The following is a 136,784-nucleotide window of genomic DNA, read 5'->3' as shown; positions in this document are numbered from 1 at the left end:
TCTGCTTCAACTTTTTACAGATATGGTGTTGTCCATAAGTTGTGTCCAGCTGCTTGTGACCCCATGGACTGTAGCCCGCCAGGCTTCTCTGTCCATAGGATTTCCTAGGCAAGAACACTGGAGTGAGTTGCCATTTCCTTTTCCAAGTGATCTTCCCAACCCAGGGATCGAACCCGCATCTCCTGTGTCGCCTGCATTGGTAGGCAGATTCTTTTACCACTGAGCCACCAAGGAAGCCCTTTTACAGATAATCCATGGGTTAATCCTTGGAGCTTCAGGTGTTCCATGAACTCCTTAAAGTGGAGAATCCCACCTCAAGAACATAAAATATTGCTTATGCGGTATTCCTTCCCAAGTTGTGTAGCCTGAATCTATTCATAAGAAAACACTAGACAAACCCCAAATGAGGACACTCAATTAAAAGAAAAAAGGGAGTGGAGTCTACTCTGAAAAAATGTCATGAAAGATTAAAAAAAAAAAAAAAAAGATAAGGAATTGTTCCAGATTAAAGAAGCCTAAGAAACATGACAATTAAATGCAATCTGTGATCTTGGTTTCGATTGTACACTAGAGGGGGGAAAAAATGCTCGAAAAAACCCTATGGAATCAACTGGAAAAACTGAAATATGGATAGTAAATTAGATGAAAGTATTGTTATCAATTTGAAATTTCCCAAAGTTGAAAAGAGTGTTTATGCAAGAGAATGTCCTTGTTCTTAGGAAATACCCACTAAAGTGTGTACAGGTAAATGGGGTAGGAGGGTTGCTACTCTCCATTCAAGGAATAAATAAGTAAATAAATATTAAACATATATTTGACAAAGAATAAGAGAGCAAATGGGACAAAATTTTAACATCTGGTGAATCTGTATAAGGGGTATATGGAGGATCTCTGCATCTTATTGGAACTCTTCTGTAAGCTTATAACTTTTTCCAAATAAAAAGTTTTAGAAAACAAAAGAACTCTACCCAAACCAGAGCCTTGAAGTTATGATCCTTCTTTTTCCCCCTGCGCTGGACTTGGGCTGGCCCAGGGCCGGCCCACAGAGGACCCTCGGCCGGCGTCCTGTGTGTGCAGGGCCGCACTGGGGCGGGGACGGCGACCCGAAGAGACGAGGCCCGCCGCTGGGGGACACGCCTCGGGCCCCGACATTTTCTGACCCGACAGCTGGGGCGCTCGGTTGCCAATCCAGCCAGGAGTGACTCACCCGCTGGGCTCCCAGGGCGGAGGGGGAGCTCCGCCCCGCAGGGAGGGCCCCGGACAGCAGGTGCCGCTGTTGAGCCGGCGCTGGCAGAACCCTTGCAGGGGCTCAGGCGGGACCTGGAGAGGGTCAGCCATGGGGTGTCTTCCAGAACGCAGCCCACTGGGGTCTGTAAGCAGCCTCGCACATCCTTGCTCCTCAAACACCCTTGCGCTTCCCACTCCCGGGCCCTCAGCGTCCCCGCACCCCCTCCCCCACCTTGGATGTCCCAAGGCAACTCCCTTGGATGACGCCTGATGGAGGAGGGGAGGGGATAAGCAGGAAGACGCTTCAGTCCTTGGCCCTGGTATCCGAGTAGAGAATTAATCCTCCCTTTTTCTCTGTTCCATCTCCCACTCCTCCTCCCCTCCCCCCTTCACTCCCCTCCTCTTAGAGCGGCCCCAGGGCTTTCAAAACTGACGCGAGCACCCCTCAGCCCACCCCCAGCTGCCCTGGGCCTTTCTCCAGGAGTTGTTTTTCCTAGACTCCAGCTCCTTCGGCTGGGTCCAGGGATCAGGGTGGGGATGGAGAGGGGGTGACCGGGTGCTGAGGGGGTGGGGAGATGCCAATGAGTTTATTTTTTCCTGTGTGGAAAGGAGTTGCTCTCACAGCCCTTCTGCGTGGAGGAGGTTGGGGTGAGGGTGGGGGCGTCTTTCCCTGCCTGGGAGGTGAAGCTGGCCCTTTACTCCAGCTCTTCCCTGGCCCTCCCAGACTCGGGGTGAAAGGGGTTTAGAGAGGCCGTTTGGTCCATCCCTCTGGCTGCGGGAAGGACCACTTAATTTCGTGAAGTTCTCTGTCTCCTGGGGGGATGGGAGGAAAGGAGGGGAATACACACACACTTATAGCTGATTCGGGTTGTTGTACAGCAGAAGCTAACACCACATTGTAAAGCAATTGTCCTCCAATTAAAAATAATAAATAAAATTTTAAATAAATAAATTTGAGCTCTTAAAAAAAAGTTCTCTGAATCCTATGTGTTCACTAAGGCCTTCAACAGCCCTTCACTGAGCACCAGCTCTGTGCGAAGTACAAGGAGCCTTGTCTAATGCCAGCACTTTAAATCCTCACTAGGAAAAGAATCCTAACTAGGACCACTTGAGACCAGCACTATTACTGTAAGTTGGCTTGTCCAGGGATCCACCTCAATCCAGTGGTCCTCTTATTCTTCCTGACACTCTCGGTGATCAGCTTTGGGGTCACCCTTGCACCTCACAAGATGTCTCAGTTACTGTAGTTGTCTTCATGGCCCCCCTCCCCCAAGACACTGGGTTCCAGACCACTTGACTGAAGACAGTGAAACCTGAGGGCCGTGCTCTAGTCCTCACTATGTGGCCTTGAGGAAGTTCCTTCATTTACTTATTTACCTGTTTATTTATTTGACTGAGCCGGGTCTTAGTCATGGTATGCAGGATCTTTAGTTGAGGTATGTGAACTCTTAGCTGCAGTATGTGGGATCTAGTTCCCTGACCAGGGATCGAACCTGGCACCCCAGCATTAGGAGCACAGAATCTTAGCCACTGGACCACCAAAGAAAGTGAAAGTGAAAGAGTGAAAGTCACTCAGTCATGTCTGACTCTTTTCGACCCCATGGACTATACAGTCTGGAATTCTCCAGGCCAGAATACTGGAGTGGGTAGCCTTTCCCTTCTCCAGGGGATCTTCCCAACCCAGGAATCGAACCCAGGTCTCCCACATTGCAGATGGATTCTTTACCAACAGAGCCACAAGGAAGTCCCTCCTTAATTTCTTCAAGTTTAGTTTTCTCACCTGCAAAACAGGGTTAATGGCAGCATACTCCTTATAAGATTGACATGATGTTAAAATAAGATGCATAGAAAATGTTTAGCACAGTAAATTTAGCTTAAAAAAAGGAAGGCCAGCCCCACCAGAAGGGCTAAAATTAAAAGAGCAGACATCAAGCGCTGGCCAAGGATGTGGAGCAAAGGGACTCATACTCACTTGCTAGGGGTGGAAAACCATTTAGCAATTATGCTAATTATATGCATGCAACATGACTCAGCAATTCCGATCTGAGATACATACAGAGGAATGTGTGTGCATGGGCACTAAAAGATTTGTAAAATAATCTCCAGAGAAACCCTATCATAATCCACCCAAAACAGGAAACAACCCAAATGTCCAGCAGCATCAGAATGAATTCCTGAATTCATGCATTTTAGGATATTTGTGCAATGTGGAATACTATACAGGAGTGAAAAAGAATTAACACCTGCTCCTCATAGCAACATAGACAAATCTCACAGACATAATGTTGATGGAAAGAAACTGACCACAAAAGAGGTACATACAGCATGTTTATTTTCACAGGACATCCTAAAACAGCTGACTCATCTACGGTAGAGGTCAGAGATGTGCCCTTGGTGATTAGAAGTGAGGCTCGAGGAGTTCTAGGGGGCTGGTTCTGTTCTGTTTCTTTATTGGGTATAGTTGCACAGGTGTGTTGACCTTGTGAGAATTCATTAAGCTGTACACTTATGATTTGTGCACCTGTTTGTATAAATGTTATACTTCAATAAAAAGTGTTGTTGTTGTTTTAGTTGATAAGTTGCGTCTGACTCTTTTGTGACCCCATCAACTGTAGCCGACCAGGCTCCCCTGTCCATGGGATTTCCCAGGCAGGAATACTGGAGTGGGTTGCCATTTCCTTCTCCAGGGGATCTTCCCGACTCAGGGATCAAACCCAAGTCTCCTGCATTGGCAGGCAGATTCTTTCCACTGAGCCACCAGGGAAGCCCCAATAAAAAGTATATACAAAGATAAAAAAGACAAATGAATTGAGCTACTTGCATCACATCAATAAATCTGAATACATTTTTTTTTGCACGAAGTCCATATTATGAAAAGATCTGGGTTGTATGATTCATAGAAATTGTAAAAGTACCTAAGACTGCAGTTTGTTTAAGCATACATACCCAGGTCACATGGGGCTTCTCAGGTGGCTCTGGTGGTAAAGAACCCACCTGCCAATGCAGGAGACAGAAAAGATTCAGGTTGGATCCCTGGGTTGGGAGGATTCCTGGGGGAGGGAATGGCAACCCACTCCAATATTCTTGCCTGGAGCATCCCAGGGACAGAGGAGCCTGGTGGGCTACAGTCCATAGGGTTGTAAAGAGTCGGACACAACTGAAGCAACTTAGCACACACACACACGCATGCACCCAGGTCACAGAAATAACAGACACGCAAGGGGTGATAAACCCAAAATGCAGAATAGAAGTTCCATTGTAGGGGGAGAGACGGGCCTCAGGTATACATAAGGAACTTCAATATTTATTTATTTATCTGGCTGTGCCGGGTCTTAGTTGCAGCATGCAGGATGTTCCATCTTCCTTGCAAGGTGCATGCGGGATCTTTAGTTGAGGCATTTGAACTTCCTACGCATGTCATGTGGGATCTGGTTCCCTAACCAAGGATCGAACCTGGGCCCCCTGCATTGGGAGCATGGAGTCTTAGCCACTGGATCACCAAGGAAGTCTCTGAAGCTACATGATTCCTATCAGGGGTGTTCATTTTATTATTCTGTAACTTTATACTTTTCTGATTGCCTGGCATATCTAAAAGTACTCCTCAGCATTAAAACACAAAAAGAAAAATGAGAAGAGGAGAAATTTGGTCTTATTTATCTTTGTCTTTCTGGTGCCAATCTAGTGCCTGGCACTCAGCAAATGTTTAGTGAATGAAAGATCTCTTGACCAGGAAAAGCGCTGGAGCCAGAGTTGAATGTCAGGTTTCCCCACACCAAATCCCAAGACCAGGGCACACCAGACACACTGCTTCCCACCCCCTACCCCAGCCCACCCCCTGCCAGTCAGGGGAGGCTGGGAAGGAACAGAAATAACAGAGGCCCCAGCCTCACTCAGCACTCTCTGATCTGAGTTGAATTACAGAATTACTGAATTACCGGGTACAGAGAAGGAACAAAATGACTTCATCAATTGGAACTCTACAAATTGAGAATCTGGTGGCCTAAATTTCTACAAGTCATACTGCCAACGTCGTTTAATAACCTGCTGTTTATCCAAAACCTTTTAAGATGTGTCTACAGGATTGCTCGATTCTTTTTTTTTTTTTTCTTTTAGATCATGTGTTCTCTCCATGGAACAGAAAAAGGGGGCTTTCTAAGGCAAGGTTTGATAACAGGATTGTGGGACATAGCTGACGAGTGCAAGAGAATAAACAAACAGCCTTCAGCACATGAATTCTTTGTCTGTGAAGAGACACCACTAATTGCAGATGTGTTTTATCTGTTTGTGAGGCTCTGTGTGGGGTGCAGCCTCTGAGAACAGCACTTCTCACCACTCCAAACCCACCGAAGCGTGCCCAGCCCTGAGAGGGGCTTCTAGGAGTGCAAACAAGGGGCTGCCTCTGCCGCCATCAGCAGAGTTTCAGCGGGTGGTTTCACAGAATTTCATCAGCGTGGTTTTTAAGGAAGAGAAATATGTCCTATCTACTCTGGTGGAAGGCTGATTATTCACTCACCTCCACAGTGAACCGTTTGTGAGGAGTTGTGAGTGACACTGGCGGTGGCTGGAGCTGGGAGAAGCCTGTCTGGGCATCCATCACATTATCACACAACTGTCTGCACAGCAGAAGTGCACCCCACCCCATGCCCACTGACACGCCTGCCAGCAAGGTGTCTGCTTGGCGGCATGGATGAAGATGGGGGAAGCCAGGCTGTACTTGATGGGGGAAAAAAATGACCATTCTCGAGGACTCTCATTCAGACTATCCTCTTGCCACCAGCATCCTTCACCAAGGCAGGCTGCGATCCATTAACCATTACTAATTCACTCATTTGCCAATTTTTTTTCTTTGTTTCTAAGAATTTTTTTTAAGTTTTATATATATATATTTTTTAATACTGTTTATTTATATGGCTGTGAAGTATCTTTAGTTCCGGCATGTGGAATCTACGTCCCTGACCTGTGATCAGACTCAAGCCCCCTGCTTTAAGACCATAAAGTCTAAGCCACTGGACCACCAGGAAAGTCCCCCATTTACCAATTTAAATTCAATAGGAAGTTCCCTGGTGGGTTAGCGTTATGATTTTGGGCTTTAACTGCTACAGCCCGGGTTCAATCCCTGGTCAGGGAATTGAGATCTCAAAGACCTGTGGCACGGACTAGATAAATACATTTAATAAAATCCCCACTTGCGCCAGCCACTGTGTTAGATGCTGGGGTGACAAAGATGACTAAGAGGGTCGCTACCCTTAGGGTCTCAGAACGAAGCTAACACCTCATTGTGCATGCGTACTTAGTCATGTTCAACTCTGCGACCCCGTGGAATGTAGTCTGCCAGGCTCCTCTGTTCATGGGATTCTCCAGGCAAGAATACTCAAGTGGGTTGCCATGCCTACCTCCGGGGGATCCTTCTGACCCAGGGATTGAACTCAAGTCTCCTGTGTCTCCTTGCATTGGTTGGTGGATTCTTTACCATTAAGCCACCAGGGAAGCCCAACATCTCTTTGTGAGTCCATGTAATTAGGGCAGTGCTACAGGGAAATATCACTCCAGTATTCTTGTCTGGAGAATTCCATAGACAGAGGCAGGCTTCAGTTCATAGGGTAGCAAAGAATTGGACACGACTGAGCAACAAACACACATACATACACACACTCAGGGAAATATGGAAGTGAGGTCTCCAGGAGGGCGGGGCTGGCTGCTCGTCTACCTCCCCAAGCTCCTTCCTCTAAGCCTTTGCCCTGCTGTTCTCTCTGACAGTGATGCCCTTTCCTACCCCCACCTGACTGCAAACCTCCAATCCCCCTGCAAGATTCAGCTCCAGATGATAAGCCCTAAAAGCAGGTGGGTGGTTCATCTTGGAGGATGCCATCAGGGAGGAAAACCCTGGGGACTGTTTGTAACGTTTTATTTCCTAAGGAGGAAGTTCATTCTATCATCCTATATGCCTTTCTGTGTCTGAAATATTTCATGGGAATGTATTTTCAAAAGAGAGTCACTTCGAGCTACACTGCCACCTTGATCCCCACCCCCTGCTATGTTTCCTTGTCAAGAATCAAGCTCAAAAATCTCTTACTGCCAGTCAAAAGCAAAGTCATGTTTCTAAAGATGTGTGGAAATGACTGTCATCAGTCTAGGACCCTGGTTCCCTTTAGGGTGTGGAATGCAATTAGGGAACGATTGCTGCTGGGGCTTCAACAATAACAGCAATACTGCTATTTCTTTAACTGGGTGATGAGGTGTTTGTTTTATGTCTAAAATATGATATAATAAATTGAATATTTAAAAAAGCAACTGTATCCAGAGTGAGAGGAACAGAAAGGAAGAAGAAAGGGAGGAGATTTAGAGGCATTCAATTCCCACCAGGGAAGAGGTACTTCCCCGGTGGTCCAGTGGCTAAGACTGCGTTCCCAATGCAGAGTTGGGAACTAGATCCCGCATGCTGTGGGCCTGGCGAAAAAAAAGAGCAGGGCTTCCCTGGTGGTTTAGTGGTGAAGAGTCAGACTGCCAGTGCAGGACAGACAGGTTAGATCCCTGGTCCAGGAAGATCCCACATGCCTTGAAGCAACTAAGCCCATGCACCACAATCAGTCTGTGCTCCAGAGCCTGGGAGCCACAAGTACTGAGCCCACGTGCCCCAACTACTGAAGGCCTTCTGCCCTACAACCGGTGCTCTGCAGCAAGAGAAGCCACCACAATGAGAAGCCCGCACACCTCAACTAGAGAGCAGTCCCCAGGCTCTGCAACTAGAGAAAAGCCCATGCAGCAATGAAGACCCAGCACAGCCAAAAAAATAAAAATAAAAAGAAGAGCAAAGAGGTGATTTGCCCTCTGCTAGGTGTGGAGGGCACATTGAGTTATCAGGTTTGACCTGATAGCAGAGGGTAGAGAAAAAGGCATAAGGCTGTGTCTTCCCGTAGTAAGCCACGTGGTGGTGGCTAAGGGCATGGATGCTGGAAATGGATCATCTGGGTTCAAGTCCTAGGGCAACCTCTTACCAGCCCAGGACATTGGGAAACTTCAGTTTTCTCATCCTGAAAAATGCCCGAGGGGATCAAGTGTGTGACGTAGTGTGTGATGCTCGCACTAGTTGGAATCTAGCAAGTGCTGTGTGGTGTAGCATGTGATGCTCAAACTGGTTGGAATCTAGCGCATGCTGGATATTGTTATTACTTGGGTTACCACTGCTTAATCACCCTGAGCAAGTCACTCCAAAACTCAGTTTCCCCATCTGTGAAATGGGAACCTCATCATATCACCCAAATAAACTCATATGAATGAGAGTGCTCTGAACACACCAGTGTGGTTCATCAACAAGAGGTAGTAGTAGATAAGAAGCTATAGGTTGGGACATCCCTCGTGGTCCAGTGGTTGACAGTCCATCTTCCAGGGCAGGGGATGCGGGTTCAATCTCTGGTTGGGGAACTAAGATCTCACATGCTGCAGGGCAGCTAACCCTGTGTGCCACAAACCACAGAGCCCAAGAGCTGTGAAACCCACACACTGCACCTACAGAGAAACCCACGCACTGTGACAGAGATTCCACGTGCTGCAAATAAGACTTGATGTAGCCAAAAAGTAAATGAATATTTAAAGGGGAAAAAAAGCTATAGGTCAAAATAAAGAACACATGAGAAGGTAAGTGCCGTGAGGGCAGGGGCTGTGTCCATCTAGCTCACTGTGCTATGCCCAATGCCTGGCACGGTGCCCAGCACAGCATAGAAACCCACCATTACGGACTAACTTGAGTCCCGCCAAAAAAAAGACACGCTGAGGGACTTCCTTGGTGGTCCAGTGGTTAAGAATCTGCCTTTCAATGCAAGGGGACACAAGTTCGATCCCTGGTCAGGAGCTAAGATCCCACATGCTGAGGAGCAACGAAGGCCATGCTGGAGACCGAAGAAGATTTTGCATGACATAATGAAGATCACATGTACCACAATAGCCAAAATAAGTAAATATTAAAAAATAAAGTAAAAGGAAGTAAATCTTACGAGAGAGAGAGATGCTGAAGTCCTAACCCCTAATATCTCAAAATGTAACCTTATTTGGAAATAGGGCTTTTTTTCTTGGCTGTGGTAGGTCTTCACTGCTGCACGGGCTTTTCTCTAGCTGCAGTGAGCAGGCACCACTCTCCACTTGCAGTGCACGGGCTTCTCACTGCGGCTTCTCTTGTCGGGGAGCATGGGCTCTAGGTGCGCAAGCTTCAGTGGTTGCATCTCCTGGGGTCTGGAGCACAGGCTCAGTAGTTGTGGTGCACGGGCTTAGTTGCTCCGTGGCATGTGGGATCTTTCCAGATCAGGGATCAAATCAGTGTTTCCTGCATTGGCAGGCAGATTCTTTACCACTGAGCCACCAGGGAAGTCCGGAAATAGGGTCTTTACAAAGGTAATCAAACTAAAATGAGGTTATCAGAGTGGGTTCTCATCAACAAGACTTATAAAAGGGTGCACTTGGACACTGAGACAGGCACACAGAGGGAAGATGGAGAATTGGACAGACGTACCTACAAGCCATGCGAGCTAAGTTTCCAACTCTTTAAGACTCTATGGACCGCCAGAACCTAAGAAGAGTCAAGAAAGGTTTCTAATCCTACAGATTTCAGAGGGAGCCTGGCCTGCCCATACCTTGATTGCAGACCACCACTAGCCTCCAGAGCTATAAGACATTACAGTCTAGCCACCCAGTTCATGGTACTTTGTTATGGCGGCCCTAGAAGACGAAGGCACCCAGCAAACATCTGTTGGATCAACAAATGGTGCTTCTAGTGAGACAGGACATCTCTTCATCAACAGAGGAGGAGGCATGTGTGCAGACAGGTGATGGGGAAGGTGCCTCTCCTCTTCTGCCGTGGGTGGGGAGGAGCAGTGGAGAGTACAAGAAGCACAGACTCTTCATCTCTGCACAGGAGAAGCCCACCTGGCCCAAATAAACCTCCCTACCCAGCCTCCACATGGCCTCCTCCCCCTCCCTCTGCTCCAGGAAAGCCAGAAAAAAAGAGGGCAGGAGATAATCAATAAGGCACTAAAAAAGGAAGCAAGGAGAGCATTTGATCCTGAAACTCCCTGCAGACTCATACACAACACCTGCTCACAGACAGATATCAGTAGCAGGAGGTCTATGTAACCCCCAGCCCGGAGCTCCCACCCCACCCTGGCCCAGATGGGCAGAAGCATCATCACACACAAACTGCAGGGGGTTGTGTTGCTGTGAATGTGAGGCAATGGTTCTTTGCCAGGTAGAATTTTCAGAATCTGATGGCTGGAGGCCCCTCAGCATACTTTCTGGTCTCACTTTCTGCCTTTCCTCATGAGCCCTGGCACATCCCATGATGGAGGCTGCAAGTCTCTGGAACAGTTTGACCCCACCCACCCCGGCTGATCAGTGGACATTCCTTCTTCTGCCCATCCCCAGGTCTGCCCCTCAAGGCTGCCCTGAACACCCTGATTCACTGTTTGGCGTCTGCAGATTAGAGGTCATGCTATCTTGGAGTCCTCCTAGGCATGTGGGCAGGTGACAAGCACCCACATGCCTAACCAAGATGAGCTGGGCAGAGAGGATATTCAGAGTTCTTAGAACTCTGGTTCTCAGCTCTCTTGCTGAACCTATGCAACCCCCTTGAAAGCCTTAAAAGCTCCAGTGCCTAGGAGTTCCCTGGTGGTCCAGTGGCTAAGATGCTGTGCTTCCACTGCAAGGGACACAGCTTCCATCGCTGACTGGGGAACTAAGATCCTGCATGCCACACATCATGGCCAAAATAAAAAAATTAATTAATTTTTAAAAACTTTCCAATGCCTGTGGCTCAGTGGTAAAGAATCTGCCTGCCAATGTAGGAGACTCAGATTCAGTCCCTGGGTCAGGAAGCACCCCTGGAAAAGGAAATGGCAACCCATTCCAGTATTCTTGCTTGGGAAATCCCATGGACAGAGGAGACTGGTGGGCTACAGTCCATGGGGTTACAAAGAGTCGGACATGACTTAGGGACTAAATGGTAACAAATGGCTGGGCTGCACCCCAGAGGAACGAAATCAGAAATTCCAGGGGTGGCACCAAGTCGTCGGAACTCTAAATATTTTTCCCAGGTGATTCCAACGGCCGTCAGTTGAGAAGCAATAATTTATTGGACAAAGGAGTTCTGTAAGGAGAGGGAACCTGGGGTTCAGCTGGATGGAAACCAGCAGGGGAGCAATCTTATCAAAAGGCTTCTAGAAAAGAAGAATGGTAGTTGCCAGGGGCAGGGGGAGAAGGGATTATTGTTTAATGGGTAGAGTCTCAGCTTGGGAAGTTGAAAAGGAAAATGTTCTGGAGATGGATGGTGGAGGTGGCTGCATAACAATGCAAATGTACTTAATGCCACTGAACTGTACACTTAAAAATGGTTAAAGACTATAAGAGAGGGTCACAGGTTTAGAAAGATATTTAATTCAGCCTGAAGATAGGATATTAAATTAGGTAATGTCTAGAACTCTCTCACATGCTTGCTTCCTTCCACAATACCTGTATCTGTGCCTATATTTGCATATCTATCTATATCTTTATATACAGATATTCAATACATAAAGATATGCTTTGGGGAGAGGATCCGAACATACTGCTCTTTTAAAAACTATATCATTAATTTCTTTGGCTGCATCGGGTCTTAGTTGTGGCACAAGGAATCTTCCTTGTGGTGCATTAGCCCACGGACTCTAGAGCAGGAGGGATCAGTAGTGTCAGCCTACAGGGAGGATAACCAAGTGTGGCATATGGTATCTTAACTCCTTGACCAGAGGTTGAACCCACGTTCCCTGCATTGGAAGGTGGATTCTTAACCACCGGACCACCAGGGAAGTCCTCAGACATGCTGCTTTTGAATGTACTCTAGAAAAAAATTTAAATCTAAGAATTTCCAATACTTTGGCCACCTGATGCGAAGAGCTGACTCATTAGAAAAGACCCCGATGCTGGGAAAAACTGAAGCCAGGAGGAGATGGGGATGACAGAGGATGAGATGGTTGAATGGCATCACTGACTCAATGGACATGAGTTTGAGCAAGCTCCAGGAGATGGTGAAGGAGAGGCAAGCGTGGCGTGCTGCAGTCCATGGGGTCACAAAGAGTCAGACAAGACTGAGTGACTGAACAACAACAAAGAAAATCCAGGAATCTTCATTGAAAGAAGGGTAAGGAGAGAGAATAGAGCTATCAGATAGTAAAGATATTAAGTAGCAATCAGATTTTTTTTAACATCACTGGTTTATCAACAAGTGAATTAGTGGAAGAGAAAATTCACACGTGCATTTGTAAAGGTATTTGATGACAAAGAATTTCGAATTGTGATGAAAAGAATTTTTCAATAGTGTGAAGATGTGGGGAATTCATCTGGTGGGAGAGGAGGGAGTTAAAAATAAGGCCTCCAGCATCTGAAACCTGGGGTGGGAGTGGGGAGAGACAACTGAGGAGGGGAAGCTGAGGGGGCCCTGGGAATGGGGTGAGTCCACAAACACAGCTGATGTGGCTTACAAGTGAGGACAGTTGGACTAGGGGCCCAGAGGGAAAGATCTGTTTATCAAAGGCCCCAAGAGGGAAATGGTTGAGGCTGGGACAGAGAAGCGGAGGAAGGGAGGTCTAGCGAGGGAGGACGGAGGGGCCAACAGTAAGAAAAGAAGACAGCCAGCCAAGCACCCACCGGGTTTGGTTCTGGGCATGGCTGTGAGAGAGCTTTCAGCTTCCCTGTGTCCTCACTCAATGATAAAGGAGCCTGATGGCTGACTGGGCCTCTGTGGGCCTAAGGAGCACCCCACAGAGGGCGCTTGAAGGATCAAGAGACAGGACAGGGACTTCTCTGGTGGTCCAGTGGTTAAGACTCCAGGCTCCCAATGCAGGGGGCCCAGGGTTCAGTCCCTGGTCAACCAACTAGATCCCCTGTGCCAATAAGGATCCCGCAGGCTGCCACTGGGACCCAGTGCAGCCAAATGTTTAAAAGAAAAAAAAGAGAGAGAGAGACAGACAGAACAGATAAAATGCCCCAAACGATGGGCTGTGGCCGAGTCCAGCCCTGGACACCTTCACAGTGTCTCCTCACAGCTTTGTCTCCTTGGGAACTTCCTCTTCAAGCCACTGGACTCGGTTAGGGACAGAGCAGGGGAGGGGGCCCTACCTGGTCATCCTGAGGAAGGAGACAGCAGGCATCCAGAGGGCTGATCTGGGCGTTTCCATCTTGGAAGGGTTCCTGGGGTGGGGGGGAATCTCTCTGGCAGGTGGTCTCTGGAATGTCCAGGCCCACAGGCAGCCAGGACACAGCGGCCAACTGGGGAACCAGCTGCTCAGTCTGGCCCCTGCCAGGCCAGCCCTGTGCAGTCCCTTCGCTCCCCTAGACCCACAAGCTCCTTTCTCTTTGAGGGGGCAGGGATGGAGGTTCAACCAGGGAGAAATAGGTGAACTGAGCCCCGTGGAAGGCAACAATCATATCTCCCTCATTCGGGGAGACAGGAAAGAGGCTTCTCACACCCACCTGTCTTAAAGACTTGGGGTCCAGGCAACCCCTTGGTCCTGACAGGAGCTGTCATCCTAGGGAGGCCAGTGGAGGACAAAGATGAGGCAAGTGGGGAGAGAGGAACTCCCAAGAACCACCTTGGTTTATGTGGTTTAGTGGCTAAGTCTAGCAGGCTGCCATCTATCGGGTCGCACAGAGTCGGACACGACTGAAGCGACTTAGCAGCAGCAGCAGCAGCATGTCTGACTCTTGGTGATACCATGGACTGTAGCCTGCCAGGCTCCTCTGTCCATGGGATTTCCCAGGCAAGAATACTGGAGTAGGTTGCCATTTCCTCCTCCAGGGGATCTTTCCCACCCAGGGACCGAATCAGGGTCTCCTGCATTGCAGGTGGATTTTTTTTTTACCAAGAATTTACCAAGAATCACCTTGGACTGGAGCTATTCACTTCAGGATTACACAGTGTTCCAGAATGTAGTAAAATTTGTAGCTGCTTCCATTTAAGAGCACCTCCCACACAGCTGGCATTTCGCTAAGCCCTTAACTTACTTTATCTCTTTGAAGACAGGAGGACACTGTGGTCAAGAGTTCCAGAACACAATCAGACTGAACCGGCTGCCACTCCAGTGCAGCAGGAGTTATGTGGCCTTGGGCAAGTTTCTCAACCTCTCAGAGCTGAAGTTTCCTCATCTCATGCCTCTGACCCCAAACTGCGGTATTACACCGTCCCCTGGGGCCATCTTCACTGCCTGGGCCTGGCAGGAAGGAACCAAGAGGATCAAAGAGGAATATTTTTCAGGTCAGGCTCCACAATCCCAGACAGAAGCCTCCAGACAAGGGTATGATCTGAAGGCTGAGGATACTAGACTGGCCTGAAGTCCCCCAGGCCGGTGAACAGGGGAGGGGAGGCCCCTGAATTAGGAGCAGAACTGGGATCTATCACAGACCTCGGGGGGTTTCCCAGGTGGCTCAGTGGTAAAGAATCTGCCTGCCAATGCAGGACACAAGGCGATGTGGGTTCAGTCCCTGGTTCAGGACCATCCCCTGGAGGAGGAAATGGCAACCCACGCCAGTATTCTTGCCTGGATTTTCCAGGGACAGAGGAGCCTGGCGGGCTGCAGTCCATGGGGTCACAAAGAGTCGGACATGACTGAGCATGCACACACAGGCCTCGAGACTCCTGGCCCAGTGCTCCCTCGACCATAGGCCCTCAGAGAATCCACTTTTGACGTACAGACCCCAGGCGACTAGGTTTTTCCTCTTTTCTCTACCCCAGAATACCCAGAATAAGTAAATCCATAGAGTCAGAAGGCAGATAGGTGGTTGCCCGGGCTGGAGAATGGCGGGAATGGGTATGGGGCTTCCTTTGGGGCTGATGATGTTTGGAACTATTGTAGATGGAGCTGGCAGTTGTATACATTGGGAAGGTACTAAGTGCCACTGAATTGTTCTCTTTAAAATGGTTGATTCTATGTTAGGTGAATTTCACCTCAATTAAAAATAAGGGTGTCTGGGCTTCCCTGGTGGTCCAGTGGTTGAGAATCCATCTGCCAATGCAGGGGAAACGGGTTTGACCCCTGCTCCGGGAAGATTCCACATGCCCAGGGGCAACTAAGCCCGTGCACCACAACTGTCGAGCCCATACACCTAGTGCCCACACTCTGCAACAAGAGAAGCCACCACAGTGAGAAGTCTAGGCACCACAACTGGCAAGTAGCCCCATTCGCTGCAACTAACAAAAGCCCTCGAGACACATCGAAGACCCGTTGCAACTAAAATAAAATAATTAATTTTTTAAAAAGGGTGCCTGGGGAATTCAGCAGTGGTCCAGTGGTTAGGACTCTGCACTTTCACTGCTAAGGGTGCGGGTTCGATCCCTGGTCAGGGGACTAAGATCCCGCAAGCCACTAAGGCGCAGGCAATAAATAAATACAATAAATTTAAAAACCATAAGGGTTGCTACAGGTAAGAGATTACAGGAAGAGCAGGCAAGTGTCAAGGCAGGAAGGTGAAGGAGGGCCTGAGCTGTGAGGGAGGGAGAAGGATGTTGGAGAGTTACAGAAACAGGGACATTGGCAGGGTGGTGGTGGGGGAGGCTTTCCTAGGCTGCCAGGGAGGTGGTCTGGAGAATGTAGTTGGTTGAGGAAGCAGAGCTGGATCCTGTAAACTTGGGAGCCACTGCCCTTTAGAGGACGGAGGGAGAACCAGGAGAGGGAGTCGGGCAGGCGCTTTGAGCGTTTGCTTCCTCTCAGACTTTAGACTGGAAGCTCCTGGGGGTGGGGGCAGGGACCTCATCTTCGCTGTTTTTAATTTTCTGAGCAGAACGTCATCAAGGTAGGCAATTCCTTTAGAAACCCTGACACCAATGGAATGAAATCAAACACGTTAAGCAACAGGAAGATCACCCACCGCCCACCCACACCCTCACGGGGGAAGTGAGGCTGGCACTGGGCTGAGTGCGGGAGCCACCTCCGAGCAGCAGAGGGGCTCCCGAGACTTCCCAGGGCCAAGAGGCTACCCCTCACCCCTTGCAGGCCCCAGAGCCCTCAGAGGGCAGCACCCACCGAGGGTCTGGGATGGGGGAAGGGGCTGGCTGAGCACCTTGGGCTCCTTTGTCAGACCCAGGAAGGAGAGTGGGGGCAGCTACAGGAAGCAGGGGGGTGAGGAGCTCCCTCCGGAATCTATCCCCCCACTTCCCTCCCCTCCAGCTTTGCACAGCTCCTGCACATGCTCAGTGTGCCCTTGAATTGGGTTGGCTGGGGGAGGGCATTGACTGGCACCCCCACTTAAAGGGCCAGTGCCATCCTTGCCTGTGCCCAATGGGGCAATGGGGCAATGGGGCAATGGGACCTGGCCACCCTCTTCATTCACACTGAACAACTTCATCTTGACCCCCATTCCCCTTTCCTGGCAAGCTCCTCCTGCCCTGTCACCTCTTATTCCCTGACCCCACCGCAGGTAGGGACTGTCCATTGGACACAAGGGTGTCCACCTTAGGTGGGGAAGAGAGAAGGATCCCAGACTAGGGGTATGCAGTCTCTCCTGGGAACTATCTGCCCCTCTGGGCCTCCATCCCCCAACCCAGGAGACAGAGAAGGTCCTGGAAAGCAAATGAGCTGGAGGGAATGAGGCCCTGGGCATCTGCTCTGGAAAGGCCTGGAGAGGAGAGAGGAGTGTCCAGGCCCAGCTTGCCCAGCAAACAGGGTGATGGGGGCTGTAACCTGGAGCTTCCTCACCGAAGTGGGCTCCTGGGAGAGGGAAAAGCAGGGAGGCAAAAAGAAACCACAGCACAGAGCTGGCTCCGCCCAGTGCTGAGGGTTTGGGGCACTGAGGTCAGGGACCTCGATGGGGGTAGGGAGCGATACTGACTCTTCACCGATCCTTCTCAGCCCCTCCTGACACTCTCCCAGCTCACACCCTTCTCTTTTTTTTTCTGTTTTCTTGCCCAATCCTGGGCCCCACTAGCCTTGGAAAAATTACCCCACCTCGGTGTGACCCTGACCCAGAGCCCTTCAACCATTGTGTATGTGTGTGTTGGCATTATGGCAGCTTTTCGGTCTCCAGGCTCCTCAGCTCCTTGGCCGAGAAAGGCCAAAATCTTCACCTGTCCCCTCCCCCATGTGCAACTCCTGCCTGCTCAGGGACACACCCCCAGCACCCTCTCCCTCGACACTGCTCCCACATCCCTCCCCCTACACTCTCAAGTCCTCTGGAATCTTCTCTCCCCTCCTAGTTACTTTTACACACACACACTCACACACACAGAGGCCTCCCGGTGGGTAAACAACTCTGTCCTGGCCCTGGCCCTCCCCTTTCCCTCTGGCTCCATGCTGAGGAATGCAGCCACTGGGAGGCTGCCTGCGCCCTGCCCAGGGGCCTTCAGGCCCTTGGCTAGCACCCCCCAGGGGAAGGCCAGCCTACGACCAGCTTTCCTGGAACCCAAAGCGGCTTCCTCTCTGAGCCTAGGGCTTTCCGTCTGCAAAGTGGAAACGATCATTCCCCCAGCCTTTTCCTGACAGAGCTGTCTGGGCTCAGAGGGGAGAGGGCTAAGACTCAGCCAGGGCTGGGGTCGGGGGAGACCCCAAAGATGGGAGATTCTGCCCTCATAAAAACCCATCCCTTCCTAGAATCTGTTCCGGCCTTGCTTCTGGTAGAAGACGCTGGTGAGGCCTGGGTGTGGCAGGGTAGAAATGAAAGTTATCCTGGCAACACAAGGGGTTTGTCAACATTTCCATCCCAGCAGCTCCCAGGCCTGAGCCCTTCTCTCCCTCAACGTGGCCTGTCAAGATGAGTTTTCCTGAAACGGAGGTTAGGCTGGGCCAGCCAGGCTTCCACCACTCCCTGAGCACGGTGGCAGAGCCAACACACGCTGGTTGACTAACTTCCCCTCCACCACCGCAGCCTGACACTCTGCAGCCACAAGAACAAGAGACAAGATGCCTGGGGAAGGGTGGGTCTGAGTATGAGGGGGCGTGTGAACTCGATTCAGAGCCCATACTGCTGGTGTGTTGGTGGCATATCCAGGCTGACTCAGCTCTCCATTAGACAGACAGGTGAGGGGCTCACCTCTGAGGGAATTAACCACACAGGTGATTAAGCTAAAGGAGCAGGGATGCACAGGTGCACAGCAGGCCTCCAGCTCTTCTAAGGATCAATCCCCTGTCCCACCAGTCTTGGGGTTATTTTCCATCAGGAGAAAATCTCCCTTGAGCGTTTACACGTAAAGTGCCCTTCTCGGAGGTCAGAGGTCAAACCTGACAACTCACCTCCTGCTGAGAGACTGGAGGGGGCGTCGTTTAGGGAGACTGTTAAGGACAAGGAGACACAAGGTCCCCAGACCTTGTCTAGCCCAGCCCTCTACACTGTGGAGAGAATAGGGAAAACACAGGGAGCCTGGGAATAAACCCTGAAGAAACCCCTGGCCTTGAGCCCAGGCCTTTCTCCTCCAGGGAAACTCCCAGTTCCTCAAGGCAATCTGGCATCTTAAGTCTGGCTCTGGCTGAACCTGGTGGTTCCCTCCCTCCTCTGCCTTCCCCTCTCTAAAACCTTCAGAGCAGTTGATGGCTCCTGGATACATGGAGCAGATTTCAGGCAACCAAGACATGGAGAAGCCCCCAGGGCAGGGGTCTCCCAGGCTTGAGGCAGCCCCAGGCCTCTCTGGGAAGAACGGGCTTTGATTCTTTCTCACAGCAGCCCTAGTGAAACCAATGCTAGTCACTCCCATGTGATTTCACCAAAATCATTTAATTCCTTTGTGAAAAGTAACATGACATCCAAGAACAAATTGTGGACATGACAAGGTAGAAGCCTGAGCCTGTATTGGCTGTTCTCAGGGAGAGCAGGGAGACTGAGATCTGTCTCCTTAAGACTCAGCTGGCCTGAGGGTACACTCCTTGAGTCAGCCTGGCTGGGGCAGGGGGCACCCCTAGCTGCCCGGCTGCCCACCACGGCGGCCGCCTTCTCGGTTCCACATCTCATTCTCCTGCCGAAGTCGCTGGTTCTCCGTCCGGAGCCTCTCTACCTCGGCAGCCAGTTCCTCCACTTGGTAACAGGGGTGCCAGTTGGTGCATCCCCGCAGCTGCCGCAGCCTCCTCATCTCCTCCTCAGCTTGGGACAGCCGCCTCTCCAGATCCAGGTAGTCTCGCACCAGTTCCTCCTTGCTGCGGCCCTGCAGGCTCTCGGTGTGATACCGCTCGTAGGCCTCGGAGAAATCCTTCTGCTGGAACTCCCCACGAGCACGGCCCTGCCCGTCACTGTCCCCGGCCTCACTCTCCCCGCTGGAGCCTGGGTGGGAGGCCCCCTGGGGCACATCCAGGTTGGGCTCCTCGGGGTCTCGGTCGTTCATCAGGAACTGGGTGGTGTTGTAGGGTGCTACAGGCTGGCCTTTGGCGAACATCTCCTCTCGGACCCGGGAGGCCCGCTGGCTCTGCCTCTCGTCCCGCTGTTGCTTTTCAGCCCAGCTGAGCTCCAAGTAGGGCCGCCAGTGCCTCTTGCGCTTTGAGGGCCGCCGGCGGTGTTTCTTCCGGGCCAGCATGGCCTCTGCGGAACAAGCCCCTAGGCTCTGGGTGCGGGGACTCCTACCATTCCAGCCCAGGCCACCGCCAGCCCCAGGACGGTCTTCCTCCTCTGAGTGGCTCTCCATCCGAGGGGTCAGGGGCTGGGAACCTCCAGGGTCATGAGGCTCAGGGGATGTTCGGGGGCTCCCACAAGTGCCAGAGATCTGAAGAGAGAGGACAAAGGAGGAAGGATCACAGACGGCCTCTCCCCAGTGGTGGAATCCTTCTCTGTTCACCTAGCCTGAATCCAACCTGCACACACCCAGCTCGCTTGGTCCCTCTCTAGCCTCACACCTTCTACAACCATCTATCAGTTTATGGGCTTACCTGTCTACTGTCTGTCCTCTAACCCTCCCCCAAGCAAACCCATGCTTGGGTTTGGGGAGACCCAGAATCTTGCCTGCATATCTCACTCTGTAATGTCAATACCTGCAACAGTATCTGGCATAGAGTAAACATTCAATAAATACTCTGAAACAGGATGGAAAGTTGCTCATGATGTATTTGCTTGATCAGAAGCCCAAACAGCACTTGCTCTTCCCTCTTTAGAAAGCTTCTCTTACATGGATGGGCCCAGAAATTATTATACTGAGTGAAGTAAGTTAGAGAAATATCATGACACCCCTTAAATGTGCAATCTAGAAAGAAATGATACTAGTGAACTCACCTAGAAAACAGAAACAGACTCACAGACTTAGAAAAAGAAATTTTGGTTGCTGTGGGAAGGATAGTAGGGAGGGATAGTTAGGAGTTTGGAAGGGACATGTATACACAGCTATATTTAAAATGGACAACCAATAAGGACCTACTGTCCAGCACACAGAATTCTGCTCAATGTTATGTGGCAGCTTGGATGCTAGGGGAATTTGGGGGAGAATGGATACATGGATACGAATGCCTTGTGTGTGCTTAGTCGCTCAGTTATGCCCAACTCTCTGTGACCCCATGGACTGTAGCCCGCCAGACTCCTCTGTCCATAGGAGTTTTCAGGCAAGAATACTACAGTGGGTTGCCATTTCTTTCTCCAGATTTTCCCGATCCAAGGATCGAACCCATGCCTCCTGTGTCTCCTGCACTGCAGGTGGGTTCTTTACCACTGAAGTCCAGGTGACGCAAGTGGTTAAAAAAAAATCTGCCTGCCAATGCAGGAGGCATAAGAGACGTAGGTTCTATCCCTGGGTCAGGAAGATCCTCTGGAGGAGGGCATGGTCACCCAATCTAGTATTCTTGCCTGAAAAATCCCATGGATGGAGGAGCCACAGCATCACAAACAGTTGAAGACAACGGAAGTGACTTAGCACAGCACACACACACGTATCGCCGAGTCCCTTTGCTATTCACCCGAAACTATCACAATAGTTAATCAGCTATATTCCAAAACAAAATAAAAAAAATTTTTTAAGAAGAAAATGAAAACTTACCTTTCAGGCAAAGCTAGTTTCCTGGCAAATGCCCTGTACTATCCCACAGAACCCCCTTTTAGAAAGGCCCCAAGCTTAGCGCTTTGCTTAATCTCTGCTGTCACTGTCTTGAACTTCTTAGGAATTTTGAATTAGAAGCCCCACAATCTATGTGGTCAATCCCGCTTCCAGCTATCTGCATAGCTGATTCTTTTTCGTCCCTTAAGGTTTAGTTCCAATGTTAGCTCTTCAGAGGCCCTCCCTGACCATCCTATCTATGTGGCCCCCTCCTCCCCTTCCTAGTGATTCCCTGATATGTGACAGTTAGTGTCCCACTTAGCATTAGCACATTACTATTTACCATCTTTCTCTCCCCTAGAAGAATGGGTCCTGTCTGTTTGGTTCATCACTGTGTCGCTATGCATGGCTCAAGGTGAGTGTTCAATAAATACATATTTAATGACATAAGCCCAGAAGGGGGTGGGGGGACCCAAAAGATATCAGAACACGAGACTCTCTTTTCTGTCACTCCAGGGTGAACGGAGTGTATTTATTCCAGGCAGAAGTTGGAGGGCCAGGAAAGCACTAGGGAGAGGAAGGGCCAATCTCCAGTCTGTAGCCCAGAGAATTCTAGAACTTATCTAAGAGGTGGAAAGGATTCTGTCAAGAGTGTGTGTGTTCATGGCATCTGTTTATCTCTGTCGTGGTGAGGGTGGGAGTACTGAGTGTGGGGGGAGGGGAATGAATTGCTAGAAGTTTGTGGTTTGGGGAATTCTAATAATAACTACTAGCATTAGAACAGTGTTTTATAATGTTTAACACATTATACGTTGTGTTCAGGGATATCTGAGCATGGGTCTATTCAAGCATAGGGTTTGTCCTGGGAGGTGGACACGGTCCTATAAGAGCTGGAGGAGTGTTAACATGCATTTGGGAGACCCCAAAGTCCTCTTCATAATTTGGGATGGGGTATTTTGGGGGGGGGTGTGTATGTTGTTGGTTGTGTTGTATTATTACTTTACCTGCAGAGAGAGTATCAATGACAGGCTGTGTCTCCACCAGTGTCTTGGGCCAACTGAGAGCTTCTGCTCCATCCAGGAAGAGGCAAGGCCACTGGGAAGTCTGAGCTGCGGGGCTTACTTGCGTGTGCACAGTCATCCACCCATTCCCAGCCCTTAGCAAATGTCCTGCAGGAGCTTACCCCCACCCAAGCCAGCCCTGCCCTCAGCCCCACATGCCGCCTCCCTCCTAAAGGCCTGTCCCTCTACCACCATTACCACTACTGCTGGTAAGCTGTGTGATCTGGATGACTCATTTGCCCTCTCTGAACCTGACATGCCATGTACTCCAAGTTAAATAAATCCAGAAAATATACTGGAGGTAGCTAGGTATGGAGGGTCAGAGGGTAAGCATTCCCTCCTTACCTATAGGTAGCTGAGGACTAGGGGAAAAGAATGGGCAAGGTGCGGGCGGTGAGACAGCACACAGGTTGGGAGGCTTTGGGCTCCTGCTATTGATCAGAAGGTGATGTTCTCTGAGGGCCTGATATAATCTGACTCTCCCCTCTCTCCTGGGTGATTTTCTACCCCCGAAACCCAACCTAAATTACAAACCAATGGCTCAAACTCTTCTCCCTGCTTCAGACTTGGTTCTCAGCCTAGACAAAAATGCAAGGCAGGGTTCTGTTGTTTAAGGCCCTAAGCTTAAATCCTAGGTCTTCTGCTTGCTGGCTGCATGATTCTAGAAAAGGCACTTCAGGGGACTTCCCTCACAGTTCATGCTTCCACTGCAGGAGGTGGGGGTTTGATCCCTGGATTCCTGGTAGGGGAACTAAGATAGGAAAAGGCTGCCTGGCCCGGGCAAGAGGAGGGGAGGTGTGGAAGTAGGTAAGCATTGACAGAAAAGCATTTTTTGAGATAGCATCTGGCATGTTTCTCAGTGCACAGTAGGGACTCATTTAAAAAATACTGGTTTCCCAAATCCACCACCACATCTGAGACAAGAAGCCACAATCCCAGTTGGCAGGATCCACCTTCAGGGCACTAAGGTGGTTGGGAGAATGGGGCTTACCTTGGCCTCCTCCAGGGCAGCTGGTGGTGGTTGGTTTGGAGAAGCCACCTTCTTCTGTTCCCAATCTTTCATCAGAGGCCTTTAACTAGTGACACCTGCTTTAAATAACACAAACTTAAGTCCAGAAGGAGAATTTTCAGGAGGATTCTGGCTGCCCAGCAAATTTTTACCAAGGCAGCGGCAACCATTTTGTAGCATCAGACCTACATACCCTCATTTTCAAATAAAGGGCAGGAAGGCTGCCTCCACCCTGGTTTTCACACCTCCAAGCAGGGAGGGGGTCAAATGGGGATCAGGGAACCATCTTTCCAGCCCTGTTCCTCAGGTCCCAGGCCAGGGCTTACATCTTATTCTTCTGAAAGTCACCGAGGCCAAAGCAAGCAGCTAGGCAGCTACAGAGGAGAACCCAAGAGGGGGAAAAGACAGCCTGGGGAGGCAAATATACAGCAATGATCTGGAGAGGCAGGGAGTGGAGTGGGTCAGTGGCTCTGACAAGCCTGAGGAGGAGTCCTTTCCCCACTGCCTCCAGTGGCCCCCATCTTGACTGCAACCCCCCACCTCCATTCCGCGCTGGGCTCCAGAAGTCAACGCCCCAAGAGACACGACTGAGACCTGGGCCCAGCCTGGGACTGAGGCCCTTTCATCTACAGGGTTTGGCCGGCTTCCCTCCTCCTTCTCAATGGCAAACAGAAGAAAGGGGCAGTGATGTCTTCGCGCTATAGACAGCTGGGAGGGAAAGCCAACTGGGATAAGGATGGATTCCTTGGAAAAGGGGAAATGATCCGGGAAGGAGATTTTGCAAAGGCAGAACTGACCTATTTGCTGTCAGGGGCTATGCACAGGACTACGTCTGTGTGTCTTTCTGTGCGACCGCCTGTCTGTGCAATTCCAACGCCTCAGCCCTACCCACTACTGCAGCTCTGGTGAAGCCGCTCAGGCACTGAGCTTGGGGGGAGGAGGGGAGGAGGGGAGGAGGCCCTTCCCGGGGGCCCCCTCCCCCCACGGCCCCGCCCGGCAGCGCGGTCCCTGCTGGGGGTTGTAGTTCTTCTACCTGGGGAAGCAGGATCAAGAGCCTGTCACGTCAACAAGCACACAGAAAACTCAAAACCCATCTACCCTTTCGCGAGCGGCATCCCGCGCTCATCGATGTCTCCTTTGATTGGTCCATTCACCTGTCAATATTCTTCCGTTCGTCAACGATTAGCTGTGCGGAAGCACAATCAGACCCGCCTTCCCTACCTCAATTAAAGAGTTCATTGATGGCGTTAATCTTTACTGGGCAGAAAATAGATCCGGCTGAAGGGGGAGGGGCTTGGGCGCGGAGGTATCCTCGGCCCTAGAGGCAGGCGACGAGAAGGATCGGTGGCCGCCGCCGCCATTTTGGGCTGGGAGGAGGCAGCGGAGGGACTCGCTGCGCAGTGAGAGCACCCCATGGGGGGTGGTCCGGGCGCGGGGAGAGGCCGGGCCGAGTGGGCTGCCTGAAGTGGCGGCGCCGGGAGACGGCGGGGAGTGGGACCGGGGGCCGAGGGGGTGCAGGTTTGAGTCTCTCCGGCCGGGCCCGGTCCTCAAACCGTCCCGGCAGCCCCGCAACCTCGCCTCTCACAGAGGGCGGGGTTCTTGGGTAATTACCCCAAATTTCCCGAGACCCCAACTGGGGAGAGACCGGGTGAAACGACTACCCTTTGCTCCTACCACGGGGGCTCTGATCCTGAGGCCGAACTCCGCTAAGTTCTTTCCCCCACCCCCATGCGGCCTGGGTATGGCGGCGAGGCCCGGCGGAGCGGGACCCCCACTTCGATGGGCATGGTGGGGGTGACGCCACATTCCAAAGACTGGCGCCGCGGGGGCGGGTGGAGGTTGCAGCTCCGGCCGCGCGTCCCTTTGGCGTGGCAGTCAGCTGGAGGCTCCAAGTCCGGAGAGCCAGGCGCACCCATCATCTCCCTCCATGCACCAAGGCCACCCCGCGGCCAGGGCTGTGAAAAGGAACAGCCTTCCTCCTACTGTAGCAACCACTAATTGTCCCCAGGGACCAGCTAGTTCGCGGCACGTGCAAATCTCTGAGCGCTCTTGCCCTTGAGATTCCTTCTGTCCAGCCCCGATTCTCAGAACGACCTGACCTCGCACGTCGCCAGCCGCTTTGGGAAACTCCAAAAGTGTGCTGTTCTCTTGAAAGTTTACACCAAAGCGGGGTGGGGTTTTGCCCTTTGCAAAGTTGGGACACAAAGTAACTTGGGAGTCGCCACTGTTCTGGGAATAAAAGTGGAGTGGCCCATTTCGGTTGCTTCAGGAACATCTGTTTGCATTTTGAAATCTGAGCCATAACTTTTACCAAAACCTTTGGAGAAAAGGCCGCCCTCCTAAAGGAAAAAAAGAACTAATTCCAATGTAATCTTTGTAAGACTACAGATTCTTTCCAATTTAAAGAACTTTTCTCCCACAAAGGAAGCAAAATGGGGGAGTATTTTGCCACTAATGCATTGTTAGTGGGGAGCCTCCGTTTTGAAATTCCAAGTAATTGAAAGTCACTTCTATGGATCCCAGATGACCCCCAAAATAGAAATTGCAGTTTTGAGCTACTTCATATGTGTGGTGTTTGAGGGAGTAGGGGAAACCTGCTTTGAAAAAAAAATAAAACAACCTTTTATTACAGTTGTAGCAGCAGCTTAAGGATTGAAGATTGATGTGAAATTTTTTTCTTGAATTGCAGATGAAACAATTTTGTTTCTTACTGCTTGAAATCTAAATTCAGAAAGATTCATAGTTCAGGGGTTGCTTAATGTTGTTGCTAAAAAGTCAGGGAAAATTATGCCCAGGTAAAGTAGAGATAGTGACTGGGTAGTGAACTTTTATCTTTGAGAGTATCTTGCGGTGCAGCTCATGGCTGATCATGGTCAAATCGTTCCTAAGTATTTGGCCTTCATAGCAAAGTTTTTTCAGAGCTGAAATCCTGTTTCTCCTATTAGTAATTTTTTAAGTTGTAAGAGTGACAACTCCAGAGCTTTAATTATGTTCTGTTTGTCCCTGGGATGTTCTTAGAGAAAGTCTTAGAATTAGATTGCCAAAACATACGATCACCTTGGATACATTATTAATCTAAAATATGAGCCACTTATCCTAAATAAAGATTTAGTACACTTGATTCATGCTGTAGGTTGACTTGGCCTACCTCATATTCACTTTACACTCTTCAGATCAAGAGAAGATACCAGTTTGGAAAAGCTGACACTTAAGTTGGTGGGAGTTAAACAGTTCTAGCTGAAAGGGGCTTTAAAGCTTATCTTTGTGGTTCAGTTGTCAAGAATGTAATGATGGGGGATCTCAGACTTGTGATTCATCCTCCGTTGTGAAGTATTCTAGTTAAACATTTGGAAGCTACTAAGGAGAGTACTCTGCCAGTTGCAGAAATTTTACTCATAAAGGGGAAAGCTTATTGTCTTTTGAGGATGACCCATATGCTTTTCCATTCCTCGATAAGAAAAGTTGGGAATAAAATCAGTTTGTTAATGGTCCCTTGGTTACCTACTGAACGAAACACAGGACTGGAAGTTAGGAACTCCAAGTTCTATTTCTGTGTGTGCTACCACAGACTTGGTTCACTTGGCCAGGAGCCAAGCCCTGAAGATGAGGCCAAACTGGTCATTTTGTTGCTGAGTCTATTGTTTGTCTAATGTTCAACCAGACCTTCAACTTCCTTCTCAGCTCTCCTGTTTCAGATGAGTTGCTTTGTGGTTTATGACAAATTCGACAAACTTTATATGCCTCAGTTTCTTAATTTGAAATTGATATCAATGCAGCCTCCGTCATAAATACCTTGAATAACTACTCTAGTGGCTGTGTAAACATTTACTTGTTATAACTTAGTTATTTGGGAACCTTAGAACTTCTGCTTCAAAGGTTATTTGGAGCATTTGGGAGGCCTGCTTTCCCAAAGTGTGGCCTTGGTTGCCATGTTCCATCCAAGTAGTTTGAGCAAGGGTCAGTCTCTCAGGGTACCAAGCAGTTGTAACCTCAAGTCCTGAACGGCTTACATTCACCTAATGGCCAGCTCCTGGGACTATTGGCTGTGTGTAAACAGGATTCATTGACAGGAGTGATTCTTTGCAGCAGCCCTATTCAGGATGAAAATTCTTACTCCTGAACTATTTGATTTCCACATTTTTAAATTTTGTGTTTAGTCCTCATCATCCTCTTCTCTCTCTCGTCTCTTTTTAAGTTAAAATGTTTGCTGTTTTAAATACACTTTTAGTAAGCCCTAGAAAGGAAGGCAGAACTGACTTCTTCGACATTTTCTTCCGTCTTCTGGTTTGGTCCTCTGCCTTTGCCTGAATGTTGTCCTGGAGTTATCCAGGTATGCAGAAGTGTGTGCTAAAAGCAGACTTCAGAACTTCAAATTAATCTTCTCTGACACTCTGGAGGCTAGGACAAGTTCTACTGAGTAGCTTAAAAGAGCAGTAATGCTATCGTTTTCTCAAGTTGTTGTGCATGGAACACTCTAGAGCTCTCACGTTTTCCTTCAGGAATATCATCTTTGCTCACTGTTGACCCAGAGTTGTTTTTTAACACTTCACAGTCGGTGGATGTATCAAATAGAATGTGTCTTCAGATGAGAGTTTACAATACTCTTCAAGTTTTTGTTCTTTTTGGAAAATTATAAGCCAACTATAGCTGTTCTTGGTGCTGTGTTGAGGGAAAGAATCACACTAGCTATTTCAGAAGACTTACCAGCCATTTCTGGTAGCACCTCAACCATTTGAAAGAATTTCGAGGTGTGTAAAAATTTGTTAGTAAACTACTTGGATTATCCCTGCTGTTACCAGTGTTATATCATTTGTCATAATTGAATTGCCTCTCAGTAAAGCCCAGGAAAAACTTTATTTAGGAGGATTTGCAAGAGCTGTTATTTATCTGCCTTTGTTTTTTCAACAAGAAATGAAATGATGCTGTAAGCTTTCCAACATTCAAAGACAACTGGGAGGAATTGGCAAAATATTGAATCTTTGCTTTCTAGACCATATATTTTGTCTTACAGATCCCACTCTTCCGGGCCTGAATTTGACATTTTCTTTTAGAAATTACTTTTCATTTCTAGCAACAGCCCTTTACACTTTACATGAGAAAAGATAGTAAAGTGGAATTTTATTACAATCTTGCTTGAGAAATGGGGGAAATAATTCTTGAAAACCGACAAACTCAGGTGTACCTAGGTACAAATATAGTACTCTTACTTTCGCCAGCTTTTCCATCACACTGTTATATTTGTTTCTAGCTGTTGGTGTAAGTGGCCAGGGGACACCTATAATACATTACCAAATATTTGGCAGAACATTGGTTTTCTGAAGTAGACTATTTAGTTGTGGATTTTGCTTATTTCTGTAGATTTCTTTGATTTCTCTTTTGAATTCACCAGGATAAAGTATATTTATTTGCATTTCCCCAAGCAAAGGAGTTTTATTTTACTCTGAACAAAGTGAAAGTTAAAATACTGATCAAGTGGGCAATTGCTCTGGTCTTAAAAAGAACCAGTGATAATATCAATGATACCTTACTCTTGTATAGACTGTTTTCATGCTGTCTCTAATCCTTGCAGCAGTTATGTAATGTAGGCACAGCCCCATTTTGCTGATGAAGAATGAGGCTCTGAGAGTGTTAAGGCTTACACTGCTAGTATATATCAAAGGTAGAACTAGGAGCCTGGTGTTTTGACTCTTTAGTCTGGTCTAATTTTGTGTTTCCTCTCTTTAGAAAAACCTTGTCTATTTTTCTGAACTAAACCAATCTGAAACTCCCTGGCTTTCCCACTCAAGCAGAAATCAGGGCTCTATCTCCTGAGGGCCACTTTAGGTTATAGGCTAGCCCAAGAAAAGTTTTCCTTAGCTCAAAGGAGGATTAAGCTGCCCAGCCAGCTGTCTCCAAAGTTTGGGAAGTGCTTTGCCCTTGCTGGATACCCAGACCTCAGTAAAAGAGAACTACTGAAATTGCTAATGTGTAAGCACGATCTTTTGAACAGCTTATTTAAATTGTTGAGCAGAAATGGCTTTAGTGAATGGCTAGAGTGGACTTGAGGATCATTTGTCGTGATCCTGGTAGTATAGGGAATTCGGAGTCTTCCCTCTGGCCCGGCAGCAGTATGCTAGTCAAGTGTTTCACCTAGAAAGTGTTGATAGAAAATTGAAATTTTGCAGAAACCTCATCATGCTAAGAACATTTTAAATGCAATAAATACCATAAAATGCAAGTGCCTTTGAAAGCAAAATTCAGAGTTGCATATCTCAAGGTAAATCAAAGTAAATTATGACAATTACTTTAAATTTGTATAATTTGAGACTGGATTGAATGTATCTCCTAAAACATAACACTTTTTTTTTTCCCTGATGATCAGTGCACTACAAGTCTTTCTAAGACTAATAGGAAAACAAGATCTTTATACTTAAACCTATCTTATTAAGAGGAGGTTCTGAAATCAAGAGGCTATCGCTGCTGCATCCCATGTATGCAGTCAGAATGAGGCTCCTGCTTGTGCAGTGTAAAGCCAGAGGGCAGTGTTGCTGCTGTTCCAAGCAGCCGTTTCTGGGACTCCTGTATGACGTCATGGCAGAAGGAAAATTAAAAACACGAAAACTATTTCAAAATAGACTTTTAATGTAGTTTTTAGGCCAAAGGAAAAGCTGATCATACATTGTCTCCAGTGGACCATCTGCCAGAATAGGGCCACCTCAATCCAGCTTTGAAGGCCCTGAGTCAGTCTTAACCGCCATGATTTCCCTTGATTCATGGATTTGTGTATGCTTCTCACGCATCATAAGGCACATTTCACTCTTGAAGTTCCCACCACCTCCACTATTTCATTTAGCTGCAAAAGCAAGCTTCCCAGTGGGAGTCTCCCCCCACCCCACCCCCGCTCCCCCAAGGGTTCTTAATCTTCAAGGAGTTTGAGAATTTCATGATTCTCTAGAACCCTCTCTCCAGAAGTACCTACACATAATACAAGCCTACATACAATTCCATGGGGCTCACAGATTCGAAAGCCCCCTATGTTTCTGAGGAACCAGGTGAAAGAAGCCTTGTGCTAGTGATTCGAGCAATGCATTTGGTCTAGGGAAACGCAGAGGGCAGGTAAAGATGGGCTGGGTAACCATGATAACAGGAGGGAACAGTCAGTTTCAATTTTGACTTGGGGGCAGAAACGAATTCCCAGGGCCTCCTGCACTTTGAAGAGCAGAACTACTTAAGGACTAAGCAGCTATCAGCAGTTTAGAAGACTGAGAATAGGGGCTGTATAGGGATGGTGCAGGGCTCCCACTTGGCCCCCCCAAGGACTTAATTTAGCTCAAGCAGAAGCTTTACATTTTATTTGCAGTGAGGGGGCATTTCTAGTTTTAGTTTGAGTCTCATGGAAAGGTGGACAGCTCCTATTCCTTTTCTTGATATAGGGAGCACTTAAGTATTGGGCATTTAGAGTTAAGTCCTTGGACTGCCCCAAATGGTCATTTCCTCTATAAATATAATATTCCCTAGCTCTGAATATTTTAACATAAAGAGCTGCCTCACAACTGTTTATTCAACCATTGCTTGCACTAAGAAAGCAAGACAAGTGCCTTTCCCAGGCATCCAAGGACTCCTTCCAGCCTTACGGGAGGAGGGGGAAATTACTAAAAACCCACTTGTAGGAGTGAAATGAGGCTGTCAGTTGTCCAACCTGACAAATGGCCAAATTAGGTTTACATTTTTGTTAATAGACTTTTGAATGGCTATTGAGAAGCAGAATTAAATTTTAAGCTGCTGATCATAGTTACTTCCTACTCCCCAAACACCCAACACTGGTTTATTTCTCCAGCATCAAGAAAGAAAATGAAGGCACTAGAAAACACGCTTAAGTATTGAAGATAATTAAATCTTTATATTTTGCTGGAACTATATATTGTAGCACACTAAAACCCATTCAAGGGAAAACGGGGCAAACTGAATAAGGTTTGTTTTTGAAAATGGACAAATTAAATGCTTCCTTTACCCCTCCCCCCAATGCAATCACATAAATCAGTATTACTTTGAATTAGCTCTAGAAATCACACAAACTATGTTACATTTACAAATATTTATTATAACTAGAATGAATTTAATGGTTCTCAGATTTGGCCACCTTATAGCTCCATTTAAGGAGATTCTTAACAGAAAACTGCATTATAACCTGGTCAAGTTACTTACACATTAAAAAAGAAAAAAACTCCTAAAAAGGAAAACAAGGAAAGCAACCCTTCAGTTTCACATAATTAAAGAACAGGAGAAAGCACACAAGCTACATCATAGCTAAACTGACCGAACCAACCAAAGCCAGGGGGGATTTCTTTTCTGATTATGTGTCATAAAAAGGTCCACTGTCTTATATACACATGTATATAATGTTACATTCCATCACTGTAAAAAGTCCCCTTTGCCCCCTCCCCCGGAAAAGTTTCAGTCTAGTCTCCAAAGTTGGACAGCGGCGCTCGCTCCTGCTGCCGGTGCAGTTCGTTCTCCGTCAGCAGCTGGAGGTTTTCCGCGCGCAGCCGGTCCAGCTCCAGCTCCAGCTCCCGCACACGCGCGTCGTCGCCGTCCAGCCGCTGGCTTTCCAGCCGCAGCCGATTATTCTCGTCCTCCATACGCGAGAGGCACTTCTCCAGCTCTAGGTACTCTTTGATGAGCTCCTGCTTGCTCATGTTCTGCAGGCTCTCCGCGTGGTACCGCTCATAGGTCTCCGAGAAGTCCCGCTGCAGAAACTCGCTGCCGTCTCCTCCCATCCCGTCGCTGCCCCCATCCTCCTCGCCCGCTTCTTCCATAAAGTCCTCATCGCTGGTGTCGTCGGATTTGGCAGCGGCCCGTTTGGGATAGAGGCCGGTTTTAAGATCCGGCTCCTCCTGGTCGTGGTCATCCATGAGGAACTGCGTGGTGTTATAGGGAGCAACTGGCTGGCCCTTGGCGAACATCTCGGCTCGAATCCTCGAAGCTCGCAGGCTCTGTTTTTCATCGAACTTTTTCTTCTCCTCCCAGGTCAGCGTATAGTACGGTTTCCAAAGCCGCTTCTTCTTGGAGGGGCGTCTCCTATGTTTTTTCTTGCCCACCTGTCTCTGCTGCGGGGGAGCTCCGCCAGCGGACAAGTCGTCCCCATTCTGGCCCTTCTCACCCGCTTCCGGACAGCTGGATTCTGGGCAGACCTGGGTCTTAAGGGGAGACGGCTGGGGTTCCAGGCTCCCTTCCCCCCCGTGCCCTGGAGAACCACCCGACTTGGGGGACGCTCTCGATTGCCACCTACTGTCTTCCTCCGGCACCCGCTCCTCCGCGCCTGGGGGGCGATCAGGGTTCCGTTCTTCATGGACAGCAACAGCACCTGTACAGTTGCTAGTTTGAGGCTGGTGCTGAAACTCTGACAAGAGTGGCTCGGCCATTGCTAATAGAATCTTCTTCTCGAAGTTTGAAGAATGTTGGCTGTAAGTCCTTAAGGAAAAAAAGGTTTGCTTTTCTCTGCAAAAATGTCCAACACAGTCCTCTTCGGTCTGTAATTCCTGCAGTGATGCCTTTAGCCAGTCCTTCTGTCAGCAAACTCCAATTGCAATTTGGGGGCGCTCAAGTCAATAAAGGGTTAAGCGCCCAGAGCGCGGCTAGATAGCGGGTCCAAGGGGGTGCAGCAGCAGGAACAGTACGTAATGTGCAGAGGGGGTGGGCTTCAAGCCTTCCCGCAGACCGCCCCCGCGATCGAGAAGTTGGTGGGCAAGAAGATTAGGTTAAATCCAATGGGTTAAACCCAGCCCCGAAGGGGTTAAAACTACCCGATGACGCTGACTCCAAGGGGCCGGATCCACAAAGGGTTAAATCCCCTGCCGCAGAGCCCACAGGGGGTTAAAGTCCCAAAGCCACCTCCTCCCACTTCCACGGGTGTCGCTCCAAGCCGAGCTCCCCGTTCCCTAGGCCCGGCCGGAGCCTCAGCCGAGGACAGACAAACTCATCTCCCCTTTGGCTCGATGCTCTCTGCTCAGCTCAGTTCTCCTCCGCCTCCTCCTCTTTTTCCTCCCTCCCTTCTCCCCCTTCCGACAGCTCCTCTTCCGCCTCCTCCCCCAACTTCCCCTCCCAACCTGCCTCTCCACCTGCCAACTTCCAACTGCTGCCTCCCAACCCTCTGCGCCCCTTTTATATAGAAGCCGGTCCGCCCCGCCCATGCGCATGCGTGACTGAGTCCCCATCGCAGGAAGCTGGGAGTCGTAGTTCCCATCTTTCAGGCCCGCCGTCCTCGCGCGCCGTGCGACGTAGCCAATCCCAGGACGCGTAGGGGGCGTTTTCCAGGCCGCCTCCTTCCATCGCTTATCCCTCGCTAGAGAAACGTGAGAGCCCATTGGTCAAAAGGCACACGTCTCGCCGAGGAAGGAAGGCCAATCGCAGAGAAGATGGGGCGGGTTCTGGACCATACCATTCTGCTTCAGGAATACAAGAAGATTCGATGGCCTGTGAGGGCCTGCACAGAATGTTTTTATGAAAAGGTGCGTCTTAAAGGTTATTATCCTATTCTTTTCTCAGCGGAAAGGTTCTGAAGATCACAAACATTTGTTAACTTAAGCGAGAATGGTTTACCCCTAAAAAGTAGTCCCTAAAGTATAAACGAGTATTTAATTCTGTAAATAGAGATGTTGATCCATGGCTATTAATTCTCGATTCTTAAGATTACAAGAATGGCTTCAAGGTGTTGATTAGTGACTGGGATTGACGTTTGCGGAAGGATATTGCGAACACTTTTTTTGTTTAAAAAAAAGCGCATGAAGAGGTAAACAAATGAAGAATAAAAAGTGCCGCCTTAAAGGGACAGTGTGACTGCCTTACGGCAGCAACCTCTGACTAGGCCTCGGAAGATGAGAAAGCAGGTTCGAGTCCCGGGTGACGTCCACTCCCGGACTACGCTGGGACCCTTAGCGAAAAGTGGCGGAGTCCCAGCCCCAGCGTAGTCTTTCACGGCCGCCCCCGCCCAGGGGCCAGTGCAAAATGGTGGGCCGTGGCTGATTTCTCTCTTCGGCGCCGGAAAGTGCTGGGTGTGCGCCCTGGGATCCCCCGAGACCCCGGGATGTAAGGCCTCGCTTCCCTTCTCCCTCACCGGGCCTCAGCTTCTATCGAAGAAAATGGCCTCCTGGGGCCCTCTTGGTCTGTGCAGTTGGGAATCGACCATGAAATTTTCCTGAGCCTGGATGGGAGTCCAGGGCAGCGGATGAGCCTCTTTGTTGGGGGAGGGGTTCGAAATTAATCCTGAGTTGAAATAATCAACCCTGGCTACTCGAGAGAGAAGTCACAGACTGGAAAGAATCACCCACTGAGGCTCTTCCTCGTCAGTGGACGCTGGGCAACACCGGCAGGGAGGCAAGAGCCAGAGGCTTCCCTGAGGAGGAAACCTTGCCCAGAAATGGGGGCAGAGGGATTCTGGCCCAGAACTGTGGGACAGATTCATGGGGGGCGGGGAGGGGGTAGGGCGGCGCGCTACATAACTCTCCTTGTGAAAATTCTCCAGATTCCAGGCTTCCGCCCAAAGGACAGGGGCTGAGGGCCAGGAGTAGCCGAAACCCTCCACTCAAATCACTTAGGTCTACAATCTTTCATGCTGCAGTCCATGGGGTCGCAGAGTCGGACACTACTGAGCGACCGAACTGAACTGAAAATCTTACTGTAATCTCAGTTTTTCCCATTTGCCACACACCGTGACTCCTGTTTCTTCATCAACAGCCTTGTCTTATATTCCAGCCGCTTTCCACCGCACAGAGTTCCTTTGCACACAGAACCATTTGCTCCTCCACAGCCCAGTGAGTTAGGCAGGGTAGGGATTCTTGTCTCCATTTTAGAGATAAGGAATCTCTGAAGCTCAGAAATTAAGTGACTTGTCCAAGGTCACATGACAATTAAGTGACACTTTCAGCTAAAGCGAAGGTCTCTGTGACTCCGTGCTGTTTTTCTATCACAAACACAAAAGTCCGTTTTTTTGTAAGAACTCTGGATTTAGTTCCTTTCCATCTGCAACACTTTCAGCCAACTTCTGGCCCTCTTTTTCTTTCCTTTTTTTTTTTTTTTTGCCTCACCTGGAGGCATGTGGGATCTTAGTTCCCCCACTAAGGAAAGAACCTGGCTCCCTACAATGGAAACAGTCTTAACCGGTGGACCGTCAGGTTAATCTCACATTGGATAAGAAGGCACAATGGTGAGTAAAATTTCATCCGTGCTACTCAAGGACTGTGTAGAGAGGCCATCAAACCTACGGTAAGCCAAAATGGCAGATGATGAAAATCCTGGTAGGAGCTTGTGAGCCAGCTTGCTTAGGAGTTGAGAATTGTGGACATGTTTCATGGAGGAGGTGACTTCGTGGCTGTCTAAAACACGAAGCATTTTCAGGCAGAGTGGCATGAGCAGGACATTTATGACGAGTAGGCGTCTTGTCCCAAGACAGGACTTGTCTGGGGATTCAGGAGTGGTTTTGTGGGGAAGTGGTCATGGGCATGCCCAGAGGGAGAAGCAAGCAAGAGTGACCCTGAGGCACATCCAGATGTTTTGAGATGGAACATCCTAGCCTGTTTTCCCTGAGAACTCAGGTCTTTCTGAAAACCTGCCCCTCTCGTATGCTGCTTCATCAGTCATGCAAGAAGCTTCGCAGGAGCAAGAGCTTCTCCTCAACAGTGGGAGTTCCCTGAGGAAAAGTTTTTGGAGAGAACTCGACTGGGAGTCAGAGACCTCAAAACTGTTACATTTTCAGACTCCAAGGACTCCTGGGTACCCTCAGTTGGGATTTGGAAGGTACAACTGAGCCCAGCCTCAGTCTATTGGGCTCAGCTGTATGGGCTCATTTGTTCTACTAGGGGAGGAGTGGTCAAACTGACAGGTTGTGGAATTCCAGAATTCTATGAAACAAGAGGCCACGCACCTTGATATTAGGTAGGCATTTTGTCATTAATGTCCTGGTCATCAATCCCCAGGACTGCCTTATGGTGAAAAGGTCTTCATCGCTATTTCACAAACAAGGCAACCCAGGATCAGAGCAGAGTCCTGCCCAAGTCACTGCGAGTATGCCCAAGTGGTGGCGCTGGCTTCCGCTTACATCCCCAGCACCAGTTTGGCCCCTCTTCCTTTGCCCTCCAGTTGTTCATCCCTAACACAGGGATTAACTCAAAATTTCGTAGCCCCAGCAGCCAGCGGCTCCCAGAGGTCTCTGCTCAGTTTGGCACTGGACCCAGCCCGACGGGAGCCGCGGGGACGACGCTCCCGCCGTCCTTGGCTTTCCAGAAAGTTCCCTGGGAAAGCCCGAGCGCAGAGGTCACAAGGGGAGAGCAGCTGAGGAGGGGGAAGCGGGCAGTGGGCACTTCCGGGGCCCAGATCGCGGCCCCCGACCCTACGCCGGGCGCGCGGAGCAGGGAGTAGCCACCCTTCCCTTCGGGCGGGAACGGAGCCTGGGCCCGAGCCCGCCGTACTCCTCTCCTCCCGCCGCCCCTGGCTCGCAGCTTTCCCCCCCACAGTCCCCACCCACGACGGGGCAGGGCGCGGGGCCCCGCCCAGGGCGCCCCCAGCAGCCGCTCCGCCTCTCCTGCAGACCAGGGGCTGTTCCCTCCACTAGCCTGGGGAGGGGGAAATGCTCCCTCTGGAACGCCGACCGCTGGCGTCTTGGGGCCGTCCACGGCAGCGGGGGAGGGGTCACAGAAGGGACCTGAACCTCCCGTGTCCCGGACGCGCTTTCCGCCTCACTCCGTGGCAGCCCAGACGGCAGAAGATGAAGGTTTTATTTGGTGAAACTCTTTTGTAAGTGCATCTTTAGTGAGGACATCCTGAGTATTTCTGCGGGTAGGGCGGCCAGCCAAAAGGAGCTGACTGCCCTCCCCCGGGGCCAGCTCTCCGCCTTTCCCCAACTCGGTTGAGCCTCCCGGCCTCCCTCCCACAGCCCGCCAGCCAATCACTCTTCCAGGGCCCGGCCGAAGTCCCAACTTGCCCAAGAGCTGAGCCTCCTCGGGGAGAGGCTGGCTTGGGAGAGGAGTCACGTGACTCAGAGGGTGAGGAGGGCAGAGGCTGAGACCCGGTAGCTCCGCCCCTGGATCACCCGCCCACCCCGAACTGGGGACTTGCTCCGTTAGGGCAGTCTCCCCAGGGAGCCTGAGGTGGTCGAGGGGGAAAGGAGGGACAGTCCCTGTGGAGCTGCAGGAAGAGTAGGGTCCTATCTGGCCCCCACACGAGGAGAGGGGTATCAAGGCGAACGCTATTTGGGGACGGGAAGCCGGGGGCGGTTAATGCTGTTCCCCTAAACCCTAGGAAGGCTCAGGGCACTGCAGAACACAGGGTTCATAGCCTCCTGTTGGCTGCAGACTCCTCCACCGAGAGTCACCTCTTCTGGGTCCGAAACTGTCGGAAGAGCCACTGGACGATGAAGGGCCACAGGAGGAAGAAGATCAGTGTGGGGCCGGAAAGCCTGAGGGGCCGAGGCCTGGCACTGGGTGGGGGCATCTGCTGCCAAGAGGAGAGAGTCAGGCGCCAGCCCAGGCCTCAGCTCAGGCTAGGCCCTCCTTAGGGACCTGCTTCCAGAACTCAAGTGGGAGCTGCTACCTCCCTTTCCCCAGTCTGAAGATTGGGACTCCTGGTTTGTCCCTGAAACACTGAGCCCCAACTCCCTCCCCTATCTTCCTCCCACAGCAATTCAAGGTGCCAAAAAGAGTGGAGGAACTGGCTCCAAGGTCATCTCCTCTGGGCCACAAAGCCTGATATGACCTGAAGACCCCATATTGTAAAGGATGTGCCACATTTCCAATGAAGACCCAGGGTGTTCAGATTTTAGTTTCTAAATCCCATTATCTGTTGAAAGGAAGCAAGGCTCCTTGGAGAAGTGGCAGATTTCAGGTCTGGAGCAGGGAAGGTGGAATTGAATGTGGGATGTCCTATACCAAGAAGTGAGGAAGCTGTTAAGGATTAATGAGATCATGTTACAAGAACCTAGGACCCAGCTAGAAAGGGAGGGTCTTACCAAAGTTGTGACAGTCTGGGCATCAAAAAGAACGATATGATTGCAGTTGACTGAAATACTGAGTCTTTAAAGTCCATAAATTCATAGAAGAGTAAGTTGGAAATTTATCACCATTGAGGTGGCTTTTAAATCAACTCCTTACTTTAAAAATAGATAAGTAAAGAGAAAGAATTAAGCACATATTCTACCCTTCCATAAGGCACCATATTTCAGGGAAATCCTAGATGGTCAGGGAAACTCTACAGAAAAATGCCAGCTAATAAATGTTAAAGGAATCATAGAAAAGTCCACATTTTTGCAACCATTAACTAAATTATGGATCCAAGCAAGGATTATCTATCATTTGTCAAAAGCTGTGTATCAAATGGGGCTGATGGGGAACTGGGACATTCCCTGGCTCCAAGTGGTGGAATCAGACTATCACCCCTTCATCCCTGCTGTGATCCTCACTAGGGATATTCATGGTAGGACATCCAGTTATGTGTCTTGATGTGAAGAAAGAATATCACCTCTGATGTAATCGGGTCATGTCATCTAGCCACAGGGCTGTCATGAGACTCCAGAAGTGGTACAGTCTACAGGACTACTGACCAGTCTCATCACCAAGTCACTAGCAAGGAAGAGGGACTGGTCTAGACTAACAGAGTCTTAAGGACAGAGGCTCCTGGCCTGGACAGACAGGGAAGCTGGAAAAGACGATTGGAATCTGGACTGTATTTGACTGTTGGCTCAGACAGTAAAGCGTCTACCTACGACGCAGGAGATCTGGATTTGATCCCTGGGTCGGGAACATCCCCTGGAGAAGGAAATGGCAACCCACTCCAGTATTCTTGCCTGGAAAATCCCATGGATGGAGGAGCCTGGTAGGGTACAGTCCATGGGGTTGCAAAGAGTCGGACACGACTGAGTGACTTCACTTTGTGTTTTTGGTGATATGAAGGAATTGTGGTGTGCAATCAAATGTTTTTGCTAGGTAGTAGAGTGTTCTTATTTTCAGAGATTCAAGTCCAGGTATCTCAGCGTGGAAATATTCAGCATATAAAATTAGTAAAAGGTAAATAAAAAATATTAGTAAAACCTTGGCGAGGCGGGGGGAGTGTTGAAATGTTAGCCACTGTGGATCTGAGGAAATTCCTACCAATTCCTCTGTGCCAAGGGGACAAAGGGTCACCTGAGTGATTCCTTCATATCCAGGACTTCAGCTGTCCCCTGTCCCCACAGCTCCAGGCTTCACAAGAACCGACTCATTGAGAGTTAACGGTGGATACCAGCTTTGGAGGGAGATACAAGTGGGACCACTCCCAGCTCCATCACTTAATAATAATGCTAATAGTAACAATGAGCCCCATTCGGAAGCACCTACATGCATTATCTCACCTAATCCTCACAGCAGCTCTGTGGGGTTCTTCCAGGCTGTGTGAGTTCCTTCCAGGCCCTGAGGTAAGTTATTCAACCTCTCAGAGCTTTAGTTTCCTCATTTGTAAAAGGGGAATGAAAAGAAAACCTATTTCATTGCTGTTTGTGTGTGTGTGTGTGTGTGTGTGTGGATAAAATGAGGTAATGTAGGTAATATGTTTGGCACACTGCCGGGGCTCCAGAAATGGCTGCTCTTATTTATTTTGCAGAAGCAGAGGTGTCAGGGGCAAGCAGATCTAGAAGTCGGGAGGAGGAGTGAGGGGTGCAAGGGCTGAATGTGAGGGGAGGGGAGGGGAAGACAGTAAGTCTGGGAACAGAAGAAGTCCTGACAGAGGGCCAATAGGGACCCCCTCCCAGCCCCAGTGCAAAGAGCAGACAGGTTCTGGCCCCTCCAACTGTTGGAATTCCCTCTGTCCTCGGTTTCCCTTCTGGCACGGGGTGGCGTTAAAAGCAGGAAAGGTGGGCTTCTCCCACTCTCCCTTCCAGGTAGGAAGCACTTTAGACCCCCTGACTTCCTGGCCTGACCCATAAGCCACACCATTCTCTGGAGAAGGCAGAAGTGTGGGCAGGTAGAGACGGGGGGACAAAGAAGTGGCTGGCTGAGGAGTGCAGCACAGAGACCCTCAAAATTCTGCCCCAATCTTGCCCTGGACCTTCGGAAGGGGCTCACCTGCTCGGGGGGCATAGGCATGCTCTCCAGGCTCTGCAGCCTCCCCTGGACGTCCCGCATACTCTCCTGCAGTGCGCGGACTGTCCCCACCAGCCACGAGTCCAATTCCTGGGGCCCCAGCAGGGGGCCTTCCAATCTCCCTGCAGAGCACAGACACACAGGAAAGGGGACGCAGGAAGCAACTCAGCTCGGGGCAGGGCCAGGGAGGAGTCAGTAGAATGCCATCCCTTGTGCCCAGTGTGAGTCTATAAAGTCCATGCATGCAGCTAATGGACTGCCAGGGGTTCGAACCCCAGCACTACCACTTAGCTCTGTGGCTCTGGGCAAGTCAGTAACTTCTCTAAGCCTCGTTTGTCATCTGAAAATCATGTCCTCTCCCTCACAGGGCTGCTTGCTCTGAGGAATAAAGGAGATAATATTTATGAAAGTGCCTCTTATGGGACATGGGACACTGGAAGTTAGGAAGAGATAAGGGAGAACTCAACTCGTCGTCCTTGGAGAGTCCCAAATGGGAGACCCCGAGAGAAAGGATGACTCCCAAGGCCACGCAGCTGTAGATGAGAGAACTGGTCTAGGAGTTCTACCCCAGCTGCCCTGACTTAGTGCCAGCAAAGGGCACAGACTCCTGGTGGCCCTTGGAGAGGAGGCCAGGCAGGGACTTTGCTCCTCCAGGCCAGTGTCCGGCTTTTGGCCACCCTTCCTGGGCAGAGGCTGCTCTCTCTAGTGCCCAGTGCTGGACTTTCTCCTCTGCCCATGAAGGCAGCCAGGGGAAGGCCCCAGGCACTGGAACCATGGGGCAAAGGGTCGGATAGGGGCTCACCTTTCTCTGCAGGAGGCTCGGGGCTGTTTCTGGTGTCATTTTCTCCTCCCAGGGCACCCCTTTGCTCTTCCCCAACCTGCAGAGAAGAGTCACAAAGTCCACGGAGGGGAGGGTGGTGGTGGGAGCAGCCAGGGCCCAGTGGGATGGGGAAAGGGAGGGGATGGGAGTGGGTCTCACCAGCTCAGGCTCCAGCTGCTCCACAGAATCACAGGAAACTTCAGAGTCCTGGTCCCTGGGTGGCTGGGATTCTGAGGAGGAGGGAAGTCGGGGCAAGTGGCAGGAGGGAGGCCATGGAAGGAGGGGAAGGGTGTGCACCTGGGCAGAGGCACCTGTTTAGGGGACCCTCAAGATGCTACCATAAGAGGCACAGATGGGTCCCTGAGAGGAAAGGGATCCCAGAACCTGCCCCTGGCCTTTGGGAGCACAGGGGGTCTCAGTGTCTGTGGGCATGAGGTGTGACAGGCACAGCGCAGCATCTAGCCTGCTCCCCTCCACGCTGCCTGGAGGTCCTCCCACCTCTGGCCTGGCCCTCTGCCCCTCCCCCCCAGACACTGACCTAGACTTGGGGGTGCTGGTTCCTTAGGGAGGCAGGGAGGCTCTGGGGCAGCCTCAGCATCTCCATTCAGTACCTGCTCTTTCCAACCTGCAGAGACACAGCACCCAGAGGTGGGGCTGGGAAGAGATCAGGCCCCTGCTCCCCATCCTCATCTAGCCAGGGATTCTGTCTGCGACCCACCCCATCGGGGCACTAGCTGGGGTCCTTACAGGAACATTTCTAGAGCCCTCTGCCTCCAGGCTTCCCTCCAATTGAGCAGCCCCCTAAGACAGTTCCATCAGCCTTTGTGGAGCTCCCAGCCTGGGGGCCTGACCTGTGACCCTTCTCAGGAATGTCTCCGGGGGCCTCGGCATGTCAGGGATCACCTGGTACAGGGGCTCGAAGTAACCAAACATGTCCTCTGCCACCTCGCCCAGGGGCACTGTGTCGATCACCTGTGCGGGAGGGGGTCTAATGGGGAAAGGCTGGCCCTTCCCACCACTGCCCTCCTACCCCCTTGAGCTGGGCCGCCTCCGCCCTGCTGCTGCCATCATATCCCTCCACCTTGTGCCCAGTCAGGACCCAGAGTCAGGCAGAGGCAGGGGGACAACTTGAAGGTGGAATTCCCATAGGTGTATCAACGTGCAGGAAACGTGATGGGCAAAGCGGGGCGGGTCACCTGGCTGAGACCTTGGGCACAGGGAGGAGCCTGCAGCCTCTCCCTACCTTCTGTGCCACCAGCTTCATCTCGGTAATGTAGGCGGACATGGCCTCCTCCCTGCTCATCTGGCCCAGGCTGTTCCAGGCTTCCCTGGGGGTGGGGTGGGGGGCGGAGGACTGTGAAAGGCTGATTGACAGCTGAGGCTTGTTTGCCCAGCTGATGGGAAGCTCACCATTTGTAACGTCCGATAGGGTCCCAGAACCCAGGCTGGGGGATGAGGCAGGGCCCCATGGTAGCCTGCTTGTAGTAGCTGTAGAACCGCAGCATCTCTTCGTAGGAGGGGCGGTAAGAGCCTGGGCAAGAGTTGAGAAGTGGAGGGGGACAGTATCACTCCCAGCTCCAGGAGGATAGAGGCGGGAGGAGAACCACCCTTGGCGGGGTGGTGAAGGGTCTCTCTTGGTGGGGGCAGAGATGGTGAAGGGTCTCACTCAAGATAGACAGACAGGGGTAGGTGGCAGAGGGGAACCCCAGGACAACACATTTAGGGACTTGTCTGCAAAAGCTGCCAGGATCAGGGTCTCCTGGGAGGCAGACCCTGGTCATCTGAACCCCCAAATGAGGGTCCCCGTGCCCTCACCGTTCTTAGGCAAGTTCTGAATGACGCTGACTGCAGCCTGGAACTGTTTCTGACAGTCTGGTTCTGGACTTTCATTTTCGATACCCATCTCCAGCCCTGGGACCCTATTTATGGGCGACTCTGCAAGAACAAAGCTGTGGGTGAACAGTTTTCAGGTTCCTCCACCACCCACCCCCCTCCCTGGCACATGCCTCTGTAAGCCACTGGTCCACTTTCCAGAGGGGCAAACCAAGCTCTTTAGAGGCCTGAGTGAGATGACCCGGGAGGTCAGAAGCTAAGACTGAGGAGACTCCTTTTCCTACCCCAAGGCAGCGTGGGTATGACCAGGGTGACTGAGAGGGCCTCCGTGTGTGGGTCAGGTGGCAAGGGTCGAGGTGTCTCTAGATGCACATCTTCGACTCCTAGACAGGTGAACCGGCAAGCCGAGAGGAGTCAGGGCGGGGCGAGCAGTCTCCCACCCCAGCCTCCCACACCCCGGCTCAGCCTCTCGGCGCCCAGCACTCACCCTCAGGGCCCACTGCCCGGACACCTAGGTTCCCTCTTGTCACTAGTCGGAGGCTTCCTACCGACCTCCGGGCCGGGATGGGGACGCGAGGCAAGAGGGAAAACTTACGCCAATCAGAGAACCCGTTTCAAATTTCTTTTATACCACAACCACTCAGCGCGGCCCTTTCAAGATTATGCAAATAGTTTAGTGGTGCCTCTCCAGATCAGGCGGGGCGAATCCGCGGGTTGGCTCCCCGGTCCTGAACGGCCAGAGGCAGGAGAAAGCGCCCCCTGGTGGATGTCGTGAAATGACGCTGTCTCTTGCTCCCCCTGGTGGAAACTGCGTAGTCAGCTGAACCCAGGCCGCGCAGATTCGAGCCACTCTATTCAGCCCTTCACTTACCAGACCCTGGGGATAAAACGGGAATCAGCTCCTGAGATCAAGGGTTCTGCAGATGGGATACGGGAGCAGAGTTTTGGAAGGCTTAAGAGTAAGCCAGGAGAAGAACGAGGAAGGTCATTCCTGGAGGAAGGAATTGCAAGATCAAAAGTACAGAGGAGAAGACTAGATATTCATAAGGAATATCCAGAGAGGATATTCTTGGAGACGCAAGCCAGTAAGGACGCAATCTCCAGGTCAGGGCTACCTGAAAATGGAGTAAAGCAGTAGGTGGCAAATCTAAGTCCTGATAAACTGTGTTATCTTTGGGATGCCATGCTCCCGGCCGCCGCCGAGTGGCGGTGTGCACCCAGCTCTCCGCCCCCCACCCAGGGCAACTTGCTGAAGAGGCAGATCACATTACACCCCTTGCGCACAAATACGCTGGTGGTTTCTTATGTAGTAAGTGCACGCATGACACGGTCACCAGAACCCGTAGTCGACGCTAACCCACATGTCGATGTCAAGGACATCCACGCGACGTACGGTGGCTGTCCCGGGACGATCAAACGCCCAGTGCGGGGTGTCGACCGACCCAAGCGTCCATTCCCAGGTTCTGCCGGGGACTCATCCCCGGAAGAACCAGTCAGCTTCGAGCCTTCTACCCCTCGGGGCGGCAACTGGCCGGGCGCGGAGAGGGTTAATCCTATGACGTCATAGCCAAAGCCTTCTTCCTTCCCTACCTTCAGTCAGTTCCCGCCCCGCCTTAACCCTCCCGTTCGGGCTTCCCTGCCTCCCAGTTCAGCTCCTACGCCCGGGACTAGCCGGCCGGCGGACCCGATCCCCTCTGAGACCTCGGTCAGGACGGGGAGGGGGAGGTGAAAGGGATCCTGAGTCCGCACTGAGCCCAGGTCCGGGGAAAGGAGAGGGTGTCTTCGCGAGACAGCAGCCCTCTCCCTCTCCGAAGCCTCCCCCAGCACCAAGGGGGCTCCGCATAGGGCCAGGATCACAGGACCGCTCGGAGAACAGGGAGAAGGACTCAGGAGCAGAGGGCGAACGCGGAGACTCGTGGGCGCAGGCCAGGCCGCAGCCCCACTTGTGCTCCAGTGCCCAGCTCCCTGCCGAGGGTCACCGCCCCCCTCGCCGCCGCCTCGCACCGCCCCCGCGCCGTCCTCGGCCCCGCCCTCTAGCTCCAGGTCCGTCCTTCCTTGACCCTCGTCCCTCCCTTTCTCCCTCCTCCCGACACCTCCTCCTCCAGACTAGCTCCCGGCGCCGCTAAGTTTCTCCGCTCCGCACCGCGCGCGCTGACCCTGGGCCCGGGCCTGGCCCCGGCCACCCGACCATGCTGTGCGGTAGCTGGAGGAGCCGCCGGCGGCAGCCCGAGGAGCCCCTGGTCCCAGCCCAGGTCGCAACGCCCGTAGGGCTCGCGTCCCCGCCCGCATCCCAGGAAGGCAACATCAAGAGGCCCGGGCTGCGGGCGCTGAAGAAGATGGGTCAGTGAGCGGCCAGGGTGGCTCCGGGTGGGCGCGCGGACGCGCCTCGGGGGCGAATCTTGGGAAGATCGGGGTGTTCCGACGAGCCCTTCGTGGGTTTCCCAGTAGGGATGTGGGGAGTTTGGCGAGGGATGGAAGGCCAGCGCCGTTCCAGAGTGGGGCGGGGTGGAGTGTCACACCTGGGGTCACCCGAGGTCCCGGGTCTGAACGAGGCTTCCAGGACGACTTCTGGGAGTATGGCGTGGGAGTTTGGACGAGGGCTGCGGACTGGAGTCCGAGAAGGTTGGAAGAGTAGAAAGGGAGAGACAGGCTTAGGATGCCCGTCACCCCCTCCCGGACACCCTGTGCCTTCTAGGGTCTTCCAGCGCTCGGGGCATCCTAGATTCTTGGGCCCCTTAGGGCATGAGAGTTATAGAAGAGGCTGTCATCTTGTGCCGACCTTCCAACCTTACAGTCCCCACTGGGATTAGAGCAGTCGCACAGCACTGGAAGGACTGGTCTAACTGGTGAGAACACTGACCTTTGGGTCAGAAAGCCAAAGTTGCCTTCTTAGATTTGAGGGAAGTCATGGGGGAACGGAATGCAATTGTGGTTTATCAAGCATCTCCTGGATGTAGGCCAGCACTGGGTGGTTAGGGATGTGGTGCCCATCAATCTTCTTCACCTTCCTGAGAGGTAGGTGGTATAATCCCCATTTCACAGATGAGGAAGAGAAAGTAAGGAATTTGCCCATGACCATAGAGCTAGTAGAGGGCAAAGGTTGGCGTGTACCCCCACACTGCCCCTGGCAGCCTCTCAGAATCTGGGCAAAGTGGGACTGAGTGGGGGTTGAGGGCTTGAATGAGGGGGCATGTGTGTGAAAGTAATGTTTTAGTATTTATTTTTATTTATTATTTATTTGGCAGCACCAAGCCTTAATTTGTGGCACACATGTGAAATCTTTAGTTGTGACACGTGGGATCTAGTTCTCTGACCAGAGATCAAACCCTGGCCCCTGCATTGAGGCCAGAGTCTTACAGAGTCTTACCACTGGACCACCACGGACGTCCCTGTGAGAGTATTTTATACACTGTAAAGTACTGTAAAACTGAAGTGGTGCTGGAGAACTGTGGTCAGTAGAATAGTTAATGATGGAGAGGCTAGAGGTGGGACTGAGGGAATAGAAGGACAGGGTTGCCTGAAGACCTGTGTGAATCTTGGGATAAAATGCAGAGGTCTCTCTTGCCAGTCTTACCTTCTCTTACAGCCACAGGGCATGTAAGATCTAGTTCCCAGATCAGGAGTTGAACCCATGCCCCCGGCATTGGAAGTGCAGAGTCTTAACCACTGGACCACCAGGGCAGTCCTCCTGGTCTTACTTTCTCTGTCCTCCATTGTTTTTGTTCTTATTTCTTTCTCCTTTCATTTGACCTGAATTTGTTGAGCGCTGTGTTCTGATCACTGTGACTGGCACTCTCCTTATAAACACAGAAGACATGCTCTCTGCCCTATGTTTCATCAATCACACATGCGTTCAACCAACATTTATTGAGTGCCTATAGTATGCTCTCGGAGAAGGCGATGGCACCCCACTCCAGTACTCTTGCCTGGAAAATCCCATGGAGGAGCCTGGTAGGCTGCAGTCTGTGGGGTCACGAAGAGTCAGACACGACTGAGCGACTTCACTTTCACTTTTCACTTTCACACATTGGAGAAGGAAATGGCAACCCACTCTAGTGTTCTTGCCTAGAGAATCCCAGGGACGGGGGAGCCTGGTGGGCTGCCATCTGTGGGGTCGCACAGAGTCGGACATGACTGAAGCAACTTAGCAGCAGCAGCAGCATAGTATGCTCTGCCCTAGGGGTTCAGCAACAAACAAGACAGACATAGCCCCGGCCCTTAGTGAGCTGAAGCGCCAGCAAGGGTGTCAGACAATGAAACCAAGAAACAAGGCTCTGAAGGATAGAGCAAGAGGCTGGGGAGCCCTGACTGCACCCCGGAACTGGAGGGAGACTGGAGTGAGGCCAAAGGGGAGACGCAGGGAGAGGCTGGATCCTCGAGGCCCCGGAGGGTGTCAGGAGCTCAGGAAAGGTCTTAGACAAGAGGAGAGCAGGAACTGTGTAGGTAAGGGTGGGTTGGATGAACACAGAGGTAAAACAGGGAGCCCCACTGGAGGGAGGCTGGGGGGTCAGTTGGGCAAAGTTGTTGGGGGGAGGCTCAAATGTGAGCTGTGGAACCAGAACGGGTTCCAGGACTACAGGGAGGTGGACTGAGCTGGACTCTGCTGTCGGCGGGATCTGGGAGATGTCTCTAATGGGGGGCGGTGTCATCCTCTGGTTTACAGGGCAGTGGTGGAGAGAACGATGCCTATGGGGAGCTGAGGTGCTGCGGAGACAGCAAAGGGCTGGCGTTAGGCCAAAGAAGCAGCCCTGGGAGTCAGCCACCCTCGAGGGTTACGTTTGCCATGGGAGGGTTGAGGTGACAATCCTGCCCACCTGCCTGTCTCCTCATTCCGCACCCATTTGCCAAGCCCCATGGCTCAGATCATAAGGAGTCTGCTTACAATGCGGGAGACCCAGGTTCAATACCTGGGTTGGGAAGATCCCCTGGAGAAGAAAATGGCAACCCACTCCAGTATTCTGACCTGGTAAATCCCATGGATGGAGGAGCCTGGCAGGCTACAGACCATGAGGTCGCAAAGAGTTGGACACGACTGAGTGACTTCACATCTGGGTGCCAGGGTGTTGTGCCAGGGCTGGGGCTTCAGAGATGGAGAATACCTAGCCCTGGGGGAGAGGACAGTCTAGGAAACACTTATAGACAAGTAATTGGTGCTAAGCCCAAAACTCAGTGCCCTGTGGCTGAGTAAGGCTGCACGGGAGTTTCGGGCATCCTGTGACAGTGACACTGTTGGGAACTATGTGGGTGTCAGAATGTCACCTGGGCACCCTCCCTCCCCTTGGCTGCTGCACTATCCTGTTGAGTGACTGCCTTCTTCGAGGAATGTCGACTCCATGGGGAATGCCCCTTCTCCAGGCCTCACTGAGTCCAGGAACAGGGTGGAGGCGAAACCCAGGTGTCCTGGGGCCCGTCTGCTCAGGCCCACAAGGCCAAGGCCTATGTCTACCACCCACGTAGCTTTCGATGCGACCCCTGTGGCTGCTGCCTCTCCCAGAATGATCCTCAGGGTCACGCCTGGTCACTGCCTTTGCCACACCCCTTGGTGGTGGTTGAGTCGCTTAGTTGTGTCCAACTCTTGTGACACCATGGACTGTAGCCCATCAGGAGCCTCTGCCCATGGAATTTCCAAGGGCAGGAATATTGGAATGGTTTGCCATTTTCTTCTCCAGGGGATCTTCATGACCCAGGGATAAAACCTGGGTCTCCTGCATCGTAGGCGGTCTCTTGACTGCAGTAGATTCTGTATCAACTGACCACCAGGGAAGCCCCACCCCTTAGTCCAACAGAACAGATTTTCTTTCAAATCAAGTCAAGAGGCCAGGGCAGGGAGTGGCTCAGAGTCAAAGGCTCAGAGGGGCTCAAGGAAAAGAAAGGGCTTGGAGGGCCATACTGGGGGAAACTAAGATGAAGGGGGAGGGAGGCAGCCCCCATATTGAGTGGGAGTCATTTGTGGAGCACAGGGTCCAGCCTGCTCCAGCCCCCTGCCCCTGGGCTGGGCTGCTGGCCCAACCTGTTCCTAGGAAGCCAGGGAAGAGTTGAGCCGAAGAGGAGCCAGGAACACAGTGCAGTGCTGAGCACACAGCAGCCTCGATCCTGTTTAATCCTCTCCATCCCCGGGGAAGGTGCTGAGCTGTCCCCATGTGACAGATGAGAGGCTCAAGATGGAGGGGGAGAAGTCACCCACCCAAGGCCATATGGCTAAGAGGCAGCAGTGCCTGTCTGCTGCCAAAGCCATCATTGAATGATGGCTCTTTATTGCCTGGGTTCCTCTGGTGGCTCAGATGATAAAGAATCTACTTGCAATACAGGAGACCCAGGTTTGATCCCTGGGTTGGGAAGATCCCCTGGAGAAGGAATTCAGGGAATTCTTGCCTGGAAATTCCATAGACAGAGGAGCCTGGTGGGCTACAGTCCATGGGGTCACAAAGAGTCAGACACAACTGAGCGACTAACACATAGATAGACATACAATTAACACCTTTGTCAATTACCACCCTTATAACACTGTGCTAGTGCTTTTCACGTACTAGCTCATTTAATGTCAGAACCGTATGAAGTAGGTGGAACCATTAGCTTCATCTTATTTTAAAATGTTCATTTATTTGCACCAGGTCTCAGTTGTGGATGCAGGATCTTTAGTTGTGCCGTGAGATCTCTTAGTTTTGCCATGTGGGGTCTAGTTCCCTGACCAGGGATCGAACCTGCACCCCCTGCATTGGAAGCACAAAGTCTTAGCCACTGGACCACTGGGGAAATCCCTAACCTCATTTTTCAAGTGAGGAATCTGAGATTTAGAGAGGTTCAGTAACTTGGCCCAGGATTCAGAGCTCAGAAGTGTTTATAGCTAAGACAGGATTTGAGGATTTGAACCCAGGAAGTTGGCCCAGAGTCCAAGCTCTTAACACAATGAATGGATGAGTGACTTAAGCCTGGTGGGGAGGGACCTGCTACACCCCTCCCCCATATTGGCTCTGCCAACCTCCAGGGGGTGTCCTCATAGGGCTGCCCCCCAAAATACAGGATGCCCAGTTAAATACACTTTGCAGATAAACCACACATAATTTGGGACATACTGATACTAAATTATTATTTGTTGTTATCTGAAACCCCCATTTAACTGGGCATACCGAGTTTTGCCTGGCAGCCCTACCACTCCAGAGTCCCAGTCGCTCCACCCCAATGCCTAATCCCCCAGAGCAGAGCACTGAGTGGGCAGAAGCTGCTCGCTTCCCTCTCCAGTCTGCACACACCACCAAATGCCACAGGGCAAGCGTGCTCTCCCCCCAGTCTGCCCAGAACAGGTCCTGCAGGGTGAGTGGGGCTCCCAGGGGGGAGGTTGGCACCTGGTGGGGGGTCTTCCGAGAAGCCCCTGGTCCAGGCAGATGCCTGGCCTGGGTGGTGGGAAGGGCTGGGGTGTGCCAGGCAGGGCCGAGGGCTGGCTCTTTCCTGCACTGTGGCCTCCTCACCTCTTCTCCTTGTTCAGCTCTGGGGAGCCCCTGTCTACCATCTCAGCCCCCAAACAGCCTTCACCCTGGTCTGGCCCTGCCGAGAAAGGTGATGCCACCTTCGTGGCACTGTGTCTGCCTGGAGGAGGGGAGCGCCGCCACCCTGCCCTGACTTTGTTGACGTTTCAGGGAACATTATGGATTCTGGCGCTGAGCCCCACTGAGTTCTAGCCTTGGGTGTGGTAGCCAGCCTGGGTGAGGGGGACTCGCTTGGTACCCAAGGTGTGGGGCTGCCTGCTGGCTAGGGGATTCGGGTGGGAAGGTGTTTGAGACCGCTCACTGTTGGCTCTCTACTCCCAGAGCCTCATGGCCTCAGTACCAGGAAAAGCTGCTCTCCTCCCTGCTCCTGTTGGCATGAAGCTGACACTGTCTGTCGCTCTTGCCTGCATGTCTCACATTCCTGCTGGAGTCCCGTGTGCCCTTCCTGAGTGTGTACTGGTACGCGCGCGCATGCGCACACGTGCACACACGCACTGCCTAGTTTCCATACCAAGCGAATCACCTTCCTCCCACCCACCAACCGCCCCCCCGACAGACACACAGGTGCACACACCATATATGCACACACCACCCTACACACACCTTCAGTCCTTACACACCCTGGCCTCTGCATATACACCCCGTGACCACACAGCACCTCCCACCCCTGCCCCCTACACAGTCCTTACATCCGCCCCTGCCTTAGGCCACCCACACTGTTCTGCATACATGGCTCGTCCTCTCTGAACATCAGTGGCCCATCTATGAGAAGGGTGGAATTTTTTTTTTTTTAACGTTAAACAAAATGTATTTGGGTTTTTTTTTTTTTTTTTTTAAGTATTTGTTTTTGGCTGCGCTGGGTCTTCGTTGCTGTGCGAGGGCTTTCTCTAGATGCGACAACAAAGGGCTACTCTCTAGTTGCGGTGCGCTGGCTTCTCACTGCGGTGTCGTCTCTTGTTTCAGAGCACGGGTTCTAGGGCGTGTGGGCTCAGTAGTCGCAGCTCCTGGGCTCCAGACCACAGGCTCAGTAGTTTCGTGGCACAGGGGCTTGGTTGCTCCGCTGCATGTGGGATCTTACCAAATCAGGGATTGAACTTGTGTCTCCTGCATTGGCAGGTGGATTCTTTTCCACTGAGCCACCAGGGAAGTCCAGAAAGGTGGGATTTAAGGGACAGAGATAAACTTGGCCTCCCACAGCTTCTTCCAACTCTGTTGCCCAGGCAGATTCCTGCCCCACCCCCAGCCTTGGCCACAGAACCCCTCTGGCCCCCGGACCATACACAGCCTGAACTGCCCAGGCCGAAGGTGGTCGCTGGGAAACTGTGGGGCTGCCTGTTTCCCACCACCTTCCGGTCCCTCTCTGGGGGCAGAGGTGAGCCTTCAGCTCAGGGAAGGTGTTTGGGCCCGAGCCGATGACAGTGGGCCGAGCGGGAGACAGAACCAGCTGGAGGCCATGAGACTCAGGAGCAGGGATGGAGCAAACTACCCATCTTCCTTCCCAGGCGCTGCCTCAGTTTCCTTCTTTATCATTTATTTCAAGCTCCCTGTGGACGGGCCCCAGGTGGATTAGGGTTCAGCCCCATAGAGCCCTTTGGGTGAGCTCCCTCCCCAATTCTCAACACACTCCAGCTTCACCACTTATCGACCCTGCAACCCTGAACAAATTCATTAGCTGCCTCTTTAACAGCTTTATTGAGAATTAATTCACCCATTTAAAGTGTATGGTGGTTTCTGGCGTGCATGCTCAGTCGCTTCAGTCGTGTCTGACTCTTTGTGATCCCATGGACTATAGCCCGCCAGGCTCCTCTGTCCATTGGGTTCTCCAGACAAGAAAATTTGAGTGGGTTTCCATGTCCTCCTCCAGGGGATCTTCTCTACCCAAGGACTAAACCTGCATCTCCTGCATTGCAGGTGGATTCTTTACGCACTGAGCCACCTGGGAAGCCCCTCCTGGCATATTACATTATTATTATCATTATTTTTGGCTGTGCCATGATGGCATGTGAGATCTTAGTTTCCCCACTAGGTATCGAACTCGTGCCCCCTGCATTGGGAGCATGGAATTCTAACCACTGGACCACCAGGGAAGTCCCTTTATTTCTAAAAATCATTCTAAAATATATATAATATAAAATTGGCCATGTAAACCATTTTGAAGCAGATAATTGAGTGGCATTAATGACATTGACAATGTTGTGCTATTTCCAAAACTTTCCCATCACCCTAAATAGAAGCTCTGTAACCATTGGGCCATAATTCCCTGTTTGTCCCTTTCCAAAATCCATGGTAACCTCTAATTTACTTTCTGTCTCTGAATTTTTTAAATTGAGGAATAATGATATAAAATGTTTCTATGGATTTGACTGTTCTAGGTACCTCATGTAAATGGAATCAGATGTTTGTCCTTCTGGGTCTGGCTTATTTCACTTAGCATAATGTTGTCAAAGTTCATCCATGTCGTACTTTGCAGAGATCAGACGTCACTCTTTATACGGCTGAATAGTATCCCACCGAATGATTAGACTGCATTTCCCTAATCTGTTTATCTGCTGATAGACGCTTGGGTTGTTTCCACCTTTTGGCTACTGATTGTCCTCGTTTTTACTACTATTATTTCATAATTGTTCCCCAACCTGCTCGGTCGAGGTGGCCATGGTGCTGGCCCAGCCCCACTCCAGAAATGGATAGATAGGCAGAAATGGATAGATAAAGAACCCACGGAAACCGCAGGAGGTAGGCTCTTAGTGAACCTGCTCCAAGTGAGTAGGAATGAGGTCCAGGAAACATCTGTGGGTTTGGATCTGGCAGGACTAAAAAGATGTTTACTGGGCAGCTAGGCAGAGGGCCAGGCCCCTCACAGCATCACTGCCTGGAGCTTGGACCCTCCTCCTGACCTCACCCCCTTACCTCTGCCCCCGTTGTCTGACACCCCATACCTCTCACTATCCCAGGGTTCAGAAGCTCAAGCAATGGAGAAATAGAGACAGCCATCCAGGTGCTCAGCACCCGGCCCAGCCTGGCACTTCACCCTCATTCTGTGAAGCCTTTCCACTGGCAGTGTGGGCGGAGGACAGTGTGGTTCAAGGGGCAGTGTGATCTGGGGGCCCTTGATGGTAGGGCGGGCAGAATGGAATGTCACCCCTTCCCAAACAGGCTCTTGGGGAGCTGGGGTGAGAGCCAGGAGCAGGGCCCCCATCAGTGTGGGAATCTGTCCCCCTGGGGGGCTGGTCAGGAGCTCAGGCTGCCTTTCTCCATGTCCTGTTTGCAGAAAACTCTGGACAAAACAGGCCCTCGGTGATGGTGACTCACCTCCATTTCCGGCCTTAGTCATTCACCAGCTCCCCTCCTCCCCGCCCCCCAACTCTGGGCTTGGCATCACAGGGCTGGCCGGGTCAGGGGAGGTGGCTCCAGCTACAGAGCTTAGTTGTCATGGAAACGAGAAGTCCCCTTTCCCACAGCTGAGAAGGTGGAGAAGGGGTGGCCTCAGCCTCGGTGGCACTGCAGGGCTCCCTGACTTCCCTGCCCCCCACCCTCAGGAAGAGAGCATGCAGAGGTTGCCCAGATATGAGGATAGGGGGCTGAGGGTCTGGTGAGTCTCTTGGCCTGGCACACGCCATGTTCTAGCTCTTTGTGTGGAAACAGGAGGGTTCCACCTCCCCTTCCTGGCTAGGTGGCACTGAGTGGCCATTGACCCTTCTAGAAAGCCACAGTCCTGAGGACAATGGGCCTCTCTTCCGTCCTTTATTTTAAAGGGAGACCCCTTGGAGCCATTAGGGTCACAGATTGGCCCCAAGGGGGACCATAGCCTCTTTTATTTATTTATTTTTTATATATTTATTCAGCTGCATGAGGTCTTAGTGATGGCATGGGGGAATATTGTTGCATCCTGCTGATCTCTCCTGGCCACACACAGACTCTCTAGTTGCAGCACAAGGGCTTCAAAGTTTCCCTTAGCTGTTCTGGAGCGCACAGGCTCCACAGCATGTGGGATCTTAGTTCCCCCACCAGGGATCGAACCTGAGCCCCCTGCATTGCAAGGCAGATTCTTAGCCACTGGACCACCAGGGAAGTCCCCATAACCTCTCAAGGATGGCAGGTTTCTCCTCCTGCCTCTGAGTCCATGATTCTCGATCACAGTCTCTCTCAAAGTGACAAGGTAGATTCTTTTTTTCCCCCGGCTGCCTTGGGTCTTTGTTGCTGTGTATGGACTGTCTCTCGTTGCTGCAAGTAAGGGCTACTCTTCATTGCGGTTAGTGGGCTTCACGTTGCGGAGGCTTCTCTTGTTGTAGAGCAGGGGCTCTAGGGTGCAGGAGCTTCAGTGGTTGCAGCACCTGGGCTCAGTAGTTGAGCGTGCGGGCTTAGTTGCCCCGCAGCATGTGGAGTCTTCCCAGACCAGGGCTCGAACTTGTGTCCCCTGCATTGGCAATGGATTCTTAACCACTGGACCATGAGGAAAGTCCCACAAGGTAGGACAGATACCCAATATACGGATATCCAATCCCCAACCTGCACCTGTTGAACGAGAATCTCTGGGTCATGGGTTTCGCAATCTCTCCAGGTGATTCTGATGCACAGCCAGGGTTGAGAAACCCTCATCCACAAGGCTGCTGCTCGGAAGTCGGGGCAGATGGCTCAGGGCTGGGACTAGAATGCACTTAGTCCCCCAGCTGTCTCTCCATCTGCCTCACCTTTCAGAAAACACTGACTGCAAGCCTGGCTCTGGGACAAGCCCTGGGGTGAGGACATCCCAGTGCTTCAGTTTATTAAAAATCCACTGAAATTACAATTTAGGTGGGGTGATTTAATTAAAGTAAAAAGTGTCATTGGTAGTCAGGGAAGGGGAACTCCCATTTGAGGATAGATCAGGGAAAGCTTCCTAGAGGAGTGGTATCTGAGCTGGTCCTTGAAGGACTCTGATATGAAGAAAAGATGGGGAAGGATCCTACAAAGGCTCCCAGAGTCAGGGAGAGGCAGTCACAGGGATTTAGACTTGATTCCTCAGGTCAGAGTTTGCATCAGACAAGCAGGGTCCTTGAGGGATGGGGCACAAAGCCTAAAGCCAAGCCCAGTGCTGGGAGCTTGTTAAAATAAAAGGAGGAAGAGAAGCCCACTGTCCTGTTTCCTTTGGCACACACAGTGGTGTTTGGGGATTTTTATTTCAATTTGATTTAATTGCCAACACTGAAAAATTTGGAGGCATCACATACAAATTCAGATTCCAGTTCTCTGGAATCTCTGGGCCCACATCCACCCCTGGCTGGCCCCGTCCTTTCCAAAGGGCGTGGACCCTACAGTTTGACTGGTTCCCACCCATTCTATAGTCCCCTGGCTCACAAACTTTTATTTTTGACCCCTGCTGAGACACATCCAAGCAAAGGGTGTGGCCCCACGGAGCAGGCAGCAGCTTGACTGAATTTTGGACTTTGCAGCAGCTACTATTGTGGTCGCCACTTTGTGAATGGAGAACTGGAGGCTTAGAGCAGTCACAGGGTAGTGCCACCATGGCCATGACAGAAGTGACAGAGCTGGGATTTGACCCCCGAATCCCGCTCTGTCCTATGTCTCCAGGCCCAGGGTGGTTGCAGGGAGGGGTAAAGAGGATAGAAGGAGCAGAGGGCTCAGTGTGCTGGCCAAGGGTGAAGCTGCTGGAGCCTGACCTCCAGGGTTTAAAGCCTGTTTCCACCACTCCCCAGCCATGGAATTCTGGCAAGTTCCCGAAGCATCTCTCTGCACTTGTTTTCCTGTGTGTTAATACATGAGTGGGGTCTGGCATGTAGTAGGTGACTTACGAGCATTTTGTCGTATTAAGGAAGAGGGACGCTGTGACTGGAGAGCACATGGGGCTGTGACAGTGTCTGGACTAGGGGGATACCTAGTGTCACGGAGATCATGCTTTCTGCGGGCCTCACCAGGGCATCTGGAGGTCAGCCTCAGGCTGGCCAAAGCAGGGCTGGGCCTGGCCTGCTTGGTCTGAGACCCTGGAGCCAGAATGACCTCCTTGTCCTTGAGAAAGCAGAGGTGAAGAGCTTGGGTTGCAATAAGAAAGATTTAGGTTGGATAGTGAGACTACCCTCTTGATGATGGTTGGATGGAATGAGTCTGAGCAAATTCCAGGAGATGGTGAAGGACAGGAAAGCCTTGCATATGCTGCAGTCCATGGGGTCGCAAAGAGTCGGACACAATTGAGCAACTGAACAAAAACAACCCTCTTGATGGTCAGAGTTTTGTCTCAAGGAAAAAGGCTCTTGATGGCAGATTCTAGGCTTGAAGCCTGGAGGGCAGTGACAGAAAAGGTGACCTTTAACAGGCCAGAGCCCCAGGCAGTGTCTTGAGCAATAGCTCTGTTCTGAGGCCTCCAGGGGAGGCTTGGGAGGAGGGCCAGCCTGTTGCTGGCACCCCTTCCAGGGGGCCCTGGGTGGGATACACCAAGCACAGGCCTTGGGGCCAAAAAGCCTAGAGCCACAGCCAGTTCAGTGACCCATTACCTGGAGAGGAAGAGCTGCCTGGGGAAGCCCGCCTGCTTCTCCCTGCTGGGGAGGGGGTTAGAATTCCAGGGTGCCCATGGCCTCCCGTCCCCGCAGGCCTGTCGGAGGATGAGGATGTGCGGGCCATGCTGCGGGGCTCCCGCTTCTGCAAGATCCGCTCGCCGACGTGGCAGAAGGAACGGCTGTACCGGTTGCAGGAGGATGGCCTGAGCGTGTGGTTCCAGCGGCGCATCCCGCGTGCGCCTTCGCAGCACATCTGTGAGTGGGGCCGGGGAGGGCATGGGCGGCCTGGGGACAGTGGCGGCCTGGCCTCGTCGCCCTGACCCGGCCGCGCGCGGTCCGTTCCTCTCCGCAGTCTTCGTCCAGCACATCGAGGCCATCCGCGAGGGCCACCAGTCCGAGGGCCTGCGGCACTTCGGGGGCGCCTTTGAGCCGGCACGCTGCCTCACCATCGCTTTCAAGGGGCGCCGCAAGAACTTGGACCTGGTGGCGCCCACGGCCGAGGAGGCGCAGCGCTGGGTGCGTGGTCTGGCCAAGCTGCGCGCGCGCCTCGATGCCATGAGCCAACGCGAGCGCCTTGACCAATATCCTCCCGGGGAGTGTGGCAGGCGGGCATGGAGGGGCCAGCCCCATGCCGGGAGGACTCCCAGCCCCAGGAGAGGCGTGGCTCCACTCTTAGGGGCCCTGAGATTTGAGACAGCCCTTGTCTTCAGAACTGAGGGTGGCGGCCAGGCGTCCCTAGGGAGCCTGGGTCCCACAAAGGATGCGCTCCTACGGAACTCAGGAAGTTCACAGGCTGAGAGGAACGCACAGTTCCCAAACTGGGAGCCCCCAGGCGGGAGGGGATGAGTGTGTGTGTAGTCAGGGGAGATTGCTTATCTGTCAATTACCTGTCAGCTGGGGGCGGGGCCCAGCCTCTTACGGGTATTTCCTGAGCACCCACACCTGGATCCACTCCTATCTGCACCGGGCAGACTCCAACCAGGACAGTAAGATGAGCTTCAAGGAAATCAAGAACCTGCTCCGCATGGTCAACTTGGACATGAACGACATGTACGCCTACGGCCTCTTCAAGGTGGGCACCTGCCACCACTCTGACCTCTGCCTCCCCCAGCCATGGGAGTCCTCCGTTCCCTTCCCCCGCCCCAGGCTTTTGTGGAGAGTCGCCTCTTTCTGCAGAAAGGCTGCATCTGGGCCTTACTCTACCCTTTCACCCAGGGAAGCCACGGAGCCAGGTTGGGAGCCTGGGCCCAGAGCTCCTTCCTCACCCTCAGGCAGAGCCCAGGTAGCGAGGACCTCGGGCTCATGGGCACACGCGTGAGCACACCCCCTCCACTGTGGCATCTGGCACCTCCACACGTGACCATGTACACCCTACGTGTGGGAGGGGCCCACAGGGGTGGGCTCTGCATCCATGGCCCAGTTGGAGCACGCGGACTGTGTGACCCTGAGGGACAGGAGGGCCACGGCACCTGGACTCCTGGACGGACAGCGCCACGTGGACTGCACCATGTACATTCTCAGCGGTGTGTTGCTCATTGACCTTGGTGTGAATGTGTGAGAACAGTACCGCATACACACCAGAGCGGGGTTCCGGCACAGAGGCCCAGCCCTGCCTGAAGCTCACAGTTTTTTCTCCCCTATCTTGTTTCTTGGGGTAGGCAGAGGGATAAGCCCTGAACCCAAGAGACCGTCTTTAGAAACCCAGCCCTGCGATTTAACAGCTGCGTGAGTCTGAGTGAGACCTGCGGCCTTGCCAGCTCTCAGTTTTTCCACCTGTGAAATGGGAGACGTCACCTCCTGTCCCAGCCGTGGTGGATGATGGGAGTGTGTACAGAGCATGGGTGTGAGAGCACCCGGCTCACCCAGGGTGTCGTCCTCCTCTGAGCCTCTCCCTCCTGCCCTCTAGGAGTGTGACCGCTCCAAAAATGAGCGGCTGGAGGGGCCAGAGATCGAGGAATTTCTGCGGCGGCTGCTGAAACGCCCTGAGTTGGAGGAGATCTTCCATCGGTACTCAGGAGAGGACCGCGTGCTGAGCGCCTCTGAGCTGCTGGAGTTCCTGGAGGACCAGGGCGAGCACAAGGCCACACTGGCCCACGCCCAGCAGCTCATCCACACCTATGAGCTCAACGAGACAGGTGAAGAAGGGTCTGACAGATGGGGCTGGGGCCAACGCAGCTCGGGGCTTGGCGTCTGACAGGTCTGGGTGCCCAGCTAAGTGGGCTCTGCTGTTCCTGACTGTGGGCGCCATCTTGGGCAGCTCACCTCACTTCTTTGGGACTCAGCCGCCGTCTCTGTAAATTGGCATAGTAATGTATCTTCCTCACAGGGTTGGGTTGAAATTAAATGGCATAACTCGGGAGTCCCCTGGTGGTAGTGGTTAAGATTCTGGGGTTTCACTGCTGTGGGACCCGGGTTCAATCCCTGGTCAGGAAACTGAGATCCCAGAAGCTGTGTAGTGTGGCCAAAAAAAAAAAAAAGGCATAACTTATGTAGAGTCTAGTCAGTAGACAAGTGCTCATTATTACTAAGTTGAGTGAGCTTTGAGATTTTGGGGTCCAGACACAGGAGTCCCTGCATAGCCTGATGCTCTCTTCTGCCCATTTTCTGCAGCCAAGCAGCATGAGCTGATGACACTGGATGGCTTCATGATGTACCTGCTGTCCCCTGAGGGAGCTGCCCTGGACCTGGCCCACACACGCGTGTTCCAGGACATGGACCAGCCCCTCGCCCACTACTTCATCTCCTCCTCACACAACACCTACCTGACTGACTCTCAGATCGGGGGACCCAGCAGTACTGAGGCCTACGTCAGGTACCACAATGTGGGGATGGTGGAGCTGAACAGGTCTGGGAGCCGGTTTGGGGGTGATGAGGGGCTTAACTCCCACCGTGGGCTTCCTGGGGCCCAGGAGGCCTGCCCCTTGCCCTGCTCTGTGCTATCCACAAGATACTTTGTCCATCCGTCTGTCTGCAGGGCCTTTGCCCAGGGATGCCGCTGTGTGGAGCTGGACTGCTGGGAGGGGCCAGGAGGTGAGCCGGTCATCTATCACGGCCACACCCTCACCTCCAAGATCCTCTTCCGAGACGTGATCCAGGCAGTGCGAGAGCACGCCTTCACGGTGAGCCCCGGGACCCGCACACTCAGCCCCAGAGCCTTGCCGGCAACCCCAGCTGATCTCTGTCCTTCCAAAAGAACCACCTGGGACTTCCCTGGCAGTCTAGTGGTTAGGACTCCACACTTCCACTTCAAGGGGCATGAGTTCAATTCCTGGCCGGGGAACTAAGATCCTACATGCTGTGCAGTGTGGCCAAGACAAAAAACAAAAGAAACCCCTGCCCAGAGACTCACTTTCACCAAGTGCTGCTGGGACAGCTGGCCAGTGGGGTGGAATAAAGCTGGACAAGGGGCTCCCTTCTCCCACCCTTACGTTTAGTAATTGTATGAAAATCATAAAATTTCCAGAAGAAAACCATGTGGGTAGGGAAGGACATGTTAATCATGACTCACAAAGAGGAAATCATAAAACAGAAGCTCAACGTTGCACCTGCATAAAATTGCCACATGTGTCAAGGTATAGGAATCTTTCCATCAACAAATAATGGGCTGGGACGAAAAGTGTGTAACCTAAATGGCATGGTCAGTGTCATTAACATAGAGAGCATTTATTAAAAGAAACATTCCTGCAGCCCCTCTCAGCTCCCCAGACAGCCCACCCCCTTCCCCGGGGCCCCAGATCTGACCTCTGTCCCTCTATGGACACACTGATCCCGGTATGTCCCACATCCACCCTCTCAGTCTCCCCCAGAGTGGGTTTTCCAGACATCTGCCTGCCTATCCTGAAGGGGGTCGGGGGCTGGGTGTAGCAGGGGTCCTGGTGGGGGAGGGGCTAGTGTCTCTGAGCTGCTGCCCCTCCCCCTCACAGGTGTCCCCGTACCCCGTCATCCTATCCCTTGAGAACCACTGCGGGCTGGAGCAGCAGGCTGCCATGGCCCGCCACCTGCACACCATCCTGGGGGACATGCTGGTGACACAGACACTGGACTCCCAGAATCCTGAGGAGCTGCCATCCCCAGAGGTAAGGCTCTCAGACCCCCAGCCTGGGTGGGCGGAGGGTCTGGCTCCAAGGTCGACCATCCACCTTTGTTCAGGACCCCTCTCCTCTGTCTTAACCTTCTTTTTTTTTTTTTTTTGGCCACCTTTTGTGGCATATGGGTTCTTAGTTCCCAGACCAGGGGTTGAACCCACGCCCCCTGCAGTGGAAGTGCGGAGTCTTAACCACTGGACCGCCAGGAAAGTCCTTTCTGCCTTAACCTCCTGTGTCACCGTTCATCTGACATCTGCACCCTGTGGTCTTGTCACTTGCCTACCTTCCATTTTGACTAGACGCCTCCCACCCTTGTTCCTGGCATGCAAGGCCCTCCATGACCTGGCCTGACCTCCCCACCCTGCCTCCTGCCCACAGAGTCCCTGAGGGCTTGGCCGTTCCCTTGTTTGACACTGTCTTCTCCACCTGGAGCTCCCATGCTCGCCAGGTGCCACCTGCTTAGAGTCTAGCTCAGTAAAGGGCCTCTTCCTGTGGCCTTAGCAACTTCCTCAGCGCTCTGGCCAGAAGTGGTCCATCTTCCTCTCTCCCAAACCCCAGAGCATTTTATCTGCCTCTTCAGGACACATCCTTTTAGGGTTCCTGGAGAAAACTCTCCTCCTACTCCCAATCCCAAATTACACAGGGAATCTGGGTTCACCTTTGTGTGTGATTTGACTTTATTAGTATGAAAAAACACATACATATGGTAAAAGAAAAAAGAGAGCATACACAATGAAAAATGGATTTTCCTCCACTCCTGCTCCCCTTGTCCTATTTCTGAAGACGTGATCACCTTCAATGGTGTCTTGTATATTCTTCCAGAATTTTCCATGCGTCTATATACCTATATACCTGTGGACAGTGATCTTCTCTTTCAAGTCGTAGACAAAAAAGATCCTGTGAACACATGTTCTACCTGCACTTCTTTTGTGAGATCTTTTTTGAAGAGAAGGCCTTCTCTTTCAACCCTGAGCTGCCTCATTCATTTTATTGTCTGGCTTGCAGTACTCTGAGGCTTGGAGGCACCTCATTAGCCAGTCCCCTGTGGATAGTCCCATAGGCTGTTTCCCTCATAGGTTTTTTCCTATTAGGAACATCACTCATGTGTGTCTCTTTCCCTGCTCACCACCCCAAGCCAGCCCCTCACACAGTGGTGTCTGAATGATGGACTGACACAGGGGCAAGGGAGCTTCATTCTTCCATGCTGGATCTACAGAGGCTGAAAGGCCGGGTCTTGGTGAAGGGGAAGAAGCTGCCAGACACTAGGAGTGAGAACGGTCGCATCCTATCAGAGCGGGAGGAGGAGGATGAAGAGGAAGATGAAGAGGAGGAATTGGGGGCCATAGAGCAGAGGCGGCGGGTGAGTGTGCCAGCCCGGGCTGGGCAGGCACTGTGGAGCTTGGGGACAGGTGGCCGAGAGAAGGGAGGTGGGACGACCAGGGGGCTGGAGCTGGTGGGTGGGGGGCAGACCCCCGCTGAGGCTTGTCTCCCAGGCCAAGCAGATCTCCCCGGAGCTGTCGGCCCTGGCCGTGTACTGCTGTGCCACCCGCCTGCAGACCCTGCGCCCGCCCCCGGTCCCACCCCAGCCCTGCCAGGTCAGCTCCCTCAGCGAGCGCAAGGCCAAGAAGCTCATCCGAGAGGCAGGTGGGAGCCAGGATGTGGGGCATCTGAGGCAGGAGGGAGGTGGGGACCGGCGGACCCCGGGTGGGTGGGAGATGCTGACGTTGGTCTGGAAAGGAGAGTGAAAGGGCTTTGGGGGCAGTGAAGAGAGGGGCTTAGGGAATGAGTGCCCGGCACCGGGCCAGGTATGCATGCAAGAAGAGGGCACTGGGACAAGGGAGACTGCTGTCTGCCTTCACGGGCTCACAGCCTAATCCGGGGCCAGACATAGACGGATAACTGCGGTGCGGGGGGATCCACTGGGTCTGACAGAGGCTGGGGGAGTCCTGCAGCAGGGGGAGGAAGCAGCCAGATGAAGAGGGGGAGGGGACTTCCAGACTGGAGAAGCAGGTTGTCCCCAGGCCTGGAGGTATGACATACACGGAAGGGTTCCTGGAACCCAAGGTGGGGCTGGAGGAATGTTTGTGGATTGAGCAACAAAAGATTGCAGCCTGGGGCCAGGGGCTCCACCCACGGAGTCAGGAATGTGGGGACTCTGGGTGGGGGGTGGGATGCAGTGCCAGGCTGTGGGAGGGGGTCCCTGTGCCCCTCTGGACTTCAGGAGCCTCCTCATGAGGACCCCCTGCCCCCTCATCAGAGAGAATGAGGAAAGGGGGCAGCGGGAGCTGACGATGGGAATTCTGCCTGTTCCCAGCTGGTCTCTGGAGGTGGCAGGGGGGCGGGGAAGGTGGCTGACAGGCTCTGGCAGCCAGTGAGCAAGTGATACCCCAGTGGCCACCACAGTCCCACCCCACCTCTCCCCCAGGGAACAGCTTCGTCAGGCACAATGCCCGCCACCTGACCCGTGTCTACCCGCTGGGGCTGCGGATGAACTCGGCCAACTACAGCCCCCAGGAGATGTGGAACTCGGGCTGTCAGCTGGGTGAGTGGGGGCAGCAGAAGAGGGGGTGGGCAGGGGCCACTTTTGGGGGTGTGGCTCTGGGAGCCATGGAGGCCCCAGTGGTGATGGGGCAACACAGCTTTCCAGAAGTCAGAAACATGAGTCTCAGTCATAACAATTATTAAAAGACTTGTCAACAGGTGGGGAAACACAAATCAGGGTTGTTGGTTCTTGGCAGTGTAAAATCTCAATTTTTTTATGAAGGTAGAAATTAAAAGGGCTTCCCAGGTGGCGTAGTGGTAAAGGAGCCGCCTGCCAGTGCAGAGACACAAGAGACCCAGTTTCCATCCCTGGGTTGGGAAGATCCCCCGGAAAAGGAAATGGCAACCCATTACAGTCTTCTTGCCTGGAGAATCCCATGGACAGAGGAACCTGGAAGGCTGCCATCCATAGGGTCGCAAAGAGTTGGACACAGCTGAGAACAGAAAAAAACTTCCACTCCCTTGTGCCCCTAACATAAACACACACACACACACACAGAGGCAGTCCCCACTAAGTCCACACTGACGAGAGGGGGCTCTGGAGGACACTGAGCATCGCCAAAGGAGAGGAGTGTGCCCCTTGGGGAAGCTAGGGAAACCTCTCTCTGGCCTTGAGGGATTTCAGCCATGAAGTACAGGTGGTAGTGGGGCTGGGTCCCTCGCTGCCATGATGCCCCCAAGCCATGGTTGGGGTGGGATGGTACTCCCACCCAGGCAGGGGGACCCTCTCTGGAGAGAACCAAGTCCTCTCCACACCAAGTCTATCTGTGGGGAGGGCAGTGAGCCCCTGAGACTGAGCAGTGAGGAGAGGGCCACTAAGAGGCCCTGCCTTGCCTCTGCTGTGTCCACAGTGGCACTGAACTTCCAGACACCGGGTTACGAGATGGACCTCAATGCTGGGCGCTTCCTCGTCAACGGGCAGTGTGGCTACATCCTGAAACCCGTCCGTCTGCGGTCGCCCAACACAACCTTTGACCCTGAGTGTCCTGGGCCCCCCAGAACGACTCTCACCATCCAGGTCAGAGGCCTGGGCCGTGCCCTGCCCGGGGTCCCCTCTGCGGGGGTGGCACCAGCCCGAGGACAACGGAGGCCTGGGGAGGGCCCGGGAGGGTGGTGTGAGCGCCTCGGGCCGGGCTGCAGCCCCCCTTCTCCCCGCACAGGTGCTGACGGCACAGCAGCTGCCCAAGCTGAACACCGAGAAGCCCAATTCCATTGTGGACCCGCTGGTGCGCATTGAGATCCACGGGGTGCCCGCGGACTGTGCTCGCAAGAAGACCAACTATGTGCTCAACAACGGTGCGTGGGGGCCCTGCTGGCGGGGGGCGGGGGGGGGGGCGGAGTAGAGGGCGGGCCGCAGAGAGCGGAGGGAGGTGCTGGGCGGGGCTGGCCCTGCGGGCTCTTGACTGCCAGGCCTGCGCCCTAGGCTTCAACCCCCGCTGGGGGCAGACCCTGCAGTTCCAGTTGCGGGTTCCGGAGCTGGCGTTGGTCCGGTTCGTGGTAGAGGATTATGACGCCACCTCCCCCAATGACTTCGTGGGCCAGTTCACGCTGCCTCTCAGCAGTCTGAAGCAAGGTTGGTGGGGGTTGGTGGGGTAGAAAGGGATGGGGGGTCCCGGCCTCCAAGACCCTGTTCACTGGGGCCACCCATTTCCTCCGAGAGCCTGCCCTGAGCCAGGCCACCCTGGGAGTGGGATGCGGTCTGCACCCTACATGCCTGGCCATGCGGGGCAGTGGACAGAGAAGCTGACGCAGGGCTACCCTCCCCGCAGGGTACCGCCACATCCACCTGCTTTCCAAGGACAGGGCCTCACTGTCACCGGCCACTCTCTTTGTCCACATCTGCATCCGGAGCCGAGCCACCCTGGGTTCTGCAGGTGCCAGTCTGTGTCCCACGCCCTCCGGAGTGGAGGGCGTGATGTAGGACCAGCCCCTCCATCCTCCCGCTAAGCCTGCCAGGCTCTGGTCTCAACTGGGTGCTGGGGGCTGCCTGCACCCCTCCTGAAGAACGGGAAGTTGCTCCTTGCTCTGGGCTGTGAGATGGCCTCAGCCCACCTGGTCGTCATGGCTTATGAAGAGCCAGGCCTGGTGCTGCCAGGAGACTTAGGGAGCGGGACTTGTGAGCCCTCGACCACTCTCTGCTCCCCAGAGGGGCCATCCCAGCCTCCTTCCCACGAGGAGTCCAGCCACCACCCCCCGCTCCCTCCCCTGGCATTAGCCACCCGCTAAGGCCCTCCTTCCCTCTCCAGCTCTTGAACCTGAGCTCCCTTCCCCTGTTAAATCAAGGAGGGAGAGGGAGGCTCAGCTCTGGGGAGACCTGGGAATCGGTTTCTAACTTGTGTCTTAGAAGAGCCCTGGAGAGGTCAGTAGAACAAAATAAAGCAAGTTTATTTTACCACTGCCACCCGCTAAGTACCGCTGAGGCCACAACCACAGGCCTCAGGGAGGGCCGGGGCAGAGAGAATGTCCCTTGGGCCTCTTCCCACCTCTGGGTCATTTGTCTAAGATGGACAGGGCGCTGGAGGGGCTGCCACAGCTCAAAATAGCCCTGACCTTTCTTGGCTCAGAGCTGCTGCCAGCATCACAAGACTGTGAGGACAGCGGTTCACAAGGCCACCCCCCGAGAAACACACCGGGGATCTGGAATGGCGAGGGGGGCTTCTGCCAGGGTGCAAGTGTAGCTTTAAAGGGGGTGGTGACAGGACTCTGAAGGACTTCAGAAAGAGTCCCCCCTTTCCAGGCTCAGCTGGGTTCAAGGCCCCTGTCTCTTCAGTAGACGAATCCCAGAGACCTGGGACTCTCCTTCCACCAGCCAAGCAGCCTTTTTTGGACAAAGGCTTGGGAAGCAGGGGGCTGCTCAGGTGCCTCTAGAGATGCTGGGAGAGCGTGCCCAGACTGCAGATGACAGAATCTGGAGGAAATCCATCAGAGAGTGACTTTCTGGGATTAAGCGTGGAGCCCTGGCATCTGGGGTTCCTTGAAGCAGCAAGACCAACACTGAACAAGCACAGAGCTTGGTGCCCATTTCCCGGAGGGTGGCCTGGGGCTGGGCTGCTGCTGGAAGCTGCCCCATAGAACCCAGGGCTGGGCTGTCTCCACCTTCCTGCCATCCCAGGACCTGATGCAGAAAGTGATGGCCTCACCCTGCTCTGTTTACACTGAGGAGGGCATTTGGTTCTGATGAATCTGTGCATCTGAAAGAAGACAACTAGACTCAAGCGACCCAGATGCCCACCCCCCATCCAGGAACCATGAAGGAACGGGCCAGGTAGTCTGGATGCACAGTCTCAGGGCTGTCAGAAGAGCCGGGCGGCCACCCTGCAGCCCCACAGAGGGGGCAGGTGAGGCCCCAGGTCCAGTGTGAGGGTATGGAGAGCAACTAAGCGTTGTCCTGCCCCCACAGGGCCAGGTCTGGTCGGGGTCTGGGCCAGGGGTCCTGTGTCAGGTGAACCCTGGCCACCAGACTGAGGCCCCAATCCTGCCTCTCATCTCTGGTTTGATGCAGCAAGAGGGTTTCTGGCTAGAAGAGCCCCAAAGCTGGGAAGAATCTTTAAGGCAACAAAGTCGACAGGAACTGATTATGGCAGGTGAAGGCAAAGAAACACAGCTGGTAATTCTGAAGACCGCTGGGTGGAGACCACCCACAGGGCTATGTTTTTTTTTTTTTCCCCCCAGCCCTGAAAGCCTGGAGTGAGCTGCTCCTGGGTGGGGAGAGACCTAAACTAGGTCTGGAAGGGTCAGGGAAAAGGCTTCAGGGATGATCCCAGGGGCAGGACCTCTCAGGCTGCTGCTCAGGGCCCAGGTTCCCTGGAAAGGGACTTGGAGGCACCAGCCGTGGAGGGGTACATGGATGAAAAGGTCCACAGGAACAGAACAGGGGTTGGGGTGGGGAGGAGTTCAGACATGGTTCCTCAAGACCCTTCCTGGGAAATTTTCTGGGTTCAGTGGGACCTAACAGCTTGCATTGTTAAGCACCCCTGGAGGGGACTTCCTTGGCGGTACAGTGGTTAGGACTCTGCGTTTCCAATGCAGGGGGTTTGGGTTCGATCCCTAGTCTGGGAACTAAGATCCCACATGCTGTGTGTCAAGAAAATAATAATTAAAACACCCCAGGTGGCTCAAAAGAACCACCTGGCTCCTGCCCTGCAAAGGGAGGGGTGGCATCTGGACAGTGGGAGGGGTGGTGCCCGCACCCTCTGTCAGAGGAGCCACGCCGACCTGGACTGAGGGGGCGGCTCTGCCAAGGTCCTGAGTGCTGGCCTAGAGCCTGGCTGCTCCTCTTACACAAACTAAACCCGAGTCAGTACTGGCTCCTTGCTGGCGGGTGGGAGAGGTTAGGGGGAAAAGAGCCAAGCTGGCCCTCAAAGGGTAGTCTTGCCAAAGGAAAGTATTCAGAAGCGTCTCTGGTCATGAGGGCCCTCCTTGCAGGGCGAGAGGGCTCTGGCCCAGATTGGGGGCTCTGGGGTTCCCCTGCCACCTGCTGACCAGAGGAATACCAAGAGGGCAGAAGGCTGTGTTCAGCTGCTTCCTTTATTAGAAACAAGTGAGATGTACCAAGCAGAACAACAATGCATTTGGTATTTCTTCCCCCATCCCGGAAATGGATGCCCCTCCCACAGCCCGGAGCAAAGCCAAGACACAAAGGTGAAGCCTCCCCTTTCCCGTTCCTGGATGCGGGCGCCTGGTTGGCAGTCAATCAGTATTTTTGAACTGATCTGAATGAAATCTTCCCCCACAGCCTCCCCAGGGACAGTCTGTTTGCAGGCCTGCCTTCCCCTGACAGTAATAACCCGAAGCTCTGCGTCTCCTCTGGTTCCAGGGCAGGCGGCCAGGCCTGAAGAAGGGAGCCCGGGGTGGAAAGGCCCTGGCCAGAGATACGCCCCGCCCCGTCCCCTGGCCCAGCAGCCACCCTCTCCAGGGCTGAAGCTGTGAAGCTATCCAGGCCTTTGGGCCATCCCTTCAGTTGGTTAAATGCTGGTCATCTTTGGGCAAAGAATTCAAGAGCACTGGGACACCCACCCTAGGCTTCAAGTGAGTCAGCAAGTGGGTGACGGCAGTCAGAATGGAGTTGCAGGCAAGGCCTGAAATTTTCCATAAACCTAGGTGTTGCGGTGGCTTGATGTAGGCCGGCCTTCAAACGAGACAGCAGCATCTTCGGAAGCAGGCGTGCGTGGGGACACCAGCCCTGTGCAGACCTCAATCCAGAACCGAGACCTCCTTTCTCCCCAGCTCTCTCCATACAGAGACAGGAGGCCGTGGGAGTGTGCTGCAGGGTCATTCCAAAGGCTGGAGGTAAACATCAGGAACATGGAGTCTGAAAGCCCAGCACTGGAGGCAGAGGGCGAAGCCACACCCACACCCGGGAGGCCCACTGTGAGCGGCGGCCTGAGGCAAGTCCCAGCTGATGAGCTTGGAGGCCCTGGGCTCTTCGCCTTGTTTGGTTTAAGCCAGTCACGGCTCCACCATCCTGCAAGGCCCCAAACCCCAGGCAATGGTTCTCTCTGCCCAGAAGTCCTGGAACGGGTCGAGTGAAGAACCCAGGGAGTGCTTGGGCAAAAAGAAGACTAAGAGCAGCCACAACCCCACTCCTGCAGACCTGTGGGTGGTGCTGAAGGCAGGGCAGGGTCCCTACAGAGGGCGACAGCAGAGTCCAAGGAGTGACTGCAGGGAGACACTGGGACCTCCCCAGGCAATCGCTTTCTTCCAGAGCAGGCATGGGCCTCACAGTTTCCATCCCATGACTTTAGTCACCAAGGCAAAGCTCACTCCTGGGGCCGTCAGGCACCCCAAATTTCAGAGGCAGCTCAGGCCGGGACCTGGCCCAGAGCTGAGCAAGCCTGTGACAGGGAGCCTGTCCAAGTTCCAGTCCTGCCTGAGGTGGGAGAGTCGGGAACTTTGTTCTCTGACATCTTTAGAAGCACGCACAGGGTGGGCTGCTCTGGGCCATGGGATGCCATGTGTCTGATGTCTGTGAGGCTGTGTGGGCAAGCCCCTGCCTCTCCGACTCCGCCGTCTGTGGAATGCAGTGCACATCTTGCTGAGAACAGCAGCTTCTTTGGTCTGGGTATCTTGGAGTCAAGGAGTCAAAGGTCAGCCACGATGGGGGCCTACAGTTTGTAGCACAGGGACGACGGGGAGAAAGGAGGCCCCCTAGAGGCCTCTGATGAAAGTGTGATCAATGGAGTTGGGGGTTCCGTCTGCAGAAAGCCTGGCCAGCAGCCCTGCTTGGGCAGGGGCAGCACGGCCCCATCCCAACTAAGCACATGATCCCCTCCAGCTCTGGGGACTCTGCACAATCAGTCTCTGGCAAACCTCACCAGAGCCCACAGCCTGCAACACAGCCCTCCTGGCCCATGGAACACGATTTCAGTTCCCACAGCTGGGCTGAGCCTGGCCTGCCGGCAAGACTTCCTTCCCTCTACAAGTAGAGGTAAAAGCAGCCAGGAAACCCCCTACCTCACACGTCACACCATCCACCCACTGACCTCGTCCTAGAGCAAAAGTTACATACAAGTCTGGATATGAGTTGCTGCTGCTGACAATTCATAGCCCAACCCTCCCCAAACCACTTGGCTGAGCGAAACTGAGGAATGCCTACGTGACAGTCATGTGACTGGAACCTCCATTATTTGGAGGGCCATAGGCAGCATCAGTCACCATTACCACCGCAAAAATCCACAACACATCATCAGTGGAAATCAGACTCTGACAATGGCAACAGGAAATCATTTCTGTTGCCAAGTGCAGACTGGCATCTCATCACCACTTCCTGCCGTGACCTGCAGGCTGTATGTCTTGGAAAGGAGCAGAGACGGCTAATGGGCTGGAAGGCACCGGCCCAGGGCTGGAGGCTGAGGTCTGGGTATCAGCCCCACACCATCCTTGCCCAACCAATCCTGGGGGCATCAGGTCCTGGTTCTTTGCTCTAAGATGAGCTAGGCAGGGCCTGCACTGACATAGTCTCCACAAGGTCCCAGGTGCTATACAAGGAGGTCAAAGGTCTCCTTCATACTGCCAGTCACCCCAGGCAGTGGAAAAACAATCTCACAGGACTTATCCCTGTCATATAAGATTGGCAACAGTTGGCTAGAGAGCCTGGATGTAAAAGTCAGTTGTTGGCAGGATGACTTCCTACAGGGAGCAGGCCAAGAGGACTAGAAGAGGGAACTGGATTCATGAAACGCACTTTCACAGGTCATCCCTGCTGCGCAGGTTCAGGATGCAAAAAAGGTACAGCCCCTGCAGGAGCGCCTCAGAGTCAGGTCTGCCCCAGCCAGGCCTCCACCTGCTCTTCCCAGAGAGCGCTGAGCCCTCCCCAAAGCCCTGCACAGCCCCTCCACCCGACGCTGCCATTGCCAAGCCAATCAAACCCAGCTGACTCAGAAGGGGAACTGGGTAAGCCTCCCACATCCTCTTTCTCCTGCTCCCCTGAGAAAAGTCCATGCCTGCTTTCAGAAGGAAACAATTCAATTGTACCGATATGTGTCTGTCGGGCACTGGCCTTAGAGTCGAATTTTGAGGAATGATCTGGATTCAGTTTTTCATTAGAGACCAAACATCCTTGTACATTTGGAACATGAAAGATATTTAAAATATTTATATATATATATATATATATAATATATATATATACTTTTATTATTCACCCGTTAACTCCATAATATGCCAATCACGAGCTAGTTTTCAGCAGTTACATTCCCTTGATCGCGGCTGCATGACGATGCAATTAACTGGAAAACAGGGAGACCAGAGACACGGCCAGAGATGGCATCTCGCAGCCTACGCCATTAATACAATCATCAAGTTCAGCGGCGGTCTGTAAAGCCGGTTCAGTTCTGCTCCCCTTGCCAGGGATTCTCACGTTTGTGAAAATTGGACCAACAAGTGGTGGGGCTCCATTTCCTGGTAATTCTCAGTGGCTTTATCCAGAATCTCACTGGCAACTGGTTACTGTAACACCAGCCCAACCTAGGAGAGCCAAGAGGGGAAAGGCAGAGTTGAGGGGGCAGCTATCCGGACTCCCCTACTCCCCGTGCAGTCCTGAAGGCCCAGTGAGAGTCCGCAGGGCGCTACTGTGCGGAGTGAGCAGGCTCCGGCGAGTCCTGGGCTCTCACTCAACCTCTACCTGATGCTTCAGACATCAGAGCCTTTATCTGCAGCACCCTGAGGAATACTGGGCACCAGGCCGCACTCCAGTTCATCTGCCAGGTACCCTATAAGTGTCGGCTTCCCCTGGCCCTGAGCTGCCCTCTGGAGCTGGTGGAGGAAGGGCCATGCTGGGACGAGGGCATCAGCCCCTTGAGTCAGACTCTCTCTTCCTGGCAGACCACGGGCATGTGACTGGCCAGTGTCCTGGGACAGTCCCAAAGCCCTGCCGCATTGGACGAGGCCACTCGCCTGGTGGGAGGAGGCTGACAACCTTCCCACTTCCGTGTGGCTCAGGGGCCTGTGCCCTCTGCCCCCCTCACACCTGCTGCTCACAGGGGAACACTGGCCCTGCTCGTGTGGCCACCAGAGGGAGGGGACTCTTCCAGGGCCCAGACTGATGCTGGATCCCAGACCCAAGGCCCTGCTTCTATTACAGGTACCAACACCTGACCCAGGCCAGCCCCGAGTGGGCCCAGCTGCCAGGGTGCCCAGAATGTACATACCTTCTCTGCCCCCATGCTGGGGCACTTCCAATTGTACAGGTAATACTGTAGGTTGCCATCCCCAATGCCGAACTTGAGCTTCTCCAGGAAGGTTTTGTTCTCCATGAGATCCAGTGCATTGAACACGTCAAACCCTTTCTGCGGGGCAGCAGGGAGAAACAAGGACAGGTGAGGATGGGTGGACGCCGCCTCGCATTCCTGCCCTCTCTCTCCTGTTGTATCAGAACCGCCCCACGGGCAGGCGGCCAGGGCAGCGATCTGCCTTCAGAGGCGCCTGCTGCTTCTGTGGACATCCAGACTCCCGTTAGCGCCCTGCTCTCTGGTAGCAGTTCTCATGACGTGCTGAGTGCCACCTTACCTGGCCTCTCCGCAGCGTCCCCACAAGGACGCATTTGTGCACCCAGAGTCCAGGCCGCCGCTCCCATTGCTATGCTTCCCTGAAACATGCAGGTAACTTCCACAGTCCTCTCTGGAGACCAAGGCCTGAACCTTTTCCTAAGAGAAGGTGCTCAAGAGCACCTCTGCTCTTGAGCCTCACTGCTCCCCAACTCCCTGTCGCCCCAAGTCCCAGGCCTTGGCGCACCGAGGGACTTAATGACATGTGACATGCTTCTCTGAGGTTGTGACAGACTTGATCAGGGACTGGATGGTGGCTGGCAGCCAGCGCACAGTGGACCAGGCTGAGCGCAGGTAGACCCCACGGGCTAGGGCTGCCCAGTGACCTCTCAGGTGAGAGAGAAACCTGGACCCCTCCCCGCCATGCCCCACCAGTCAGCGGCTCATGACTCACCACAACAGACACCACCAATCTTCCCATTCCCACATTGGGGAGGTCGTAAGGAGAATCCCTCACCTCCCCGTGCAGGCCTGGCTATTCAGGCTCCTTGGCAGCACCTCCCGTGAGAACAAAACTCACTGAAATACATCAGGAGTTCAATGCCTTCACCTGGTGTGGACACTCCTTGCTCCCTCCTAGTTTTTGAGCTGAGGGCTGGAAACCGCTAGGCTGCTCCCAGAGTGAAGCAGGAAGATGACGAGGCCTTGAAGCCCCCCCGCCCAGGAGCAGCTCCTGAGAGCTGTGCTCAGCACTGCCCCACTGCCCCTTCCCTCTGGTTGGCTCCTCACCATTTTGGCGAGAACGAGGGCGTCGCTCATGAGGTCTAGGAGAGGGGTCTGAGTGTGAACATTGTAGAAAGAGTAAGCAGCCTTCAGACTCTTGTGGGTCGGGTGGTTCATGATGGTGGACGGAAGTGTATAAAAGCTCAGGAAATCAGTCACCTCCCCATTTGCATTCTGATGGGAAGACAATAAAGAAGGCAGGGTCACACCGGCACGGGGCCGCGCAGCCTGGGAACAGAATGTTCCCATTGCCCTCCGCCACCCTCGGGCAGCTCTGTCCCTCCAGATGAATGAGTGGAAACTGAAACAGGATACACAGGGAGGAGAAAACACATCAAGAGGGAACCCGAGGACGGCGCTGGGAGGAAAACCCAGGCTGGGCCGGGGACTGACTCTGCCACACTCCTCCCCCACCTGCAGCAACAGGGCCTTCTCACAGCTCATGGCCCCACAAACGTCCAGCCAGCTCCAGACCCAGCAGAGCTCACCTGACCAAGTGGGGCTCAGCTCTGTCTGCTCAGGGTCAGCAGCGGGGAGGGAGAGATGAAGGGCTCACGCCAGGGCCAGAAGAGCTCTTTTTAGCAAATGCAAGCTACAACTTCCTGCCTTTAGTGGAGCCCAAGCACAGGTGGTCCAGGAAGGCTAGGGTGCCAACTCTCTGGTCAACTGCTCTTCGGTTACCGAGCCTGGGGATACCCATCACTGCGGGAGAACGCCTCCCTGTCCACGGGGCCAAGGCCCAGAACACGCGTCCCCGCTCACCTCCACCACAAAAGTGTCAATGATATTCTCCTGGGGGTAGAACCAGTGCTCCACCTCCTCCTGGCTCATGACAGGCGTGAGGTGGAACTGCTTCAGGTACCGGCTGAGGAGCTGGTGCACTACTGGAATGTCCTTTTTCTCCATTGGTCGCAGCCCAGCTGTCTTGGGAGTCTGGAAGAAAGAAACCAGAGAGCATGAGATGTGCTGACCATGAGCGCCCTGGCTCCCTCTCAAGTCCTCCACGAACCGAAAAGCTCATGCTGTCTGCCTTCCTACCCTGACCCTGAGTCTACCCCCCCAGGCCCTCAAGAGAGCCTCCTCGATCATCTCAGGTAGCCCCCTCTCACCCCCTGTCCACATCCGCAAGCACAAGTCCCACCCTCATGGTGAATCTGGCCCTTTCCCTGCCGGTTAAGGCTGCCATCCTTGGCTAAGGCTGTTGCGTCAATCTCTTATCCACATGGCCCAGGCTGGCTTCCTAAGAAAACACAGCCCATCACAGCCCTGCCTGCTCCAGACGCCCCAGCACAGGGCCCAAGACCAGCCACCCTCGGAACCAGTGGCTGTTGTAGCTGTGACCGTCTGTATTTCTGGCCCAGGAGCGCTCAACAGAAGCGATTTTGCCTCCCAGGGGACATCTGACCATATCTGGAGATGTTTTTGGGTTGTCACATTAGGGGCAGGGTGGCTACTGGCATGGGGAAACCAGGGTGCTGGTAAACATTCTGCAGCATACAGGATGGTCTGCTTGACCAACAGCTACCTGACCCAAAGTGTCAACGGTGCCGTGATGAAGAAGCCCTGGCCTACGCATGGATGTGCTGAAGTGGGTCCAGCCCAGGGCTGTTCCTGGGCCTCCCAAAGGCTTTCTTAGCTCCCCACCCTTGAGCCTCACAATCCTCTCCCCCTCAACTGCAGCTCGTCTCTTTCTGCACGGCTCCATCTCCTACCGACTTAGGGCACTTCACAGGCACCCAGCCACAGGCACCGTGGAACCCTGGGGGCCCAGCAGAGTCTACCCTGGATGCCCACTTAGGGATGTCCACTAGCACACCGTTGGACCAGCAGCACCCCCGGCAGGACAGTGATGCCAGTTAAATTCAGAAGAAAAGCATTAAATTCCCAGGACTTAATCTCCTGCCAGAATCCCACTCCACAGCTGCTTCTCCTTAGAAAATGCTTAAGTGGAAAAGAAGCCATGTGATGCTCGGGAATAAATACTGTGGCTGAGGGAACATCCCCAAGGGCTTAATACACAAAGGTGAAAAAAATGAAAGTGTCAGTCACCCGATAGTGCCTGACTCTTTTGCGACCCCAGGTACTGTAGCCCGCCAGCCTCTTCTGCTCATCCTCCAGGCAAGAATACTCAAGTGGGTAGCCATTCCTTTCTCCAGGGGATCTTCCCGACCCAGGGATTGAAACTGGGTCTCCTGCATTGCAGGCATATTCTTTACTGTCTGAGGTGAGGTCAGCCAAATCTGCAAATGGGGTGGAGTAGGTTTATATGGGGCTTCCCTGGTGGCTCAGTGGTAAAGAATCTGCTTGCCAATGCAGGAGACAGGGTTCCATGCTGAGGCCTGGAAAAGAAAATGGCAACCCACTCCAATATTCTTGCCTGGGAAATCTCATGGACAGAGGAGCCTGGCACGCTACCACCCATGGAGTCAGAAAAGAGTCAGGACACAACTTCGTGACTAAATAATGACAGGTTTATATACCGCAGTCACTGCCTGACACAACCGATTCCCAGTGCAAGACCTGCTTTATCTGTAAGTTTACACTGGAGTATACTTGAGTAGCACCGTTGTGTTAGTTTCAGGTGAACAGGAATTGCTTTTAAAACTGCAGCTCCACAAACTCCAGCTGCCAAAATTCCTTGCTAAACCTGATGTCACTAGGGAACACTCACTGACCTTATTTCTACGTGGCACCACCCACAGTGACACCTCAAATCCTGGACTGAAAAAGCAGCCCTGCTGGGGTTCTCCCACAGGCAAGGAGATCCAGAGACATTCTCCTAGCTGCAACACCACTTAAAAGAATGCTCTCTGTCTGCCTAGCAGGCGGGACCAGTCTAGCATGAGAACAGAAAGGAGGGGACACTCATTGTGGCTCCCTAGTCTGGTCTCCTGGGCAGTGCCTAACTGTGCTGCGGCGGGCCCTCCAAACTGGACACTGATGACCCTGGCCCAGCGGTGGGTCGACCCTCGGGTCAGCCGGCACCCAGTGACTGCGCTGACCCTGCCTGGAAGGGCTCTGAGGGAAGAGAAAGGACTGTAAGACCCAGGAGCATCCATCTCACTGGCAAACCAGGCAAACCAAGGCCCAGAGTTGAAAATCAGCTCACCGAAGCTGCCTGGTCCTTCAGCGGCAAAATCTGAGCAGGAGGACTGAGCCTGGAAATCTCAGCTCCCCTCGCAGGCTCAGTCACCCACCCTCTACCCGACTCAGCAGAAGTAGCAACAGATACTCTATGGCTCGTTTACACTGGTCCTGGGATGGGCTGCAGTACAGCAGATTCCTCTCCCCACTGTGCTGCCCTCAGGCTGAGATTACAAAATAGGCGCTCTCTGAGTCTGCCAACAGATGGCAGAGAAGCGAGTCCAGGTGCAGGCTTGGGAAAACAGAAAGTCCAACTAAAATAAAACCCAGGCTACAGATAAGAGGAGGAGAGAAAGGGCAAGGCCAGGAATCCGGAAACCATGGGCTGGGCTGCTTTTCTGGTAAGAGAGCCCCCTGCCCCTGGCTCAGGCCCCACCAGGCTCTCCCGGTCTCCAGGCCTCCCTCCACTGCCGCCCCCCCCCCCCCCGCCGCCCTCCCGCTCCTGCCCAGGCCCCGGGGCCCCACTGGCCTCTGGTAGTCGGTACAGCTTCATGGTGCGCTGCATGGTCATGTTTCTGCTCAAGTGGGAGAACTTCACTTCAATCAGCTTCCGGGGATTTAGGGACCGATGCCAGTACCTGTGGGGACACAGACCTCCTGTCCTCAGAGGGCCGTGGCAAGTCGCACTAAGAGGATCTCTCCAGATGGCCAGCAGGTGGCATGAGAGAGCCATCAGGCCCCACTTGAGCCGGCCACCCAGGAGCTCCGTACCCCACAGTGAGTGCAGAGCGTACCCCACAGTGAGTGCAGAGCGGCCACAGTTCTTCCCATAATTTCTTCCTCAAGTTCACAAGCCCCTCCTCCGTACCAGCAGTTGTCTTGGGACAGGAGTCCTCACTCGGGGAATCAAATCAGTGGAAAAGACCTGAGGTTCTCCAAACGTCCGGCCTCTGCCTCCCTCCTCTTTGGCACCTAACTGATGTTTTCACTTTAGAAGCTCTTAAGGCAGAGAGTACTCAATTGTTCCAAAGAACTTTCAAAGACAGAGGTTTTGCTTGGTTCACAGAGATGAGACATGCTCTCTTTGGCCCACATAATATTCAGAACAAAACAGAGCCACTCATTTAAAACTATAGGACATTTACCATAAAGAACCAGATTTGGGCTCAGCCTTTAAAACAAACCCCCAGCAGACTGACCCCCTGCCATTTCCACATGGCAGGAATCAGAGGGAGCTAAGAAAGCCTGACCCCTTTGGACAGGGCATGCGCTGTGCAGGCTGTCGTTCCTACTGACTCCCTTTCACTCCCCGTGTGCCCTACTCGGCTCCTGTGGGCACCACCCCCCACCTTTTCAGACACCAGAACAGCGGATGCTCTCGGCCATGCACTGAGCTGAGGGGCAGAGCTGTGACTCATGGTGACACAAGCTCCCCAACTAGAGTGGGCACACCACCATTTCGAGAACCTCTCCAAGAAGAGGTTTTACCTGCAGGTGCCGACAGGCTTTGGTAACACCACCCCGGCAGTGTAAACAGCTTGGAAGATGCCCTCCAGGTGAACCCGCCGGGTTATCTCACGGATCAGCACTGGAGCCACTCTCTTGGAGCGCAGCTTCTTGTGGACACACAGGAAGTTGATCTCTACCATCTTCTTCTCTCTGCAGAGTCAAGAGAAAACCCAGGGTCGAGGCTTTTACCAGGCGAGGCCATCCCTTAAAGCATGGGAGGCCCGTGTAGGGAGCGGGGCCCCCAGCACAGACTCGTGTTCTGGCCCCACCTGTGCTCAGCAGCTAGGAACACCCTCCCATCACCCTGCTCTGCTGCACTAGGCAAGGAACCTGGTCTCTCCTCAACACAGACTCTACTTCCAAAGAGGGACTCAAGCAAACTCCTTTATTTAAGGCACCACCGGCATCTTCCTGGTGAAGCCCCCAGAGCAAGCTGAGCGAGCCCCATCTTCAGCCATCAGGAACCCCACAGAAGTCAAGGACTATCCTACGATTTCAGGGGTTCTGACTCCCCCAAGCGCAGAAGGCTGTGGTAGATAAATGGTTCTGACATTTCCAAAGAAACGAAGAGCAGAGCTGGAAGGCCCCGCGACCGTGGGTATGAGTCACACCAGCCCACTTCTGAGTGGCTCGAGCATGGCGACGCGTGACTGGCATAAGTGCCAACAAGCTGGTCAGGGAGTGGGTCAGCCCTCAGGGCGGACCCCTTCCAGCCCAGGTCACAGACAAGAGCTCCAGCAACAATTCAGAGCAAGATGGGCAGTTCCTATTATGAATTTCTATTCCTAGGAACCCAAGTTCCCTCCCTTCAGGGGAACTTCCCTCCTGCTTCTATGGAAGCTATGTATATGTTTTCCCCTCACTTTCCACGGTGGGGACACGGGTCGGGGGTGGCGCTGGTGCTTACGTGTCGTAGATATGGATGTTTGCCGGGATGGCGCTGATGAACCCAACTAGTTTCCGACTCGAGACCACTCGAACCCCACAGTGCCACTGGGGGAGCCAGCCAGGCGGCCGGAGAGCCCTGGAAGAGAGACAGGAGCTGTGGGCACGGGGCTGCCTGCCAGCGGGCTGGGCAGACTGTCTGGGCCCACCACTGAGTCTGGCTCTAACCTCATGCTACCATCTCCCTGGGGAGGGAACAGCTCAATTCTCTGAAATCCACTTTCAGGCCAAATCCTCCTGGACACCAATGGGACCAAGTCATAGCCCTTTCTTGCTGCTCAGTCCACTTGGCCTATTTACCCAACCCAGGGCTGTCACACTGAAGATTTCATACTGATCCAGTTTCTTTGTGCTCACTGACTCTGAGAGCCTGAGCTGCAGCCCCAGCCTCCTTGGCTCCAAATCCAGCGGGTCCCGTGGTCAGGAGCCGGCTGTGGAGCCTCTGGAGCTCTGGGCTCCATCTCCTCCCCGCCTTCCACTCTGGCGGTCTTCCTTTCCCTCCCCCTTCAGACAGGTCCCCTCTGTGCCAGCCTCATGCCCTACCTCCTTGGATATTAAATGAGGCCGGAAAGGGGAAGGAGTGCTCAGCCAGGCAAGGCCATTTCTATACAACCAAACATGCTCAGGAAATAAGACTGAAAATGACCCTCTATTCTTTTAAATCTTAGCAGGTCTCATCCCTCCTTCCCTTCTCACCTAAAGTCATTATACAACAGACGATTTTTTCTTCTGGGTACCAATTCCATAAAGGAATTTCTCACCCAGTCATTGTGCCTTAAATAAAGTTTCAATTCTGAGCTCCACTGGAAGCAATCTCAAAAACCACACACTGATTTGCCATTAAAAGGTTGGCACTTAGGAGGGATGAGCAATCTGGCGCCTTGCTTTTCTGCTCTGTGGCCTCAGAACCGTAGGGAAGTCCTTACAACTCACCACAAAAGAAATTCTGGGGAATAATCAAACCGGAACATGTTATCATCATCTTCCACATAGTTCTCATTCAGGAGAGTGTAGAGTTCTTTCAGCTGCAGAGAGAAGAGCAGCCGCCTTAGAAGTATTCTGCCAGAGGCGGGGGCAGTGGGGGGGGAGGCATGGAAACCAAGGCCAATACCCTGGGGCTCCAAGCTGTTGGGAACAAGGCAAACTACCAAAAACTCTATTTAATCTCACAAATCCTTTTCATCCGGGCAGGGCAGGGACTCCTGGAACAAGCAATCTAGTGCTTAAGAGGGAAACTGAGTCACCAGGGGTAGAGGGGCAGACTTAAGCACAGGAAGTGTGGCAGGCCAAGAATGTCATCCAAGTAACAGACCACTCCATCGCGAAGACAAGGGACTGAATGAACGGACGAACAGGGAAAATGAAAGCATGAAGAAGAGGTATCCACCTTGGGGAGCGAGCTGCAGGGGTTAACTCTCAACGCGCCAGAGATGCTGTGTGCTATTCAGGCGGAGTCGTGGGCAGATCCCAGAGGCAACAGATGGGAGGGATCTGCTAGCCCTGCTTGGCTCGGCTCTTCTTAGAAGAGTCCTCGAGGAAGGCCCGAGGAGAAGCCACCTTGGCTGCGTTCTCGGTGAACGCGGTGCCCTGTCCACGCTGGTGGTCAGCCCAGGCCTACTCACCACACCACGGTCCCCCAGGTCCAAGGCGTCCCAGGTGAAGCCCTGGGGCAGCGTGTAGGGCTCCTGGCGGATGTTGTCTTTGTCAGGCTCCACAGGACCATGTGTGTTCACAACTTCTCCTGCAAGCAGAGCACAGCCATGAGTTTCATCGTTGGCTTTCTTGGGGAGGGAAGGGGCTCAGCTCAAAAACTGACCTCAGCAAATTCCTCCTGTCCCCAGGAGCCCTCCATCCAAAGAACACTCTCTCCTTGGCAATGGCAGACCGTCTCTCCGGCTACCCTTGGCCCCTAACTGAGGGCCAATTTGTGGCCAAACTTCAGAACAATCCTGGGAGCCAAGGTGGCTGGTGTCTTGGACCTTCTTTTAAATCCCCCTTCAGTTACTAAATGACAAACATGTATCTTGGCTAACTTGGCTTCCTGCCTCCCAGCTGGTATAGAGTGTTGTCATGGCTCTGACCCAGGCCCATAGACCTGGATGGATTTATAAGGAGTTGCAACAAGGCAGCTTTTGTGTCAACAGCAGTGACAATCTACCAGGCCCATTCCTGAGGTGGACAATGGCGTCCAGGCGCCGGGCTCTCTCTGGGTCCTGCCAGCCTGGGCTTTCACCGACAGGGGCCAGTTAACTGCAGCTGCCAACTCGGGCCCACGGTGTTTACAGAGCCCTGTGAGTGCCTCTGGGCTGAATCACTGAGTCTACACCACACTGCTGGGAAGTCGCCCCTGACACAACATCCCCGCAGGATAGACACCCCTCCCCTGTGCAATACACAAGGGGTACAGGGGATGCCGAGAAGACAGAGCCCTGATTCCTAGCCCCAGCCAAACCAAACCTATCTGACAGAACTCGGACGCATCAGCCACATCATTTCGGCCCCTGGAATTATTTGGCCCTGGTAGTTTCTACAGTTCAGAGCTTATTCGTTCATGCTCACAACTCAGAAGAGGGAATGTTTAGTACACTTTAAACACGGAGTCTTCGGGACTTCCCTGGTGGTCCAGTGGTTAAGAGTTCACCCGCCAATGCAGGGAACATGTGTCCCATCGCTGGTCCGGGCAGATTCCACATGCTGTGGAGCAACTAAGCCTGTGCGGCACAACTACTGAGCCCGTGCTCTGCAACAAGAGGAGCCGCTGCGATGAGAAGCCTGCGCACCACACCTAGGAAGGAGCCCTGGCTCACTGCAACTAAAGAAAGACCTTGTGCAGCAACGAAGACTCAGCATAGCAATAAATACATAAAATTTTGGAAAAAAAAAATGGAGTCTTTGAAGAGAGAGAGCAACACTGACATACATACACCACCATGCGTAAAGCAGCCAGTGAGCTAGTGGGAGGCTGCTGCACAGCACAGGGAGCCCTGCTCGGAGCTCCGTGATGGCCTAGAGGGGCAGACAGGGGTGGGGGAGGGAGGCTCAAGAGGGAGGAGATAGATACAGTGCTAACGGCTGGTTCGAGCTGTTGCATGGCAGAAACCAACACAACACTGTAAAGCAATTATTCTCCAATTACAAACAAAAACAAAGAGAAGACAACAAAAATTTTAAAAAAATAAGTAAGGAGCCTTTACAGAGGACCCACTGAGTCCATGGCTCCCAGCACAGGGCTCTGCACATTCTTGTCATTCAGCTCAAGCTGTTACTGATGGTCAGACTCCTGACCCAAACACACTGTTCTAATGTGTAACAGGCAACTGTGGACCCTACCAGGGATGGATCAGTGGGGCAGGTGTAGTGGAAATGGTTGCATCTGGCCATGAGCCAAGGAAAACACCATGAGGACTGACCATCTAACTCTCGCCCAGCACATTTACTGAACACCGGCTGGACATCATGCACCAGGACAGGGCTGGGAAAATGTCCCTGGCCTCACAAGACATACCATCTTCTGGGGAAACAGTCAAGAAACAAGTCATAACCAATGTGCTAAGGGTCAAAGACTGCAAACAGGCAACACTGGGGTCACAGAAAGGAAGAATCCGGTTGACTCCTATTTATAAGCTGCTCTCAAGTGAAGGTTTCCTTGGGAGAAAGGCTATATTTTTCTCCCCTAGTTTAGAAACTGGCCTTTTGATTAATTTATAAAGTAGTCCTTGTGAATTAATTGACTAGAAGTCAATCCACTTTCATTTCCTTGCCATGTATAATTTTTTGAGCCTTATAAGCCAAGGGCCAGACCCCTGGGAAACACCACGGATCCCTACTCTAGTCTTGAGTAGGTGCTAATCTATTTTCCCTATCTTGTTTTGAGTTTATACCCCCTTTTATTTAAACTTCAGAACCCTTTATCATTTTTCCCCAAGATGCTCTCACAGACAAGATACAAGTGATCCTCCTCACCAGATGACAATAGTCTCAAGGCCAAATCATTTCATTCAGGCTGGCTACCAGGTCCTGCCCACACCAGGCACTGCCATTTGCACCTTCACCATCTGTTCTCAGAATCCTAGACAGCGCCAGCTCTGGGGCAGGAGCTGGTGAATGACATGGATGCAGGTCCTTGTCATCATGGGGCCCAAAGAGACGAAGCAAGCAGGCACTTGCCACTCAGCATAATGAAAGTCCGCAATAATGAAGTATGGGGGGATGAGGAGGAGATGGAGAAAAGACCTCTTAGAAGAAACATCTAAAGATGTGACCTCAGGGATGTTCCTGGCGGTCCAGTGGTTAAGATTCCGTGCTTCCACTGCAGTGGGCACAGGTTCGATCCCTGGTCAGGGAACTAAGATCCTGCATAAAAAGAAAAAAAAGATGTGATTTCAAGGATAATTAGGAATTAGGCAGGGGTAGACTGGGTGGGGCAGGGAAGGTGGGTACACTGCGGAAGAACAGAGTCAAGACCTGGAGATGAAAGGAGGGGAAAGAAACTAGGAGACAAGGCTGAAGAGAAGAGCGGGGGCCAATCGTGGAGGACCCTGCAAGCTGCGAGAGGCTGGACTTTATCCTAAGGGCTGTGGGACATCCTGAATGGGTCTTTAAGGGGGATGGTAGGGAGCAGTGACATCCTGAGGTCTGAATTGTACAAAGAGCACTCAATAAGTGCTTGTCAACTGAGTGAATTTGTATACAAAATATTCAACTGGTAAGTCTTGATCTGTGTGTTGACAAACTTGTTCTCATAGGTTGCTGCTGCTGCTAAGTCACTTCAGTCATGTCGAACTCTGTGCGACCCCATAGACGGCAGCCCACCAGGCTCCCCCGTCCCTGGGATTCTCCAGGCAAGAACACTGGAGTGGGTTGCCATTTCCTTCTCCAATGCATGAAAGTGAAAAGTGAAAGTGAAGTCGTTCAGTCGTGTCCGACCCTCAGCGACCCCATGGACTGCAGCCTACCAGGCTCCTCCGTCCAGAGGATTTTCCAGGCAAGAGTACTGGAGTGGGGTGTCATTGCCTTCTTCATCTCATAGGTTATCTCAAGGCTATTTACCATCTGCAAGACAAAGCTGACAAAGCAGAGTGAGAGGAAACACTGAGAAAGAAGCAGCCACTCAGAACAGACTCGCAGTCTGGGGTGCCGGCAATGTTGAGAGCGGCCCAGGGGTCCTGCCCGCCACCTTCTACTGGCTCACGAGCACCTCTGGCCAAGGAGGTGGGGGCTGCTTCTCAGGGGGCAGAAATGCAGCCAATTGTCTCCGGGCTTCCATGAACCGGCTGTGGAGGACACTGGGAACTTTGAAAGACAAACCTGGGCTTTCAATGGTTCCTTTCTGCACACTCTACCCCTAAACTCTCTCTTTGCCTTCTAATACTCAAGATCCAAAAGTAAGCGCCGCAGGGCAACTGTGAAGGACTTGGGAGAAAAGAATGCGAGATCTGGGAGACCTTAAGCCAAGCAAGCAGGACAAGGGAAGGACAGAGTGAGGAAACCTCTTTTTCAGGGCCCAGGGCAACCAAGCCCAAGTCGGCGCTCTCCCTTTCTTTGGTAGAGTTACTTTCTAAACTAATCTGTGGCCAGATTCCAACCCACTAAGGCCAGGCAAAGAAAAAGGATTCCTCATCCTTCCGTTAGTGTGGGAAAAGGAGTGACTTTTAAAAAGAAGAATGACACAGTCTGAAAAAGGGGATGAGAAGCTGATTTGGGCACACAAGAGAACTATTATACAGCTGAAAACACTGGCTGTTTAGAAGCCTTTCAATGGTGAACTTAGGATGATTGTCTACTTGAAATTAGGAGGATGACTTTAAAGAATTCTGGGTCTCTTGAAAGTGTTAGTTGCTCAGTCGTGCCTGAGTCCTCTGAGACCCCATGGGCCTGCCAAGCTTCTCTGTCCATGCAGTTCTCCAGGCAAGAAGACAGGAGTGCGTAGCCATTCCCTTCTCCAGGGGATCTTTCCAACCCAGGGATCACACCTGGGTATCCTGCATTACAGCCAGAATCATTACCGTCTGAGCCATGAGGGAAGCCCCTAGGTCTCTTGAGTGGAATACAATCTAATTCTAACTCTCCCCACAAGTCGGGCAGTGCGGCAAACACAGGACATTTGATATGCTTGAGATTCAAAATTACTAGCCCTCATTTAAGTGGAAAAAATGAAAGCAAGAAGCTATAAATGACACCACCCAAAGGACACTCAGAAGCAGAACTAGGGTGACACCTCAGCCACGTGGACCACCCGATGCCTGTGATGCAGTACTTTCTATCGGCTAACTCAGACACAGAGGAGGAATCCTTTATTTGGACTTGACTGACCTGAAAGGCAGACTGGCCAGACACTCGCAGTGATCCCTCTTCCAAAAAGTCCCACACTCCATGCTGCCACAGGCATGGGGTGAGGAAACAAAACTGAGCCAGGACTTCCCTGGCGGTCCAGTGGCTAGGACTCACACTCCCCGTGTAGGGGGCCGGCGTTCAGTCCCTGGTTGGGGAGCTGGATCCCATATCCCACCACGAAGGTCAGAGATCATGCATGCCTCAGCTAAGACCCAATGCAGCCAAATAAATAAATAAATAGTAAAAAAAAAAAAAAACTGAGCCTCATTTCCCCTTTCCGAGATCATCCAGGTCCCGGTGAGTACTGTGGCTTTTTCATAAGCTTTCTGAGAATAAAACTGGAGCGCCCTCTAATTTACAGGTGGAGAAACTTTGGCAAACAACAAAGAGCAAATGAGCTGAAGCAAGAGAGAAGCGAACTCCATTATGCTAACCTGCCTCCTGACCAGGTGCCATGTCTGTGAAGAATGAAGTCACCCGTTTGCAAATTCTTAATGAAAAATCAAATCAAACCAAAACTCCATCTGAACACAGCAAAGGTGGAGGCTTCCCTGTTAGTCCAGTGGCTAAGACTCCACGCTCCCAGTGCAGGGGTCCCAGGTTTGATCCTTGGTTGGGGAATTAAGATCCCACATGAGGCAACTCAGGAGAGTTCAAACACCGGAACTAAAGATCCCACATGCCACAACTAAGACCCAGACCAGTCAAATAAACAAACAGATAAATAATAAATATTAAAAAAAACCCCACAAAACCCAGTAAAGATGCATGTCAGCTTCCTCTGAATGTCTCTCTATGTAATCCACTTAGAGGTGGAGCATGTAGCTCTTGATTCTTCCTGGGGGAGTGGTCACTGGGACCCGTTACTAGTAATGCCCGACTAACAGCATTTATTGTTCGGTCGCTCAGTTGCGTCTGACTCTGTGACCCCATGGACTGTAGCATGCCAGGCATCCCTGTCCTTCACTATCTCCCAGAGTTTGCTCAGATTCATGTCCATGTGATCCAAAGCCTTGCTGGAGGGCTTAGCCAGTGGCCTGGAACCTGGATGGCCTGGGCAGCCCGACAGACCTGGTGGATGGGTCAGGGCAGGGTTCTAGTCAATAGACTTCAATAGAACAGTGCCTGCTGCCCGTTCACCACCCATAACGACCTGGGCACTGCTTTGCTCTCCACCCCATAGGGACACATCTCAGCCTGTTTCTGGACTGTGACTAAGCTGCCTGCAAACCATGTGCTTCAGAGCAGAGCTTCTCAAACTTTCAAAGTGGACGCAAAGCCCCTGCAGGTTCTGATTCTGCAGGCCCGGGGCTTGAGCGTCTGCGTGTCTACCAGCTGTTCAGCAATGCCCGCCCACCCTGCTGTTTGGAGGGGCACGCTCTGGAGTAGACGACTCTCCTTGGGCACAGATGCCCCCTCCCCTTACCAGCCTTCCGCTGTGCCCTTGGCCCTCCTCCCCACCACACACAGTCAGCTCTCACCGTGTCTTAACACGGACAGCCTGAAGGTCACCTACGTTTGTGGTTCACACATACTTTTTTTTTTTTAACATACCTACTTTTCCAGTCACACAGAAAATAGAAATTGGGCTACCGATGGGTCCAGAATCATGACGCAACCACTACAGAAACTTCCTGGCAATAATGCCATCTGCAGTCACCATGGAGGCGAGCTGTGGCTGGGTGTCAGCAGGCATCTCTAACCTGCTACAACCAGTCCCTTCTGGAATGCACTTATTTTCTGCCCGTCCCACCCTTCTGAGAGTTCATCATAGCTTTTTGAAGAGGTGCCAACCAAACCTGTATATAGTAGTCCAGGTGTTAAGCCATAACCGTTAATCAAAATGTCAAGTCATTTTGCATTCAGTCAGCACAGCACACACTGTCTGAAAGGCAAGGGAGGAGGTGGGGGACTGGCCCATTCTGGATTAAACACCTGCCCAGATATACAAGACAGTCTCTATAAAATCTGTGTGAAGCAATACATACATGGGCGCACATCCCCACTCATCATGTGCCAAGGCAGTCTTTCTTTGCAGATTTATACTGGATGATGATGGACTAAAAGGACCATTGTTTATCCTCCATATGGGCTACTGTGAAATGATAAAGTCCCTGAACAACAGTCTTTTCTGAATCGCACTGTAAAGACTACCCTCTAAAAATGGCCACCAAGGAACAATAGGACTCTCTTGTCCTTCCCCACAAATCCCGAGTGGAACCCTTAGCGTGGCTCAGGCGCTCCCGTGCCCTCTCCTCGGGAAGAAGGCACATACATACCCAATTTGGGGACAGGCTGTGTGTCCCAGAACTGGTAGCTTCGTTTGCTAGCCTCTTCCATGGTTTTCGCAGGTCCCTGACCCACTGAAAAAAGTTCAATAGCCTTCTGTATTTCCTGGATCCTCTCTGCTGGCAAAGAGTTCATCTGAACAAGACAAAGTTGGGGAGAGAAAAGGCTCATTATGTTAATAAGCATTTTTGATTCATTCACGTTCAGGAGTTAAGGGAGTACAACTCAAAGAAGGGGTGTGGCTTCTCAGAGGTCAACTGCTGTAGGACAACTGGAAAGAGTGATTGATGATGAGCCGTGTGGTGGGTGGGTGCTTCCTACAGGGTTTCTCCTCTTCTTAGTCTTATGATGTTTGACGGCAAAACCTGGCTTAGTGTAAAATTTCAAACATGCGGCAATGTAAATACACACAGAAGGTAAAAACCCAACAGTCCTGTCCCTCAAATATAACCCTTGTCATCAGCAGTCTTAAATTTGGGAGGTGGGGTGGGAAAAGGAAAATATAATCTCAGACTTTTCTGCATACAAGTTCCAAACACACACACGATTTTCAAAAACTCAAATTGAATGGCAGAGTATTATTTTACTGACTGTTCTTCTTTAAATACTGAATCTTACAGGCCATTCCAGGGGGTCACGTGGACCTGCCCATTCAACAACTGATTCCCCTATGAGCACAGACCACAATGTATCTGGCCAACCTTCTCCCACTGGGCATTTGGTGATCCTGGTCTTCAGTTTTACAGACAGTGCTATAATGAACTTTCTTCTGCATCTATTTTTTGCTCACTGAATAGGTCCTTCTGCAGGATAAAGTTTAAGAAAGGAAGATTGCTGGATCAAAGGGGATGCACATTTGAGATTACATATATTATCAATTTACTCTTTAAGAAGAGAGTATCAATTAAGAAAACAATGAACAGTATATGAGAGTATGTTTCTCAAGACTCTCATCATTAGATTTACCAAATCTTAAACTCTGCTAATCTAGGGGGGGAAAATAGTTGCTTTAATTTTCATTGTAAGTTGAACCATCTTTACATATAAAAACCTTTTTCTTTGTGAATGGCCTGCTTATTTCATTAGTTTAAACTGACTTATGTAGTGCAAATAATCGCCCACTTTGTTATCTTTTGACTTTTTCAGAGAAGTTTGATAGTTGTCACTTTTTCTTTTATGGCTTCTGGATCTTATGTCCAGTTTCAGATTCTACAAATATCTTTAGGTTCCTCTAATACTTTACTACTTCCTTTTTTCATTTAAATTGTAAAGGAAAGGGAGACTATAAACCCATATATTTATATTGCTCATTCCTGGGAGGCAGAACTCTTAAGTGATTTTCATTTTGTTCCTGTTGCTAGGTTTTTCCCTACACTCCTTATAACGTATGGCATCATTCTCATAAAGAGAAAAACAGAAGGGCTATGTAAACGGTGTTTTGCTGGGATTTTCTCATTTTGAAGTGAACCAGTTTGATAAAGGTTTGAGTTCAAACCCCCACCATCCAAACACCCACTCCCAGAGAAAGAAACAAACAAGAATCCCTGAAACAGAAGTAGGGCTTGGGCTTGGATTCCTGACTGAAAGACCTGGGTAAACCACTTCCTCACATCTTTAAAATGGGAAGACAACCACCTACCTTGTAGAGAAGTTGAAGGCACCTCGTTAATTTAAACGATGTGCCTGGCAAGAACCTAGCTAGCCAACATTGTAGTCAACAATGGTGACTTCTTTTTTTTCATAGTGGGTTTGGTATTGAAAATATTAAAAAAACTGCTTGAAGCTGTATTTCAATAAGGTAGAAGATTTGAGGTGGAGTATAACTTTTGAGGCATAAAGCAAAGGTGGGTATACTGATGAGACTAGATTTTTTGTGAGGCTTGTAAACTGAAGTTAATACTAAAAGGAATTATGGATCTGTTTTGAGCTTCCTCCAGGGCCTGGTTTGAAGAGGATAGCACTTATCTGAAATAAAAGGTTTTCTTTTCTTTTTAAGAAACGTTAATCTTTATTTCTTTATTTAAGGTCTTAAGACCAGACTGTGTGTGGCATATGGGATCTTAGTTCCTGACCAGGGATCAAACCTCCTGCATTAGGAGCTCAGAGTCTTAACCATTGGACCACCAGGGAAAACCTAAAAGGTTTTCTTTTCTTAATGTTATTTTATTTACAAAACAAAACAATCTTTACCCACACTTCTGTGTTTCGTGTCCGCATGTCAGCCTTAGACATAAGCTTTAGGCCAGTGGTTCTCACCTATGGAACTCAGAAATGGGCTCTGTGGGGGTCTTAGTTCTCAGTACTGTGACTATGGCATCAAGAGAATGCTTGAGAAACATAAAGGTCTGCCTTAAAAGGAACAGACCTTCATTTTCATAGTGGTGGGGACTGAAAAGGCCAGGAACCACTACTCTAGGCCGCAGGGGCTGTCATAAGGGAATTACTCTCCAGCACCTAGCACAGCACCACCTGCAGCTGTGCACCTGTAAATTCTGAGGGGGCGCTATGCTCGGGGGTCAATGTCGCATCTGCTGTGCCTCTCAGGGTAGGACAGCAGCTTCATCACCTAGGTCTAGGGCAGCAGGGGGAGCCTACCCCTCCATCTTGAAGTAATACCAGTGGAGACTGGCAATCTATTACATTGTTCCCATGCATTTATCCCAACGCACTCTCTTCTGAAAGAGCAACTCTCAGGCCCAAGAAAACAGAGCCTCCTTGTTACCTTCACAGGCTGATCCTGGGCTGAATCTGTCTCGCTGCCTTTCTCTTTCTTCTTTTTTTGTTTCTTTTTCTTCTTTTTGGCTCCAGTGTCATTGGCTGGACTCAAACCACTGTAAGACAAAGTAAATACTGATGCAGGCTTTTTAAAAAATCATCTGTTTTGAGCTGCACTGACAAAGAGCTTTCTGTGGAACCAGACCTTTCTTAATCAAGCCTGTGGGCTTCAGAAGCAGACCAGAGAATCCAGGCCCCAGAAGGGGCATTTGGAGAATGCCAACGGACACAGCTCTCCTCTCCACTCCCAGCAAGGAGGGAGAGTGCCCAGGGAGGGAGCCATGTGCAAGGAACAGCCTATTTGTTTGAAAGGACTTCTTCTGTTCTTGCTTCTATTTTATGTGGTTTATTTTCTTTAGTTTTTGGCTGCGCCAATTGGCTTGAAGGATCCTAGCTCCGTGACCAAGAATGGAACCTGGGCCCTCAGCAGTGAGACAGTGTACTCCTGACTCCTGGACCACCGGGGAATTCCAGTGGTTCCTTTCCTTTAGATTGCCAGGGTGCTCGCATCAGAGGTAAATGTAATTATTAACAGGGCATTCACGTTACCAACTCTTCCTTAGAGTCCAAAATTTAAAGGGATGACAGCCCAAAGTGATCTTTTGGAAACTCTTCCTCGCTTCCACTTCCCCCATCCCACTGCACTGGGTTCTCTGAGCTGCCCCAGCTGAACCTAAGATACAAGGCGGCTCTGGAAGGGAGGAAGGAGCAAGGAAAAGGGTAGCTTAATGTTGCTGTGATCTGTGTCTAAAATAGTCAAGCGATCATGAGAAATGCCTAAATCAGGCCTGTAGGATAGAGGACAACTGTCAGCCGGCAAAACCCAGCGCTAGGAATCTTGGGAAAACATCAACAATGAACACCCAGCCAGCCCTGCTCAGAAGAGATTCACAGGCAACATGTGTGCGTGTGAACCACAGCAACGGGGATTTCCTCCTGCTGCTTTCCTTCTGCATGACTCACCCAATGAAGGAAGCAAAAACAACTTCTTAGCCATATTTAATCGTTTTCTACAGGCTTTTAAAAAATTGTTCTCTGTATCCTCTCTCCACACTTCTACTGAGACACAAATCACATATTACACTGTGTTTTGCTAACATTTTTTTCATTTATTCGCTCCCAAATGCTTTCTCCCAATTCTTGTTGAGTTTCGGATATTAGTTTTGATTCTGGGTTTCCTTCATTTTACTGATGAATTTTAAGGTTCACTTTGAAGCCTGCTTTTCCTAATCACCATCAAAGTTAAGTTCCTGCCATGTTTTCAGTGATTTTGGCATTGTCAGACTGGGAGTAATGCCGGACTCTCACGCTGCCATTCTCTCTGGAAATGTTCCATTAAATAAGGTAAAAAAAAGGCCTTCTCTGGTGGCTCAGTGGTAATGAGTCCACCTGCCAATGCAAGAGAGACAGATTCAATCCCTGGTCCAGGAAGATCCCACATGCCTTGGAGCAACAAAGCCCGTGCACCACAACTACTGAGCCTGTGCTCTGGAGTCTCAGGAGCCACAACTATTGAGCCCACCTGCTGCAAACACTGAAGTCCCGGTACTCTAGAGCCCGTGCTCTGCAACAAGAGAAGTCACTGCAATGAGAAGCCGGCACACCATGTCTATAGAGCAAGCCCCCGCTTGCTAGAGAAAAGTCCGAACAGCAACGAAGACCCAGCACAGCCAAAAAAAAGAATTTTTTTTTTTTCAAGAAAGTCAAAATTAGGAGTCCAATCAAAGGGTACAGTAAACCCTAATCTGCAGATCAGCTAAGTGCAGGGTATTGTTTTTGCTGTATAGGCTAGATAACCAATTTTCAAAGAATTAAAATAGTATAAAATACATTTTACATACCATTGTGGTAAGTACTATTTAAGCTTTATTTTATAATTCAGAAAGGCTTCATGGTCTTAAAGTGCCTGCAAGTTGTTATGAATATTAACTCTCATCTCCTAGTATGTGAGGTAGGGAGCAGGCAATGTGCTGCCATTTCCTGTTGCAGAATGTCTTCAGATTACTGTCTTCCTTGTCCTGGCTGGCGGACAAGGCAATGGCACCCCACTCCAGTACTCTTGCCTGGAAAATCCCATGGGTGGAGGAGCCTGGTGGGCTGCAGTCCATGGGGTCGCAAAGAGTCGGACACGACTGAGCGACTTCACTTTCACTTTTCACTTTCATGCATTGGAGAAAGAAATGGCAACCCACTCCAGTGTTCTTGCCTGGAGAATCCCAAGGATGGCGGAGCCTGGCGGGCTGCCATCTATGGGGTCGCACAGAGTGAGACATGACTGAAGCAACTTAGCAGCAGCAGCAGCAGTCCTGGCTGGAAGCACTCCCATCCACACTTCATGACCTTACACTTGGACTAAAGGAATCCCCAGCCTTTCCTGGATCTCCTTGACTCACAACTGCTCTGCCTTATCCTAAACTCTGCATGGCAGTGGGACTCGCCAATGTGAAAATGGCTTTCCACGTGCCCCTCCCATGCTTGAAAGTCTACGGTGACGGCAGCTTCTAACTCTAGAAGGTATCTGACCCAGCTTTCCCCTTGGCCCCTCACATTCAGTCCCCATCTAGCTCATCCACCCTCACCACCCCTGCTCTGGAGTAAGTGTGCCTGCACCCATGGGGCCAGGCCTCTCATCAGGCCCCTGGTGCAGAAAGACTGAAATCAGAGAGATCACGTCAAGGCTGGAGGTTACTTTACTCCCAGCATAAGGTCATGAAGTGCAGATGCAAATGCACTTCCTAGGTATCATATCAGTGGGACCCAGAAGGCACAACACAGAAGGAAAACCGATAACACTGAGGGCGGAATAAGGCAAACTCCCTAAAACTAGAAGCTCAGCAGAACCCCCAAGGCCATGGCAAAGAACAGGAACTTTGAAGCCATTTATAAACTGAAGATAAAAGTTTTTCTCTTATTATCTCAACTTTGATATCTTGCACAGGCCTGTTTGCAGTCTATGATAACTCTACTGTGGTTTGCTGATTCCAGAGACATTCTCACTTCAGTCTCAGGATTATAAGGTTTAAAAGCTGGTTGATGGCAGGAGACAAAGCAGGGTTCCATTGCTGATACAGTTTATAAGTCCCTACTCATTTCAGCTTATGGGAGGAATTCTCTGGTCCCTGTAAGTGAATTACAGTAAGAATTGTTTTTTATGGGAAAAAAGCATCAAAAAGGTTAAAGTGAAGAACTGCTGCATATTAACCAGCTGGACACTTACTAAACACAATTTCACATAAGGAAAATAGAAGAAATTACTTCCTCCAACTGTAGACATCTTTTCATGTGGGCGAAATCCCTAAAAAGTTCCCTTCCTGCCTTTGTTCTTGCGGTTCAGTGGAAGCAGCCATCTCTTCACAGACCCCATTTCTGAGGAAGGACCTTGGGCTGAACTCTCGTTCTGTTTTATGCGTTACTAATACAAGTGTCTGGCAAACTCCAAGACCTAAACTCAGATTGGAGAGCTCATTTCATTTTCCTTGTATTGGCTTGAATCTGCACATGTAGTTACTGAGCAACGATCCTGTCTCAACCTGTACATGAAGAACACGGAGAGGAGACGCTTGAAGAACAAAGGGAAGTTTCAAAGAAAAGTCAGTCACTGAGCGACCAGGTACTGAGCCACCTTCATAAGAACATCATGAGCTCATCACGGTCTCTCAGTTAACAAGTCAAACAGGAAGACAAATGACTCAGAGAAGAGACTTCCAAGGAGCCCAGGAGGGTTAGCTTTCTAGGTGATTATAATAACTTTAATTATCCGTAAGAAACCAAACCAAGCTCAGAGGCCTTGAGAGTAGGTCTTAGGAAATATTAAGGGTAGCTTCTTAGGAAGCCAACACCATTTCACAGAAGGATGGGCTCAATTCGGATTTAGGAAGAACGAAACCAAAGGACCCCATGGAAGCAAGGCTGGTCCTCCTCAAAAGAATTTGGCTTCATTTTTAAAGGGACCTGAGTCCATCCCCACTGGGTGGGTATCCCTGGGCATGCTGGGACTCTGCAAATGAAAACAAAAAATCTCTCAGAGATCTTACTAAACCTGTCAGTCACCCTAACATACTTCAAAGGGATGGGCCAGTGCCTTGGAATATGGCAAATCAAAGTCTACCTTTGGTTCATTTGGTTCCAAAATAATAAGCAGAGAATTAGTGAAACTTGCCAGCTCTTTTTTTTTTTTTTGGAGAAGGGGCTGTTTGCCTGCAATGGAAAAGGAGACAAGAATTCACATAAAAATTTTGGAATGTACATTCTAAAGTAAAGCTGACCAACTCATTAACGACCAACCTAGCAAGTATGGGATGAATGAACAGAATGACAAAACTAGGAACAAGGAAGAAAAGCGATCATGAAATGTCATTTTTAAAGGAAGGTCAAAATATTCTAAGTTCAAACAAGTAAGAAATCCTATGGATGCTCTGGAAGAAAGTCAGGGCTGGGGGAGGAGATGGAAAAGGAACCTCAGTACTTATTTCTAGAAGCAGAACACAGCATCAGAGTGTGAGCGTGGTGGGAGGGAAGGGCAAGCTGACAAGAACAGCAATGAAGCTCTAAACAGGAGCAGGGTGGGTCCACGACTTGGGCCTCCTCTTAATCCTGCTGATGCCAAAGTCCACTCAAAGGCGCGGGGCTGTGGGACAGAAAGCTGTTATCATGGAAGCTAAACCACCGGGGCTGGAAGGAGCTCTCAGGGCCATCTGGCTTAACCTGTTGTTTACAGAAGAGGAAACCAAGGCCCAGGGACGTGAGGCATCAACGAACTGACTGGAACCCAGGGACAAGTCACCAATCTAAGGACCTGGCTCACTCCACTCCCAAACACTAAAGTCTCATTCCCTGTGAGAATTTCTCTGAGAACCTTCAAAAGCCCTAAAACAAATTTCTGTGTGACAGATGAGCAGATACTAAAGGCAAGGAGAGTGAGCAGCGTTTTACCCAGGAAGCCTCCCCTGGATACTCCAGCTCGCGTGCTCCTTGAGGCCTGTCTCTTTTATGGTTATGATCTCCCGTACAATTTAATACTTTACATATAATAATGGGTTGCTGCCTGGCTTCCTAATGAGATAAAAAAAATTTTCCTGAGTCTAGGGACCCCATCTTACACAGCTGTTTCTCACAGCATCCCTAGTTATGCTGAGCACACAACTGAGAGTTCACCAAATACGTGCTTGACTGATGCTTTCCAGGCGTAATAGACCAAAATAAAACCCTGAGAAGCTACAGCCCAAAAGAGGGGCAACAAAACATCTTCAGCAATATTTCCAGAGGACAGCTGCGCCAATGTTCTAAGAGAGTGGTATCGATGCGGGGCTCTTTTGAGCCACTGTTTGAGATTTTAAATGATCAAATTTCTCATCCAATTTTCAACTCTCTTATTGTCTCCTCCCTCCTTAGGACCTGTTCTATTCCTACAAGTTAAAACAAAAAAGCTCCATTTTAACCATTTCCAATGGTTCCAATGTCTGAAACACAGACCATGGGTTTAGGTTTGATTATAGATCAAAAGAAAAAAAAAAAAAGAGTTCAGAAAAGGAAACTCACAACTTTCGGTTACCTGTTTTCCACCTCCTAGAAGTAGAATTAAGCTGGAAGTTAATTTTTTAGGCTCAAATTCAAAATCTCCGTAGAAACTTACTAAATAAATAACTAGCCTCCAAACATCCTTTTGATGCCACTTGTAGACATCAGGAAATTCTTCTGCAAGTCAATTTTTTTTTCTTTCTATTTTTTGGCCACACAGCAGCTTGCAGGACCTTAGTTCCCCTACCAGGGATTATACTCAGGGCCACAGCTGTGAAACCGCTGAGTCCTAACCACTGGACTCCCAGGAAACTCCCCTGCTGCAAATCAATTTACTCCTGAGGTGTGATTCACCAGAGAGCCTATTGGTCGCGTATCCAGAAGACCCAAACCCAGGTGAGCGCGGTGGTGTTCACAAGGGGCACAGGTGAGACCACGTGGTGCGGCTCAGCACAGCTGCCGATCCCTGAACTACTGAGGCTGCAGAATCACTTAATGCCATCCCCCGAACTTTGCAAGCTCCCACCGTCAGTCACTCACAAAAAACTGCCTTTGAGTCCTAAGAGATCGTAAAAATAAAAACTTTTTACTACTGCCATCAAGATGCCCAGGAGGCCTGTGAAAAGATCAGCAGGATGGGAAAGGATTACCAAAGATTGTTTTTACTGCCACTCTCTGCCCTCCCTGGGTTAGCCAGAGTTTTGGGGGTGAACCAGCCAATCCTGCCATGAAGGAAAGCTGCTTTTTTCAGGGGTCACAAGAGCCCTGATACATTAAGTAGTTCGAAATGGGAATGAGATGGAAATGTAAATTCTATATACTCTGGGTTGGTTTGGTGAGCTAGACTGTAACCTGGCAACTCCAAGGTCAAATCAGATGCAGTTCAGAGACCATTTTCAGTAATTTTCTGAGTAGGGACTCAATGCTGGCAGCAATTTCACACATTGGAATGAACTCTGAAAAAGATACCAGTCTATCAAGGACAATTTAAAGGAGCCAGCCACCTCCATCACCCACTGGTTCCCTAGTTTGGGAAAGTCCATGGGTTACTGAACACATTCAAAGACAGAAAGCACGCTGCTGCAGAGTCAGAGGAAGGAGTCAATGCAAGTAAGGAAAAGAAATCCAGCAAGTTCAGAATGGATCCTCCTGGGTGTCATAGGGAGAGGTGGATTGGCAAATCCCAAGCCTCATTACAAAAGCTAAATCAGTCTTTATTAGTTAAGTCTACACGAGATAATCCACGTAAAGGGCTTTAGCACAGGGTTCCGCACACAGTCACATTAGCAATAGACAACATTTATTGACCACTTAACAATAGTGAAGCCTCCTTAGCTATCTCTCTCAGATAGCAGCAGAGGAAAAAAAATCTGCAGCAAGTACTGACCCTGTTAAAGAATATTAGTTTTGTTTTTGCTTTGGTGCTCTTAACAGAAAACACCATACTTCATGGGCCTTACATGCAACTGTCACAAGAGTGCCTTGTCCTTGGGGAGCTGGAAGAGAGGCTTGTAGGGCAGAGATTTCAGACAAAAGGTTAGAGAGGAAGAGCTGAAGCAGCACCCTCCTAAAGTTACTGAAACTGTGGTCCCCAAATTTATGGACTCTGCAGGGAAAGGGTTAAGGGCAGACTTAGTAAAGCTGGGACATTTTAGAGTGAGCACATTAGTTAAACAATGTGAAAAATCAGCAAAACTGCTTTGCCAGGAGCAGCAGCCTCCCAGAAATAGGCTCTCATTTACTTTTCATTTCTTCTGCTTTCCAGTCTTTTCTCTTTGAAGCAGCTCTTGATTAGTTTCTTTTTAATTGCCACTTAATTGGGAAATAAAATTAGAACACTTATTTGATATCAGTGATGAGGCTTCTCTTTTCATTTCTGCTTTGATCTAGTTTTGAAGAACCAAAAGCTGAAGGGAGAAATTAAGAAAAAGGAACTAAAAAGATTTCTTTCTTCTAAGGACCAGATACAGCTATAAGCCATCAAATAAATGTGGAAAGAGCCACTCTTGGAAAAGCTGAAGAATAAAACAGAAGCAAGTAAGGATAGCTTTATGGAATTCCATTCAAAAAGACCTTTCTTCTCTCTTAAGTTTCTTCATAAGGAATAATATCGCATCATCAGGAAGAAAAACTTTTAAGAACCTATTTTAACCTGTCCCCATGGAGTAAGAGAACAGAATGGGAAACAGACATCCCTGATCAAAGTCTTGACCAATGACTTCTCAGCATCTCAGTGGTATTAACAACATTGCAAAATAAATTCCAACAGAATGTTAACAGCAAAACAGTGTAAAAATTCTCTCCCATTCCAAAGCATCCAAAAAACGTTATCTCACTATGAACATCTACTGCCAGCTGATAAGGTTTATTCTTCAGCGATAAATCTCTCACTAAAAACAAGCAAGCAAATTAAATCCTATAGATGAATCATGATGTAGTATAAAGATTATTTTAGCCTGACTCTCCACTCAATTAACTGCTCAAGGTAACTTATGCCAGGTAACTGGGGAGGCTGGGCTGGGGGGAATGCTACCCTCCTTTCTTTCCTCAGTTGAGTGATTTTTTAAAAAACTGTAGAGATACACACACACTCATATGCACACATCTATACTATAGATGTATGCTTGTGAACATGTGTGTGCTTTTATGTATACATGAAACTTATACCCACCAAATGTTTAATTCTGGAAGAAAAAAACTCAGGACTAGAAAAATCAAGAACTAAAATACATAAAGGGACGTAAGAACCAGCACCAATGCACTTCCTATTGTTCCAGTGCATGAACGCAGCTCATTTCATCAGTGTAAAGCACTGAGCCCATCTTGAGCCCATCCTGAAAGAAAGGCCCAAGGAACAAGGGTTTGTTTTGAACTATCATTAACTTTTACTGCGGTGGAGCAGGCGATGGCACCCCACTCCAGTACTCTTGCCTGGAAAATCCCATGGACTGAGGAGCCTGGTAAGCTGCAGTCCATGGGGTCTCGAAGAGTCGGACAAGACTGAGCAACTTCACTTTCACTTTAACTTTTATTGCATATTGTCTGTTAGAACTGTTAGCATCAAAAGGAGATATTTTGATTCTTCGACCACTTTGAACACATTTAAAATAATATTAAGTAAAGACAAGCAACATTTCAAGAAGCCAAAAAACCGTGGAAAACTTCCCTGACAAAACTGTTGGATCCTTGATTTCTGTGGGTATTCCACAGTAACTATAGGAGAAGGCAATGGCACCCCACTGCAGTACTCTTGCCTGGAAAATCCCATGGGCAGAGGAGCCTGGTAGGCTGCAGTCCATGGGGTCCCTAAGAGTCGGACACGACTGAGCGACTTCACTTTCACTTTTCGCTTTCATGCATTGGAGAAGGAAATGGCAACCCACTCCAGTGTTCTTGCCTGGAGAATCCCAGGGACGGGGGAGCCTGGTGGGCTGCCGTCTATGGGGTCGCCCAGAGTCGGACATGACTGAAGTGACTTAGCAGCAGCAGCATAGTAAGGCTTATGAGACTTACTTGGGGAAAATTAAGTGTACATGTGAGAAAAATCTGATATCTTTCTCCTCAGTGAGGAGAAAGGAAGCTGCACTAACACTAGGCTACAAATTTTTAACATGTCATTCATTCATCCAGCAAATACTCATGAATACACACTGCTGCTGCTGCTAAGTCGCTTCAGTCGTGTCCGACTCTGTGTGACCCCATAGACGGCAGCACTAACTGCCAGCTATCTCAGACAGGATTCCTGTTCTGAAACTCTTCATGGTCAGGTAAGACAAGGACTGGATACAAATGTTACTTAACTACTGTCATGATAAAAGCTACAAAAAATACAGTATGTGATGGGGTAAGGGGGAGGGGGTTGGGGGGAAGACAGGGCAGATCTGAAGAAATAGAAGGGGGAAGGCTGCTTCAGATGTTACCTCATGTAGTCTCAACAACTGGAGGTTAAGTAACTTTCCCAAGGACACAGGACTATTAAGTGTCAAAACCAGGCTTTGAACACAGCTTTGAATGCTTCCAAAGTCTATGCTTTTCCCATTGTACTACATAGCTTCTCCCCAAAATCATTTCCTCTGACAATTAATGGAGAAAATGTCAAGTCTATTCAGATTCCAAGTGCCAGAACTAGACTCTGCCCTTCAGGCTGGGTCCTCTGTTTCTCACCTGGACCTCCAAGCTCACTCACACAGATCTCTAGATTTGGGATACTAATCAACTTAATTTGTTCACCTAGCCCATAACCATGCACTTCCAAAGAGTTTTTTAAGGTTACTACTTTGTTGTACTCTAAATAAAACACAGAACTTTTTGCCAAACAGTCCTGCAAAGTGATTCATAGATTATAGGCAACAAAACCAACTAACAAGCTACAGACACTGGTCAGGGCAACAGTTTAGCATTGAAAACTAAAAGCAACTACACACACAGCAAAGATGAAGTGGTACTTTCACTTCTGAAACGAATCTCGAATTTAACAATGCTCACATGTGGTTGGGGTCTCTATTCAGAAGGGCCACTTTCCCTCCTTCCTGTTCCTAGTTCCTCTTTTTCAGTTCTTCCTTTCTCAGGAATCTAGAGGTTTTTATTACATTAGATCTGTGTGCAAAAGAACACAGTCCTATAAAAACCAAATCTGACAAGCTTCCTTTTCCCCTACATCTTCTTGTGGTTTTAAAGCTATCTGAAGAACATAAAGCTAGATCTTTTAACCTAAGCATTCATCACAAGCCACTTATAAGCCATTTAAATAATCCTTTGTTCTCCTATCACCTCAAGGTAACAGAATCTCTCTTTAAAGTTTATCCAAAGACCTCAACCTTCCACTTTTACCTCCAGGGCTACCACCAACCGATTGATTCAGAAAAGGACAAGATGGCTACGAAAATCAGACCATCAAAGGCTCAGCCAAAGTTTTACATCCAAGAGTCTCTCATGACTTTCCGTTAGGAAACATACATATAGATAAGGAGAGTGAGCCTCTGCGCCAGCCACTGTAACAATGTGAGGAAAAAGAAATGATCGGGTGTGGCTTAAATTTGGAAGCTCAACACTCAAAACGTTTGACGCGCTCCTTCTACCCGAGGAATAGTTAATCGGAAGCAAGACCCTAAAGTACAGGAGACGAAGTATTAAACCACTTCCCAACTGTCCAAGGAAGCACCATCACTCAATTTCTTGAAGTTCGAAGCTACTTCGCAAAGTTAATAGAGCAAAGATACTGAAAGACCTAATTGTATATTGCTCGGGAAACTTATGGATCATTTGGAGCAGCGGACACCATATACATCAAAATATTATCATACAGTAATTACATAGGGTTTATAAGGTGAGTTTATATCTTGGGATTCTCTGGTAGTGATATTTTTACAACATAATTACGGTTGGTATAGCCTGATGAATTTCCTCCTTGAAGGTGAACTGCAGTGAAACGTTTTATTATTCGTTTACTGCTAATCACGTTGTTCACACACCACCACTGTAAGTAACATTCCTTTTGAACTGTACTGTTAGGTTGACCTGTGTTGTGCCATCGAAGGCCATCGTCCAACATGTTCTTTTCCCCGGAAGCGCATGAGCCACAAGACGGGAACATTACACAGAACTTTTATATAATAAAAGTATTGAATGTCTCTGGGCCTTAACAAACTGAGCACCCACCCCCGATAAATGACAAAGACAGCAACCAATCGCCAGACAGGATACCAACATCTCAGCCAATAGGAATGTGGGGGTAGGGCTACACTAAGCTCCCGGTGACTTCCCCGCACCCCAGAGACCCAGGTTGTGGCGGACTGGATGGGAATTGGACTCCGAGGATCTCATTACCCCCGGTTGTAGCTGTTGTCCTCCTCGTTCTCGCAATCGCTGCAGTGCTCATGGCCGTTTCCATTCCCTTCCATCATCTGCGGCAGCGGAGGTGCCGGCGGCTTCACTGCTGTATCACTCTCGTCCGCCATCTTGAGTTGCGAGAGCCGGCCTCCGCGCCTCGCTACATGGGGGGCTCCTATTGGACAAGGGGAACTTGCGCGATATTCTGGGTTTTGTAGTTTTTGTGGCGAAAGTAGCCGTAGCTAGGAGCAGGTTATTCCCGGGAAACCGGAACAAGATGGACTACAATACCCAGAAATCTAGAGAGGAGGCAGTCGTGGGTGGGGAGCCAGCACTATCCGGAAGTTCTGGGAGCTCGGCCGCGCGGGAGGAAAGAAGGGCCCGGGGTTGTCGAGGCCCACGCTCCGCCACCCGGGCGGTCGCTTCGCATGCTGGGAGTTGTAGTTCGATGCAGTTTAGGGTTTTGGGCGTGGGCTCCAAAATCCTAGATTTGACCTCTGCCGGCTCTGAGCCGTTATTGGCTGCCGTTAAGGACCGTTACCATTCTCAGCTAAGTAAGAGGCCTTGAGGCCTGCGGCTGCGACCCACTGGAAGCCCAAATGCATAGGATTTTCTTGGAGTGCCCTTCTGCAAGAAGCCAGGTTGGCTGGCTCCTGGCCGCCTTTACTCGCTCAGGATTCTGGGTGGCCCGTGGTCGTTGGTAGATCGAGGCCTCATGAAAGGCGGTGGATTGTGATGTGCGGAGCATTGGTCCTGACCAATGACATCTGACTGCTCTGTCAGGCCTTAGCCCTTCTTGGCCTGAAGCTTTTCCCCACACAGAGTCCCTTTCATTCTCCGCAGCAGCCCTCCACAATTACTCAATTACTTACTGTCATCTTCTCCACAAGTCTAGAAGGTGGGCACTACTCCCGTTTTTCACAGACAAGAAACTTGGACCCAAAACTGGTGGGTAAATTGGACAATCTAATAGCTAAGTGGCGGGGGTGGAGTGGGGGGGAGGCGAGAAGTATACGCATATGGATATGACTTAAACTCTTCCAAATTCTTTACCACTAAAGTCCCAATATCTCATACATCTACCCAAGTAAATCAGTTATTAGAAGGTAATTTTGACATCTTAAGCTATTTTTAGCCTTGACTGAATGCTCCAGTCCTTTGGGTCTCACCCCTGTGGTTGAGTAATCACACCGGAGTGTTGAGGCAGAGCCCAAAGACATGCTTACCATTCCTAGAGATTTTCCATTCAGCTTGGGTTATGTGGGTGTTGAGGGAAGGACAAGTTCTTATCAGAGAGCTGCATGAAATGATCCAGCCAAAAAGGGAAATGATCTTGCCTTTGGGATACTCTCAGAGTGGGAAGAGGAATAGAGTGAGAAGAAGTATTTCCCTTCTGACTCAGGGAAGCAAAACAAAAGAGAGCTAAATATAGTCAATGCTTGATCTTATACCAGTGGCAAGAGCAGAAGTGTTAATAATATTATCCGAAGTAGCAGGTAACCCACAATCATTTATATTTGACTTTGGAAGGCAAAGACTCCTGCTCAGCCTGAAAACTGTTACCCTTTCTTGTCTCTCTGGGGCCAAGACTGTGGTCAGCAGGATGCTTTATATGCAATGCAGGCAAAAGGAGGCGGTCAGAGAAGATAATAAAGCCTTACATGTGTTGATGGATTTAACTTTTCTAAGTATTTCAGTTATAATAGCTCATGTGACTTTGTGAAGGAGGCTTGAAGAAAACTGTGCTTGGAAAAATTTAAAAAAAAAAACAAAAAACAGCGATATTTAGTTGCAGACCTTGGACCAGAACTCATTTCTGGTATTCTAATTCCCAGCCCTGTATTTTCTTTTCCTACAGATTTGCGGAGGCTGAATGAAGGCTAATGAAATGGAGCTCATAAAGAGTGATTATGGAGGATGATGGTGCTGGTGTCTGGCCCCTTGCCATTCTTGCAATCTAAAGCTTAAGTAAGACACCCTGCATGGTATTTTACTGCAAACCAAGCAGTTTTGGCTCAGTGGAGAGCTTTTCTGGTAGATAGGCAAGCAATGTGACTAAGGTGACCAAGCTCAGAATGCAAGTATGAGTCCAAGGTTCTGGAATCCAAGTTAGAATCTTCTAAAATCTTAGATTTCGTAGGATTCCTGATTTCTCTATAGTAAAAATTTAAATTTTTACGTTTTTTTAAAAAAATTAAAAAAAAAAAAGAAATTGAGTATATGTGACACTTCGTTTGTTTTTTTCTTTTTTTCGGCCATGCCACGTGGTGGCTTATAGACTCCTAGTTCCCCAGCCAGGGACTGAACCTAACCCTGGCAGTGAAAGCACCAAGTCCTAACCTCTGGACCACCAGGGAATTCTCAACACCTTTTTAAAAACTTTATGTTTATTATTTTATTTAAGAAATATCTTTTTTTTTAATTTATTTATTTGGTTGTACTGGCTCTTAGTTGCAGCATGTGGGATCTAGTTCCCTGACCAGGGATCAAACCCAGTCCCCCTGCATTGGGAGTGCTGAGTCTTAGCCACTGGAGCACCAGAGAAGTCCCCAACACCTTTTTTTTTTTAACTTCCATTTAATGACTGAATTTTGCCACATGTGACTTCAATGCCTGAGCTTACTTGAATGTCTTAAGTAACTAAGCCTGTGTGCCACAACTACTGAAGCCTGAGCGGTCTAGAACCTGTGCTCTGCAACAAGAGAAGCCACTGCAGTGAGAAGCCTGAGCTCTGCAACAAAGACCTAGCACAGCCAAAAATAAATAATTTTAAAAATGAAAAAAAAAAGCATATAATCCTGTGTAATTCTAGATAGTTTTTACATATTTTTCAATTAAGTCTTGTTCCTTTTTTTCTTTGGTCCCAGCTTTCTGAGCTCCTCAACACACTTCAGTGGCACAGTTTTCCCATCTAGCTCGGCTGGCTCTTCCTACCCACCCATTCTGGCAAGAGCCTCATACAAGTGAGCAAGGTACAGCAGGCCCCAAAGGATAGCTGAAGGATGTGCCTGTAAACCTCCGCAGATTCTGGAATTTACTCCTAGTGTTCATACCTCCATTATTCCTTCTCGATTATTACTGGAGACAAGAGAATATAGTCATTAAGAGTAGGTTCCAGATTCTAACTCCCTGGCTTCTAAGTCCTAGCTCTGCCTGTGACCCACCAAGTCACTTAGGCAACTCACTTATCCTTTCTGAGCCTCAGTGTCCTCATCTGAGACAGTGCACACAGAGCAGTAAAGTGTTTTCCCCTCCCAGAAAGTCAGCATCACTCCTGGTGATCAAAAAACAACCTTTCTCATGATGTCCATCACAGATCAAGGTCATTGCTGTGCTCCCAGCAGATCAGAGATCCCTTTCTTCAGATGGGCCTAGGAAGGCATGAGCCAGGTCACCTTTATGATTCATTTAGCCAGTGGCTTGGAACACTCATGTCCTGATGTGTTGGGCTCTGGGGCAGAAGGTAGACAATTAGGGATGGACCAACACAGTCCCCTCCCTCGGTCCCTCCATCAGTTGGTAGGTGTCTGGTCTGACAGAACACAGTGCAGAAAAGAGTTGAGGGGTGGCCACAGGATGTAGCAGGAGCCTAGAGGTGGAATCCTTAACCTGGGGAACGGGGTTCTGGAGAAGACGGCTGAGCTGAGTTTTGGTAGCAGAAGCAGACAGACTGGGTGGACATCCTAGGCAGAAGGAATGAAAGTGGCTGCTTTGGAGGTATCACAAAGGAGAATGATGTGGCCAGCTTGGAGTGTGAGGAGCATTTTGGAAGTTGAGACCAGAGAGGCAGCCAGAAGTCAGACTGGGAAGGGATGCAGCTGCCATACTGAAGAGTTTGGACTTTACCCTGAAGAGTGTGAGACATGGAAGGATTTTAACTGGGGAGAAAGATGATGCAATTTTTGTTGGAGAAAGATCATACTGGGCAACATCCTGGCTTTCCTAGGAAAGAGCTTTTCTCCTCTGAAAAACAGGGCTAGTGGGCTCGATTGTGAAATAGGGGCTGGAGAGATGGTCTTTGGTAGCTCCCTGTCCCCCCCAGAACTCACGCTCAGAAAGGGCATCCTTTTTCCATGTGACAGTCCCTGATAAACCAGGTCCCTGGACCACAGTGGGCTCAGCCTTCTGCTTGGTGCTGTGGGATTTAAAAGAGTGCCAGGCATTCCCTGCCCAGAAGGCACTTCCAGTGAAATCGGGAAAACCAGGCACACTTGATACCAAAATAACAAGGCCTGACTGGGTGTGATTAAATGAACTGGATAGATAAGTTAACTAAAGATAGGGGTGGGGCAGGCAGTGCAGACCTCTGGGCCAGGGTGGTTAGAAAAAGCTTCCTAGAGAAAGCAGGACTCAAACCAGGCCTTGGATGCAACTTAAGCCCTGGATTCCCCCATCATGATCATTTTGGGGGGCCCTTTGGACCCACTCCTGAGCTGGAGTCACAGCTGCAGTTTTTAAGTTTATTAATTTTAAAAATTATTTATTTATTTGGCTGCACCAGGTTTTAGTTGCTGCACGCAAACTCTTAGTTGTGGCACAAGGGATCTAGTTCCCTGACCAGGGATTGAACCCAGGCCCCCTGCATTGAAAGCACCAAGTCTTAGCCCCTGAACCACCAGAGAAGTCTCTCTGCAGTTTTACTTTAGTTTGTGTGGTTGTTCAATTTGCAACCATTTCCCCCCACCCACCCCAAGACCCTGTGTTCTATGAAGACAGAACAGGTTGGGTTTTCCTCACTTTTTTATCATTTGGGCCAGCACACTATTGTTTTTTGTTCTTGTTTAACAAGTCATGTCCGATTCTTTTTCAACTCCATGGATTATTGCCCGCCAGACTCCTCTGTCCATGGGATTTCCCAGGCAAGAATACTGGAGTGGGTTGCCATTTCCTACTCCAGGGGATCTTTCCCAACTCAGGGATCCAACCCATGTCCCCTGCATTGCAGGGGGATTCTTTACTACTGAGCCACAGGGAAGTCCAAGCCCTCAATTAATATTTGTTGGATTAATTAATGTATGACTGGATAAATGAGTGAATAGTGAGAAAGAAGTGACAAGTGCTTCAGGATGTGGAAACACAGACAAGGGGCAGAGGCAGGAGCACATGGTATGGTGACCACTCATGTGCATAAAGCACTTTATTCCTCACAAAATGAGCTCACACGCTACTGTCTCGTTTGATCCCTACCATCAGTTGTTTTCTTTGACTCTGTGCAGTAAACAGGGCTGCTATAATTCTTGTTTTACGATGAGAAGAACAGAAGTTCAATGATTTGTCCAGTGTTTCACTGCTGCTAAGGATAAGCTTGGACTTGAACCTGTTGTTTTCATGCAAAGTCTAGTGCAGTAACTAAATTGCCTTCTTCCTTTGCCTTTCCCAAGGGGGAACATATGGTAAGACATATGGTAGAACATATGTTTGGCGGAGTGATCAGGGGCCAGGTCATAGAAAGCCTTGAGTTTCAGGCTCATCTTCAGAGTTTGGACTTTATCTCCCAGCTGGGAAGTCTTTTTTTTTCTTTTAAGCTATTTAATAAAGAATAAATATTAATGATATTTGTGAGGGATAGTATAAAGTTAATTGCATATTAATATTTATTTAAAATAAATATACGGAAAGTAAGTTTAATTTTAAGAACTGAGTCAAAGACCTAGGAGTCAAAGGAGTCATCTCTACTGGACTCGGAGGGCACCAAACAACTTAAAGTAGCTCTGTGGTCTGGGCGTCATGTTAGATGCTAAGGACACAGGGGTGACTGAGATGCAGGTCATTATCAGGATGAAGTAAGATTGTGTACGCAGTCCAAGCCAGCTCAAAGTAACTGCCATCCAAAATAACAGAGCGTATGTGTTTGAGCTGAAAAAGTCCTTGATGACATAACCTCAAAACTGCAAAGACAGAGCTTCAGTTCAGAGGAAGTTCCTGGGTTGAAGCCCCTGAAGCTGCCCTTCAGCCTCCAGGATCACCCCAGAGCAGAGATGCAGCTGCTGTTGGCAGATTGGACCACAAAGATGGCTAATTAGAGCCCCCACTTGTACATCGCTAGCTCATAATACTGTAAGGCAGAATCCGGAGGGGAAAAGGATTATCTTGAAGGGATTGCCTAACAATACGCCCTCGGAATAGCCTGATACCCTGGGGGAGGCAAAGGCATCTTATTTCTATCACTGCCGTGGTCAGTCATTGTTACTGATGGGGATGGGGGTGGGGGGCATCTGGGTATCCTTCTGACGTGACAGAAGTAGGCAAGAGATTGAGAACCACATAGTGAGGTTATCTGAAAGTTGTATAGTCCAGGAAGAGGACTGGGCCATTAGCTCTATAGAATAGGAATTAGAATTGTTTTAATATGACCCTGTGGAATAGAAGAGATGTAACCTAAGGAAAAACGGCCAAGATTGAATTTCAGAGACATCATGAAGCTGTCTGGAAAGACAGTGCATTCACCGACACTGGACTTGTCCAAGTAAAGTAAGCAGAGATGATGTGGAGGAGATTCAAACACTGAACAGGTGTTTGGACCAAATGGCCCCTTTGATCATGAGATGCAATCCTATTCATTGGGTGATGTCAGTCAGTGCTTCTGACCTCAAGAAGAAAGGTTTCAGGGACTGGAGTGATCAGAGAAAGATGTTGGGTTACTTCCTCCTTCAATCTATTGGATGCCTCGTATGCTGGACCCTGGGCCAGGCGCTGAGCACACTAGCGGTGAAGACAAGCTTCCTGCCTTGCCGCTGAAAGCAGAGGGACAGTTTAGGAAGAGGGAGGTGGAGGCAGGGTCTGAGTTAAGGACCACCTACCTACTCATTTGAAAAGACCCTGATGCTGGGGGGAAATTGAAGGCGGGAGAAGGGGATGACAAAGAATGAGATGGTTGGATGGCATCACCGACTCAATGGACATGAGTTTGAGTAGGCTTTGGGAGTTGGTGATGGACAGGGAAGCCTGGCGTGCTGCAATCCATCGGGTCACAGAGTCGGACACGACTGAGCGACTGAACTGAACTGAACTATATGTGGAGCACCCTTAGGTGCTTTTATGTATTTTCAATTCTTTCAACAAGCAGCACAGTAGCCAATATTTGCATTTCGAAAGAGCAGAGAGGCTAAGTGACTTGGCTAGGGTTGTAAGCATAGAATGAGCTCCATAGCCAATATTCATGGTAAACGGATTAACCTTTATATGTCAGCTTCTACAACTACTGAGCCTGCATACCACAGCTAGAGAATCTATGCTATGTGCCACAACAAAGGATAACACGTGCCAAAACTAAGACCCTACACAGCCAAGTAAATAAATATATATTTTTTAAAATGTCAGTTTCTGGGAATTCCCTAGCAGTCTGTTAGGGGAAGCACACTGACTGAAACAGCCCACCCTGGCCAGGTACCATAGTAACCATTTGCGTGAGTTGTTTTACGATAGACAGTCCAGGTAAGGAACACGGAACTAATAAGCCATCATCAACCAGAAGAGTTCGGGAAAGGTCCAAAGGAGACACCACATGTCTGACCACCTCCTGGAATCCTTCTCACTGGCATCCATCTTGGCTGAACAAGGTGTCCACCACCAGGAAGGACTTCTGAGTCAGAATGATTGGCTAAAAACAGCACAATCCCATCACCATGAAACCAGAGACTGCGAGCCACGTGGCAGAGCAGTTCTCCTGGGTTCCTTTACTCTGCTGCTCTCCGGCTGGGAGCCCTTTCCCAATAAAATCTCTTGGTTTGTCACCACATGTGTCTCCTCGGACAATTCATTTCCAAGTGTTAGACAAGAGCCCAGTTTCAGGCCCTGGAAGGGGTTCCCCTTCCTGCAACAAGTCCAGTGGTTAGGATTCTGCAGTTTCACTAATGAGGGTGGACTTTAATCACTGGTCGGGGAACTAAGATCCCACAAGCTGCCCAGCCAGGCCAAAATAATTAAAAAATGGGGATGGTAATGGTATCTACCTCAAGGACTGTGAAGATTCAAGGAGAATGCTTACAGAGTGCTGTTAAGACTTGGCAGTAGCCACTACCATGGCTATTGTTAACCATTGCCAGAGGCTGCACAGCTAGTGGTGGCCAGTCCTGAACTTGAAGCTAGGCCCCGCCCGCCCCGGGTTTCTTCCAGCTTGGGAATGTTTTAGCGCCCAGAGCAGAATAATCCTGCGATCCCCACCTGCCCAGCACGCTAGGGAGGGGCGCCTTCCGGGTCCCGCCCCCAGTCGCCGGCCCCGCCCACCTTCAGCTGGCCGGACGTCCGGTCCACGTGCGCGCGCTCCCGAGGCCCCGCCTGTCTTCAGAGAGCCACCCAGTAAGCGCCTCTGAGATTGGGCGAGCGGCGGCGGCCAGGCCGGGTCAGAGTCCCAGGGTACGTAGCGCGCCGCATGGGCAAGTGGGAGCGGCCGGACCCGGGTTAGGGGGCTGGCCGGTTTGCGGCCCCTGGGGCCGCTTTGTCTACTCTGGCGTTCAGGCTCCCGCGCTTGAAGGGCTTCGTCCAGCCTGGAGGCATTGTGTCCAGGCGCCGTATTCTCGGCGCAGTAGCGGTGCTGGGCTGGCGTAGAATACGCGCCTTTCTTTTGAGCCTCGGTTACAGTTTATTGAGCACATACTATGTAGCAGCTCTTGGTCAAACGCTTTTACCTCCGTGGCTCATTGCCTTGACAACAACCCTACTAAGTAAGGTGATGTTTTAGAGCTGTGGAAACAGGTTTACAACTAGAAAGCAGTGGAAATAGTGAATTTAAACCAAGGTTTAGGCCAAAGCCGCTTCCCTCGTAGCTCACTCGGTAAAGAATCTGCCTGCAGAGTTCAGGAGACCCGGGTTCGATCCCTGGGATGGGAAGCTCCCCTGGAGAAGGAAATGGCAACCCACTCCAGGGTTCTTGCTTGGAGAATTCATGGACAGAGGAGTCTGGCAGCTACAGTCAATGGAGCCGCAAGAGTCGACCCGACTTAGAGACTAAATAACCACCCCCTGCACTTCAGACTTTTGTGGTCAGATCTGTTTGATTTTTGAATCCAGCCTCTGCCATTTCCAGTTGTGTGACTGTGGGTACCGCTCCGACTCTTGTTTGCTCACGTGAAACATTGATGGCGTGGAGTTCCCAACTCTTGCGTTGATGAAAAGGGCAGCCTACTTCTCTCCCCTCTCCCCGCTCCCCAAATGGAGGCGTTGGCGCCTCTGGCGCTGAGTTTGTTTACGAAGTTTGCAAAAAATTTTCTGTCTCTTAGTTATGGGGAAATTTTCACCCGAATGAACCTTGAAATTGAGTCCTAGTTTTAAAGTTGAGGAAATGGAAAGCTTTGAAATGTGTTTTCTTTGGGGCCGGGAGTGCAGATTTGCCTAAGTAAATCAGATGGATTTGGCAGGGTGCAGACAAGCCTGGGGACACGGTAACATAATAGAGATAGGAAGTGGACAGGCCGGTTGGGGTAGTTTTCCCTTACGAGGGCCCTAAATTCCCCCCAAATCCTCTTCTGTCTCTTGAGCAAGGTCTGAATCTGTCCTTATGGGAAGCGTGTTCAAAGGGCTCAGAACCTCATTTGGTTCCTGTGCCTTTACGACTGAAGGCAGGCCAGCAGTAGCCATTGAGCTCAGCTTCCTTTCGAAAACTACCCACTCTTAACATTTTTAGGTTGCTTAAATTTTTCTCTGAAAGTTTCAGTAGTTGCAAAGACCGTGATTTCTGGTTAATTGTAAATATTGACATCTTAAAAATGAAACTGTCAAGGCACTTAAGTCTGCAAAGGAATCTAAATACCATAGTGATTTGATGTTCCCTCATCCTTGCAAAAGATTACATGAACCAGCTTTTATTGAACAGTTGAAATTTTACATGTTACTTTTTCCTCCTTAAACTCCTATTTCCACTTAATTTCCTCCGCAGAATTTCTTTTTCTAGTCAAATCAGTTTTATACTTGAAAGTCTTTGGTTTGTTGTTCTGCTCTGCTACAAAAATACTTATAAAAACTAAAACATTTTTGAAAATTGTGTTGTCATACTGTTAAACATTTTCTTTTAGACTGAGTTCCAAAATTGTAAAGTACAAAACTGACCAAAACAACTAGTTTTAATCATTGTTAAACCTAACTCTTATTTGAAATGCTTCTCTTAATAAGCTGAGTGGAACGTTTTCTTTTAATTCATGTATGTATCCCTGTATATTTGCTAGAATTGATCTCATGTGACCTCAGCCTGCAGTGGCTTTGGTGTGGGGCTTGGGTTCCCAAGCAGAGGTTGAGGCTGGGTCGCAGCAGTGAAAGCACTGGATCCTAGCCACTAGACCAGTGGTAAGTGACAAGGGCCCTGGCCCTTCAGCTCTGCAGAAAAGAATTTCCACAAAGATGGAAAGTAGTGAAGCAAGTAAAGTATTTATTAGGAGGAAAGAGTACAGTACGTGTGGCTAGACACACGGGGCAGACTCAAAGGGAGGGTCCCTGAGTTGTTGAGTCTCGCCTTCATGGTAGTTTGAATTACTTTTATGGGGTATTTCTTCCCTATTTCCTTTGGCCAGTCATTATGATTTGCCTGGTTCACAGTCCATATTCGTTATATCTTAAGATCCTTCCATGTGGGCGTACGCATCTTTTAGCCAAGATGGATCCTACCGAAAAAGCATCTGGGTAGATCATCCCTTGACATGATTCCCCTTTGGCCTCCTAGGAACCTTTTCGGCCCACGTGTGTTCAGGGAGGTCTCCTGACTTCAGGAATGAGAAATATGTGGTCTCTGCAGGGTCCAGCCGCCTCCCTTAATTGTCCTGCTATTAACGTCTTGGAGTTTTTTGGTCAATAGAGAATGAATCTCCATTTTTTTTTAGCCTGGGGGGTGGGGGTAGGGGCATCTGCCTCCTGCCTCAGAATGAGCAACTAACCCTAACCCTGCTTACCCATGAGCTGGACATTTAGCTGTGTGCTTCATGTATTCAGGGGCTTCCCTGGTGGCTCAGGTGGTAAAAAATACCCAAAATGCGGGAGACCAGAGTTCGATCCCTGGGTTGAGAAAATCCTGTGGAGAAGGGAATGGCTACCCACGTCAATATTCTTGCCTGGAGAATTCCGTGGCCAGAGGAGCCTGGAGGGCTACAGTCTGTACGGTTGCAAACTGAACGACTAACACTTTGTGTATTCAGTAGATGCTTTTTGAGGCCCTTCTACTTATTGGGCCCTGTTTTAAGCACCTTAAATACAATAGTGCTCGGATTCTAGGGGGAGAGGCACATTACATCAAATAATCACGTAGACATATTTGAGGGGTGATAATAATAAGCGCAGTGAAGAAAAGTGGAACATGAGGGAAACAGAGGGATGCTACTTTATATATTCAGGACAGTCTAATTGGGTAGCAGTGGGACAGAGAAGGGGAAAGGGGTCCTGCATGTGGAAGGAACAGCCAGCATGTCCACAGGCCCGAAGTGGGAGGTGCCCAACACAGTCAAGGGGTAGCAAGGGGCCAAGATGACTGGAGAGTCTCATTTGATGGGAGGAGTGGGAGGAGGTGCCCAGAGAGGCTGGAGCTGAGTCTCTCCGGAGACACACAGGAACTCTGAGACGGAGAGGTGATGTGATCTGACTTAGGATCACACTAGCTGCTGTGTGACCAGCAGACTGTCAGGGCGCAAAGGCGGCAGCAGATCACTCACTGCAGTGACCTGGGAGCCAGACGCGGGGCTGGGGGGAACCAGGCGTGTCTGGGAGGTAGAGCTGGCAGGGGGCAGGTGGGTTGGATGAAGATTGTGAGAGAGGAACCGGAAGGATGCTCAGGGTTTGGGGTTGAGCAGCTGAAAGGACAGAGGTGCCCTTCAGGGAAAGGAGTAGACCGCCACCACAGACGTGTCACACGTGGAGTTAGGAAAGATGAGGCGATGGTGGCATATGTACCTCGTTCAGCCCTGATGAAACCCCTGTGTGTAGTTATTATTGACTGGGCCATGCAGCATTCAGAATCCTAGCTCCCCCTCAGGGATTGAACCCAGGTCCCCTGCATTGGGAGCTTGGAGTCTTAACCGCTGGACTACCAGGAAAGTCCCAAGTAGTCATTATTAATCCCATTTTATATGTAAGGACACAGAAGCCCACAGCGCTGGAGAATATTGCCCAAGGCCACGTGGCTGCCATCCCAGCCGAGGCCCTTGACTTCACAGCCCCTGGGGTTTGGCCTTCCCTGTGATCATTTTTCTGTGTGGCACTAGCATAGTTGTCCAGTCCAAACACCCTCCCTGCTGGGGCTGCTGCTGCTAAGTCACTTCAGTCGTATCCGACTCTGTGTGACCCCACAGACGGCAGCCCACCAGGCTCTGCCGTCCTGGGATTCTTCAGGCAAGAACACTGGAGTGGGTTGCCATTTCCTTCTCCAATGCATGAAAGTGAAAAATGAAAGGGAAGTCGCTCAGCCGTGTGCGACTCTTAGCGACCCCATGGACTGCAGCCTACCCAGCTCCTCCATCTATGGGATTTTCCAGGCAAGAGTACTGGAGTGGGGTGCCATTGCCTTCTCCAACAACCTCCCTGTCCACCCATAAAACCTCCCTGGAGCAGTGGTGTGTGCCTGGAGGGGGCTGTAGAAGAAAGACCTGCCTTCCCTTGGTGGTGGCAGGGCAGAGGGAGAGGCAGGCTGAGCGCCACACCTGCTCTGGGGACTCCCTCCAGCTCCTGGCAACCCGGAGGAGGAGGTGCTGGTTTAATATAGGTCCAGCGGATGAGGAGAACTTGGACTCAGGTTTAAACAGCAGCCTCTCACCGATAATGAAAGATCAGGAGGGGGAAAGCGTAGATAAAAATAGCACTTACTAGTTAACTGGAAAACAATTTATTTTTGCAACCTCTGGTTCCACAAGAAAATAATTGGGTCCCAAGGTAGGGAACAACTCGTTTTCATGAATGATTATATTGATCATTGGAGCAAAGTGGATACACCCGCTTTGGAAAGTAATTCAAAGGAAAGACTCGTGGCCGGTCAGGCCGGCCCAGGGTGAAATCCTGAGAGGCTGCAGAGGAGGAAGGAGGCTGGAAGTTAATGAGGGAGCAGTCTCCTGGCCCCAGCCGGCAGGTGTGGGGCTGTTGCTTGGGAGACGCAGAACAAGAGAACTCGCTCCCAACCAAGCCCTGAGCTCTCCTGAGGGAGCAGAGAGTGTCCATTCACATATCAGTCCCTTACTCTGCTTGAAGCCGCCGGGGGTTCTGTTTGTCTCCACTTTTCTCCAGGAGGGATTTACTAGCAGTGAGCAGTGTGTTCTCATGGATAGAGGAGCATGCTGGGAGCCTCCCCTGTGCCGATGAAGGGAGAATGTGACCCCAAGTATTTCCGGTCCCCTTCCCTGCTCATGGAGTTGTTCTGTTATTCATTCTACGATGATCATCAAACACTATCCAAATGAAAAGGGAGCTTTGGTTGAGAGCTCCGTGGGTGCTAAGTACTGTTCTAAGCACTTTACATATATTAATTCATTTACTTTTCATGGCAACCAAGAGTAGGGCTCCTTAGCTCCATTTTACAGATGAGGGTTAAATAACTCAAAGGAAGGTTAAATAAGGTGACCAATATCACTCACCTGGTGAGTGACAGACCCTGGACCCTGGACTAGATGCTAGGGACAAAAGGTCCAAGCGCTGGACACAGCTTGTGGCCTTGTGGAGCTTATTTTATCTAATCATCATCATGCAAACAGAAGTACAAAGCCGGGTGGGCACAAGGGAAGAAGAGAAAAGGAAGTGGTGAGAGGTGTGAGGGGCCCAGTGTGGATTAAGAGGGGCACGAGGCTGTACTGAGAGAGGTGACCTGCTCCCTGCTGCTGTCAGGTCCTGACTCAGAGTGACCACTCTGGTCCCTCAGTTAAAGCAAGGACCCCCGTCCTTCCTGATCCCCTCCCCTACTTAGCACTGCTTCACATATTGTGACCTTTCTGTTTCTATATCTCCCCAACTACCTCCTTCAGTGGAGTGTGAGCTCCGTGGGGGCAGGCGCCCTTGTTCTCAACAGTGCCTGGTGCCTGATTGGCTGAAGGGATGACTCGAGGAGTCAGCCAGGAGGTGAGGGTGGCGGACAGGGGAACCACAGACGTGGAGGCTCCGAGGTAGGAAAGAGCCTGCGTGTGCAGGGACAGGCAGCAGGCACATGTGACGAGCACAGGTGTGGACGAGGAGTGACGGAGGGGATGGGAGCGGGGGTGGACAGCGAGAGGTATCACAGGACCCAGAGACCTCCGAAGTCGAGGAGGAGGAGAAATACATCGAAGATTTTAGACGGGAATGACAGGAGCAGATGTTCACGTTAAGCCACGAGCCTGGCTGCCTTGAGAGAAGTGAGGCAGGGACTGGGGGGAGGGGTTGCCAGGTCACGGGCTCCTGCAGGGGTCTAGGGTGCGGTGGCTTAGGTTAGCAAGGTGGGCATGGTGGACTGAGAATTCCCCAGATGGCACGGGGCCGTCTGGAGGCCCGTGAAGCAGTCCACTCATTGTTCCCTAAGAAACCCTGCCAGGGGAGATTCCAAGGGAGATCAACCTTCCCCAAATGTATTTTCTTTGTCATCTCCAGACCATGGGGGCCCAAGAGGTTAAAACCAAGGAGCCCAGCAGTAGTGGAGCACAACAGAATTCTGTCGTCACCTCACAGGGCTGAAGACCTCCCCCAATCCCAGTCCTTACCCTTTCTTTACTCCCTGCTGCCTCCCATTGATGTGGAGACAGAGGGACAAGAAAAGACTGGATGTGGCTCCCCTCACCCGCTCCGGGATCCCAGGCCCGGAATCAGTTCTGGAATCCAGCTGCCACTCACTGGCTTCTCGTTGTCGCTGTGGGCCCTGGTGTTGTACTTCCTTCTCCAGCTCAGCCAACGCTCTGAACAGCTTTGGGTGCTGAGGAGGGAGACGGCCGGCCACCAGTGGGCCTGTCATTCCTTGGTCACCCTGGGAAGTTCGCTGGACCACAGGAGGGGAGGAAGGACACACCAGCGTGACTCACAGCCTACCCCGGGGCTGCTGCTGTTCCTGCTGGAAGTCCAGCCCCATGTTTACAGGTGTGGAGACAGAGGAGCAGACGGGGCCAGGTGTTTGGAGCTCCGCTGTTTCTCTCTTCGGAGCACTTCCCACCTTGGGCCAGGCTGCCGAGGAGGCTTCCCAAAGTCACAGCTAGTTTTCTGGCAGAGTGCAGAGGCTGGGACCAGGCCTCTCAACTCCAGTCCACGGCCTTCCATTTTTACCGGGGTTCTGGTGTCTGATTGGCTGGGACGCGGGTTTGCGCCCTAGATTCAGAGAGAGGGGCCTAGGGTGTACGCTGGGTTTCTTCTACACTTTTTCTAAAGTTTCACAGGGGATTCAGATCACAGCCAGCTTTAGGATGGCAGTGCCGTGAGGGGAACTGGAGCAGATTCTACAGAGTGATGAATTTTGAGCCACACCAGGAAGAGGATGTCAGAGGTGGTCACCGCTCCTGTAGGTGCCTGGGGCAGAGCTACGGGGGAGGTCTGGGTGGGACCAGGGGCCTGACTTCCAGGCAGCTTGGAACCTAAACCTTTCCTCCTTGCTGAGCCTTGAGGGTCCGGGTGGCCCCTGGGGGCAGAACGGCACTCCCCAGCCCCAAGGTGGGTACCATGTGACAGCTTTCTGTCACCTGTCAGTGTTCTCTTCTTGGCTGGTTTCATTTGTTACTGTCTGTCTCACCAAGCTTTCCTGAGGGGCAAGACCTGGGTTTCACTTTGGTTGCTGCAAAGCCCAGAGGGGCTCAGTCAGCAGTTTGTGAGGGAGCAAGCTATGGAGGGGCTTATGGGACTGGAACAGCTGGTATTTGTCTTTAAGCCAGGGGGCTCACAGCCTCCCAGGGCATGCACGCCTCCATCCCCTCGCCCCTCCCAGCGGAGGCCAAGCCACTGTGAGTCTGTTTCTACAGATTGTCAGCCAGGGCCCCAAGAAGGGGGGATCCTCACTAGGTTACCCCAGGAGCCAGGGGCAGACACTGAGCCTGTGCCCTGGTGGTCATGCCTTAGACTCGGCCCCCTGTTCTGCAGAGGGAAACCAGTGTGATCATTAAGAAATCATTTTTCTTGGCCCCTGTAGACAGACGCACCCTCCTTATTTCGTCTGAATCTAAATGTAAGTTAATTTCCCATTCTCTGAGTACATGAAGGCAGAGGTCTGGACACAGAGTTAGGAGCCCTGATTTCCATCCAGGCTCTGCTTTTAGTTGTGATCCTGGGCAAGTCCCCTCTTCTCTGGTTCTCAGTCTATACCATCATAAACAAATAGCCCGTCCCAAGCCCTGGGACACAGCAGAACTCCCTGGGTGCCTCCACCCCTCTCCCCTGAGACCTGGTGCAGTAGGTCTCCAGAAGGGTCCTGTCCTGTGTGCAGGCAGGAGGTGAGGTCTGCTCAGCCACGTGGTCTTCCAGGCTCCCTTACCCAACTCAGAAAACTCGGTTGACCAGGTGGCAGCGGCTTGCTCTCACTGATGAGGTGTCAGGCCCCTGCGGAGAAGCAGGCCCCGTCCTTTCCTTCAGCTGAGGCCAGTTCTCCGGCCCCACTCTGTGCCTCCAGGTGTGTCTTCAGCAGAAGAGCAGACCCAGGGCTTTAGGGACAATAGGAGACCATTGGGATGAAGAATGCCTCCGTTGGGTGTTCCATTTCAAAGCATCAGCTGAGTGGACCAAAAACAAATTGTTTCACAGCTGAACCCTTAACTCCTCTTTTGTAAGCTGTGGGGAAACCTACCTGAGGGCAACTCCAGTCTCAGAGATTGAGGAGCAGTCTTTGTAAACGGTTTAATAATTTAGTCAGAACTACGTTCGGATGGTGACTGGTGGATATTTTCCTGTCTCCATCCCAGGCTTCCCTGAATGAGAATGAGCCCGGGCAGATTTCAACTTCTAGGTTGGTGTCACCCCGAGCCACCCAGCCAGCCTGCCCACATCCAAGCGGCTGCCTCCCTATCACTGGTGTGTCCTCAGGGGAGGCAGGCTCATTTCAGTATTGTTGTTCAGTAGCTCAGTCGTGTCTGACTCTTTGTGACCCCCTGGACTGCAGCACGCCAGGTCTCCCTGTCCCTCACCATCCTGGAGTTTGCCCAAGTTCATGTCTGTTGAATCAGTGATGCCATCCAACCATCTCATCCTCTGCCGCCCTCTTCTCCTTTTGCCCTCAGTCTTTCCCAGCATCAGGGTCTGTTCCAGTGAGTTAGCTGTTCGTGTCGGGTGGCCAAAGTATTGGAGCTTCAACTTCAGCATCAGTCCTTCCAATGAGTATTTTAGGGTTGATTTCCTTTAGGATTGACTGGTTTGATCTCCTTGCTGTCCAAGGGACTCACAAGAGTCTTCTCTAGCACCACAGTTTGAAAGCATCAGTTCTTTGGCACTCAGCCTTCTTTATGGTCCAACTCTCACATTCGTACATGACTACTGGAATATAAGCTCAAGCAAAGTGTAATCAGGACAGTAAGTCTGCTGTTTAACCAAAAAAAAAGTCCTGTGACAGATTTCAAGGTCCTGGAAATGCTTCCTTTGACACTTCTGAAGGAAGGATGAGAGAGACCTGGCCTTTGATCTAATTTCTCCCAGCTTGGGAACAAAGTCCAGGACATGGTAACCATGTTTACTGAAAATGCAACATAGCTTAAAATCTATGGTGAGAGTCTGCAGTTGCAGGAATGGAGACCTTATTTCATGAAAGTCTTTTTTCCTTTCCGTGCCTTGCCACAAGAGCATAACCCCCAGCGTCCACCCTGCACCAGCACCCTCACCTCCATTCCTGGTTATTTACCATGTGAGTGGTAGTGCGCTAAGGGCTACAGATGCATTTTCTCAGTCAGTCTGCAGAGTTTCTGCACAACGGCCTTAGGAGGCAGGTTCTGTCGTCCCCATTTTACCCCATTTTATGGATGAGAAAACTCAGGTTCCCAGAGGCAAGTGACTTGCCCTGGATTGCATGGCATGTAAGTGGAGGAGCTGAATTTGAAGGGATACATGCTTCTAGCCTCTGGGCTGTATTGCAACTTCTCCGTCTGAGAGCCGCAAGTCGCGACGCCAGGTTTAAGGCTGTCTCCCTGCCAAGCCTGTCATCCTTTCCTCATTATTCTTGGCATGCTCCATCCTTCTCCAAACTTTGGGCTAAGTGGCCACCCAGCCTGCCTGCGGCTGGGCTCCTCACCTCGGTCACTTCTTCGATGAGGAGTTGGGATTATTCTTCTCAGTTCCGACCAGCTGCCCAGGCTGTCCCAGTTCTAGCGCTAGGGCACACGGGCAGGCTGTTTCCTCTTGTGAGCCTCTTGTCCAGACGAGGAAGCGGAGGCTGGGGTTCACCCCAGAGGGACAGCTGTCCCCTTCCTGTGGGAAGTTTGCCCTCAGTGGGGTATCGCCACCTCCAGAAAGCTCTGTCTGCTTAACAGCACTTGACCTTGCTCTTCCTGCTCAGCGTTTTGATGGCTAAATTTACATAGTGTTAGTTTGCCTTCTTTGTGAATGTTTTTAAAATACCGGAGGCCTCCCGGTAAAGAGTTTTCTGTCTCAGGTGGATCCAGAGCCCCTGAAGCTCAAGCCATGGCACTGCCTGGCCAGGCTGTGTCTGCCTTGCTTTGCCTGCCTTTGCTTCACCTTCCCTCAGCCTCTTGGCCCCACACTGACCAGGCCTGCTCTGTCCCATGGGCAGGTCCTTCCGGCGTTCCTGTGGAGGACCCTCACCACTGGGGAGCTTGGCCCCTGTGACTCCAGACTCCTGGTTCTTGGTCTCACCGACCTCCCTCCTTCCTGGGAAGATGTTCCTGGTGGGCCTGACAGGGGGCATCGCTTCAGGGAAGAGCTCAGTGATCCAGGTGTTCCAGCAGCTGGGTTGTGCGGTGATCGATGTGGACATCATTGCCCGGCACAGTGAGTTGTGGGCACAGCTGTACCTTGCAGCTCCTCTCTGCTTCCTTCCTTCCATCAGGCCTCACCTTTTCACAGGCCTTTCCCATCAGCCTGGCCTCCTGCTCCCAGCCCCTGTGGCCCCCCTTCTTCTGCTCACTCTTCCCTCCCCCTCCCCTCACCCCATGACCAACACGAGGGATTCTGTGTACTCTGGTCCCCTCCCTAACTGCTTTCCCTCCTCTGATTTTTAAAACATTACTTATTTATTTCTGGCTACACTTGGTCTTCATTGCTGCACGGGCTTTTCTCTAGTTGCAGCGAAAGAAGGCTGCTTTCTGGTTGCGGTGCACAGGCTTCTGAGTGTGGTGCTTCTCTTGTTGTGGAGCACAGACTCTAGACACACGGGCTCAGTAGTTACGGCATGTGGGCTTAGTGGCTCCCTCAGCACATGGGATCTTCCCGAACCAAGGATCGAACCCACGTCCCCTGCATTGGCAGGTGGATCTCAACCACTGGACCATCAAGGAAGTCTCCCTCATTTTGTTTTTGCTCCAGCTGAAAGAAGCACCCCTGGGTTGCCCCATCATTTTGCCTGTAGCCCCTGGGAGTGTCCTTGTTGGCCTGGAGGTTCCAGAGAATGACCCAGGTTCCTCTTCCTGCACCAGTTGTCCAGCCGGGATACCCGGCCCACCGGCGCATCGTGGAGGCCTTTGGCACCGAGGTCCTGCTGGAGAACGGCGACATCGATCGCAAGGTCCTGGGCGACCTGATCTTTAACCAGCCCGACCGGCGGCACCTGCTCAACAGCATCACCCATCCTGAGATCTGCAAGGAAATGATGAAAGAGACCTTCAAGTACTTCCTTCGGGGTAAGTCCTGGACCTGGGACCAGGCAGGGCAGAGCCGGTTCCTCCAGGCTCAAACCCTTCTGTGCAGAGATTGTCCATGGAGGGAAGAACCAGTTTTCATGCAGGCTGTCAAATTCACTCTGCTCATTGGCATCCCCTGTGTAGCCGGGTACCAGCCCCAGAAAGATGAAGTGATGTTCCTCAACTCTTAAGGGAGTGGACAGTTTAACGAGAAGAGGTGCTTGAGGCTTTTGAGCCCTGAACTCCAGGAAGCTGATTTTTCTCATAGGGGTGGGAGTAATAGTGATGTTGTTGTCGTGGTTTAGTTGCTAAGTCTTGTGTGACTCTTGTGACCCCATGGACTGTAGCCCACGAGGCTCCTCTGTCCATGGAATCCTGTAGGCAAGAATGCTGGAGCAGGTTGCCATTCCCTTCTCCAGGGGATCTTCCTGACAAAGGGATCAAACTAGCATCTCCTACACTGCAGGTGGATTCTTTCCCGAGGAGCCACCAGGGAAGCTTCAGGGAATATAATACTTGACGAATAATGGAGTCGTAAGACCAGAGTTTAAGTCCCAGCCCTCATGGTTTCCAGCTGCATGACTGTCAGAGTGAGCCCACCCCTCTGCCTGTTTCCTCCTCCGCAAAGTGAAGCTAATAATACCATCTCGAAAGTTCTTAGGGACTAAGAGTCCACACCATGACTGTGGGTCACCAAGCAAATGTAAACCGTGGTCAGAGTTGGTGCTGGTTGAGCTGCCTGGGGGAGTAAGTTTGCAGGGTGGAAGGTAGGAGGCTCCAGCATGGCCAGGGCTGGCAGGGGTGAATTCCAGTGGAGGATAATCCTTCAGGGCTGGGCCTCAGTGGAGAGAGCTAGCCGGGCATGTGCGGGGCCAGCCAAGTGATGAGGCAGGTCTAAAGGAGGGGAGCATATTTGTAAAGCAGGGTCTGTGGCAGCCTTTTTCCCAAGCCATACACTGCATTCCAAGCACTGTTCTTCAGGGCGGCATGGGGTAGGGGTGGCCTGATCATTACTGTCCAGGATGGGGTCAGCCCCCAGGAGAAGGGGGAGAGCCCAGAACCTGGCTTGGGATCAGGCGACAGGCTGGCCCAGGGCCCTGCAGAGCTGCCTGCCAGCCTCTGGGACTTGGAGCCTCCAGCCCAGGCTCTGAGTTGAAGGCCTGCCTGCTTGTCTGCCGTCAGTCACCAGTCACGAGGCTGAGACTTTGCTTCCTGGAGGCTATGAGGAGCCTTCGTGTTTTTTTCCAGGCTTTTGCACTGTGATCATGGCCAAATTCTCTCATGCATCAGGTTCTCATGTACAGAGTGGGGACCTTCCCCCCTGACCCCACCGCCCTGGCCAGTACCTCCCTACAGAAGGAAAAGGATGAATTGACAGACAGCCTGGACATTGATACTCCCTTCCCTGCCCCTGAGCCCTGGCCGGGCAGGAACTGGTCTGGATGTCCTCCCTGCCAGACCAGCTTTTGCTCCCCATCTCCTTGTTGCAGGCCTCTTTCCCCACCGTCTCCCTCAAGGAGAGTCTCTGGACTCTTGCTGCCTTTGTCCTGCCTCTTGTGTCTGTGCCAGGACCCCTTCTGTCCTCCCCTGCACTGCTCCTGCCCCCCACCGCCCTGCCCGTCCCTCAACCGGGAGTGGGGCCTTCTGCCTTTCATTCCTGCCCTTTCGAGATCTCTCCCAGGCCAGGTGTGAGTATGTATGTCTTCAGGGCTTCAGGGTGGCAGCAGCTCTCCCCTCATAAAATTACACATCAGATAATGTCACCTGCTCCAAAGTTCTCCCACTGTGTCATCTACCCAGCCTCCCCTCTCCCCAACCACCACCACTTAAATAAAAGCCAGGAAGCTCTTTTCAGCTCGATAAGGTGAAAAATGGGGATGACAGCTGTGGCTTCCTCAGTCCCAGTTTTCCCCTGATGAGTATAACAAATACAACTGTCAGAGTTGGTATAATCAAACGTCAGATAAGATCACCAGCTGTTGGGAGGTCTCCGCGTAGGCAGACGGATGTCTTAATAGAGTCAGGATGGTTTGCAGAGCTTATCAAGCAGGAGCGATGTGACAGCTGAATAGCCCTTTGCCAGCGAACCAAAGAGCTGGCCGCAAGCTCCCGAGAGGGGCCGAGGAGAAAGGACAGTGACGGGAGAGAAAGGGATGGGAGTGGAGCAGAAAAGGGAGATAAAAAGCCCTGGAGGATCTGGACTCGGCTCCTGCTCTGGGCTGGGGAGGAGCGGGGAGCCCGCGCTGCCGGCCTCCTTCCTCCAGGAGCACTGGTAATGGTAGTAATAGCAACCGTCATCTGTGGAGCCTCAAGTGAGGGTCTGGGTGACGGGGAGCTGAGTGGTTTACAGACTTTTGCTCTCGTAGTCCTTAACCATCTTCCTGTGAGGTGGGTCATCCTTTCAACCACCGACATAGGCGAGGCTTGGTAATGGGGCCGAAGTGAGACAGCAGGGGCCGCACACCAAGGCACGTCCCAAAGCCCGTTCCCTCAACCCTGGCTTTACCTGAAGGCGTCTCTTGGGCTTCCTGAGCATCGAGCCCTGAGGAACAGGAAACCCAGAGGCTTGGGTCACCGCGTCCCCTGTACCACCTGGAGCGCAGCTGCCCTGTGACGCCCCTGGGATGGTACCATGTGTGGTTGGAAGTGTTCGCAGTGGGGCATCGTCCAAGCCAGGCAGGCGTCTCTGGGCCAGAGCCAGCGCCCAGCCCTTTCTCACTGCTCCTGGACCCATGCCAGCTTGTTGACACTTATACAGTGGTCACTGGTGTCGAGAACTAGGAGCCCAAAGCGTTTCTGGGTGAGAAGCTCAGGGACGTGTCTGCTCAGTGGGTGAGGGTGCCGCCCCCTTGACTGGCCTTGGCTTGTATTGGGTTGGCCAGAAAGTTCATTCAGGCTTTTTCATCGGATGTTGCAGGAAAACCCGAACGAACCTTTTGGCCAACGCAATAGTAGGCGGGCTAGACAGCGTCTTTTACCCTGCGGGAGTTGGTTCTATAGTATTAGTCATAACCACCCCACCACCTCCAGACCAGTACATGTACTCCCTGGCTGGAGCTCTACCTCTGATGCCACGAAGCAGCCTCTTTCCTTTGGGGCGGCTCCTGCTGCCCACGTATGAATCTATAGATAGCGTTGCGGGACTTTTCAGCAGGGAGCCAGGCTTGGACCTGGCTCCTGGGTGGAGAACCTCTTTTTTTAATTTAATTAATTTATTTTTGGCTGTGCTGGGTCTTCGTTGCTGCTTGCACTGGGCTTTCTCTAGTTGTGGCAAGTGGGGGTTACTCTCTAGTTGCGGTGTTCAGGCTTCCCACTGTGGTGGCTTCTCTTGCTGGAGAGCACAGCCTCTAGGGTGCGCGGGCTTCAGTAGTTGTAGCTCTTATATTCCAGAGCCTGCGGTCAGTGGTCGTGGCATACTGGCTTAGTTGCCCCTTGGCAAGTGGGATCTTCCGGGACCAGGAATCAAGCCCATGTCCCCTGCATTGGCAGGCGGGTTCTTTACCACTGAGCCACCAGGGAAGCCCCTTTTCCTCTTTTTTTGAGGAAAGGTGGGTGAAATAGGGCAGAAAGGACCCAGCTACTCCCAGAAACTCTCCCCAGTCTCCTATAATTCGGCTGTGTCATCTCCCCTGTTCAGAAATGGCAACTCTTTGGGTTTCAGATCAGGGGAACTCAACCCTTTGTGACCGCTTTGTCAGCCTCGTCTCATTCTGCTCCAGGCCTCCACTTCAGCCAGAGCCGCTCCCATTCCTGGAACCCTCACCTCCGCCCACCTCATTTTCAAATCTCAGAGGTCCTACCTGCTTTTCAAGGCCACTACAAATGCCATCCTTTCTATAAGGTCTTCCTGGATCATCCACCCCAAAATGACTTTCTGCAACATTTTGTCCTGAGTGGCATTGGAACCAGCTAGCATTCAGGTTATTGGAGAAGGAAATGGCAACCCACTCCAGTATTCTTGCGTGGAGAATCCCAGGGACGGGGGAGCCTGGTGGGCTGCTGTCTATGGGGTTGCACAGAGTCAGACACGACTGAAACGACTTAGCAGGAGCATTCAGGTTATGCCTTTCCTTAGAAGGTCTCCCCACTCTGCTGGGGAGCTCCTGATGGTGGGGGACAGTGGTTTTGGCTCATTCCCACACTGAGCATGTAGTCCTGTGTGTGCTTATAGAATTGAGTTTGTGCATTTCCTGGCCTCTCCCCAGGATACCGCTACGTGATTCTGGACATCCCCCTGCTTTTTGAGACCAAGAAACTGCTCAAGTACATGAAGCACACCGTGGTGGTATACTGGTGAGTGTGTGGCATGGCCTGGCCCCACCGAGGCTGGAAAGGAGCACCCCCCGGGTAAGGCGCGTACCTGTGAAATGGCCCATCGCATTTTACCCTTTCCCCACGTGGTGACCAGGAGGCCCAGGGGGTTTGGGTAGCAGTGCCCTGAGCCTGTAGAAACTGACCTCTATAGAGCCAGGCCCAGATATGCCTGGGGTGGATGGGGGAAGTGATGGCCCCCAGGTGTCTCTCTAGTGCTTGGGAAGGGCTCCCCCTGCTGGTTCTTGGAGGCATTTCAGCCCAGATGCTGGGCCCTGCCCTGGGGGACCATGTTCTTATTCAGTGGTTTCCTTTTCCCTCCTGTAACGTTTCTCAACTTTCCAAACAGCTCCCACATCAATTTACCTCTCAACATAAGGTAGTCAGGACAGGAGTTGATATTTCTTGGGTATGGGAAACTCAAGGCAGGAGTTACAGAATTTGTCTAGGGTCACCCACTGGCAATATGTATGAACTGAAAGTTGCAGAGAGGGAGCTGTCAGAACTCAGCTAAAGAAGGTGCTTTGTTCTCAGAATCCCTCAGGATGTGGAGCAGACCGGCATCCAGGTTTGGCAAACAAGAGGATCAAACTGTCAGAGAAAATGAGTCATAGTCCCAGTGGGGTGTGAGTGTAGATGAGGCTTCAGGGTGTCTCTGCCTTCCAGAAACTTCCGGGATGCCACCCACAAATACAGCAGACACAGAGGTGGGCCCTTGGCTCTGCAGGTATTTTGGGCACAGGGTGTTTCTCAAGAGACTAATGCAGGGGAGGCTCCTGGAACACCGGAGGCAGGGCCTGGAGTGCTCAGCGCCCCCAGCGTCACTTGCCCTCCCAGCTCCTAGCCCTGGGCTGTCATTTAAAGGCAGCCTGAATCTACTGAGCCTGGAGCAGGGACTCAGGCCTCCTCTTCTCTCCCCCGCTGGAGCAGGGACTCAGGCCTCCTCGTCTCTCCCTCGCTGGCCTGTGTCTACCCGTGTAAACCTGTAGCCTCTCTGGCTTCTTTGTTCCCTGTTTGGGAAAGACTGTCAACTGAGGCCAAGCAGACTCTATGAAAACAGTTCTCTGTGCCTTGGAGTTTTAATATAATTCCAAACTTTGTACCAAGGGATCAGAAAAAAAAAAAAAAAAAACCCTCCTCTGAGTATCATGTTTAAGTGAAAGTGTTAGTCGCTCAGTCGTGTCTGACTGTGATTCCATGGACTGTACCCTGCCAGGCTCCTCTGTCCATGGAATTTTACAGGCAAGAATCCTGGAGTGGGTTTCCATTCCCTCTTCCAGGGGATCTTCCCGACTCAGGGATTGAACCCAGGTCTCCTGCTTTGCAGGCAGGTTCTTTGTCCTGAGTAAACAAATTAGGACCTGGTTGCATCTGCAGTCACCAGGTGACTCAGGCCTGCGTTTCCCACCTTCCTCCTCCCATGCTTTCCTTTTGCCAAGAGACAGCTGTGGCTCCTGGCAGATAGATGGGGCTTTGTGGATTTGCCAGCTTCCCAGGAGATCCTCCAGCCCCACTCACTGGCCAGAGCCTTCCCAGCGTCCCAGGTACCATACATCCCCTGCTGTTATCATATGTGGTTGTATGACTTTTGAGAGTACCCAGGAGATAAATGAAGGATTATCTGTCTTTCATAAAAGGAATCTACACTCAACAAAAATAAGTCCATCCCCACATGGACTCCTTTAACTGGCAAACTACCCCTTGGGCATTTGAGCTAATATGGGGGATTTACCAAAGTGTGATTATACCAAAATGTGATTATTCACTTTTTTGAGGAGCTTGCCAATTGTTGGGTAAATGTTTGGGCAAAAATTCACTTACCCCAAACAACATCAATCCTTAAACTAACCACATGGGACTCCTGCTGACCTTCAGGCAGGGCCGTCGGCGAGTTCTGCCTTCACATCCCGGGAGGCCCACTGGTCTCAGCCTCACCCTCTAAAGGATGAATGCTCACTTGTGGCCCCAAGCCGTCTCCATTCTCTCAGCCAGACTTTCCCAGCCACAGATCTGCAGAGTCCCTGACAAGGATTGCATATAGTCCTTGTTCTCAGCCTGGTGGGAACTGGCCCCATGACCTTGACAGCATGCTATCCTCCTAACAAAGGAAGTCAGAAGTCCTACCAACTTTTCAAGGCCAGTACAAACGCCATCTTTATACAAGTTCTTCCTTGATTGGTCAGCCAGAAATGACTCTGTCACGTTCGGTCCTCAGTGACTTTGGAATTGGCTAGTGTTCAGGTTGTATCTGTCCTTTCTGTCTTGACATCCCAGGAGGTCCTCAGGTCTAGGCCACAAGTAGACTAAAGGGACTAAACTGTAGTCATCAGATCTTCCCATCCTATAACTGGAAAAACTCTGGCCTAGTGGCAAAGCAGAGATACCCCCAGACGGCAGAAAACAGCTGCTGCAGCCTTTTACCCCCTTGTTCCCATCTAGGGGCTTAGGCAGTCAGAGAGCTAGGGGGCTGGTAGAGATGACCTTGCTCCAGAGGACAGCTGGACGATGCCTGTGTAGCCAAAGCAGGACAGGGAGCTTGCTGAGGTAGGACCAGGCAGTAACATCAGAGCGGGCAAGAGAGGCAGTCTTTGTATTTTCTCTGGAACTGGGAGACTGGGTGCTGCTCGGCCTACTGTGCAGTGCTCAGTCCTGTCCCAAGGGCTAAGGGGATCCAGTTCTCAAGTCCTTGCTCCTGTTGGAAGCATGTTGGGGCATCTCTCTTCTTCCGTGCCCTCCAGCCCAGCGGCCACCGTCTCAGCACAGTCCTTGTGCTCTGAATGTGCTGGGGTGGGTGTGGGGAGAAGAGGAGAGGGCTCTTTGTGGAAGCCCAGGAAGCTGATTTTTATGCCGCAGGCCCTGGTCCCCAGGGGAACTGCAGGACACATTTAGCTTGCAGACCCAGGCCTTTCAGTAAAGGTCATCCATCCAAGGATGCAGGATGTCGCTGATTCCAGGTGACCAAATCCTCCCATCTTAAAACCAAGGAATCTCAGGCCTGGTAGCCAAGCAGAGAGACCCTAGATGGCAGAAAACAGCTGCTGCCCCTCTTTCCCCTCCCCATTTATACTAAGGGGCTTAGGTAGCCTACAGCAGTGCTAGGGTGCTCATGAAGAGTGGGGTGAGGTGGGGGGAAGCCCGAGCTTCCAGGGCTGCCCACCCCTGTAACAAGGGAGGAGGAAGTCCAGAGCCTGCAGTGCCTGAGCAGCCCTTCTGCCTGGTCCGTAGTGACCGAGACACGCAGCTGGCCCGGCTGATGCGGCGGAACAACCTGAGCCGTGAGGACGCGGAGGCCCGGATCAAGGCCCAGCTGCCCCTGAAGGACAAGGCCCGCATGGCCCGCCACGTTCTAGACAACTCGGGCGAGTGGAGCATCACCAAACGCCAGGTGGTCCTCCTGCACGCGGAGCTGGAGCACTCCCTGGAGTACCTGCCACTGCGGCTCGGGGTCCTCACGGGGCTGGCTGGCATTGTCGGTCTGCTCTACCTGCTCACCCACTACCTCCTGCCTTCCCCCTAGCTGGACCCTCCAAGGCAGGAACTGCTGGGTCTCAATCTCCTCAGAGGCTGAAACCAGGTAACAAATGCATCGGGTTTCCTCCCAACCCCTCAACACACGCACTCTGGATCCGGACTGGAGCCCTGCCCTGGGCCTTCCTTTCCTCTGGGCACATACGGCATGCTCTCCGAGGCAGGGAAACAGCCCTCTGTCAGCAGATGCTCCTTTCCACCTTCCCCAGAGCCCTTCCCTATGGAACCCCCCACAGAATAGTGTCCATGAGAGGCTGTGACAGTAACACTGAGAGACTATTGTTAATTTCTTGTGGGTGGGGGTGAGGAGCGCTCTCAGGGGCTGTCACCAGTATTTAAAGCTGGGAGGGTCCCTGGGCCTGAACCGTCTCCAAGCACATGCGCCATCATGGCCAAAATGTCCTCTTAGTGGACATCGGGGAATCAGTTTGGACCAAAGGCTGCCCCCTTCAAGCAGGATTCCCTCGTAGACTGAAGCCCTCAGCCAGGATACAGTAAGGATTCGCTTATGGGCGATGCTATATCCGGGCAGAGGCCAGGCCTCTTCTGAGATGACCTACCGCCCCCCGTGGTATTTCCCCAGCACTCCCTGCAGCCCACTCCCTGCCCCCTACCACTCTGCCTCCCTGAGCTCTTGGTGGTCCACATGCACCTGGATTTTTCTTGCCTCTGTGCCTTTGCCTTGCTGCTCCCCAATCTAAAATAACCCTCCCCCCACCCCCCAACTGGGTACCTTCTAGCTCAGGCACCACCTGAAGCTCCAGGAGGGATTAGGTGCTCTGGGTCACCACCCTGCCACCACTACCATGTTTTACCTGAATCCACAGTATAATAATCAACTAAAAGCTGGTTGGTCTCTCCTAGACTGTAAGCCCTTTGCGGGCAGGAACTGTGTCTTACTCATCTCTGTTCCTGGTGCAGAGCCTGAGTTGCCACTGGTGCTGAATAAAGTGTGTTGATCTGAAATGCCCCATGCTGCCACTGTACCCCCAGCATCACTGACCAACTGAGATTCCCAGACTCCACTCATACCATTTGGGCTTAAGCATGGCCTCCTCCCACACTAAGACCTGGGCCCCTCACTCCCCCAGCCCTAGAAGGTACAGTCGCCCTCTTGACTTCATCCAGGAGGATTCAGCCAGGTCCTAACGTACCTGTGTGAGAAGAGTGGAGGTGCTGGGGCAGCCTCACATCCACGTACTCCATCTTCCTTCCCCAACCCAATTAGACCAGTGTGGACATCAGTTTCCTCTTGCCAGAGCCAGCAGACCTGCTGATGTGTTGATCCTGCGGCCAGCAGCCTATTAAAGCCAGAAATGAGTGTGACAAATGAGACTGCTGTGGTGGCCATATTCAGTGCCCCCTTTCCCCGAGCTGCTCATACTTTAGAGACCAGCTCATTAACTCACTGCAAACCCAGGAGGGGCCGAAGCTGGTCAAGGAGGCTGCAGAGTGGGTCCAGGGCTGGATGAGAACGGCAGAGGGTGGCGGCTGCTTCTGCGGTTTGAGACCCAGAAAGGGGGGAAAGGAGGGAAGGGTATGGATCTCTCCCAGCACCATTACCCCAGTCATGGAGAAGATGGCTCCTTGTGAAGACGTGTGACATACTGACACCACTGCATTGTGACACCCAGAGGTAACAGTGATTATTCTGATTCCCCGCCCAGAGGGATGATCTGGTTTGGGTCAGAGCCAAGGTTCAGAAGACTGCCCGCTGTGTCCCAGGGCCTATAGGGAGGGAGCAGACCTGGGATTCCTCTGGCCCATTAGGCTCTGTCTCCTACCTGTGTGACCTCCTGTCTTCATGATGTTTATATCAAAGAATCTAATGGAGGACCACGGAAACCCTTTGCAAACAGTAAAGCTCGAGTTATTTTCTTCCCTGCCCCAGTATACCAAATTGGATGCAAGAATGTCAGAGGATGGCCAGTCTGGAAGGTGTGGAGAAAACGCCATCCCGGCCTCTTCCCATGCTTGGTGGCCCAAGGTGCCTTACAGGAATACTACTTCCTCTGGGGCATCACTGCGTGTCTCGGTCGCTCCGGAGCCCCTTGGATAAAGCAAGAGCATGTCCCCCGACCCCGCAAGCCCTGGTCCCGCGACCCGGCGGCACCCTCCGCTCCGGCCGGCAGGTGGCAGCACCCGCCCGGATTGGGGTCGGGCTTCGGCGACCGGCGCCAGCCAAGCGATCACTAACTTTCTCCCGGTGGCGTTCCCGTCTCCTCCGGGGCCGTGGCCGGCGTCAGATTCCCCTGCAGCGGCGGAGGCGCGGGCGCGCGGCCGGGCCCGGGGCGCTAATTAACAAGCCGTGCGGCTCACCGCGTCCTATTTGCTGGAGCTGCGAGACCCGGGCCCCGCGGGGCGGAGGGACGTGTCCCCATTCCATCCCTGTGACAGGGTGACCAGTCTCCCACCCTCCAGCCGCACGCTCGGACCCTGCTGCTCTCCTTTAACCCACTTCTGGCCTCACCACCCCGGCGCGGAGCAGTAAAGACGCCGGCGAGGGCTGCAGGCGTATCCGCCTCCAGGCGCGGGGTGAAGGGGACAGGCAGGCCCTTAAAACCATCCCCAGGCCCAGGCAGGCCCTTAAAACCATCCCCAGGCCCAGGCCGGCCCTAGGGTGCTTAGCAGAGCCTTATTGTCCAAAGCACCTCCCTCAGCTGTCTCCTGAAATCTCCCAACTCTGAGAAAGAGTGCAGAAGGTTGAGCCCCGGAAGCCCACGTAACCAACAGGCATAATCCCACGCTCTGGACCCCTAGTTCAATGCCCCTCCCACTACCTGCAGTGCCTCGGTTATTGACGCCTCGGGTCTTTAGATAGTTATCGTCAACTCTTCTTCAGATGTTCAGTCTCTCTGTCCTTGGAGAGGGTGAAGGGAGGGGCAGGGGAAGGTTTAGGATCCTCCATTTAAGGAGCCACCAGGGCTAGAAATTGGATGGGAGGGGGACAGCCAGGGCAGATGTGATAAAGGCACTCCAGATCAAGAGGAACCTGTCCTAGAGGCAGGAGAGGGAGCTGGGTGGCAGTGATGACCCGAGGCCACATGAGGTGGACAGGAGAGACCCCAGAGATGGCGGGTGAGAAGGAGGAAAACTCAGGAGGTGCTGAGGCACTGTGGGCCGGCCCTCCAACTCCTTCCTGGAAATGGGAGACTTGGCTAGTAGCTCCTCCATCCCACTGGCAGAACTGAGGCTGCACCCAGCTGGGGCCCAAAAAGCCTCCTCCCTTTGCTCCCCACCATCCCCTCCCCATCACTCAGATTCCAATACAATTTCCAGCTAACCAGCATGTCGATAGAACAAGTCGGGCAGCCGGATTGCTGGCCAATTACAGGAAATCATTCTGCTCCACAGCTCAGCGCCCAGGGAGAGGGAGGGAGGGAGGAAGGGAAGGGATGTGAGGGAGCAGGCACCCAGCTTGCAGGCTGGGAAGGGGCTCTGGCTTCGGGTGGAGCATGCAGTTCCCAGGGAGGGACTGGGATAGGAGAGCTGGGGTGGATAGGGAGGCTTCTGGGGCTGGGGGGTGTGGGCCAGCAGGGGTTCTTCCTCATCAGAGCTCATTCCCCAAGCCACAGAGATGAGAGCCAGGAGGAAAGGTGTCTGATTGGAGTAGAAGGGAGCAGAAGGGCAGATAGTGAGATTAGTCACCTCCAGAGTCCAGTGTTTGGGAATGAGGTTGGTACCCAGGCCTCCCTGGCCCAGAGGAACTCTGAAGGATCATCCCAATACCCAGAAGTGGGGCCCACATGGGCAGGACCTGTGCTTCACATCCAGCCATGGACCAAGGGGTCCAGATCCCCCTAAGGGGATCCTGGGGGACAAGGAGAAGGGGTTTAAAGAGGAGGCACGGAGGAAAGGTGCTGCAGCCTGCAGCTGAGTGGTCCAGCAACAGTCTCACTTGGTGAAGGGCTAAGTCTGGAAGCATCCTTCAAGACTCCAGAAGGTGGGACACAGAAACATGGGAGGGGACAAAGTCTTCCCCACTTACCTTCCCAGGGCCTCTGCCTGGCCTTCAAGAAACTTTCCCTCCTCTCAAAGGGCCCCCCTCTCCCTCTCTCCATCCATCTGAATCTATCCCTACCTCCCTTGATGAGCCAGATGTGTTTGCCACCCCCCTCCCACCTGCATCCCTCACCACATCTTTCCCAGAACTGCCTTAACTACCTTCTGGCCTCGCCACCCAGTAGACCCTGAGGTCCCCCTGATTCCCAGGACCAATGATTAGCTCCCTTGAGTGGTGCTGGGCTCTATCCCAAAGCAGTGAAAGATCCTTGACTTATAGGAATTTCTCCAGGGACTAACTCCACCCAGCGACTGACTACTGTTGCTCTGTTTGTCTTGAACCCCAAAATGAGTTAGGGGTGACCCAGTGATCCCTTACCCTGCTCCAGGCTGTAGCCACCTCCTGGAAGCCCCCTCCCAGATTCCTCAGCATCTTTCTGCTCCTTCTCCCCCATTCTAAACTCTCTCCTTCAAACCCCCATCAAAGGTGGAGCCTGGGTTAGATTCACCCGCCTCCTGTTCCCCACCTTGGTCATCCCAAGGGTACACAGCCAGGCAGACACCCCGGAGAGAAGATAGATCTCTGTGCCCCATGCACCAGGCACGCAGCTATGCTCAGGAAAAACGCTGAATGAATGCAGTTGACTGGCAAGGCCGGCTTCAAAGTGGTGGGTGCATCGAGAGGGAGGGTCAGGGCCCTGGGGCCACTCCTACCCCAGGATCCCTGCCCGAGCCCACAGGCTTGGACGTCCGGAATGGGGGTGTCGGGGCTGGCCCCTTTGTACAAAGCAGGCGCCCTCAGCTCAGAGATTGAGATCAAGCCGCGGCTCGGACCTGTAAGAGTCGCCTTTCGCGGGCCCTCCCTCGGGCGCTGCCTCTCGCGGGCCCAGGGCCCAGTGCTCGGCGATCCGGAAGAGGGCGCCCCTCCCGCCCTCCCTCCCGCCCTCGTCCTCGGTGCCCCCGGCCCGGGCGCGCAGCGCTCCGCTGCCCACAGGCTCCGCGCCATCGATCCGGCCGCGGGGACCCGGGCGCACCGCCCCTCCACCCCTCGCTTTTCGCTTTTAATTGAAGTTTGTTTGAGCAGAGTGCAGAGCGGGCAGAGGCAGAAACCAAATATTTAGTTGCTGCAAATTGGCACCTCCAGATCAATTACCCGGCCCGTGTCAAGGCCTGCGCCGCCCCTGGCGCCCCGCGGAATCTCAATGCCGGGCTGCCCCCGCCCGGGCGGCCCGCACCGCCCGCCTCCATCCCGCTGCACGTTTCTCATCAGCTCCAGCCATACATCACCCGTGGCCGCGAGGGGAACAGATTTTCAATGGGAAAAGTTCCCCGGGAGGGTCCTCGTTGCTGATTCCCGCCGCGCCCTGTGCTGTCTGCCCTCCACCCCTCCCGTCTTCACCCGGCCTGTCAGATTAGACGGGAACAGCCCGGGAGGTAAGAGTGAGATAAAGAGGGAGGTCCAAGGCAAGGGCTTTGGGTCACATGGATTGACCCAACCTTAGTAAGTCCTCTTATCCTCTGAGTGGCTCAGGAGATGTTCCTTATGCTCCTTGAACCTCAGTTTCACCACCTATAATATGGGGCTCAGGCTTCATATTGTGGGGGGGGCCAACACTGCAGAGAGACCTTGCCTGGCTCTGGGCTGGTACATCGTGGCTCTACTTCTTAGCTCTGCTAGGGGGTGAACATTCTTCTAGAATGAAATGAGGGACCTTGGGTTTGTAAGCCCTTCAACCAAACTACTGGAGAATACCCAAGGGAGAGCAGGGGGTGGCCAGCCCTCTAGAGTCTCTGGCAGAAGCTGGGCAGGCCAGGGCACGTGGGGGCAGGCTCCATCAGGAAAAGCTTTGATCAACAGCCCGGGTCCATCAGGGCACAATCGGAAGAGGAAGTGCTTCTCCAGTACCAAAGACAGAGAGTTAGCTGGGCCTGAAGGAGGGCCGTGGCCTCAGAGGTGGGCCAGGGGAGTGAAACAGGAGGGAAGGGGACAGGGCACAACTTTGGAAAAACTGACATAGCCCAAGGACACAACATAAACTGATTAGAATTAAATGGGTCCAAGATGGCAGACAAGCCAACTTCAACTAGCCCTTGATCCTCAATCAGCAAGCTAAATGACACACCCAGAGGCACCATGACAGTTCCAAGGCACCATCAAAAGGCCAAAAATTGGGCAGTGGCCCAGTTCCTGGAAATCTCCATCCTTTCCCCAAATTGTTAAAGTAATCCTCCCACTCATTAGCCTATGAAGTAATCCAGCCCATAAAAGCTAACCACGCCATATTTCACAGGGCTGCACTTGCCCTCTGCAATGGCCCACACTGTCTATGGAGTGTGCTTCTCTGTGAATCAATCCACTTCTTACCTATCCCTTTGTCTCTCACTGAATTCTTTCTGCAATGAGACATCAAGAACCTGCGCTTCATTACTGTGGGTTGTGGCTGGGGGTTCGAGTCCTAGCCTTGTGGGTTAGAGTCCCAATCTGAGGTAAATGGTTTCAGAAGGAGGCTGGAGGGATCTGAAGGAAGGGCACCAAAAACTGAGTCCCAGGAGGCCGCGCCCATGGTGGGGGCATGGGGGCGAGCCCTACAGAGGAATCAGAAAACTGGGCTGCAGTTGAGGCTTGCCTTTTCCTGCTGTGTGACCCTGTGTCAGTTACTTAACCTCAGTTTTCCCAGGGCTTCCCTGGTGGCTCAGAGGTTAAAGAGTCTGCCCGCAATGCGGGAGACCTGGGTTCAATCCCTGGGTCAGGAAGATCCCTTGGCGAAGGAAATAGCAACCCACTCCAGTATTCTTGCCTGGAGAATCCCATGGATGAAGGAGCCTGGTGGGCTACAGTCCACGGGGTCGCAAAGAGTCAGACACGACTGAACGACTTCACTTCCCATGTGTAAAATGGGGTTGACACCCTCTCACTCCCAGAGCCTTTGTGAAGAATGAAGGAGATGATATCTGGGAGAGGGAGAGACAAGGAAACTCCTAGACAGACTTCGAGGGAATGGTGCTGAGTCTGTGCGAGTTCCCATGCTTAGCCTCACTTCCATTCCAACAGCTTCCTTGAGGGAACTGGAGTTAAATGGTTTGGCATTTTTAAATGGCTGACCCGTCAAACAAAGTGACAGGCGCTCTAAGTGGAAGCAGAGGTGTTGGGGGAGGCGGTGACTGCCAGGTTTCTTGCTCTGAGAGCCCTTCCTTCACCCATCTCACCTTAAAGAATCTCCGGGCTGTCTGTCCCTTCTTCCCACCTCCACCTCCCCTCAGCCAGAGACCTGTGTCCCCACTGAAGGGCAGGAGTCATCCATGCCTGGAGGAAAATTTTCTCCTATCAAGTCCTGATGGAAGAAAGGCTAAAGCCCCCATGGTAAGTAGACTCACTCCTCAACTTCTTGATTTTCCCAACTGTGAAATGGGACCACAGATGGTGAGCCATTAATTACAAGGTGGCTTTTGGACTGGTGGGCAACCTCTAAAAGCTTCTGAATCCATTGCCCCACCCTCCACACACCTCCTACCCACCCCTTTCCCATACCTGCAACAAGATTATCTCCGCTGGCAAAAACCCCACCAGCCTCTTTGGGGATGGCCACCACCATTTGTCAAGTCAGGAAGTCCATCTGATGGTCTACCTTAAATGTCTCA

General features: G+C 51.7%; 6 protein-coding genes and 1 long non-coding RNA gene across 28 annotated transcripts in view; 2 read left to right on the top strand and 5 right to left on the bottom strand.

Moving 5' to 3' along the window:
- The window catches only part of LOC133232579 (uncharacterized), a 2,779-nt gene extending 305 nt beyond the window's left edge, over nt 1-2,474 (bottom strand). Inside the window, exons 1-2 of the long non-coding RNA XR_009731401.1 lie at nt 1,208-2,474; nt 1-104 (exon numbers count right to left, since the gene is read on the bottom strand). The exon at nt 1-104 is cut by the window's left edge and continues 305 nt beyond it. This is a non-coding gene — a long non-coding RNA (uncharacterized LOC133232579). The remainder of the gene's footprint in view (nt 105-1,207) is intronic.
- Nucleotides 2,475-18,923: 16,449 nt separating this feature from the next.
- On the bottom strand, nt 18,924-26,628 carry HEXIM2 (HEXIM P-TEFb complex subunit 2). 11 transcript variants are annotated; one of them, XM_061392157.1, is made up of 4 exons: nt 24,917-26,628; nt 24,276-24,463; nt 23,225-23,319; nt 18,924-19,918 (listed from the first exon to the last, which is right to left on the bottom strand). In XM_061392157.1, exons 3-4 carry the CDS (start codon nt 23,294-23,296, stop codon nt 19,124-19,126), a joined length of 867 nt encoding a protein of 288 aa, XP_061248141.1. In that variant the 5' UTR covers nt 23,297-23,319; nt 24,276-24,463; nt 24,917-26,628; the 3' UTR covers nt 18,924-19,123. The 11 variants fall into 11 exon arrangements, with proteins under 11 accessions (XP_061248141.1, XP_061248140.1, XP_061248134.1 ...); XM_061392156.1 differs by having other exon boundaries at nt 23,225-23,322; nt 24,341-24,463; XM_061392150.1 differs by having other exon boundaries at nt 24,341-24,463.
- Nucleotides 26,629-31,301: 4,673 nt separating this feature from the next.
- Nucleotides 31,302-33,866, bottom strand: HEXIM1 (HEXIM P-TEFb complex subunit 1). Its single transcript, XM_061392149.1, has one exon. It carries the CDS (start codon nt 32,641-32,643, stop codon nt 31,681-31,683), a length of 963 nt encoding a protein of 320 aa, XP_061248133.1. The 5' UTR covers nt 32,644-33,866; the 3' UTR covers nt 31,302-31,680.
- A 3,106-nt stretch (nt 33,867-36,972) lies between these two features.
- ACBD4 (acyl-CoA binding domain containing 4) lies at nt 36,973-44,498 on the bottom strand. 10 transcript variants are annotated; one of them, XM_061392145.1, is made up of 11 exons: nt 43,464-43,570; nt 43,261-43,359; nt 42,959-43,078; nt 42,554-42,674; nt 42,387-42,471; nt 41,995-42,115; nt 41,682-41,768; nt 41,303-41,373; nt 41,126-41,201; nt 40,306-40,445; nt 36,973-37,708 (listed from the first exon to the last, which is right to left on the bottom strand). In XM_061392145.1, exons 3-11 carry the CDS (start codon nt 43,044-43,046, stop codon nt 37,583-37,585), a joined length of 915 nt encoding a protein of 304 aa, XP_061248129.1. In that variant the 5' UTR covers nt 43,047-43,078; nt 43,261-43,359; nt 43,464-43,570; the 3' UTR covers nt 36,973-37,582. The 10 variants fall into 10 exon arrangements, with proteins under 10 accessions (XP_061248129.1, XP_061248130.1, XP_061248131.1 ...); XM_061392146.1 differs by having other exon boundaries at nt 36,973-37,705; XM_061392148.1 differs by lacking the exon at nt 36,973-37,708 and adding an exon at nt 37,737-38,154.
- A 439-nt stretch (nt 44,499-44,937) lies between these two features.
- Nucleotides 44,938-65,966, top strand: PLCD3 (phospholipase C delta 3). Of its 3 annotated transcripts, none has more exons than XM_061392136.1 (15): nt 44,938-45,019; nt 57,042-57,203; nt 57,301-57,529; nt 57,891-58,020; nt 58,855-59,083; nt 59,559-59,760; nt 59,923-60,067; nt 60,872-61,024; nt 62,250-62,393; nt 62,527-62,677; nt 63,459-63,575; nt 64,426-64,592; nt 64,735-64,870; nt 64,998-65,147; nt 65,344-65,966. In XM_061392136.1, exons 2-15 carry the CDS (start codon nt 57,071-57,073, stop codon nt 65,493-65,495), a joined length of 2,238 nt encoding a protein of 745 aa, XP_061248120.1. In that variant the 5' UTR covers nt 44,938-45,019; nt 57,042-57,070; the 3' UTR covers nt 65,496-65,966. The 3 variants fall into 3 exon arrangements, with proteins under 3 accessions (XP_061248120.1, XP_061248118.1, XP_061248119.1); XM_061392134.1 differs by lacking the exon at nt 44,938-45,019 and adding an exon at nt 45,055-45,316; XM_061392135.1 differs by lacking the exon at nt 44,938-45,019 and adding an exon at nt 46,946-50,287.
- Nucleotides 65,967-68,083: 2,117 nt separating this feature from the next.
- On the bottom strand, nt 68,084-102,298 carry NMT1 (N-myristoyltransferase 1). Its single transcript, XM_061392137.1, has 12 exons — nt 101,620-102,298; nt 90,224-90,332; nt 87,492-87,636; nt 80,502-80,620; nt 79,813-79,904; nt 78,842-78,958; nt 77,914-78,084; nt 76,955-77,063; nt 74,104-74,274; nt 73,348-73,515; nt 72,223-72,360; nt 68,084-71,539 (listed from the first exon to the last, which is right to left on the bottom strand). Exons 1-12 carry the CDS (start codon nt 101,748-101,750, stop codon nt 71,519-71,521), a joined length of 1,491 nt encoding a protein of 496 aa, XP_061248121.1. The 5' UTR covers nt 101,751-102,298; the 3' UTR covers nt 68,084-71,518.
- Nucleotides 102,299-109,869: 7,571 nt separating this feature from the next.
- On the top strand, nt 109,870-130,109 carry DCAKD (dephospho-CoA kinase domain containing). The gene is made up of 5 exons (XM_061392163.1): nt 109,870-109,977; nt 120,239-120,456; nt 121,101-121,304; nt 125,510-125,597; nt 128,841-130,109. The coding sequence occupies exons 2-5, from the start codon at nt 120,345-120,347 to the stop codon at nt 129,130-129,132; spliced, it is 696 nt and encodes a 231-aa protein (XP_061248147.1). The 5' UTR covers nt 109,870-109,977; nt 120,239-120,344; the 3' UTR covers nt 129,133-130,109.
- Nucleotides 130,110-136,784: the final 6,675 nt, after the last annotated feature.

The sequence above is a fragment of the Bos javanicus genome, chromosome 19, assembly GCF_032452875.1.
Source record: "Bos javanicus breed banteng chromosome 19, ARS-OSU_banteng_1.0, whole genome shotgun sequence".
Taxonomy (NCBI): domain Eukaryota; kingdom Metazoa; phylum Chordata; class Mammalia; order Artiodactyla; family Bovidae; genus Bos; species Bos javanicus.
Note: the sequence above shows the minus strand (reverse complement) of the source record. Positions and strands in the feature narration are given on the sequence as shown.

Coding starts and splice junctions, on each gene's coding strand:
- NMT1 (XM_061392137.1), bottom strand. CDS start 101,750: ATGGCGGACGAGAGTGATACAGCAGTGAAGCCGCCGGCACCTCCGCTG. Junction 80,621..87,491: donor ACAGCCTGTCCCCAAATTGG/GTATGTATGTGC, acceptor CTCTGCTTGCAG/GAGAAGTTGTGAACACACAT. Junction 78,085..78,841: donor AACATCCATATCTACGACAC/GTAAGCACCAGC, acceptor TTGACTCTGCAG/AGAGAAGAAGATGGTAGAGA.
- HEXIM1 (XM_061392149.1), bottom strand. CDS start 32,643: ATGGCCGAGCCACTCTTGTCAGAGTTTCAGCACCAGCCTCAAACTAGC.
- PLCD3 (XM_061392134.1), top strand. CDS start 45,166: ATGCTGTGCGGTAGCTGGAGGAGCCGCCGGCGGCAGCCCGAGGAGCCC. Junction 59,761..59,922: donor AGTACTGAGGCCTACGTCAG/GTACCACAATGT, acceptor GTCTGTCTGCAG/GGCCTTTGCCCAGGGATGCC. Junction 61,025..62,249: donor AGGAGCTGCCATCCCCAGAG/GTAAGGCTCTCA, acceptor CTGGATCTACAG/AGGCTGAAAGGCCGGGTCTT.
- HEXIM2 (XM_061392157.1), bottom strand. CDS start 23,296: ATGAAAGATTGGGAACAGAAGAAGGTGGCTTCTCCAAACCAACCACCA. Junction 19,919..23,224: donor CTGCCCTGGAGGAGGCCAAG/GTAAGCCCCATT, acceptor CTCTCTCTTCAG/ATCTCTGGCACTTGTGGGAG.
- DCAKD (XM_061392163.1), top strand. CDS start 120,345: ATGTTCCTGGTGGGCCTGACAGGGGGCATCGCTTCAGGGAAGAGCTCA. Junction 121,305..125,509: donor CTTCAAGTACTTCCTTCGGG/GTAAGTCCTGGA, acceptor GCCTCTCCCCAG/GATACCGCTACGTGATTCTG. Junction 125,598..128,840: donor CACACCGTGGTGGTATACTG/GTGAGTGTGTGG, acceptor CCTGGTCCGTAG/TGACCGAGACACGCAGCTGG.
- ACBD4 (XM_061392139.1), bottom strand. CDS start 43,046: ATGGGTATCGAAAATGAAAGTCCAGAACCAGACTGTCAGAAACAGTTC. Junction 42,675..42,958: donor TCAGAACTTGCCTAAGAACG/GTGAGGGCACGG, acceptor ACTCTTGCCCAG/GCTCTTACCGCCCCTCCTAC. Junction 41,374..41,681: donor ACCAGCACCCCCAAGTCTAG/GTCAGTGTCTGG, acceptor CCTCCTCCTCAG/AATCCCAGCCACCCAGGGAC.